We start from the raw sequence: 141,326 nt of genomic DNA, 5'->3' as shown, positions 1-141,326 counted from the left end.
ATATATATATGCACGTATGTTATTCTGACGCCTGAAGTGCATGTTTCTACCTTTGAGGCACGACGACATCTTTCTCCTGGAGTGAAATATTCTTGGTTCTCTCATTTTACAGATGGAACGCCTGGATTGAGTTTTGCCAAATTAAGGATGCTGCATCAGGGACGACTGACGAGAAAACTTGAGGGCTATAAATTCCTATTATATCAGACTTATACGTTTTTTCTTCTTCTTGTAATTTGTTTTGTTTTTTGACGAAAATCGGAGCCGTTGATTTTCATAGCTGGCAGCTCAAAACCTTGTTTTTCCCAGGTATTGTACTATAAGTTAATGCTGAAAATGCTCTATCTTTTCTTGTGCATCTAATTTTTTTCAGAGTCATAGTTAATCTCAAAACCCAGAAATACATATTTATAGTCCTCTAAAATAATTCCAAATCCAAAATTTTCTACATACAATCACGCACAAAATCAAGTACCATATGTGATAAGAATATTATATAATAATCACACTGAAGCTGAATATTAACTTCTAATCAAAGACCAGTTTACCACCTCTAAAACTCGTATACTCGCTAATCTGTACGCGCATCGCGTGTATGTATATGACTATCATATTTTTAAAATTCTTTTACCGTAAAATCCAAATTTCTAGGATATGATTAGCTTTAAATAGATATGCATGAAATGATAGTGAAATTAAGTTAAGATATGCCATGGATAATATATATTGATTTGAGAGAAAAATAGATAATTAGGGAATGAATTATATGAATTTTGTTAGATAAATTGAAGCAATTTATCATCATAGAATTTTTGTTATGACTTTAATCTAAACACCTAAAAATGCCACTAGCACTTTGTGTCTGGCTCTTGCTTTGTTTATAGCATTTATTTGAGGTGATTTATAACAAATAATACGATTATTAATTCCAATAAATCCAGTGTTTACTTACAAAAAATAAAAAAATTTCTTAAACTCGAAAACTCGATAATAATTGGATTTGTGCATGATTTTTATTTCTTCATTTTAGTAAGAAGAAATAATATAAGGGATGTATAAATGGAAAGAAAATGGAAAACTCTTAATATAATCTTCTTCCTCTTCCCTTCTATAATAGATGTTTAATCATAATTCCAATCAATTAAAACTAAACATATTATTATTTATCCATAATATATAACTACTCTGTATCCTATCCAATTTTTTTTAATAACCACCCTATAAATTAACTCTACATGATCATATCCCAAAAGTAAACACAATCTATTGACAAAAGAACCTGTCGAAAATTGATGAGCAAAAGAATTTTCACTTCTTTTCACTGATTAAAATCTCTGTAAATCCATTTATTGATTTCTTTTCTTGATAGTTTACTCCGTTAATAGCTTAATGGCGTGATTATGGAATTATATTGAGAATCACTATATCTTATTTTTTTTTTTTTATTATGATTAACATAAAAACATTCAAAAACTTTTCCTAATCAATTTTTTTTTGAAACACCGTATCTTATTAATTGATGAATGATGAACTGATTTTAAATGAGAATATGGTATCCTTTTTTTTTTTTTTTTAAATAAGAATATGATATCTTATGTCTAATGAAACTTAAAATCTGGAATATTTACTTCTGATCGGATTTTTTTTCCATTTCTAGATAAAAATATCCTATACAAGATCAAGATTATGGCTACCTTAAAATGCGTACGTTCCTAATTATATTGAGGGAGCAAGATCTCTTCCTCAATTCATTCATTTAATCCCATGCAACCCTACCTACATTCCCTCCCACAAAAAAAAAAAAAAAGGAAAAACAAAAGCAAAATAACAAAAACCTTTGCTGAAAACAAGAAATCCATGATGAAATCCCATTCTATTAGCTTGTTCTTTCTCGTGACATGAAGGTGGCGGTGACCATGGCGGGGATCCGCTGCCATGCATCCAGAAACTGCTGCCGTGTTAGCCGTATCTGCCGCCGTCGTGCTGTGTGCAGATGAAACAGGTGGTAGCTCAGGAAAGCCAATATATGCTTATCTTGAAAAGTCTCAACTTGACAGAATAAATCACGCACAAATAACATAAGAATGTATGTATTTAATTTTCTTCCATAACATTTGCTACAAATTGTACAATTGTATTATGTTCACAGTTCAGGTATATTAAAATGTAATAATTGTCTCTACTGAAAAAAAATGATTGAAAATGATGTCGTACTTTCTCCGGACCATTTTTTTAATATAACACAACTAATTTTTTTAGCATATCAATATTATGATTGTTATTTTTTATCAACATTATTTTCTATTTTCTACATCAATTAGCAATAACCATCTAACAGATTGATACGTCATAAGCCAACATTCATGTTTGAGCAATTTAGCAATAACCATCTAACAGATTGATACGTCATAAACCAACATTCATGTTAAAGCAATTGCTCAATAAGTTCATATAACCACTTCATAGTCGAATGACTAATTCAAATTATTATGAGACTCCATTATATCTCATTATATACATCACCTTTATTCTTATCAAAATACAAAATTATAATAATAATTTTTATAGTAATAGACTAATAATAATGAGTTAAAATTTAATTATAAACATAAGGTGATTTTCCTCAAGTTTGTAAAAACAATTCAAAATATCATATCAAAAATTGTAAATTACATATATCATAAGATATGAAACTTCAGTTTTTTTTTTCTTTAAAAAAAAAAAACAATGACCAAAATATGACCATTTTTTTGACCAATTTGTTTTTTGTTTTTTAAATATTACATTAGGATCCGAGGGGCGAGGAGTCGGATTCATACATAATTTTAAAAATTATCTCATTTTGTTATAGTTCGGATAATTATTTTATTATATTTTATTGAAAACCCCACGACTTCATAATGTAACCCACCAACAGATGAACCAAACGACTCCATTTAGATAGAAATATCTAATGTTGGAGAGAAAAGAAAAAATGTGCATCAAAACTTCGACTTCTAGTTTTTTTAAAAGTTCAAGGAAATAATTATTTCCCATTCTCCTAAACACCCAAGTGTTAATTATAATTTAATGCCAAAGATATTGAAAAAAGTCCAACCTCAGAAATACAAATGACTAATAGATCAGCATAAATAATGGTTTCCTTCAGCTTACAGTTTTATCTAATCAATACATGAATTCACAAATAAATTAATATGAAAACAAATTACAGTCAGAAACGCATTATTTCTTTTATCGAATAGGTACATAAAACAACCAATCAATCAAAGATTCGTAGTCCATATTGTTCACAAAACGACTTTTAAAAATTCAAAAGGAACGGATCAAGGAATACAAACCACAAAACTGTTTCATTTACAAGTAAAGAAGAAACGAACTCGAACCAGGAAATACCCCAGACCAAAAGAATGCAAGTAATAGAAATGAAATAAAATTTCGAAGAAACGAATGAATAAATAAACAAACAAACAAACAAAACTCATCCTACCTCAATCACTATTTATATCTTACAACAAGTGGAGATGCGGTCGCCTGTGCATGGATTGCCTTTAGCAAAGGTACGAAGTTGAGCATGGCATCTTTTGAGAACCACTTGAGCTTCCATGTTAAAGGATCAGAAGCTGGCTTTTTGTTCCCAAGCACGGAGTCCTCAGTTCTGCATGCTTTCTCAGAAGGGTGGAATTCAGATGTGCATTCCGAAAGTAAAATGATAAGCAGATTATTCATAGTATCAATTACCTGCAAAATATAGCACTTTGTTTCCTAAATTTGATTTTCTTATTGGGAAACAAATCATTTAAAGGAATTAAAACAAGCCAATATATGGATGCGAAAGGAGCAGTGGGGTCCAGTGAAGTGATTTCTAATAAGGTCACAACACAAGTAATATCTTGTAAGACCTTATCAGAAGCCATGTTTCTTCTTTTAAAATTAAAACAGTCAACCAAATGACCAATGTTGGCTACATCCCTACAAGTGAATAAATATACCACAGATGATTTTACAATCATGGTTGAGCCTAAAGTTCAGTATAAATCACAATGGTAGAGCTTCAATTGAGCTACAACAAGAAGGCACCATGAATCATGAAATGCAGTAGTAGTAAATGTGGTACGAAACATTACCATCTCAGACACATTAGCAATGGTGCCACATGAATCCAAGGAAAAATAGCTGGGGGAGAATGTGCCAAATTGCGAGAGATCTTCGGCACACAAAATCAGACACCCATCAAGTACAAACAGTGATCTTGGTAGCCACATGTCATCTGAACAGCAGGAGACTATTTGAGAGGCAAAAGAATCCCACTTCACAAAGTATATTAATCCGAAAGCTGTTAACATAATATTCTACTTTCTGTTCTCAGAAAAAACAGAGAGAAAAGAGCAAAATATGCGCGCGCGCGCGCGTGCGTGTGTGCATAGGTGCAATCAAAGTCACACCTGAGCAGCAGGAGTACAGGCTATGAGACTCAAAGTTTTAAAAATGGATTTAGAAATATCACATTGACCTACACATCCTAAAGGCTACGATTAACTATTATTATGATGTCCACATATTCCACTGCTCTCAAATATGACAGTCAAGTAACAAGTTTATCTTGTTCCACTATACCACCTATTTTATTTTTCTTAAACAGTATTTATTATCTAAGAATGTAAACCTTCGTATAGGTCCATAATTATTTGTGAAATTAGACTATCAATTGTATTGGATACTGCAACCTAAAAGCAAATGCATTCTTTTGTGTTCCTTCTTGACTAATGCTAAGGTATATAATAATCACCACTTTCACATCTTACAGAACAAAATTCATCACTAACTCAACTTTCCTAGTTTATGTTTAAGCTACCAATCATGGAACTCTATACCTAGATTGTGTAGCATCCATATTCCATACAAGTCTTAAAACATGTTTTTTTATGCATTATCCAGACGCAACGTAAAAAACATTTCAGCTAGCCTGAAATACAGGTTAAGCAAATGACTGCTACATAATTTTCAATAAAATATGATTCCCACCATATTGACTCAAGATAAAATTATATTTCTCGACAACATCTCATTCTAGTTACTATAAAATCATTCATATTTCATCTGGATTTATACTTCATTCCCCTTCATCTCTAAGGGCAATTCTATTTATGAACGATGTCATGTAATTGGAAAAGTATAGAACTAAATGTGGAAGTAATTCAGGCTTCTTTATTCGGAATTTTGTCCTTGGATCTTGGTACAGCCACTCCCAATATCTTTTTCTCCATGATTTTCTTTAAACATTTAAAGTAAGTGATTGACTGAAATGAGTACAGGACTAAAATATAAAAATATTTAACAAATTTATTTTATATTTAATCACACCATGTAAAGTGGTAAAACGTACATGTAAAAAATTTCAAGGAACAACTCCATCACATGCTCTCTAAGTGAACTTTGACTGTTATTTTCTAACTTTATCCCCAGGTATCATGAATATATTTTTTAATTCAAGGGTTGAAACATGCCTAGAAACAGTCTCTTTGGTTAGTCTAATTTCATGATGGTTAGACCTTAATGGCCTTCTTAGATTCATTTATTTTATTTTTTTAAAAAAAATAGTTTTGTTTCTTGTAATAAATTATTAACTTTTCTCTAGGCATAAATTCCAGTTAGTTGAAAGTTATCCCAAAGCAATTATAATCAATAAACTTTCCTAAAAATGTGGTATAAATTGTTAGTTAACTCGTCATCTCTATTTTGTTTGTCACTATGAGCATCGGACTTTTATATCTGTCTGAAACTTCATGCCGATGTTCGAGTTCTACACATCCTCGTAGTCAAACACGTATTCTCGGAATCCAATAACTAATTCTGCTTTTTCAACACTATGTAATTTAATAAAAAAGTTATGTGGCATCACTAGCATGGAATGCCAAGAACTAGAATTCTTCCGTAATGTCTAGCAATGCACGCCCAAATATTGATACAAGGACAAGAAGGTTTAATTTGGTGCTATGGTAGTTATAAAAAGACATGGTAGTTAATGGCCAGCAAAAGAGACATTTATACAGTAAAAGCCTATCTTGGAAAGACAAGGGATCACAAGAATAAATAATGCTAATGCAAGAAATGCTCCACAGGAACTCAGAAATTTCAGATTTCAGGGTGTGTTAAGTACTGTTTCCAGCGTTTTGGAGGTTTAAAATGATTAAACTAATGTATATTGTTTGTTTTTAAGGAAAAAATATTTATTATAGTCAGTCGAACCAGATAGATCTCTCATAATTGATTATATAATATAGTATGTGGGCATTTAACAATTCAAACCAAAGGCTTCAAACCAAAGGCTAAGTTACAGTATAAAATAACAATAGGATACTTTCGGAGAGGATGAAAACATGAATTTAAACAAGACAAATAAAAATAAAATAGTAGCGATGTTTTTATTTTAAATAAAAGTATTTTTAAGACAAAACCAGACATATCTTCAATTTACTCCCATTTCAAATCTTCTAACAAAATATTGTGCTTAATGAAAGACTCTACCAGTGTTGTTTTCTAAACTAAAATACCTACCGTTAAGAAACATGCGTACACATAATGCAGAACTGGCAAGTTCAAGTCAAACCATGCCATACCTTCCAACCTGTCGTGCCAAAAAAAGACAATGGAGTACTGGAATATGTTGATCTCTGAACCTCTGAACACAGATTCCTTAAAAAGATTAATTTGAACCTGCTCTAAGCTGCAATTATAAGTCAAAACACATAGCATCATATAAAATAAAAGTCACCACACAAAGCCCGGATAAATATAAACATCAGAAACAGTTTCAGAATTAAAAACATCAGAGGGAAATGCTTTAGATCACCTTGTCAGAGAGCAATGATCCTTGATTCCCAATGAGTCAAGGATAGCAAAAACACCAAGCAATTCTCTTGATCTCTTCATACAGTTGGTTATGAAAACATATGTAGAATTCCCTTCGAAGTGAACCCTATACATGTCCGACAAGATATACATGTTGTTACAAAATAAGGAGTGGACAAAAAGAGCAAAGAAGCTGCAAGTTACTACCTTACAACTTGAAGTCCTAGTCCAACAAAAACCTCCCTAACGTCACCAACACTGTGGCAACCAACTATCTCTAGCAATGCATCTCCTACAAGTAGTCATCAAATAGAACCACCAGATAAGCAGAATTCACAGAGTAGAAAAGAAAACAAAATATGATAGAATAAAATGCATTTCTAGCTAAAGCTCATACCACTACAAAGCTAACCTGGCCCTCCACATGCACCTACAACGAGTAAAATATACAGCTTGCGTTCGCTGCTTCGTAGAACAGCTACATCCCTGCATACACGGACCGGAGAGTGGACTCACCATGACCAAATCATTTTATGAGCAACAAGCTAATAGAAGCATTTGGACCACCAACATGCTAATCTAACCAGAGTCTAGTAACAAATGCCCAAAGCTTATATTAGCACGCATGTAGAATATCAATCTATAAGCTTACAATATTTTTTTTTTTTGAGACGAAACTAGATTATATTAATAGATAAAATTTTACAAAGTTAGCGGATGAGTAATCCGCAAAAGTAGATAGAACACAACTAAGAAAGTAATATCCGACTAATTTCATGCCCATACATACTTCCAATCCCTAATCAAATCCAAAATAGTCAAATGACTAAATTCTTTAATACTTATTAACCAACTTTCAACCCTGAACTTGATTTTGTCCCAGATTTCTTCCGTTGTTTCCGACATGTCTTGGAATATTCTTTTATTTCTCTCCAACCATAAATTTGTCACTCCTAAAGATCTAAACGAAAAATCACTTATGCTTAACTATATCATCATTATGTATGAAGTCAAATCTAATTATGATATTTCTCGTTATAATCCATGCAGATTTCGGTATATCTCAGCTCAAAGGCTTGTATCTTCATCTACAAATTAGAAAAAATCAACAGCTTTCATTCTCCATATTTTTATATACATAAGATGAAGGTTACTATGGGCACAATAATAATATACTTTCATTGGTGCATACTACTTTTAAACAAACATTTGTTCGAAGTTTCTTCACATGGCTCAGAAGAATCCAATCAAGATTCTATGATAAATAATCCCGATGGTGTCATTGATGGAATGCCAGTTTCCCATATTAATAAATAACAATTGGACAAATAAAAGAGAACACAATTATTTTAATGAATGACGTGAAGTTACTCTTAATGTTAAGGGCCTCTATATTGCATAGATCTAAAAAGACCTATATTTTTGGTAACTATGAAACCAAGAGAAACAGAAACAGCATAGTCCTTTTATAGGTTATAAGCTAGAAATAATCATGTGTTGCCCACATTTAAACAGATAAGGAACTAGAAATCAGAAAACATTCCCATAGTAAATCAGATCGTAATGATTCAGTGAACAAGAAATAACCTTTCATAATAACTTGATCTCCCAGGAAACAAACAGCAGCATAGCATAAGCTGTATAGAAATTTCACCAACCCCAGAATCAGCTATCTTTGAATTGAAATAGGTCTCAATAAAATTATCCGTCTCTTTACTTGATGTATTTAACCCAGAAAGAACACCCAAGTAACAATTATGCACGATGGGGTCCTTATCGTCACCATTTATCCTAACTGGAATGAATTTCCACATGTCATTAGAGCAAAATAATTCTTTCCCTTCGCTTTCTATATAATTTTTGTAGATTTGCACATGGTCACTGAACTTATTCGATGAGTCAATGTCGCCATGGGCATCATCATCCTCAGGTAAGGAAACCATTCTTCTTCTTGGTTTCCTTCTGCATTTGTTCTTCTGCAAAAAATCAGACTCTCCCTCATGAAAATTTACAATATCATCATTAACCAAAGAATCGGTGATGCTATCACTGGAAGCATTGATTGAATTCTCAAACTCTCTACCTTTGGAACCAGCATATTTTCCTCTAGCAAAAGGACCTAAAATGAGTGTTCCCTTTTGCTTCATAGGTGGATCTGTGTCATGGTCTCTGTCACCTGGGTTGGAAACCACAGAGTAATCTTTTGCATTTCCACCATAAATATTATCATCGAAGGACTGATTGACCTGAATTATTTTTGGGTCAAACTCGGCAGAATCATCTTCGCTGCAGCTCGAGTTGCTATCAGAGGATGCCACAGAGAAGGATTCAGCAGATAGCTGCAAAAGTTCCTCTTCTAAGTTCTGGCGTCGATGCAAAATATCTTCTTGGTAATGAGGGGGAGACGTCGGGCAAGCTGACGATGAACGGGATCTCATGATACTATTTATTCCATTTGAAGGGGAAATTAAATTTTCAGTACTCGCGTTATCCCCTCCAGAAACAAGTGTATTAAAGCGAGAGTAAACAGCATCAGCAGATTCATCATTTAAAGATCTCAGCTCTTCCAGATTACCAGTTAAATTGTTGTCAACAGAACTGTCCCTTCCCTGGTGCATTAAGAACAACTTTGATGTTGTGTCGCTATTTCTATCAAAATGCCGTCGGGAATTGACAACAGGTGATGTGTCTGCAAAGGAAGTTTCAGATTCTAGCATCATCGTGCTACTCTCATCCCCAGAAAGCTGAATAGTGTCAGAGATACATTTTGAGGTCTCACCAAGGTTCTTATCTTTCGACTTGCCATTTGCATGAATTTCTTTACTATTGCTCAAGATGTTACTCCTAAATTTGTTACCATCAACATTTCCAGATGTTTGATCCATCCATTCTTTAAATTCCTGCAACCATTGAATGGAATGTTCTTTCTTCCTGAGTTCAATTATTTTCATCATATGTTCTATTTCAGCTTCATCATCTGAAATTGCATTTTCATCTTTGCTTTGAATCTCATTATCACATGACATGGAATCTGAATCAGAACTCACGCGAATGAACTGTTTTTCACTCCCAATGCTCACAACTCGAGAGATACACTTCTGCAAATCATTAAAGAACAAGCAAGCTTAAGAAAGCAAAGAAGTTAACTTTGCAAGATCAAATATGAAGGAAATTTTTTCTGGTGAGTTAAAGGTTTAATACAAAAATGAAAGAGAGCCAATTGCAATGGTACGGATTCCTACCCGCTTTGCATTAATCCCCTCTGAATTAGCATCGTCCTTGGCCGGTACATAAAATCCAAAGCTAGCAGGCTGCTTCATCCTGCTAGTGACTATAACTTGCCTCTTCCAAAACTCACTTGGGGATATTCTCTTATCATCCAGTTTAAGCTACAAAACATATGCAAATATAACAACACTTCAGTTCAATGTGAGCTCGGATTTGTTATTGGCACATATATGCATCACAGAGGATCAGACAGTCAAATCCTTCAAGAGCCAATTACAACAATGGCTAAATCAATAGTGACTTACCTTGTGTGGAAGAGGAAAAAAGCTGAAGACTTGGGCTCGGAACCATCTTGCACAGCAAAGAGGATTTCCTTCTAACCACAAGTTCTGAAGAGATGGAAGGCCAGCAAGAATCTGCACCTCCCAGAAGTTTGAAATAATATTGTAGGAAAGGTCCAGCCCTTCAAGTGACCTCAAATTTTCAATTCCATGCAGCGTGGACAAAGCATTGTTCCGCAAATCAAGTTTAACGATTTGACAAGGGACCTACATGGAAGAACATTTGAAGTGGGTCCAAAACTTATAGCTTAACAGAAATGGAAACCAAATATTTCTCAGTAACTACATAGAACATGAATCAGACAGAGGCTCCTTTCTTCACTTTTCTATTCTTTTCTTCTTCATATTTGCACAATAAACTTTAGAATCGAGCTTACCTTAAACTGAAGCTTCTTATAGCAATTTAAACAAGTAGTGAGGAAATATATTATGACTACCTGATAAATAGATAATGACAAAGGCCATTCATGTTAACTTGGGATTCTTTTTCAAGTGATTCACCCATGTGATTGTTATATGGCAACATGTGATATGTTGCAAAAGATATGGCCTACTTGTGCCCTCTATCCGAATTGGTGTGTACTCTGCCAGAAAGAGGAGGAGACTCAAGATCATATACTTATGCATTGTCCATTCACGAGTTGTATTTGGTCCAAAGCTACAGAGGAGTTGGTTCTGGCGTGGGTTGCTCCAAGATCAGAGCACGAATTGTTTGTTTTAGATATTGGTCGTGATATTGGCAAGTGAGACCGTATTTTTTGGAGTGTGGCAATTCATTGCATATTTTTGGTCAATCTGGCTGGAGCGAAATAGTAGGATCTTCGACAATATAGCATAGTCGGCTAAAAAATGTTGAGAAAAAATCAAATTTAGGGCTTCAGTTTGGATTAGGAAACATTCAACATTTAACAATTTCTCCATTTCAGATTTAGATGGGGATTGGAGCTTTATATATTGTTGATACAATCAGAGTTTCAATTATCTTTTACGCACCGAGGATATCTTGTGTCCCTCTTGTAACTATTATCTTTTATGATCCTAATATAATATCATTTCTTATATAAAAAATAAATAAATAAAGTTCTCAACAAAGAAGAAGAAAGAAAGAGAATGCTTATTCCTTTTTAAAAATCTACCAGATAGGATCAAATTTTTGTTCCTGAATGTTTTCAAAGTAAAGTTTCCTGTTCTCCAACTCCTAAAGTCGTAGGGTTGTCTAAGTATCAAGGATTAACCAGCGGTATGTAGCCATTTCATCATCCCAATTTCTACAGGCCATCATTACACCACCATTTTGGCTGATAATTTGTCTCAGGCACCAGCTGTTTTTATAACCATCCCATCAAAATATATATTCACATGTTACGTACCATAATTCCCCTCATGTATCTAAACCCAAGCTTTAAATCCTTTCTTTCTCCATAATCCACGAAGAAAAGGCATAAAAGGACTTCCCTTGGAGGAAATTTGGTTGCTCCCGGTTTCTTTGAGAAAAATCACATCAACTGGTGGACACAGATATTAGAGTCTCGATTTGCTTATATGCATCTATCCAGCCTCATACAGTGCCAGAATGACATTTCTTGATTAATTTAACAAGCAAGGGACAGTTGAATGGAAACACAGTCCTGAAGCCAAACTCAATTACAAAATCCCAAATCTCATTGCTTGTGAATAACACTTATAATAGTACAAAAGGAAAAGAATTGGATTTAATTGACACAGCTGTGATCTCTCTCATTTCTGCACACCTTTCATCGAGTTAATCAGCTTCATTGAATAATTATATCCAAAACTCTGCATTTGAAATATCTATGCATATGCAGCACAATAATGTGAACAATATTACTAAACAAAAGGAAAAAGAAAATCATTCAAGTCACCACTTACTAAAAGCATCTATTTCTCTGGAAATTTCGAAAAGTTACCTCACCAAATGATGAAATGCTTCTCAGGTTATTAAATCCCAGATCGAGGTGCTTCAGTTTGCTGCATTTGTAGAGATTATCCACCTTTGAAAATTTGTTCCTACTGAGATCCAGAGTCTCCACGACAGGAAGAAGCTGCAAAGCCTCGTCCATGAGAATCAAGCCATTACACGCACATGACACAAAACACAAGCGGTTCCACTGTGGCGAATCCTTCATCTCCACAATTCTAGTGGCGAACACATGCCGCAATGCATCCTAAGCCAGTTGTGATATGGAAAAGGAGAAAAAAAAAATCAATACCTGCAGCAGGTCAAATACTTTAACCACGAAAACCTAATCATTTTCATTCTTATAAAAGAAACCATCAACAAAACATTCTGATAATTGTTCTCAAACCGTTGAACAACAAGACATCCTCCATTTTAGAGCATCACAGTTTCAGAATTACCCCCCGACTCCCAAAACTCAGCTATTGTAATTTCTTTCAAAAAATAAAATATAAAAAAGCACTCACGGCAGAATTATGGCAAATCAGTTTCTCCAGCGTGAACCTCAGTTCAAGCAGCCCCTTCGCAGCCGACGTTGACAGATCGCATCCCCGGAGCTCCAAAACCTTAAGACATCCAAACGGTAACAGATAGAGCGGCGTAGGATCCCTTCCCGGTGACGGAAGCACTGAAACCACCCTCAACGAAGGCAACAACCTAAGAATTCTTCGTAACTGCTCAAGCGCGCGGTGATCACCCAAATCAGAAACATACGCCCGCAGATAATCGACTGGAGCTCCAGAAATCAAACTCTCAAGCTCCTCCAACGCTTCTAGCCTGGATTGCACATACCTTAACCCCACGGGATTCAATTTCAAGACGAGAGTGCCTTCGATCAACCTCTCCGCCTGCTTTTCAACAAATTTAACGAGCGACTCGAGGTACTGATCGCCGGTGACTATCGCCATAGCATAAAAATTAGGACTAAGAATGGAGACTGGCGGATTGGGGGGTGGAGAGGAGGGGTTTTGGGGGAGCAGCGGAGGAGAGAAGTTCCATGATAGATGGTGGTGTGAATGAATTAGAATTGGTGCAATGATTGCTTTGGCGCTGAGTTGGTCGTTGTAAGTCGATGATTGGACACGTGGCGAACGCCAGAAGGACACGTGGCGTCATTTAGTCAATAATAACGACAAGTTATCATTTAGATTAAATAAATTTTTTCAACACAAAATATTATGATATAATTGTTATAAATATTATTGTATAATATATTTGTTATACGAAAGATGTGTAAATTGTGTATTGATGTAAATTTCTAATTTCACAAAAATGAAAGAAAACCAACATAAATCACTTTGTCATAATAGATGCGAAATTAACCTTATGTTTGGAAGCGAAGATTTTGAAGGGTTTGTGGGGATTTAGATTTGTAAATCTTGATTTTAACTGTTTGGTTAGTTGAATTTTAAAAATAGAATTGAATCTTAAGATATTTGACATGATTTCATTGTGTTTAAACAAATCTTCTCAAAACTGTTCAGATTTGATGGTATTTAATTTGAATAAAACTAAAAAATATCAATAACAAAAAAATTTTATTATTATTCTTCTACTATCTTTATATGTACACAAAAACCTTTGTGAGATGGTCTCACATATCAATTTCGTAGGTTGAATATTTTATTTGGGTCATCCATGAAAAATTATTACTTTTATGCTAAGAGTATTACTTTTTATTGTGAATATCGGTAGGGTTGTCTCGTCTCACGGATAAAAATTCGTGAGATCGTTTCACAAGAGACTTACTCTTATATGTAATTGTTAGATGAAATCATCTATTTATTTTTTATTTGCATATTTGATTCTTGATATCTATTCTTATAGTTGTCATGAATATTGGACAATTCTTTATTCAATAATAATTTATTTTTCTTTTTATAAAATTAGGATGTTGTTGAATATTAATTTTGAAATAATTTATATCGTAAAATTTAAATTTGAATATTTAGATGGTATGTTTGATTATTTTATTTTAATAATTCATTTTGTTTTTGTTAAGATTAGTTAATTAATTATATAAGAGTTTATTTAGTTGGTATGACACAAATATATAATTGAAATGATATACAGAAATATATGATAAAATTAATTTTAATTTTTCAGCTTTTTTATTAACGTGAATAATATGCTTTTAATCTTGATTTTTGTAAAAAATAATTAAGATTATTTTAATAAAATTTTAAATTTCCAAATTCAAATATTGTTTTTTCCAAACAAGAAATTAATTCTAAATATAATTTTTGAATTTCAAACCAAACACAAGATGAAATTCTAAATCCATGAATTTTCAAATCCAATTCTACCTTCAAATCCAAATCCAAAACTTTAAGCCCAAACACACTGTAAGGATACAAAGCAACTGCCAAGAATCGACTCGTCGTCATTGATTTTCTTGGTCGTATTGTAAGTCGTGATTGATTTATACAGGTAAAGTAGCTCTTAAAATATATTGCCAGGCACAGATTCTGCAGCATCATGAAGACTTTGCACAAACTTGTTATGCATAAAAAGTTATTGGTCATTTTTCAAGGCTGTTTTTCCAAATTTATCATGACCAGCCATGCGCCTCTTCTCTTCCTCAACCTGTTCGATCAATGCTTGTATCTCCGCTTCTGTTAAGCTTTCCTTTCCAACCTATTCTGTTAAATTGAAGCAAAAAATTTTAAAATTTAGTGAGATTTTAGTGTGAGCCATGTCCAAATTAAGACGAAATGATAATGAGCCTACATTAATACGATGAGCTTAGTGAAGGGTGTTAAGGAGTGAGAGGTCGCTGAATACAGAAAGTCTATTTGATTGGTTTTTCTATATATTATATCGGAGTGTAAATAGTCAATAACAACATATTACAGGATGTAAATTATTGTGTTGTGTACACATATATTCCTTTCTCCTTCGACGAAAATATAAAAAGAAGAAAAACATGGTTACTTTTCCATCATTTTCACTCTCTTCTCTTTAAGATACTTCATGATATCACATATCGATAATATGAAACTGATCTCAAGAACAATCATGTTTTACCCTCCAAATGTTTTTGCATATTTAGATCTATTAACATCAACCGTATGATTTCCATCTCAAGTGAAACATAAGTTCAGATTATGTCATGACTAGCTCTACGAATCATTGAAGTTTCAGATAGCAATCGGTGTATGAAAGAGCAGCTGACGTATAAATTTCAACTGGAACTTAAGCTCTGGCTACTCCATGACTAGCTCCATGAAACATTGAAGTTTTGGGTGGTAATCGGCGTATGGAAAAAGCAGAAAAAATAAAAAAGAATAGCTATTGATAACATAGAAAATATCACAACTGTCTAGAACAGCAGCATGGCATAGCTCTATGTTAACTGAGAAAATGTATAGCATGAACGCTTGATTTTCTTCAGTCCTTTTCTATCTCCAACATACCATCTCACGTATACACAATATCTTCACAAGCTTCACGTCCATGCTAGAGAAACTCTGGTCATGTTTGGTAGTGATTATGGGTGTTTTTAGAAATATCTTTGGGGATCTTGTTAAAATAAGATTAAGCTGCATTGTCTTTAACTATAGAAATTCTTGAATTTGAGAATTAATTTAAGCTTTGTTTTTATTTTTTGAAACACATTTTTTATGATAGATATCATATTTTGTTGGATTACTGATACCACATTATATATGTTTAGTTATGTTTATAGTACTTGAGATATTAATACTTTCAAAATCAAAATACAACAATCAGGTTAAAATACAACAATAGCGTACTTATGAAAATGATGGAAATTGAACTTAAAGTAATTATTATATTGAGAGGTTATGTGGTTTCTAAAATTTCTAATTACCAATACACCAGACCATCTAACATTTTTCTCCTTTCAGCAGTTTCTAGAAAGAGCACTTTCCTTGAGAACCAAGTTTTTTCCACTCAAAACTCATATATCAAACGAGAGGAAAAAAACTTTACACAAATGTAGAGGAAGAGGGGTATGGGTATTTTTCATCGATTTTGTACCGCAAATAAAGAGCATGAGACATCAAAAAAGCAGACAAGAAAAGTGTATTTTGAAGTTGACTTATGAAAGACTAACATCCATGACTTTAACTTCATAATCAAGTAGCTGCTGTGCATATGTCATTTCTTTGTTTGATAACTCTGAAAATATATGTTGAAATCCATCCAACCGTAAGACCTAAAACCAAGACTAACTGTACAACATTCCCAGCTTGTAGGGGATTAACATCAACAAACTGCAGAAAATTTGAACACGTGTCACGGAAATTTTAACTCATACTTAGATTTAGAAGAGAACACAAAAGGCACAAAATATATCACAGGCACAATGAAGAGCAAGTGGCAAGGTAGAGTATGAAGAGAGGGGGAAACAAAGTGAAAATGATACCACGATACCTCCAATCTGCTTTTCAAGCCGAGGCCACCAATAGTAACTCCAAGCTCGATTAATAAAACATCCTTCCTAGGGTATCCAAAAAGAGTCTGCAACAGTAAAAAATTTAGCATGCCGACTCAGAGATTCCCACAACTTTTAAAGATCCTAAATATATTGAGTGCTTTGTCATTTGTTTTTCCACTTCTGATGGTAACAATTTTAACAATGTAAGATGAGCAGTCACATTCTTTGAGAGAAATGTAATTCCAAAAAGACGGATAAAATAAGTGACATGGTAGACTATTAGTTAACTTTTTTTGAACAACATATCAAGGATTACATAGCCAGGAAAAATAAGATAAGTTATATCTCATCAATAAGACATACCTTATTCTGGTCTATAGATTCATCTTTATTGCCACTCGAGTTGGAGAAGCCACTGAATCTTGGAATTGTAGAGATCACTTTCATTGCTATCGAGGCATGAGATATTCCCATTAACGAAATTATCCATGTTGATAGAGTCTAGACATGTCCTGCTGTTGGTAGGTATTCTTTTGTTTTGGGAAATCAAGGTATAGAAATGGGTGAACCAAATGACTATGAGAAAATAGTCGAGGTAAGAGTTTAACTCTTTTTTCTTAAACCGATATTGTCTCACCCCGGTGCTCACGGTTGTTGGCAATTCGTTTCCCAATATACTACGACTATGACTTCAAAATAGTAGCACTACAAATTTTAAAGTCACATGAACTTGAGATGTTTAGAATGCTATCAAGATGATATGAAAATTTTCTAATTTCGAATTCTAAGCGTTAAACTTAAAAATCCAATTCCAAGAGATCTTGCAAAACTTGGATTTAAGCGCAAATGCTTAAAAAACTCAAAAACTAAAAGACAACTCTTGAATTTAATTTCAAAGTTCGAATTTAAGCGTATAAGTTTAGAAAAATTCAAACTCAAGATTTTATATCTTGAAAATTTGAGCTTTAAGCGTTAATGCTTAAAAATTCACATATAGAACTAAACTTGGAGAGAAAGGAGAAGAAGAAAAAATAGTGTGATGAATGAAACGAATGGGGTCTTATTCATAAAAACTGAAGAAACTTGAATGAAATGATGCACCACTTGATCTTAATTAATTTTTTATTTTTATTATTATATATTAAATAAATATATAAATTAATTAAAATTTTAATTTTATTATTATTATTATTATTATTATTATCTGGTATAAAGATTAGATCTAAAACTCATATTTTTTCTGCCTTTGTAGCTTACTTTCCATTATTGTTGGAAGATCATTTTATTTATAACAAAAAAGAGTAAGTTTATTAATACTCCTTAATCGTTTGTAATTCTTTTGTAATACTGCCATATGACACAATTCTGCCCAATTTTCCTTTGAGAAAAGAGACCCTCCGTGCCAAAGTATCTAGATTGTCAGATACATATTCTTTAATTAGCAGTACTCTTTAAGGACTTGATATTTTGATGAAGAAGAGTTGCATTGTTATGTTTTCTTCCACCCCCAAATTATATATATATTTAGTGAAAAACATAATATATTTATCCATTAAACAGATGTCATGTAATTCAAGATTACACAGAGCTTGAATAAATTTATTTTTCTTCTTTGTGTCTTAATTGCTAAAATAGTCTTCCGGCATAAATTATTCTTTAAATAGGGTAGTAATTATTCCAGCTATCTCACTAAGAGATTTTCTTGTTAGAATTGGCTCTTTGATTTCTGTCGAAGTCGTGTCTCAGACGATTTTGACTGATCTCATCAAACTCATTTCTAAAAGTTTAATGATTTCTTATTTGTTGAGATCAAGTGTTCTTGCTGCGATTCTCGTTACCGTTGTACAATCATATATAAGATCTTTTCTGTTTTTGAAGTCCATTACATCAAGGTCAAGTATAACCCCATAAAGATGTATTGGTTCTAAAACAGACTTCTCATATGGTGTTTGGTGCAAGAGTATTTGATTTATCCTTGACCGTGTTCCCACTGAGTGTGCTTCTGAACCTACTTGGAAATCTGTTTGAGGTCGTCTCATATTTGTATTATGAGATCCCACACATTTCCTTGGTGGTTTATGAGAATATGACAAAGTTATCGAGGGAGGTTAATCCTCTGTTGTGTTTATCTTCAGATCCACGACCTTGAGATTCATAAAAGACTGTGCAAGATCTTGAAGATCTTCTAGACCAATCATTTTTATAGTTGTCATCAGCTTAAATTTTTTTATGAGACAGTTTTAATTAGATTGATCATTTTGTCTTCTCCGGTTAAAGGTTTTGCCTTGGCCGCCCCTATTTGGTGTAGTAATGGTTCAGTACTAAAAGATGGTGGTACCTTTTTACTAGAACTTGGTTGTTGTTCTAGAGTTTGAATTCTTGTTTGAATATCTTTTAAGAATTTCTTTTTGTTTCTCAAGTATTTCCTCAATTTTGCTTAACACATAATAAACTGATTGGTATAGTATTGTAACACATAATATAACTGATTGGTATGGTATTGTATCGTCTTTTAGATCTCTTTAAGATTTTCGGAGACTTTAGAGGAACCCTGAACTATTTTTAGGAACCTATTTTATAATTTTTGAGAAAAATCTCCTCTTTAAACATTTTATTACACATTAATAATATTATTATATAATTATATGTTTGAAATAATTTTACCTTGTTTTTAATATATTTTTGGTCGAGTTATAAAAACAAAGATATTTGTATTAGTTTATTAAAGTTGAGGAGTTTAAACTAAATTTTTATGTCAATGGGAGATTTTTTCTCTAATTTACTTATAATTTATTCTAATTATTTATTTTAAATTTTAATTTCTTTAATATCTGCTTATACTGAACATTTTAGATAGATTTGGGTTTGGCACGTAATTAGGTTGGCCCACCTCTCCAAAATATATACTCTTACATCTCCAGTCAAATTTGCATCCATGCTTTGGGCTTTGACTAAATTTGCTGCCGATCGAAGGCGTAAAATAAAAATTCTGATCGCATATACTCGCAAATTTTTGTCTGTTTGAGTCCTCATTTGTGCGAAAAATGGGTCGAAGTGTAGTGGGTTTCATTGGGTTGGATGATATCTCCTTGGAACTGGCTGCTTCTCTTCTGCATTCTGGCTATGAAGTTCAGGCATTTGAGGTTTTCCCGAATTTCCTTTCATTGTAATTTTTTATTTTTTGGGCTGTTTGGTTTTCGTATGATCGACATGTATGGTAAGAGATCAAGACGATGATGTTGACAAGGCTGTCCAGTAATAATCTTGTTTCTTTTGCTCTTTTTGGGTGTTATTGATTCGGTTTCATGTTCTATTTGCCACCATTTGGAGTAAATGTGGTTGATTTGGCTGTTCAAAGAATTGAATGCGAATACTATTCCCAGGATCCATCAACTCAAAAACTTTTGGTGTGGTGATCATTAACGTGGTATGGGACTGGGGGTCATGACTTTGAAAATCGCTTATCTCGTGTACAAAAATTTGGTTAGTTGTGCAACGCCAGATTAATCTTTACGTGTTGGAACATGTGAGGAATATTAGAGTATGCTGGTATTACAATTGGTCGTCAGTTTCAATCCTGAAATATCCATATCCAGGATTAGAGAATGGCGGAATCCGGTAATCTTATGAACCCAGAATGATTTTATAAATAAATAATTACTCACTGTAGTTATAAAGCTAAAGAGTACAATTGATAACCATGTGAGATACAGCAAGCTAGATCTTGATGTTCACCATTTGAAAGTGCTTTAACTTACAGACCGGGAAAATGTTCTAAGATATGATTGTCATTTTCAGCATTCCTATTCTACGAAAGAAATTTGACGAGAAATCACTTTTTCGAGCAATGATTTGGAATGTTAATGAGGCCCAATGTCAAGATGCAGCCAATTTTCAGTTGTCGATTTTACTGATAAAAACATTCAATAATCTGGTACAGATTAATTATTTCTTACCTCTGTACTTTACAATGCTTGTTTAAAATTTATATTTCAGATATCCGGTTCTTTGATGGATGACTTCTCAAAACTAGGGGGTAAAAAGTGTTCCAATCTGGTGGATACAGGGAAAGGTAAATGAAATAGTTCTGCCTTTTGCAGGTTTCGATGTGGCATATTTCCCACCTTTAGATTAAAACAGCTATAAGCAGTCTAGTAATTTACGAATTTTGTTTGCACTATATCCACTCCAGAACGCATTTTTCTGATAGTAGATGTCTAAGTCTCTGTAGTGATCCAGGATGATCTGATCTACTGCTAAATTGCTGTTAGTGTTAGTTTAGAATGAATAAGTGTCACCATGCCGCAGCAAGAAAAATAAATTACTAAGAGATTAAGACACTAGTATTCCAAATGGTCAATTATACTGACTTTAGTTGTGCTATTCCATGGGTAAATATTCTATAACTATGATCCTGGTCTTGATTCAAGCTTACAATTTTTTCCTTTTCACTCAGGTGTCCATGCTTTGGTCATACTTATATCTCACGTTGATCAAATAAATGATATTTTTTATAGTGATGAAGGTGTTCTAAAAGGTACCTTTCAAATTTGTATGAAGATTCTTTATTAATTTTGTTTGAGATCGATGCACTAACATTATTTTCTGACTTTACAGGATTGCAAAAAGACGTAATCATCATTCTCCATTCTATTATACTCCCTGCACATATCCAGAAGCTGGAGAAAAGTGTTAAAGGTAGCTTTTATTTTGTATGCTTATCACCTTTTATGCTAAATAAAGTGATAAAGATATACTGATAAAAAAAGTGGTGAAGATTTAAGTCTACTGAATGTATATGTTTATCTCAACTTTCTTTGTCTTCTCTGTAAATCTAACTTAAATTAATTTGACTTGTATACCTCCATGATACAAATGATTTTCCAGAATTATGTTCTGGTATTAACTTGCATTAGATTGGCATACAGCGTACTAATGTTTTCTCTCTTTGTTTATTTTGCCATTTCAAAACTTTTTTCTGAATCATTATATTTTTAATATAATTTTATTTACTTACAACCAAATTTTAAGTTTTTTAGAAATTCATCCTAATAAACAACAATTATAATGCTCTATGAATCTAAATGGATTAATGGAGTATATCAGTATAAGATGTATTGTTTCTGAACCCGAAGCGTCAATCATCCCATTTATCTTTAAATTGAACATACCCTTTTTATATTGCTAATAGAGCAGCATCCGACGTCGTGCAAATGCTGTGTGGTATGATCTAGATAGAAAATTGATTATTTTCATTTTCCAGTGAGGGGTGTATATACTGGAGAAACAAATTCTGCCTACCACCAAAGCACCTATCTTTGTGAAAACTGTTACAATATTCTTGCCTACAATTATACTTATAAAAACATAAATCTTACTAACTTAATTGTAATCTTTTGTGTAGTTTGGTGTCAAATCTGTAAAAGGAAGAGAATTCTCCTATATTATTAACTTGAACGTACATGAAATAATATGAAATATATATAAAGAAAAGCCTAACTGCATATTCCTACAAAATCCAATTTATATACTCTAAGTTTAAAGTTTAAACTTAAAACAAATAACCTAATTTTCTAAGATCTTCAACACTCCCCCTCAAGCTTGGCGGTATATGTATGTCATGGCGAGCTTGGTCTTCAATTATTTGAAGTGCGGTCGATGGAGTGCCTTTGTCAAAATATCTGCCAGCTGTGTGAGAGAAATAGTGGAGATCAACTATTCTCTTCTCAACCTTTTCACTTATGAAGTGTGTGTCGATTTCCACTTGCTTGGTTCAGTCATGGCGAAATGGATTCTTGGCAATCTTTAAGGTGGCTTGGTTGTCACTTGTCACACATCATCTCAATTGGATGACTATTTGCTATCTTCAATTCATTAAGCAACATTTTAAGCCACATGCTTTCACAAATTCCATTGGACAATGCTCTGTATTATGCTTCCGCGCTGCTTCTGGCCACAACTGGTTGTTTCTTACTTCTCCATGTCACTAGATTATCCCATATAAATGAACAATATGCAGATGTAGAGCGTCTATCAACAGGACAACCTGCCCAATCAGCATCACTGTAGACTAAAATTTCTTATTGCAGTCTTTCTAAAGAGCTACCCTTTTCTAGGTGTTCCCTTCAAGTATATCAGCACTCGGTATACTGTTTCCATGTGTTCTTCAGTAGGTTTAGTCATGTACTGACTGACAACAGTCACGATGTATCCAATGTCAGGTCGAGTGTGTGATAGGTAGAAAGATGAAAAGCTTGAACCTTCCTCTGAAGCTTGTCTCGATCTTTTCTGCTGAATTCTGAAGGAATGTAACATTGTTTACACTTAAATTGCATGGCAAGGATAGGTGGCTCCCTCTTGGTGCAGCATGTCTCGCGCATATGCGCGACCATCATTGGCGCATATGCACGAGACCTACTGTCTCGTCGCATAACATTTCTTCTGCTCGCGCATATGCGCGCACCATCTTTGCGCATATGCGCCGAACGTTCTGTCCTGGCACTTCTGAAATCCACCACCTCGCGCATATGCGCGCCCTGACTCGCGCATATGCGCGAGGTCTTCTGCCTCGGCAATGGTCTTCTCGCGCATATGCATGCCTTTATGCCTCGCATGTGCGCGATACCTACTGTATCCCACATATGCCAACTCATGCATTTTCCAATTCTGGTCTCGGAGTGGTCCGTCTATAATCATAACAATTCATAATCATTAATCCCAAATTACCAAATAAAATCTCGGGCATTACAATCGACATGGAATTTAGTAGTGCAGTAGAGGTCGACATTAATCTTGCTAACATACAGTAAATTAACAGTAAGATCAGGGGCGAAGAGCACAAATTGTAAGCAAATATCACGAGAAAGTTGCACAGAACCAACACCCAAGATCTTTGAACTATAACCATTAGCAATTTGTACAGAATGAAAGACCTCACATGGCCTGTAAGAGCTAAAAATTGAAAGACTAGCCGTCATATGATCAGAGGCACCCGAGTCAACAATTCATGTAGAAGACAAATCCCGATTCGAGGAAAATGCAAGGGGAAAATCACCTTGGTGTGCTGCATTACCCGTACTCAAAAGTGTTGTGGATGGGGCAGAATTTTGAGCAGAAATCTGGCCAAAGAGACGCTGAAGGGCATCAAGCTGCTGTTGGGTGAAAGGTTGCTGCGAGGCAGGGAAAGCAGCGACGACAATAACGGAATTAACACGACGTTCCTTATTTGGTTTCTAATCTGCCGGTTTACCATGAATGCGCCAGCAAGTGTCCTAGGTATGGTTTGGTTTCTTGCACTTGTCACACCATAAGCAACCATTCTGCACTTGCTGGCTGTTTGTGGATGCAGAATGCGGCGAATGCCGCGTACCACCGTCGGGATTGGAGGGAAACGATGGTCGAGTGGACGCTAGGGCAGAAGCATCACTGGTAGGGGGACGAGAAGATCCCAACTTCAACTTTCGGCTACTTTCCTCATGGAGGACCTCGGAGAAAGCTGCACGGAGTCCTGGCAGCGGTTTATTGGACAAGATGCGGCCACGAACTTCATCAAGAGATGGATCAAGTCTGAGAAGGAACTTGAATACATAACACGTTTGGTCTACACAATCTCCCTGAATTTTGTTTCATCCGTTGCACACTTCCAGTCGTGTGATTCGAACAAATCGAGCTGTTGCTAGAGTTTGGTGAGGGCAGTGAAGTAAGTTATGACCGTGTCCTCACCCTGGAGAATGTCATGAAGGCAGCCTTCCACGCTGAATAATTCAGAAGTGTTGTCTCTGGCAGAGTACGTATCCCGGACTGCATCCTATATTTCTTCGGCAAAGAATAGAGGAGGAAATCCTCTCCAATGTCTGGGACCATGGAATTGATAAGCCAAGACATGAGCATGCTATTATCGGCGTTCCAGGATTTGAATTTTCCATCCGTGGTGGCCGGTTGGCGGTTGTTTGGATGAGCCAGAGATGAGATCTTCCTTTCCCTTGCCGCATATAAACATCATGACGGACTGGGACCATTGCAGGTAATTCTGGCCATCGAGTTTGTGGCATATAATGGATTGAAGCGGAGAGAGATCGATAGTGGTCTGATGCGGCGGAACCGGTGGTTGTTTATCAGAATCCGACGATGAAGCCATATTGCCGTATTTTGTCAAGGCAACGACTAGGGTTTATTCCTGATGCCCTAGTTTGGTGTAAAATCTGTATGAGGAAGAGAATTCTCCTTCATTACTATCTTGAACGTACATGAAATATATATAAAAGAAAAGCCTAACTGCATATCCCTACAAAATCCAATTTACCTGTTCTAAACTTAAAGTTTAAAAATTTAAAACAAATATCCTAATTATCTTATCTAAGATCTTCAACATTTTCTGGTAAAACAAGTCTCCTTTCCGTAGCTTTTAATCTTCCGAAAGTTCTAACACTAAATTTCTTTCAACATTTCATTTTTTTTTTGATAAGAAACTTACTTATATTAATATGAAATAGTTTTTCAGTTACAAGAAGTGGACTAGTAGTCCACCAAGGCCAAATATGAAACACTAAATTAGCAATACACATAAGTCCAGTTCCTTAAAAGATCTAGTGTTGATAAACTCTGCAAATCTTTATTAATTCCAATCCATTTGACTATCATGAATTTGATTTTGTCCCGACACTCTTCTGCACTGTCTTCCAAGTCTTGAAAGATTCTTCTATTTCTCTCTAGCCAGATGCCCCAGCATATGCCATGGATCACCACCCTCCAAAAAACTCGTCCTCTTTTTCCAACCCATTGGCCCAAGTCCGTATTGAACAAATCAGTTGTTGTCTTCGGTATAACCCAAGCAAATTTCAATTCATTCAAAGCCCTTGACCACAATTCATTAGCAAGCTTACAGTGAATTAGCAAATGATCTTGCGTTTCCAGCTCATGACGACACAACACACACCAACTGGGAGAAAGGGCACAGTTAGGCCATCTCTTTTGCATCAACTCTGCTGTTGGTAACATACCAAGAATTGCCGTCCAAGAGAAAATTTGAACCTTTGAAGGAATAGGAGTCTTCCAAATGATGTTGTAAAATTCGAAATTTTGGACACCATTATTAGCGGAGAAGAGTGAATGGAAAAATGACTTGACCGTGAACTTACCAGACGGATCCCTCTCCCACACTCTAAAATCATCAACCCCTTCTACCAACCTAACCCTTTCTAAAATACCTAACAACGAGGACAAATGAACAACTTCCTCCTCTCGAAGAGACCGACGAAAATGCAAGTCCCAGGAATAATCATTAGACACATTGTCGAAAGTGAAAAAATATGATATTTGCAAGTTACGAGCTGAGGTTATACAAAATAAAGAAGGGAACAAATCCCGGAAAGCTACATCCCCCCACCAAATATCCTCCCAAAATCTGACTTTAGTCCCCCTCTAACCACTAATCTCAATAGTTGGTGATAAGTCGGGTAAGTGCTTGAGATAAATTTCCACGGACATTTAAACGTCACATTCCATGCCAAACCTGCGTCCCAATAATTTTCTTGTAGCCCATATTTGCTTCTTATTATTCTTTTCCACAAAGGATCGTGTTCAACGCCAAACCTCCACCACCATTTTCCCAAAAGCGCTTTGTTTCTCAAGCAAATATTTCCGATACCCAATCCTCCTTTCTCTTTCGGTCTACAAACTTGTTCCCACCTTACCATATGACAATGTGATTCACCCTCGTTTCCATCCCACAGAAAATCTCTCATTATCTTTTCCATCTTTCCCGCCACTCCTTTCGGTACCCTGAAAAGTGACAGAAAGTATGTAGGCAAAACATTCAACACCGCTGCAATCAATATCAATCTTCCTCCTTTGGACAAAAAAGCTTTTTTCCACGTTGCCAATTTTTTGGTAATCCTGATCAAGATTGGTTCCCAAAAAGACACTTTCAATGGATTGCCCCCTAAAGGAACTCCCAAGTATATGATCGGCCATTTATCCCTTCGACAACCAAACCTCTGGGCTAGATTATCTTCTTCAACTTCATCCTGACTTAAACCCAATAATGCACTCTTATCCCAATTGATCCCAAGTCCTGACATATCACAAAACAATTTCAAGATTCGCACCAAAAATTGTAAGTGTACCTCTTTTTGAACGAAAAACAATGTGTCGTCCGCAAACTGTATATGCGATACTTCCACCTGATCTCGCCCCACCTCGAACCCTTTTATTAATTTGGCATCTTTTGCTTTATCAATCAAACTTCCCAAAACATCAACTAACATGTTGAACAAGAAAGGTGACAATGGGTCTCCCTGTCTAAGCCCTCTACTTGATTTAAATTTCCCCCTCGGTCTCCCATTGATCATGATGGAAAACGAAACATTAGATACGCACCCTCTTATCCATCTCTCTCCAAATCCCTTTTTGCCTAGCACGAAGTCCAAGAAATCCCACTCCACATTGTCATATGCTTTTTCAAAGTCAATTTTCACCCAACCTTTCTTTTTCTTCTTCCTCCCTTCTTCCACCAGCTCATTAGCAATCAAACAACAATCCAAAATTTGTTTTCCTTCCGTAAATGCATATTGAGATTCGGACAAAGTATGTGACAAAACTCTTTTCATCCTTGTAGCCAACACTTTAGCGATTATCTTGTATAAGCTCGTTGTGAGGCTAATGGGTCTGAAATCTTTAACCCTTAGTGAGTCATGTTTCTTTGGTATCAAACATATATACGATTCATTGGTGATTCCATTGATGATCCCCTCTTCGTAAAATTCCTCGAAAACCTTCATTAACTCCCCCTTGACCACTTCCCAACAATCCTGATATAGTGCAAATGTATAACCATCAGGCCCCGGTGCTTTGCATCTGTCACAGTCGAAAATAGCCTTCTTAACCTCTTCCTCGAGAAATGGTTGTTCAATTTCAGCTCTCATATCGACATCGATAGGTCTCCATTCTACGCCTTCAATCCCAAATCTATTTACATCTCTTTTGCCGTACAACTGCTGGAAGTATTCTAGAATGGATTTGATTATTTGACCTTCATCCTCTACAACCACCCCGTCCTCATTTTCCAATCTACTGATAATTCCTTTGCTTCTTCGGTGATTAAGTAGAGAATGGAAGAACTTTGTGTTGTGATCTCCATCTTTTAACCAATTTATCTTTGCTTTTTGATATAACATTTGATTTCGTCGACACATCAATTCTTCCAACTCACATTTAATTAATTTTTTTTCATTCGCCCCTTCTGCATTCTCCCTCCCTTCACCCTCTATCTCATCCAAAGCAATAATTCTATTTTTCAATTCGGCCTCCCTCATCTCAGTCTTCCCGAACACCTCGCCATTCCATAACTTAATATTTTCCTTAACAGACTTTAATTTTCTCATAAATTTGTATCCCTCCCATCCTTGAAATTGTGTGCTATTCCACCATGTCGAAAAATTTTGTTTAAAGCTCTTATGTTTCAGCCACATGTTCTCGAATCTAAATGGACTCGGCCCCCATTTCATTTTTTGTGTATCTAAAACAATTGGAAAATGATCCGATGTTAGTCGCGGCAATACATATTGCCTATGGAACGGGAATAGTTCCGTCCATCCTCCCAAGAACAAGAATCTATCAAGTCTGCTGCAAATCGGTGTAGCCCTCAAATTTGTCCATGTAAATTTCGCATTCAATAATGGGGGGTCAATCAGTTCTAATTCCTGCACCAACATATCAAAGCAACATTTCATTTTAAGTTGATAAATAGTTATTTTATCAGTTCCCAGTTTGGAAATGATAGATTACACACAAGATTGTTGAGTCTTTGTTAAGCCACTAACCCATAATTGTTAGAGCTACAATTGTTGTACAGTTGTACTATCACCTTTATGCCTAGATCTATGGACATGAAATTAATTTTCTGTTTGATTACATCCTGTCCTTTCCATAATACTTTTATTTTGTCGCAGAGGATTATCAAATGGCATTTGTTGATATGTATGTCTCAAGGGCCGTGTCTGAAGTTTTGAATGGGAAAGTCATGGTAAATTTGTTAGCTATCGTTTAAGGTGTTTTGAAAAATCAAGTTCTGGCTGGATGCGCTTAATTCTTTTTATCAATGATCAACAGATTACATCCTCAGGAAGATCAGATTCCATCTCTAGGGCACATCCCATTCTTTCTGGTTCAATTCACCCCTTGCTTTTATTTGGTTGTTTTTTTTAGCAATTTGCGGCAAAGATTACTGATAATAATAATAATAATAATTTTTTGCGCAGCCATGGGCGAAAAACTTTTCTTTTTTGAAGGTGAAGTCGGTGCTGGCAGGTGCGCTCTCTTCGTGGCTTCTTGATCTTTGTATCCTCTAAAAACAAAAAATTGTGTCTCATCATGATAGGCAATGCAGTAGTTACTCTATTAAAGTGCATGCGTTAAATATTGCTGAAGGGAAAAAAGTTTAATTATCATTTTGCATATCAATCAAAAGTTAACAGTTTATTTATTATACCATATATAATACTCAACTCTCTCTCATATATTCTTTATATTTTGATTGCAGCAAAAGTAAAATGGTAATTGAGCTTCTTGAAGGCATTCACTTTGTAGCATCACTGGAGGCCTTGTCTCTTGGTACTCAAGCTGGAATTCATCCGATGATATTATATGATATCATATCTAATGCTGCTGGAAATTCATGGTGACTGAATTGTTATAATTTTTAATTTTATTTTATTTGCAGTTATTTTTTTTCCTTTTGCTTAGAAGTTGAAAAAAGTATTTTTCAGCAACTTACACTTGCAAATTCATAATTTTGTGCCTGTCTGCTTTTATCCAGATAGGACATCAAGCAAAAAATTGTCATTGGCACCTTCCGTCTGTTTCTTTGATAATTACTTGTGGTTCATTTCTGAGTTGCATCTGAACCAAAAACAGCATTTTACTTTTAGGCAATATTTTTTGTGGTAGTTTGTACTAAGTGGAATTATTTCTGGAACGAGCTAAGAAATAATGTTATATTCATCTGGGTTGGGAACAAGCAAAGAGAATTTCGTACTCATCTGGTCTTAATACGGAGTCCGGTTTAGAGAAGTATCGTTTTGTGTTTACTTGAATTAAAAGAGTTACAACTAAACTTGAGCAGTAGGCTATGATTCTCTGGTGATTGATCCTTAATAATGGAGCACTACAGAGTGATGAAACCAAAGATAAATAGTCAAAGTAGAGTGAATTAGAGTAAATTTTGTGTTCTCTTATGGGAAATGCTTCCGCAGGGAGTGACCAATAAATTGTTGGAAGAGAATTTGATCAATAGAGTTACAATTTATTATTGTTAGAAATGCAAATAAGCTCATAATTTTGTGCAAACTTCATCTTACTTTCAAGGTTACAATTTCATGCCATAACAAAAAACTGGGTTCAAGTCCATTTTATAGCATCCTTTTGTTTTGTGACTGTGCTTAGGATTTCACCTGTTTTATCTTGAAAACACAATGCTATCTTCAAGTAGCATGTTGATTCAATCAAATACATCCCAGCCTTTTAAACGAGGCAGAGATGCTAGAAGAGTGAAGCAAATATTAAATGGGATTTTTACTTGGGTTTGCTATTTAAATAAGATTCTCTTCCCCAGCAAACACTAAATTCATAGAGTTTACACAAACAATTTCATACAATTTGCTTTACACATTTGTATCTGCTAAAGTTAAGAAGAGTCAAGACTATTGCAAATTGTTGCAGTAGGCATGGCACTAAAAGTAGAAGCTATTTCCGTGAATTCTGACTTGCAGGTACAGTATGAAATTTTATATGCTAGATGTCGGATTTGGGCAAGTAATTTAGTTTATGCTAACAAATTGGGTACAAAGCTACAAGAACTAACGTGCTTTATGTTGATGTTACAAGTTTTTGATTTAGATTCCTGTCTCTACTTCATTACATGCTCACACATTTGTTTTGGTAATATAAACTTTTATCCTTGTTTGATGTTTGTAGGGTTTTCAAAAATTACATCCCTCATTTGTTAAAGGGTAACCGGTCAAAGCATAATATGCTCAATGCTTTTGTTCAAAACCTGGTAAGATGTTGCAACTTACTCAAGGTAGTGGATTTTGCCTTTTGTAACTGCAATGCCACATCGTTGGCTATCAAAAAAAATGAATATCAGTAGATGTGGTGACTGGTGATTCATCTCGTGTTTCACATTGATAATTCTTGTTTTTTTATACATTCAATGAATAGATGTAAAGTTCCTGTTTGGATATGTCTTCGAAACCTATCCAGCGGAAGTAATGTTTGTTTTTCAATGTTAAGTGATTATGTTGTGATGCTTTCTATTCCACTCACGTACACATACATGAAAGGGAGGAAAATTTCTGTTGGATAACTGTCCTTCCCTCAGGAAAATAACACTTTTTTTGAAGTTAGTGGTCAACATTTCACTGCACCGAAGCATGAAACTTGGGATCTATTTTAGGAAATCTTTGTGGCTGAAAAATCTTCAGATTAATACAATTTAATATGGATCATAAATATAAGCTGGGTAAAGAACTGAGGATTTGGGTTTTTAATAGGATGGAGAAGAAGAGTTATAGGGCTTAACTTGGGTTTGCTGAACAGTATATCAGATGGAGATCTGAAGAATAAGTTTAGATTATTTTTATTCATTTTAAGCTGGGACTACTTGGATTTAAGGTCTGGAAAATCCATGCCGGATGTTGTGGCCAATTCTTGAGAAAATAAAGGGATTATTTACTTCAAAACAATCTATCTAAAACTTGAACTGTCAAACCGGTCTCTTAATGTTTTGTGCTGCCACCCACCCCGATAGTTATATTTTTCTCATCAATTTGTATTTGTGCTCAAGGGAACGGTGTTGGAGATGGAAAAATCGCTAATATTTCCACTTCCCCTTTTAACTGCTGCCCATCAACCATTGCTAGCAGGTATAACATGCAACTTATATTATACTTTTGCCTGGTGACTTTAGATTCATACTGAGAACAAGTCAGGCAAATTTCACTCTTATCTTTAACAGGATTTTCGCATAGCGAAAAGATCGGTGAAGACGCCACATTGCTCAAAGTAAATATTGAATTAAACCATGCAGATACTATTTATGGTTCTTATCTCCGAAACTGTTTTAATAATTTATCTATGACTGCAACTGGGTTTTAACAGGTCTGGGAAAAGGTAACTGGAGTGAACATAATAGATGCAGTAAATGCAAAATACAACAACCCAGAGGAACTGGCTGGTACAGTATCTGCCAAATCAAAACATGTTAAGCGAATTGGGTTTATAGGATTAGGAGCTATGGGATTTGGCATGGCAAAGCATTTATTGGAATCCAATTACTGTGTCCTGGGATACGATGTAAGTCTTCATCTCAAATATATGTCCTTACAAAGTAAACAAGCTTTTGTCTATGATTTCAGGCATATAGCCATAAGTTTAGGGCGTAATGATATTTTTTTAAAAAATTCACCATGTTATACACATTAATATTTACTATTAGTTAATTGAAGGGAAATATTCACATTTAACGACAATTTGAATCTCGTGAGTAGGTGTATCAACCTACATTATCTCGATTTGCAAATGAAGGTGGCATAGCAGAGAGCAGCCCTGCAGAAGTATCAAAAGGTAATTCTGTAACTTGAGGAGTAGAAACTCTAGGTAAGTGAAAGTGTTGATTTTAAAGGAAACAACATGTGTCGTCACTTTGTCTGTGCAACATGATATGGGGTTCTGCATATTTGTGTCAGCGTGATAAGCAAGACTTTGTGGTACGTACCTAGGAAGGTGTAACTTCTATATTCTCAGTTCTGATGAGAGTGTAATCTGGAGTACCTGCTTAGCTTGTCCACTAAGAATTTTTTATTTCCTGAATCCTGCTTGACATAGAAAAAATCATAATTGCTCGGGGTTGATTGTTTCAACCAACATCATTGTCTTTAAACAATAAAAAGTTCATTATATTCTTCTTTGGATTTAAGAGTTGCATTTGGTGTGAAGACACTCAGCGTTTGAAGTTTGTGAATTGGAAAACTTTTAGTTTCTTTGATCATTGCTGGTCTGTCATTTTCTCAGATGTGGATGTTCTGGTTATAATGGTTACAAATGAATATCAAGCTGAAAGTGTTCTATTTGGGGACCATGGTGCTGTGACAGGTATGAGTTTTTAGTACCTCTTGTGTATACAACAAAGTTTTAATTTGAAAAATGACCTTGCTTAAACTTTTTTTATTTACAACCTTCATCGACTAAAAACACCTGATGCAACCGGGCGGACAATATAATTTTTTGTAGACAGAGGTCATTTTTTTTAAAGTTTGACCGACTTCATTTTTAAACTATTCCTACAATGAATTGACCTAATTGCTTCTTAATGTATGTAGCTCTTCCACATGGAGCATCCGTTATCATCTCATCAACTGTTTCTCCAGCATTTATTAGACAGCTGGAGCCGCGATTGCATAGTAAGTTTATTATTTTTCTGATTGTTTTCTTTCGATGAATGAGGGCATACACAATGGAGGACATTTGGAGAAAGGGAGAAATGTTCTCCCTTGTGTCCTCCCACGTGGAATGTCCGAATACAAATGTGTCCGGGCATTCCTTTTTAAAAAATATTATTATTATTTTTTAAATGGAACATGCAGCGTGAGCTGCACTCTGCGCACGCTGCAGCCCACCCATGCTGCATGCTTCAGCTTTTTGTTTTCTTTAAAAAAAATTAATTTTTTTAAAATTAAAATTTGTTTGACCGAATGAAATTTGATAAATTTAGTAAATGACCTTTGTCAGATTGCTTCAATTTTTGCGTGCACAACTTTTTTTTAAAAGAAAAATATTCCTATAAATATACAATTTTTCTACAACCTAAATAACATTCATTTCAACCTCTACACCAATCTTTCTACCAAAAAAAAAAAAAACACTCCACCAATTTTTTTTCGAAATGGCTAAAAATTTTAGTGAGTCTTTGAGGGATTCTCCGAATACCGTCAAAAATACACGTGGTGGAAATTCTCGAGTTCGTTCTAATCCTAATCCACAACATTCTCAATTTTCATTTATCCCACCATCCTCAACAAATTATCAACCTCTACCATACCCACCACCATATGCTCATAATGTACTTTCGGGTTTGTATTTTCTGTTTTTATGTTACGTACTTTCGGGTTTGTACTAGTTTTTTTAAATAAAATTTTAATATTAAATTATTTGTACTAGATAATTGTCAAAAAAATACATAAATTCAATATTAAATAAAAAATATTGATGAAAACATTATAATTAAAATTAATTAAATTAAAGATAAAAATAAGAATTACACATCGTTTTTATTTAAATGAAAGTATTAATGAATATTAATAAAGTGACAGTGGGGCCTATAATGTTTGGTTGGCGGGATATTTGACTGTGAAATGTGGGATATTCGAGGAGTTAGATATTTGATTGATGATGTGGACCAATGTACCCACAAATGTTTGGGAGAGACTTTTGTGTTATTGTGGATGCCCTGAAAAATATTGTCTTCTCAACTGTAGAAAGGATTTTGAGCTTATGAATTGTTGTGAACGCGAATATATTGTGCATAGGGTAATCAAGCCCACAAATCTGGAAATGGGTGGAAGGTGGATATAAAAATGTGAATGAAGATAATAGATTGGGTATTCAGTTATTTTGTTGTGAGAGAAAAATACTTGCTTAGGCTAGGGGAGAGTTCCACTTGGACAAAGATTATCTCTGGGTTTATTTAAGTATAATACCATATTGTATTCATTTTCTTCATCAGTTATTATTATATATAAATCGTGGTTGCAACACGAATCATGTTTTTGCTGACGTGACCATGCAATTTTGTCTCTTAGATTATGCAGTTCTTCTTTTTCTTCTTCGTTTTTTTTTGCGAAATCAATGTGGTTTTGAATAAGCACCTAAATACATTAAACCGATTTGCGAACTTTTTTTAGTCGGTCAAATGATGTTCAATTCACACTCCAAATTTTCAAACTCGAGTCAAATTTTAGCATGTATGGATATTTTTCAAGCTTAACTTGAAATTTAAAGATTTTACTAAGATCTCTGGAGCTTTTATTTAATTATTACCAGAAAATATTTATACCTAACTCACAAACATCATTTTGACTTTGTCGAAGAATTTTTTGGGATTTGAGGCAAGCTCTTTCAAATTCTTGTTCTTCTCCCTGAAACATAAGACTTATTTCAACGGCTTCCTGTTTTGTGCAACAGCAGTTGCAAGCATTTGAAAGATATATGAATTTTATAGGTCCTGTTTTCTCTTTTACCTATTGATCATCTTGGTTTTTTCATTTGTAGTTTCCAGACTTTGTAGTTAACTGCATATATTTCTCTTTATATGTGTAGTTTTTTAATCTGATTCATTTTGTTTTTCAAAGTAGTTTTTTTATGATCAATAAATTGATTTGTTGTTTTTTGGATTTAAGCTTAGTCGCATTTAAATATTTCTATATTTTTATGATTTTGAAGATGAGAAATAATTTTTGCCACATTGAACACCAGTCAAAGCTCATTCACTCAGGCTCCAGTCTTGCTTGAGCTCAATATTTCAAATACTGCTCTGGTTTGCTCAACTTGGTTCAAGCTTGAACTTGAAGACATTGCTGGTATTCGGTTCGTTTACACTCTTAGAATTTCGACCATGCATAAGATAAGTTAGCAACCAATGTTTCTAGAATGACTATATTGGTCATGATTCAGTTACCAATTCAAGATAGAAAAGACTAAAACTGTTATATATACGTAATTTTCATGGATTATCGAACTTCGGTCGAGAATGTGAAAATAATGAGTACGATCATTCATCATCAAAACTGGTGGAATTTTTTCCTCTTCAGTTCAAATGTTAACATTGCCACTATGATACATTTGGTTGTTAATAAAAAAGATTCAAATGTTACAATTGCCACTATATTGGTTGTTAATAAAAAGGCGAGGGAGTTGATCCTACTAAGTAGTCTACTTTGGAGAAATGGCATCCGATTTGGTTGTGGAATCTACAGATTAAGGTTCATTCGGTATCTCTTTGGTTTCGATAATATAGCGACGGTAATCATATAAAAGATGTGTTAGGATAGATAAAGTTATTCTTGATTTAAAATGATCAGTTGAGTAACTTTGTGTGAAAATGCGGAAATTACTCAAACTGATGCAACGAATATTTTGGTCAAAATAATAAACAAAACATGAAAATACATTAAGACGTGTGTATCATAACTGGTTGTGTGAAAGTAAATAAATGAATTTGATGATCAAATTCCTCTACGTCTACCCTACTTCCATTGTCGGAAGTAGGGGTGTACGGAAACTGAGCCAAACTTAAAAACCAAATCAAACCGCATGGTTTTGATCGGTTTTCAGTCATTAACGATTTGGATTGGTTTCAAACAACCAAACCAAAAAAATTGATTTGGTTCAAGTTTGGGATAAAAATAAAAAGAATTGGTTCCAAAGTTTGGGATAAAAATAAAAAGAACCAAACCAATCCAAACGGATTATATTAATATAAAATTATATAATAAATTCTGTTAATTTAGTGTGATTTTTCTGTGATATAGAAATATTTTTTATTTGATTTTTTGTTTATATTCTATTATCAGAGACTGAAAATTTATTTATTGTAGATTTTAGTCCATACTTAAAGTTTAGGTTTTTTTTAAGTTACAAAACTATGAAATCTACATGAGTATTTTAATTTATGGTATCACTTATAATTATTCTAGTCGACAATCAAATAAAATGTTAACTCAACTTTTGTCAAGTGTCAATTGCTACCTTTTCAAATTATAGTATCTCATGCACTAATTCAATATGAAATTCAAAACTTAAAATTACTCATCCAGACCAAAACAAAACAAATCGAAATTCATGGTTTGGTTATGAAAAAATTAAATGTTTGGTTTGGTTTGGTTTGAAATTTCGTAAAACTGATAAAAATGGTTTGATTGGAATTTTTATACAAAACCAAATCAAAACGTAATTGAACACCCCTAGCTAAAAGGATTCCACTAGAAGACTTTGATTTGTACAAGTCATTTGTGCAAACCCATATCAACTGATGTCACGCTCTCAACTGAGACTTTTGGCATACTCAATCAGTCGATACAACAAGTCCCAACTGACCTACAATGAACCGGCCAGAGGACTAGTCTGAAGACCAACTCTAACTTCTACAACCGTGTGGAGGTTGAGTGGATGTGCAGTAACTTGCATATTGATCTTTGATGATTTGATGTAGACATTGAAGTCAGGCTCTGATGCTCGAGGGTGTTTCTTAATTGAGCTGATATGGCGGTGAAGTGTGAGCAAAGATATGAATTACTTCTCTGTTTGAGAGGTTGAATATCCATGATGTTCTGAAGATTGTGGTGCATTCTTGAATAATGCTGATAGGTTATATCCGTGTTCTCGATCACTCAATTGATCTTTGGGAATTCTTCCCTTTTTATATTAGTTTCTTTCAAAAGTCATATTTAATCTTCTCGATGCATCCATATTGTTGTTTGGAAAAGACAAACATACTGTCCTTTCTTGTAGAAGCATTAAATGCTTTTGTCCTTTGAGTCAACGACTATATTATTATTATTATTTTTATAAGAAATGATATTTTATTAATAATTTAATAAGTGTTAATTACAATCAGTGGACTAGTGGACCACTTTCAACAGAAGCTACAAAATATCGATGCTCTATCAACGATACACATAAGCCCAATCTCTCAATATATTTGAGATCGACACATTCTTAAATTCTTCATGGGTACCAATCCATATAGCAAATTTGATCTTGATTTTATCCCAGCACTCGTCGCTGTTGTCTTCCGTATTCTAAAAAATTCTTCGATTTCTCTCTAACCACACTAACCAACATATGCCGTGAACCACGACTTGCCAAAAAATTCTTCTTCTCCTGCCAATTAGTTGTCCTAGATCCATAGCGAAAAAATCATTCGTTGACTTCGGCATCACCCAAAACAAGTCCAATTCTTTCAAAGCTCTAGCCTACAAGCCACTCGTGAATGCACAATGAATGAGCATATGATCCTGTGTTTCCATATCATTCCTACACAACACACACCAATTGGGGCACATAGAAATTGAGGGCCACTTCTTTTGCATCATCTCCGAGGTCGGAAACTTACCCAGAATCGCTGTCCACGAGAATGCCTGGATCTTTGTTGGAACTGGAACCTTTCATATAACATAAAAATATGGAAAACAGGAAAGCAACTTTGGGGAAAAAATGACGCAAAGAAGGATTTGTCTGAGAAAAAACCAGATGAATCCCCACTTCACACTCGGCTATCATCTACCCGTTCAATCAACCTAATCTTATCTAACACACCTAATAAGTCAGTCAACTCTAATAACTCCTCATCTCTCACAACCCTTCGAAAATGCAAATCCCATGATTGGGAAGACGACGAATTGTCAAAGTGAACAAAGTATGATATAGGCATATTATGAACCGCGGATAGGTGAAATAAAGGCGGAAATAAACTTCCATGGGCATCCGAATGTCACATTTCTTGCCAAACCCACTCCCACATCGGTTCTGGCTGGTTTGATCTTGTGGCTTGGAACTGATGTTTGTCCAGGACTGATCTCTGATTCTTTGTCTTCATAAACTCGGACAAGTTAAGGTGGTAATATGAGAAATATTTTGTTGTTGTCAATACCAATATGGCTTGATGAGTTGAAAATTTCGTTGCAACAAATGCTTAATTATTATATCTGCTTTCGTGTCATTACCTTTCTTTTTCGTCCAGTTCTCACAACATGGAAGTTAATTCAATTGCCACGTCCATTGATCTTCAAAATTGAAAAGGGGCTTAGATGTTAGTTGATCAGAGTTTTGTGCTTGTTCTTAAAGATGACTATTTGTTCCGGTGAGGGTTAACTGTTACCTCCGCAAAGATTATGAGAATAGAATGGGCACACAAATAAAAGGAAAAAAATAAGATCAGAAAATTATTATTCATTTTTAGGGTCCACTAACTTAAAACAAACCAAAGACGAGAATTTTTCTGAATCTTTTCATCTTCGATAATAAATCGTATCCATTGTCATTAACTAATGGCACAAGCTTGCCATTTCAACTTCTCTCTATTATCATCTTATGTGCCTCTCCACCTTTTATAGATGAAAATAAAAATCTGAAGTTGGTGGATGCTCCTGTGTCTGGTGGCGTAAGGAGAGCTTCCAATGGAACACTTACTGTAAGAATTTATAATGATTCCATTTATATCTTGATCTGAATAGCATATGAAAAGCATTATTATTTGTCTCAGATAATGGCATCAGGGGCAGAGGAAGCTTTGGAGCATGCTGGTTCAGTTCTTTCAGGTGGAAAAAATTTGGCCTATGAAGTTAGCTAAGTTTTACTGTACGCTATAAAGTTTGGAACATCATTTTATGTTATATCTTTTTTGTTCTGGTACAGCGTTAAGTGAGAAGCTTTACATTATTGAAGGGGGTTGCGGCGCTGGAAGGTACATCTTAGATTCTAAGTGCCTCTCACTCTTCACTCATTTCAGATAATGATCTCAAGACACATTTGAAACCTCATAATCTTGGGTCAAATCATGATAATTTATTATAATTGGTCCTCATAATATATGCAGTGTCGTGAAAATGATCAATCAATTGCTTGCTGGGGTTCATATTACAGCAACAGCAGAGGCAATGGCATTTGGTGCTCGATTGGGTCTTGACACAAGGTTGTTGTTTGATATCATCTCAGCTAGTGCAGGAACATCGTGGTATGTCATGCATTTTCAAAAAAGCAATGCTTGTTGTCATTTCTAGATTTGTCAATCTGTTGCCTGCCCAATAATACTTTTTTTTTTTCTGGTTTGCAATATCCCACGAAGTAGGTGGGGCATAATGCTTTGTTAACAGTTTATTCCATTTTTTTGACTTAGCTTATAAATAAGATAGATCAGAATTTTAATGAAATTATTAAGGTAAGGTGTTATTCCTCTGTGTGTGTGTGTGTGTGTTTTCCCCCTATTTTCTCATTCTTCTAAAGCAATATCAAATGCTAGATGCCTTTTTTCATCTGATGTGTAGCCTATTGCAACTATTAAAATATGACAAGGACAAGGGTGATGTCTCTTGCATTCATTTCAGGCTAACAATTTGTTTTTTATAATCAATGTCATGGATTGTTATAAATCACAAAAAAATTATTAAACTTTTATATTATAAAATATGAATAGTTATATTTTGTCACTTATGAACAACATATCACTACTCAAAGGTGTACTTAGAAAATGATACTGACTTCAATGCACATTTTGGTCGATATGGTTGGAAAGAAACACAAGATTATTTGAAGAGAAGTCGGAGTCCTTGGATGAAGTCTGGGAAAAAATAAAATTCAGTGTTTCAAGTTGGTTGATAATATTGCCAGAATATAAACATCTTCGTATCTCGGATTTAGTTAGGGACTGGAAATTTGTTTGGTCGTGATAATGGCAGTTTAATCTTGTAATGTTTCTTAAATTTGCGGATTGCTTATCCGCTCTTGTAAAATTTAATGTCATTATAATAAAATATTGTTTCCTATAAAAAAAAAATTTAATGTTTGAATTCAAATCCTTGTCTATTGGCAGGATGTTTGAGAATCGTGGCCCGCACATGTTGGAGAATGATTATACTCCACTATCTGCACTCGATATATTTGTGAAGGATCTAGTAAGTCTGAAATCTACCAAAGAAAGAAACAAAAAAGCTCTTGCTATACTTGCTCTTACATGAATGTTATCTACACATCCTATACAGGAAAAATGTATTATGTCAGTTTATTAGAGAATGTAGCAAGCATAACGAAAGATTTCAAACACGTTTTGTGTGGTGGCAGTGTTTGACAAATGTAATTTCTTTTACAGGGAATCGTTACTCGTGAAAGCTCGTTTCACAAGGTTCCACTTCCAGTGGCAAATGCTGCTCATCAGTTGTTCATATCTGGTTAGCATGCATGAGCTTATTATGTAATTTCATATTTTTTTATTAGTATATTGTGAAAAGTAGGGGATTGTTGAAAAGAAAATATTTTAAGTGCTAGATAGTGAACACTATAGGTTTGAATGACCGACAGAATAATTAAAAATGTTCATGTTATTTCTCTAATATAGAGGAGATGTTCTGTAAAATTAATGGGCCTGCCAATATCCAATACCTAAAGCCCACACAATTGAAGATAAACATATTTTCTAACAGAAAAAAAAAATTTCTGAGACTCGCTAGAAGCTTAAGAATATGAATCAATACTTCTCATCTTAGACAAAATGTTGAAAATAAGCGAGCTGCCAAGTACACAGATATTTACAATCTGTTCTGGAAAAAAAGCAAGAGTACTGCTGATTATTTTTTTAATTACAACATCATTAAGAAAGTGATAATACACCTCAATATGTTTGGTCCTCTCATGGAATAGAGGTTAGCTGCTTAATTGTCACATTGAAAGGATATTGGAATTGAACATTCTATACTCGTTTTAGTCGGTAAAGTTTTCAACCGCATCAATTCACATGTTGCATTAGCCGTGGCTCTATACCCTGCTTTTGAGGTAGACATTTAAACGACTTTTGCTTCTTACTACACCAAATCACCATATTTCCACCAACATAATCACAATAATTTGATATAGATTTTCTATCGGCGATCATCTACATGAACAGAGACTAATATACTTTCACATTTAAATGTCTTTTTCTCTATGAAATAAGCCATTTCTAGGAGAGTTTTTTATATCAACAAGCCAATCTTAGGCTTATGCATAAATTGGCTTGCAACTCTTGCAGCAAATGAAACAAAGGATGTAGTGAAAAGTCAAATATATAAGTTTTCCGACAAGTCAATGGTTTATTTTCAACCTAGAAATCATCAATTTACGTTCATATATTGCTATGAAATATTTTTTTTTATTAGAAACGGTATTTTATTAAATACTTAATAGCTTTTATTTACAATAAATTGATTAGTAACCCACTCACGACAAAAAACTAGGCAAGACCCTAGTCCTATCGATAATACACAAGTGCCTGATCTCAATAAATCTGAAATTGTGACATTTTGGAAGTCTACATGAGATCCAATCCAAGTAGATATTTTGATTTTGATCTTTTCCCAACACTCTTCCTTCGTACCTTCAACGTTGTCAAAATTCTTTTATTTCTCTCCATCCACACATATCAACATATGCCATGAACCAGCACTTTCCAAAAAATTTGTCTCTCTTGCCAAAACTGTCTAAGATTTGTATCGAATAAATCTTCTGTTGATTTAGGCAACACCCAAACCAATCTCAATTCTTCTAAAGCTCTCGCCCACAACTCACTCGTGAATGTACAATGATGTTTCCCTGTCATTTCGATACAACATACACCAATTTGGGCACAGAGCACACGTGGGCAATCTCTTTTGCATCATCTACGAAGTCGGCAACTTACCCAGAACCGTTGTTCACGAGAATACTTGAATCTTTGTTCGAACCGGAGCTTTCCATATAACTTTGTAAAATGAAAAAGTGGGAAATCTACTGCTCGAAAAAAAAGACTCAAAGAAGGATTTGACTAAAAGACCTGACGGATCCCCACCCCATACACGAACATCATCTACCCTTCAATCAACCCGATTTTATCTAACTCTCCTAATAACGCACTCAAATACAACTCTTCATCCCTCAAAACCCTCTGAAAATACAAGTCCCAAGAAGAGGAAGAGGAGAATTATCAAATAACGCAAATGAGATATAGACATATTATGAACTGAAGAAAACCGAAATAAACACAGATAAAGATCCCGAAAGGAAGAATCTCCTCCCCCCACCCCCACCTATCTTCTTAAAACCTGACCTTTGTACCTTCTCTAACCACTGTCCTCACCAATTGATTAAAAGTCGGGTAAGTTCTAGAAATAAACTTCCACGGGCATCTGAACGTCACGTTTTTTGCTAAACCCGCATCTCATCCATTATCTTGTAACCCGTATTTACTCGCTATAATCTTTTTCCACAACGTCCCTTCTTCTGCATAAAACCTCAACACCGTTTCCCCAACATGGCCCTATTCCTCAAACAAATATTCCCAATACCCAACCGACTCTCTATTTTTGGTTTGCACACTTGCTCTCAGGCAACTAGATGACCATGTGATTCACTATCAGCTCCATCCCGTAGAAAGTCCCTCACAATCTTTTCCATCACCTTTGCTATGCCTTTTGGTACCCTAAAAGGAGACATGTAATAAATCAGTGTTAGTCCCTCTCCCTCCCGATGGGAATGATTTCTTCCAACTTGCCAACTTCCTTGACAAGTTAGTCAGAATCGGTTCCCAACATGAGATTTTTAATGGATTTCCTCATATAGGTAACCCCAAATACTTAATTGGTCATTTCTATGTCCACACCCAATTTACTGAGCTAACTCTTCAAGCTCTTCTTCTTCGCACTGGAGACCCAACAAAGCCCTCTTTTTTCCAATTGATTTTTAACCCTGACATTTTACAAAACGACCTTACAACTTCCACAAAAAATCTAACATGATTCTCCTTCTTGACAAAGAAAAGTGTGTCATCCAGAAACTGAATATGAGTTAACTCTATATTATCTCTACCCAGCTCTTTTTATCAATCAGCCTCTCCAACACGTCCACTACCATATTAAACAAAAATGGGCACAAAGGATCCCTTTGTCTAAGCCCTCTATGTGCTTGAAATTTACCCCTTGGCCTCCCATTAATCATAATCGAGAATGACACATTCGAGACACAACCCTTGATCGACCTTCTCCATTTCTCACCGAACCCCTTCATCCTCAATACAGAATCCAAGAAATGCCAATCCACATTATCATATGCTTTTTCAAAATCAACCTTCAAAACCCACAATTTCTTCCTCTTCTATCTCCCTTTTTCCACTATTTCATTCGCAATAAGACAGCAATCAAGCATTTGTTTCTCCTCGATGAATGAATTATGAGATTCTGATATTGTGTGTGACAACTTTCTTCATCCTTACAGATAACACTTTAGCTATTATCTTATACAGACTAGTGGTAAGACTAATAGGTCTAAAGTCTTTAACCTTGATTGAACTTGTTTCTTTGGGATCAAACAGATGTAATTGGTAATTCCATTTATAATACCCCCTTCAAAAAACTCACTGAAGACCTTCATTATATCTCTTTAACAATATCCCAACAATCCTGAAAAAACGCCAAGGTAAATCTATCAGGTCCCGGAGCCTTACTCTTCCATTGATTCAATAGAGAATGAAAAAACTTTGTATTGCGATCCCCTTCCTTAACCCATTTGACCTTCGCTTTTTGATTGCTCATCTGATTCCTTCGACACACCATTTCTTCTAACACCCATTTTGCTTCCTTCCTTTCGGTTGCTATCTCCTCAGATCCCCGCTCCTCACTCTCCTACTCATCCAACCTTCTAATTTTTTCTGTCATTTCAGCCTCTCTCACCTCAACTACCCTGAAAACCTCCTCATTCCATCTTCGAATATCACAGTTAATAGCTTTGAGTTTCTCATAAATTTTTACACCTCCCATATTTGAAAATCTGCATTATTCCACCATGACAAAAATAATGGTTTGAAACTATTGTGCTTCAGCCACACATTCTCAAATCTAAAAGGAGAGGCCCCCATTTACACTTTTCAGTATCCAGAATAATGGATAGTGATTCAAAATAATTCGTGGTAGAACTGTTTGTCTATAAAATGGGTATATTTCCACCCATCCTCCCATGAATAAGAATCTGTCTAATCTGCGACAAAAGGAGGCCCGCAAATTTGACCAAGTGAATTTTGCGTTCAATAAAGGTGGATCACGCAAATAATGACTGGGGACTAACTTTCAAAAGCTGTCTTTCCTTGTGAATTTTTGTATGATGAAATGGATAGTTCCTGGTGGTAAAAGTTTATTGTCTGGCCTCAAAGTTTCTAATTCAAGGTGACCCGGAATGTTTCCTGGTGCAGGTTCTGCTGCTGGATGGGGCCGAATTGATGATGCAGGCGTAGTGAAGGTCATGCTTCTTCTGTCTCTTCTTCAAATGTTACTTTGTTGATTGTTTCCAAATAGAGAGATAGTGTTAGATGTTAAAATATATGAATATCTTGTGGTTACAGGAATACATACAGCAATATCAATGGAATTTTTGTTTCCTTTTTGTAAACTGTTAAATTTAATAGGTTTATGAGATAATTTCGGGAGTCAAAGTTGAAGGAAAGCCTCATGTTCTAAGTAAAGAATATGTCCTTCGAGCCCTACCATCCGAATGGCCCACTGATCCTGTTGAGAATATGCTTAACCTTGCCCAGAAAAATCTGAAAACATTGGTTGTTTTGGATGACGATCCAACTGGAACTCAAACCGTTCATGACATTGAGGTATTGATGGAATGGTAAGTCACTCAATCAATGAAGTATGTTTTGTTTCTCCAAAATAATGGTGAAGGCCCGGTTAAATTCTTGGTTGAACAAGTTGTTGATGTTGAAAATGGTTGTTTACTCATATTGGAATAGGAGGTGGACTTCGATGGAGGAGAAAGAAGTCTTTTACAATTACTTTTAAGTAGAATGGACTTGAACACGAAGAATTGGCTTTTTTTATGGGATCTATTAGGAAGCAAGGCTGTTTCCTTGATGATATTGCCTACATAATTTAAAGTGCTCGTCCAAATGAATTTAAATACAATTGAGTTCATGATTTGTCATGATATCCCCAGTTTACGGGAATCGAAAACTTAAGATGATGCACCTGTTTATGACATAGAACGTGCTTATATCTTGTTTTTTGAAGATTCGTTCGATAATTAAACGGTTGACTCACTCACAGTAAAATATATATGACGAGGCAAAAAAAGGAGGCATAAAAATAATTAGAAATGAAGAGAAGTTTTTTGTTTGATAGCTCAATGATTTGTATCTCTTTGAAGCAGAAAACTAATTTTTTTGGCCATGTTTTTGTTGTTCTAGTTACTGTTGTGCACTTGTCCTTATATGCTACAATGATGTATCCCTACATACATTTTAGATCTATTATCTCCACGGACAGTAATCATCGTGCCAAAGTATGATTCAGTGAATCGCCGATAAAAGAAGAAAACAGAAAATAAAACTTAGTTTTGAATAATATAAGCGCATAATCATAAAAGGTCTGTATATTTAATTTGTTTTTCATAAAATTAAATATACAAATTTAAGTTTGTCAAATCCCTTTTCTATCATCTTAAACATGCTAATCAGATCTTGAGGTCAATTGAATGATTTACCTAATGGTACTTAGATTTGGTGCTTGATACTTAATCTATAATTCCTCTTCCAGTAATGTGCTATTGACATTTTGCTTTATTTTCAGGAGTATTGAGTCACTTGTCGAACAGTTCGATAAGAAGCCTAAGTGTTTTTTCATTTTGACAAATTCGCGGTCATTGAGCCCTGAGAAGGTAAAATAGCGGCTCTATTTTCATTGATGATTTCCTTTTCCAACTTAAAAGAGGTTGGTTATGCTCCAGAAGCTAGTTTTTCTCTATGACTTACGTAGTTATAATAGAGCTCTTCTCGATATAGGCCCGTAGACTAATAGTGGAGATCTGTAGCAATCTGTCTACTGCTGCAAAGATGGTGGACAAAACTGACTACACTGTCGTTCTGAGGGGGGATTCTACATTAAGAGGACATTTCCCACAGGCAAGGGCATAGACCATACGAATTGCCTTTACTGTTAAACATTTAAATCCTGACATGCTTGCAGCTTGATGAACTCCTTCCATATGTATAGGAAGCAGATGCGGCTGTTTCTGTAATTGGTGAGATGGATGCGTGGATAATTTGTCCCTTCTTTCTTCAAGGAGGTCGTTATACTATCGGGGACATACACTATGTTGCAGACTCTGACAGGTATTATTCTGTCTCTTCGGGCACATAATATCCACTTATTAGAATGAGTTAAGAAGCATAGTGTCTACAGGCTCATCCCTGCAGGTGAAACAGAGTTTTCTAAAGATGCCTCATTTGGCTACAAATCTTCAAATCTACGAGAGGTGTGATTTTTTAATGTCCCTGACTCAAATACCACAATACATTACTTGAAGCACAGTTTAAGTACATATTAGTTGGGTATTCCAGTGGGTGGAGGAGAAAACAGGGGGTCGCATACCAGCAGACAGTGTTGCATCCATTTCTATCCAATTATTGAGAAAAGGAGGGCCTGAAGCTGTTTGTGAATATCTCTGCAGTTTAAAGAAGGTACAAATCGTGAGGCATATTGATAAGATCTGTAGACAAAGTACTATTATTAATTCTTTTCTTGTTTTCTACTAATTGAATCTTTCAAATCATCCATGTCAAGCTCAAGCTAGTGTCTAGAGTTTTGGTGGGTTTGGGTCTCAGTAGTTACCGGGAACCGCTATAAAGTTGAACACATCTAATATCTTAAGTTTGGCAAGGTTAGGTTTCAGTAGATACCTGGAACCACTATAAAGTTGAACACATGAGCAATGAAATTCTTAGAAAATATTTTATGTGCCATATATTGGGGGATCAAGAGATAAAGTTATGGAGATGTTTTGTTCCAATATAATTTATATGGATGCAGATATAAGTGCAAACATTAGCAACCATGATCAAACAAGAGTGCATGTGCCTGTGTATGAGAGGGAGTAAGGAAGGTTGATGTGGTGATGTCTTATCTAGTTTTTAGTCGTCCCTCTACTTTCTTCTCCAACAAATAATGTCCGCAGGCTGGATGAAGTCAAACAAATCAAACCATGTAATTTTGGCTAAGAACGGTTGAGGATTTTATTTTCTAAATAATGCAAGCAATTTTAATTTTATATCATTTCCCCTATAAAATATCATCGTAAAAAATCAACCACAAGTTTATGGGAGTTTTACTTCTCTATTAGAAGTATTTTGCACCTTTTAAAATGAATTCCCGAACGTTTTCCATGGAAGAGTAGAGATCTGATTGTATCAATATACTTGAGATTGTTTTCAGTGCCATTTGATTCATCAACAATCTCTTGTAAATGATTAGAATCAGGACAAAAAAGAGAGAACTTTTTTATCTTGAACACAAAAGAAAATGAAACTTTGTATCTAGGAGAATCACATTTCGAGTTAACCAAAGAGATGGTGCATTATGGTTGCAATCCAAATAAGGAATGATCATGGTATGATTCATTCCCTGCTGGCCGACAGGTGAGTCAACTTCTTGTAGTCTTAGCTTTCGGTCTTATTCTTGGTATTAAAGTCAATGTGACATTTTATTCTAGGACTCGTAACTTTATGCACTAATTGGATGATATGTTTGTGTGACACAAACAGTTTAAAATATTTGACTTGTATCATCGCCACCAACTGTATTTTTTGGTACAAAGGTAGTTGCTAGATTCTACAATCTCTTTTCACCGTCCCTCATCCGAGAAATTTCCCTTTAGGCTATGACATAGTAAAATGTTCAGCTTTTTGTCTCCTGGATTCCACTGAGCTTAAAGGTCCAAAAACCTGTTTATTGTCTAGCAAGACATATTTTTAGTGCTTTATGCAACGTTATTCTTATTTTTGATATTTTTACTATTCATGTATCTGATGTTTAATTGGTCAAGAAACATTAGTCCAATCTATCCTTGTGAAATCTCTCTCCTGGTCTTTTCAGATTTGTATTCTGAAGCCTTGAGTTGTATTTTGGATGAAACAGGGATCTACATGCATAGTAAATGCTGCTAGTGATAGAGACATGGCTGTATTTGCAGCAGGAATGATTCAGGTTGATATTTTTCTGTGTGAACTGCTAGCTCTTTCACATGCAGCTGTAGTCACAACAAACATGAAAGGCATTTTTTCACGAACCTGCGTTCCTTTTATAGGCTGAACTACTTGGTAAGAGCTTCTTATGCCGGACTGCTGCTAGTTTCGTTTCTGCTCGTGTTGGAATCATTCCAAAAGATCCATTATTGCCCGGTGATCTTGGAATATCCACACAGAGGACTGGTGGACTTATCATTGTTGGCTCCTACGTTCCCAAAACGACAAAACAGGTTAATGTTGCTATGTTAGCCTGTGAGTTTGATTATTAACCTCGAGTTTCCAACACAAGCAAAATTCCCTAATCCACAGGTCGAAGAGCTGCTGTTGCAAAGGTTTCATGCCTTGAAACAGATCGAGGTTTTTAGATGTTCTTCAATTGAAAACTATTTTTGATGTTTGTTGAGAAAGAGAAGTTTCAAATAATAAAGCGAGTGAAAGGAGAGGAAGTCCAACATTTACTCCTGAATTTTTCCTTGTATTGTTCATTGCCACAGGTTTCTGTTGAAAAAGTTGCCGTGAAATCTTCAAATGAAAGGGAGGAAGAGATCAATCGCACAGCTGAGGTTGCTGATGTTTACCTTAGAAGTGGCAAAGATACTCTTGTAATTACTAGCCGGCAGCTTCTTGTCGGAAAAAGTGAGTTAGTTCTATTTTATCATATCACCACATCAAATTCCTATATTCCATATGCCATATAGTGAATCTATCAAACCTCATTGTGCATGCAGCTGCTTCCGAAAGTTTAGAGATCAATTCTAAAGTCAGCTCCGCCCTAGTGGAAATAGTGCGGCAGATAACTACAAGACCTCGTTTCATCCTTGCAAAGGTACTTCTTTTATGAAGGATCTGTATTTACTTTCGTTTTCCTAAAATACTTTTGCTGAAAAACATGGCAGACTTCAGGGAGAAAATATTCTTTTATTGTGAATACATTAAAATCATTGATTGGTACACTTTATATAGATCAGAAGGGTTAAATATCCTATCATACCAATAATACAGGATCCTAGTTTAAAATAAACTCTATCAAATCCTAACCATTCGACACTCCACCTTAAGTTGGTGCGAAGATATCCACCATCCCCAACTTGCTCGCTTGTTTTTCAAAGGTTTGTTTTAATAAGCCCTTATTTAGGATATCTAAGCATGGAACAAATGGAATACAGATAACTCCGTCTTCAAGCTTCTCTTTCATGAAATGCTTGTCAATTTCGATATGCTTAGTTCTCTCATGAAGAACTGGATTGTGAACAATGCTAATGGTTGCCTTGTTGTCACAATACAACTTGATGGGAAAAGTCAGTCATTTTTAGATCTTCTATGACTCGTTTAAGCCTCAATACTTCGCACACTTCTTAACCATGGACCTGAATTCTGTCTCCGCACTGTTTCCTGCAACTAGTCCTTGTTTTTTGCTTTTCCATGTTACCAAGTTGCCCCACACAAATGTACAATAACCTGAGGTTGATCTTCGATCCGTGACTGATCCATAAAACTCTCCTTGAATTCATCTTTTTTTTACCGACAAAATCCATGCTCAAAATCAAATAAAAATCTTGCTCCCATTGGACCATTTGTATCTATATGCATCAGGATCCCCATTCATGGATCTCTCGGTTCGAGAAATCAAGATAAGAGGATCGAACCATTTCTTCTGACTCTTTTTCAAATTCGATAAAGGTTGGTTGATCGTATATTTCATTATAGTTCTATGATTCAGAGTATCCTTTCCTATTTAATTCGTTTGAATTCCATATTCGAAGTTGCGATCGGATCTATTCATTAAAAAGACTCGATTCAATATATTTCTTATGTACCCATAGGTAATATATTGGATTTGAATCAGATTTCGGATCAATCTATATTGATTGACTGGCTCCATTATGTTGTTGCTAGCAAATACCACCATTTTTGGTTTTGCCCAATCAGCATATGTATACACTTCAACTTCTCGTTTCTTATTTTTTCCAAGAGCAGTCCCTTCCCTGGAGTTCTCTTTAGATATCTCAGAGCTTATGCAAGGAACATGATGAGAATCAAGACCATCTATTGTTGCATTGTTCCTTCACGACTCGTATTTGGATTAAAGTTATTCCGAGCAGATCACAAGACATGTTTCTCATGGACCTGGGATTTCTTATCGGGAAAGCCTTTACGAACTTTTGGTACTTCGTAGTTCATTGTATCTTTTGGTCGATTTGTTTAGAGCGCAACAGTAGAATATTCACTGGAGAAGATTAAATTCAGAGTTGCGACTTGGGCGACTAAGATGCTACAATTTAATCACCTGCTAATATCGGACCTAGCTAGAGATTGGAAATTTATTTGTTACTAATGATATTGTAGTTCCCTGAATTGTGTGGTGTCTTGTGGATCGCTCATCCACAATCCTTGTAAAATTCTCTATTATTATAATAAAATCATAGTTTTCGATTAAAAAAAAAGATATCTCAGAATTCGATGTACAACTTCAAGGTGTATTGCACACAATGAGTGCATAAATTGGCTCGTCATACTTAATGCGAAGGCAATGTCAAGACGTGTGTGAGACATATAAATCAATCTTCCAACCAATCTTTGATATCTTCATGTATCCACTGCAGCGCCATTGTTGATTTCTCCTAGCTTCACATTGGATTCTGTCGGAGTATCTAATTGTTTTGTATCCACTCATCCATGTGTCCTTCAGGAGATCCAGAATATATTTTCTTTGGGACACCGTGATTCCTCTTTTGAACCTTGCTACCTTCTTTCCAAGGAAATACTTCAACTGCCTCTAGTCCTTCTTCTCAAACTCTCTTGCCAAACTCTTCTTTAACCTGTTTATCTCTTCTATATTATCACATGTCAATATTATATCAACATAGACAATTAATACTGAAATCTTTCCGGTATTGGACCTTTTTGAAGAGAGTATAATCAGATTGTCTTTGATAGGAGCCTTGGCTTCTCGCAGACTTTGTGAACCTTTCAAACCATGCTCTAGGATACTGTTTCAGTCCATAGAATGATTTCTTTAGCCTACACACCTTTGGTCTAAACCGATCAGTAATCCAGGTATGGTTCCATGTACATTTCCTCTTCTAGATCACTATTTAGAAAGACGTTCTTCACATCTAGCTGATTTAGTGGCTAAGTAACAGCAAAGAGAATAACTCGAACTGTATTGAGTTTGGCCACTAGAGAGAGTTTATGTGTAGTCAACTCCATATGTTTGGGTGAAGCCTTTGGCAAACAACCGTGCTTTATACCGATTCAGAAATCCATCAGAGTTGTATTTTGGGAAAAATACCCACTTACACCCTACAATAGATTTCCAACTCGGTAGATCAGCCTTATCCCAGGTAAAGTTTTTTTCCAGAGCTCTTATCTCTTCATAAATCGCATATCTCCATTCGGGGATCTCTTGAGCTTCTTGTACATTATTAGGAATACTAATGGCATTTAACTGAGGACAAAAGAACAATAGAAGGATAACAGTTTTTATAAGATACAAAGTTTGAGATTGGGTGTTTTGTGCATGATCGAGTACCTTTTCTCCGGGCAATGAGAAGATCAATGTTGTTTTCAAGAGTAGTCGAGACATCATTCTCAGTTTCATGATCAAGCCCACGAGTTGACTTATGGCATTGTTGAATGACAGGGTCTCCCCCTTTTTCTGCACCTTATTCCTTGTATAAACCAACCTTTTGAACTGTTTCTCACCTGTCTCCACTATTGTGTTGGATTGATTAAAATTTGGCATTTCATAGTTTCCCAATTCTATATTAAAATAAAACTCGGTTAAGTGGTCATCTTCACTATCTCTGGACTCCTCCTGAAGATGACGGGTGTAAGAAGACTTGCCTTCAACGAATGTTATATCCATGGAGATTAAAAATTTGTGTAATAGGGTCAAAGCACTTGTACCCCCGTTGGTTTGCATGATAACCAACAAAGATACAATTCCATGCCTTTGGCTCCAGTTTCGAAATACTAGGATCAAAATGATGAACAAATGCTAGACTACCAAATATTTTCATAGGGATTTTAGTCAGAAGACGCGTATTGGGGAAGCTCTTTTGAAAAATATTCACGAGGGATTGAAAATTCAATATCCTGGATGGTAGTCAATTTATCAAATAAGTGGCTGTCAAAACCGCCCCTCCCCAAAGATACTCATGCACTTTAGTTTCAAAACTAATCCGAGCAACTTCAAGGAGATGCATGTTTTTCCGTTTAGCCACACCATTTTGTTGAGGTGTATGAGGACAAGAGCTTTAGTGAACGATCCCTTGCTCTTGAAAAAACTTTCCTAGCATATTGTTAAAGTATTCTCTCCCATTATTACTTCGAAATTTTTTATTCTAGTGTGAAATTGAGTCTGAATCATTTGATTTTTTTTTTTTTTTTTAAATGTGATTCCTGGATCAGACTTATCTTTCAAAAGGAAAAATCAAGTCAAACGTGAATGATCATCAATGAAAAACACAAACCAACATTTATCAGTAACTGTTTTTATTTTGCATGGGCCCCAAACGTTATTGTGAATCATTGTAAATGGTGTGGACCTTTTGTAAAGTTGAGACGAAAAATTAGACTGATGATGTTTGGCTAACTCACAATATTCACAATGCAAAGTAGAAATATTTTTATTGATAAACAACTTGGGAAACAATCTTTTCAAATAAATAATGTTCGGATGGCCTAACCGACTGCCATAATAAAATATCATTGACACTCCAGTAGGAGACTGAGTTGAGACACTTGTCCAGATCACGTCTTCCAAGGAAAGATTCGGCAGCAAGGGAGCAAAAGCTACCATCCAGTCATCGTCGCCGAGGAAAAATCCTGAAATTCAACAATTAAGATCAAAAGTGAGTTTTCTGATTGACAAAAGATTATAGGATAGAAGGGGAACGTGTAACACATTTGTAAGAGTCAAAGAAGGGGGAAATAACAACAGTTCCTTTCCTTACGGCGGACCTCAGAAAACACTTCCCGAAGGTTGGGCAGAGGTTTTCGCCCAAGTACACAGCCTCGTACCTCATCTAGATCCTTATTTAATCCTGCAAGGAAGACAAACGTCCTGTGTAGGTCCAGTTTTGCCTTGTATCTCATACAGTCCTTGCTACTCTCCCACTCATCTACATCGAGGAGGTTCAATTCCTGCCATAGAACTATGAACTCGTTGTAATAAGTTGTGACATCTTTGTTGCCTTATTGCATCTGCCATAAACGAGTATTTAGCTCCTACAATTGGGAGTAATTTTCTGTATCGGAGTAAGTTTCTTGGACCACCTCCCAAACCTCACGGATCGTGGGTAAAAAAATGTATGGTTTACCGATTCCCGGCTCCATAGAATTGATTAATCATGCAGTGACCAACGAATTCTCGGAACGCCGCTGCTTATATTTCTGGTCAATCGAACTCGGGGCTTTCACTTCGTTGTTTACAAACCCTAGTTCGCCTTTCCCATCAATAACAAGTCGGACTGATTGTGCCCACTCCTAGTAATTCTTCCCATTCAATTTGTGAATCATTATTTGAAGGGAAGAATATGAGGGAGTGACATGTGACTGGGTTCCACCACTGTCACTACCGAAACCCGCGCCGACCATGGCTACTTCAAAATTCATGGTTGATCCCTAGCGGTTCTGATACCATGCAGAAAAATATGGCATACATTGAAGGAGAAAATATTCTCTTATTTCGAATACATTAAAGTCATAGATTGATACACTTTATATAAATCAAAAAAATAAAATCGAATACCAACAATCTGAGAAATATCATATCATACCAATAATACAGAATCCTAGTTTAAAATTAACCCTATTGAATCCTAGCTACTCGACAACATTTTTGCTGTAAGGTTTCAAATTATCGTGCTTCACTATTTATTAGCCATGCGATGACTTTTTTTACACCCCTGGGCCTTGGTTTTCATGTAAATTTTTTACTCGAGAACTACATTTGACATCATGCTATGAAATAGTTAAACTTTCTTCTTTCCATATTTATAGACTTAATTTTCCTTCACATGATTTATGCAGATATGATATGCAATTTAATAATCTAATGCTCATCTGCTATGTTGCATGGATACGGGTACGAGTATCGTATCGAATACGATACGGATACGGCGACACATCAAATTTTGAAAATATGAGGCACGATACGGCTAGGATACAACAATCATTAAAATATATATAAATATTATATATATTTATATTTATATAAATTTAATATTGAAAATTAAAAATTATAGAGATAGATTTAATTATTCCATTAATCATAATATCTTAAATACAAAATATTAAACGCAAAATAAATCTTAAGCAAGTAAAAAAAAATCAAACATCCATATCGGTTTACTGACTCCAATTCAGGTTCATCAAGAGACAAAGCGGCAGAAAGAGAGAATAAGGGCGACACGATTGAATTGAGAGCCGCTTGAGCAGAAATAGAATGAAAGAAACGGACAAATGTATTTAGGGATTTAAAAGCCCAGCCTAATTTATTTTAAATTATTTTCCTTTTAATCCTTAGAAATTTTAATTTTTTTTAATTAACCCTTAAAACTTTTAAATATTTGCAATTTTGCCCAAACGTATCCGAAAAACGTATCCACGCCGTATCCATGGCGTGTCCTCGCCGTGTCCAAAACGTATTCGGTTGGTCAACCCTAAACAAAGTCAACGACACGTATTTTGAGGTATCCGGCACGCGTATCCGCGTGTCGTATCCGTATCCGATACTTCAAAAAAAAAAATGTTAAGGTATCCGTGCTACATAGCTCCTCTGTCAAAAGTTAACTGCTGTACATGACAATGAAATTGTGTTCCAGACGCATCTGTAATCTGTAGACCATGTTGAAACGTGTTACATATTCAGCACATTAAATATGGGTCCCATTGGCACGAGTTCCATATGTAATACTGAAGAATCATACTTCTTTTTTGTATTTGAGGAAGCATGCAAATTAACAGATCATTTGAAGAATCTTCTAAAAGAGGCTAATAGGGAACCTAGTCTCAGAAAAAACAAACGACAAATGGCAGGAACTGAATAAACAACTGATTATAGCTTTAGATCCAGACAAACTCTTTCTTCTCCTGAGGAGCATTGCCTCAAGCATCCCTATCACGGTCAACCCAATCTTTGGACTTTGCCTCTGCATGTTTTTCTTTTCTTTTTTGAAACAGGCTATGCATGTTTCATGCATGGCATGCATGTATGTTCCTAGCTCCGAGCCTGAATACTTAAAACCGTGTTTGAGGGTCAAGGCTTCAATATTGGTCAAACTCCCATTTATCCAGCTTTTCATGAGATTCATCATATTATAATTTGGGGTACTTGTTTATATTTGTTTGTAAAAAGTTTTAGTTGTTCTATGCTGATTCCTTCTCATATTATTTGAATTTTTACAGCATATGTCAGGTATTTAGTTTTTTGCAAATTTATTTTATACAGACCAATACCCTTGTTTTAGTGCTCCTCTTTACCGGTTCTGATCCACTTTCAACTTTTTGTGGATATACTCATATATTGACATTAATTTTCTATACCTTCAAGTTTGTGGAAACCTTGTTTTCGTTCTACTCTTAGTGTTCTTCTTTAAGATATATAAATAGATTGAGACACCAGAATGTTAGCCATGAATGTTGTTAATTAAACGCATTCATATCATAGGGTGGAATTACTTCTTCAGACCTTGCGACAAAAGCTCTAGAAGCAAAACGAGCCAAAATTGTTGGTCAAGCTCTGGCAGGTGTACCCTTATGGCAGCTAGGTCCTGAAAGCAGACATCCAGGCGTTCCATACATTGTTTTCCCAGGTAACGTGGGAAATTAGACATCCCATCATCAGTTCATATTGGACATTGAATTTTATATTGTTATCCTATAATAATTGCATTTTCTAGGAAATGTTGGTGACAGTAAAGCTGTAGCTGAAGTAGTAAGTCGTTGGACGCATCCGGGAAGACTCTCAACTACGGAACTTCTTCATGTAAGATTTATTTAGCTATTGTAGTTCTTATTGGCTTTCATTCAGATGCCGACTAGCTGGTGTGTAATAAAGAATGCAGAAATGGGTGGATATGCTGTTGGAGCCTTTAATGTCTACAATATGGAGGGAGTTGAGGCAGTTGTTGCTGCAGCAGAGGAACAACGAAGTCCTGCTATTTTACAGGTTTGAATTGGCGACAACCTTTATAAGTCAAGATTCCAAATTTTTAAAATTTAAAATTTTGCGGTTTCTATTTACTTTTGCTATATCTCCGTTCATACAATCACTATTTTGCCCAAAAGTTTGTTTGATTTGCTGAACACAGATTCCCAAAGTTTTTTTCTTTAACGATCTTGAAAGATTCTTGTGTTTTTAACTATTATGGACTCAGATTTTTTTTCAAATCCTAATTTTCCATTTACCATGAGCATTGAAGAGTATAAGTACCTTTAGCTACACATGACATGCTTTGAAGTCACCAACCATCTTTTACAGCATGACACTTGCCTCCGTTGATTTCAAAACTTAGAAATATAGTGTGAGATATATTTTAAGTGGTTCAGGCATGATCCATCAGATAATGACCGAAATGCCCAAACTCTTATTAATCTTATTGGTTTGGAATTCAATAGTACCTCTTTATATGGTTTAAAATATCTTCAAATAAATATGAGAGGAAATCTTAACTAACTAGATAAAAATATATATTAGAATCTTAATTATATCAAACCTTGTCCCAAAACATATTATTTGGTAACGTTAATGCTTTCTCTGAAGTTGAATCTGGAATCTGCTCTTACACCGTATTTGATTCAAAACAAAGTTACAAAAGATAAAGGCAGAGATCTCATAATTTACAGACTTCATTTTTGTGTCCACAGAAGCTAGACAAATAGAAATCTATAAGTAGATATTGAAATCAGGGGCTGAGTTTGTAACCGGAACCGGATTTCTTTTTTAGATTACAACTATGAAACCACACTTAAATGTAAATGGTAGAAATATAGCAAATATAGAGCAAACACAAGACATGATTCATGACATTCATGCGATTCATCTGATCATCGGCTATTAATAATAGCGAATTACATTAGCTGGGATGTGGGGGGAAGATTAATACGATTTTTGGCCTATAAATTTATGTATTAAACAAACACAAGTACAACAGCTAGTAGCTGCTCAAATATTTGCAGATAGCTGTCATCTGAGAAGAAGTACAGCAAATTAAAATTCTTGTATGATCGAAATATCTTAGATTCATATTTTATTTTTCAGATCCATCCAAGTGCTTTGAAGCATGGAGGAGCTCCATTGGTTGCTTGTTGTATAGCTGCTGCCGAACAAGCAAGTGTAAGTGTCATTTTTAGTATTTAAAACACAATTCTGTCAAACAACAGTGGATGGAAGATGAAAAATGCGTTGTGTTTTAGGCATTATTGCTCTCCAAAAAAATTTGTAGATTTTTTGACAGGGTCTTCAGACACACATACGCCTCTAAATTAATTTAAATGTAAGAAAATCATGAAGGTTTTTTGTAAGGAAATAGCTAATTAATCAGTTGATTGGAGAGGCCCTTCTACCTCGTAGTTAATCCAATATACTATTGCAGATTATTTCCTTTTCTTCTTTTGTTCTAAAGCTCAGCCCACTATATCACCAGTTATGCAGCTGCAGTCAATTTTTACTTCTTCCAAAGCATCTGAATTAACTATTCATTTCCTAAATCAATAAATTATTCGTGTTTTGGGAACTATAGCTATTTTTCTGTGGATTCTGCAGCCGTATATTTCCAGTTGTGCCATAATATGCTGTAAATATATGTTTCTATAGATCGATTATTGATATCCATCTCTTGTCGAATAAGTATTTTGAGGGTGGGTTATTTATCTGGGATATGTGGAACAACACTTGGAGTTTTATTGATGTTTTTTTTTTATAAGAGACTATATTTTATTAAGAGTTTTATTGATGTTAAGTTTGAATTCTTTGATATTCCATTAGCAAATTGGTGATTTTCAATTTACAGATTCCTATAACAGTTCACTTTGACCATGGAAGTTCCAAGCAAGAATTGCTGGGAGTTCTTGAACTGGTAAAGCTTCCTCTCAACTTCCCTAGCATCATTCCCCACTCCTCTCCCAGTTTGCCAAATTTTTTTATATCCCCATACCATGTGGTCATTAATGTCCTTTTTGTTTTCTGAAAATCCAATAACACCAGGAAATTGACTCGGTTATGGTCGATGGCTCTCACCTTTCCTTCAAGGAAAATACTGCATACACCAAGTATATTTCAGATTTAGCGCACAAAAAAAATTTAATGGTGGAAGCTGAGTTGGGAAGATTGTCAGGAACTGAAGATGATTTGACAATAAAAGATTATGAAGCTAGACTTACTGATGTTGACCAGGTTCTGTCTCTTCCTCGTTCCGTGCTCATTAAAAACAATGATAAGGACGCACGAGCTTCTAACTATAGACTGTGAAATGGTGAAACTGTTGTTCTTGTTATGAATATCAGGCTAAGGAATTCATTGATACGACGGGTATAGATGCTTTGGCTGTTTGCATTGGAAATGTTCATGGAAAATACCCTACAAGTGGCCCAAAACTTAGACTTGATTTGTTAAAGGTTAAGTATATATTTGGACTATTATTTTCTAGTACACTTGCAATATTTATGTTTCTTTTCTGGCTTACATATATGATATAACAACTTATTGTGTGTGTTGAATTTTTTTCTCAAAAACCAAGCCAAAATTCATATGGTAAGCCAACCGTTGCATTTTTTATAAGCCATTGTTTGCCTTTCACTGTTGTGAAGTTCTTTTCACAACTTGATTTTTGAGGAGTGGCCACACGTAATTGAAATCCTTAGTAAAATATCTCTGACTTATGCTTTTACCTTTCGTTATTTTCGTCATTATTTTATCCAAGGATGTAAATAAGATTTTGCTATTTCCCAGGATCTATATGATTTGTGTTCAAAAAAAGGTGTTCACGTTGTTCTTCATGGAGCCTCTGGCTTGCCGAAGGATATAATTGAGGTAATAAAGTTTGATTTAGTGTATAACTGGAGCATCGAGTTATTTTTTCAATTTTTTATGTATGTGAACACTGAACTGTGCCAGTGTGTTGAGAACTGCTTGACTATTGTGAAAATAGGAATGTATAAAGCGGGGTGTAAGGAAATTCAACGTGAATACTGAGGTTCGTAAGGCTTACATGGACTCGTTAACTGACCCCAAGAAGGACCTCATCAACGTCATGGCGGCAGCGAAGGAAGCGATGAAAGTTGTGATTGCCGAGAAAATGCAACTCTTTGGCTCAGCTGGAAAAGCATATTAAATGATGCTGTATGGAGCAAACCGTCTCTCCCCAAGTTGGTTTCTTCATCTTCCTCAGCAGTTTTAGCAATATTTATCACTTTGGGAAGGTTGGCAACAGTTCCTTTAATTAACTTCTAACGATTCTCTGTTGTATTTTATTGTACTCTTGTAATATATCGTCAGGCACAACAAAGGTTGCATCATCCTATGGTTCATGATATTATCATATTAACACGACAAAAAACCTTTGAGACTATATGTTTGGGCTTTCTTCCGCATTGACTGCATCCAAAAGCGTGTTTCTTTTCTCGAGTAAAAAACTTAGAGGCGTATTGTAGTTGTCGACTCTGCTGTTTGGCTGCTTGATTTGTCTGTTTATTTGAAATCGTGAGAAATAACGGTATATCACATAAATTCACAAGTCAACCTAATGCCATAAACACGAGAATTATGTCACTTTACAAAGTACAATCAATGTCAAAAGGCTACGTTTTCAAATAGTTGGGCACAATACATCTATTTACGAACTAACATTGCATAAATCCAAAGGAAACAACAAGAAAGGCGTGGGATGCTTAGCCAACTAATGTTGTGCCAAAGATCCGATAATTCCTACTTCCCCAGGCATCATTTTTGTCAAGATAATAAGATTTCAAGCAACACTCTACCCATGGTGGATTTCTGGAGACATTTTTTGGAGAACGCTCACAGTCATCACCTTCACCAATTCCAAGCAACATGTTTCGTTTCCTTGCCAATATATCGGCAGAGAAGTCATTTCCAAAGAATTTAATCTGCACATTAGAGATGACATGGGAGTAGTTCCAAAGGAAAATACTTAATTGATCAGGTGTGAATCAAGCCATTATTAATGGACATTCTTACCCCATCCTCTGCATAAAGAAAAGCATGGATTCTTGCAGTAGGGTCCTCTAGTGTCAACCTAATCCGATAAACACCACAAGGGGAGCGGAAGTCATCAGCCCTCCATGGGAATATTGCAACCACCCGAACTACACATTTAAATTTATACGTCACCTGCAATAAAGGGACTCGTGATTGGAACCTACAGGGATCCAATATATCTAAGCTATTAAACACATCTGGAAGTGTGACCACTTCTCTAGTTGGTGTTTCATTGATAATAGATTCAAACATATTTTCAAGAAACTAACTTCTCAAAGCAAAGTTGATATCCGCTAGAAATTTTAGAGTTCCTGTCATTGAGTGGATCGAAATGTATCTGTGTTCTCTTCTTTTGGAACTTGGAAGCATGCAAGGTGACAACAGTCAGCAATTGGTCTGGCTTTACACAATTTTGCTAAGGTATGATCAAAGTAAGAACCACTAACCTCTGTATGTGTAAGGACATTCATCAAAGTCACAAAAGGCACATCGGGATGATCGGTCTCTGCATATGCAGGAGATAAAGAGGACAAAATAAACCATGTCATTTTCATTAAAAATCTAAAAGGAGAGGACCCATCTCTAACCAAACAAAACCTGTTATGTGAGAAGGCCAAGGAAAGCTTGTAAAAGGCAGACATGCCCATTTCAATTGAACACGCTCGCTATATGTCCTGAATAATGATTATCATTGACAAGTTATCAGAGATTCAGATGCATATACCACATTAAGAACTTAAATTAATAAACTTTGAGCAAAAATCACCTTAGGCAATCTAATACACGATCATCATCATCAGACAAAATGCGAAGCGCAGAAAGAGGCATTAGTACAGCTTGCCACAATCCTGCAACAACTTCACATTTTATATTGACAAATTTCACCCATCTATGTTTGTGAATGAAATCAATGCTGATCTTGTAGCTTTGATCAATAATCATCCTCATGACAGTTCCGACAGTTGGAAATGTACATAAAATATCTCTAGATAAAGAAGAGGGTTCCAAGTGTAGAGGAAGTGGATTTTCCATCTCATCTTCTAGCCTGCAGTTGCAAATCAATTCCTGTTGGGACAATTGCTCTAAATTTTTATCCAAGAGACCAAGACTGATTTATTAGTAGCTAGGTTGCTTTGGCAACAGATCAAATACAATTAGAAAGATGGTAGAAACAGAATAGCTCTTGATTTCCATTTGATACCACTGGAGAATAGGCAAATTTGGAACGTATAAGATGACTTCAACTAAGCTCGACTAATTCTATTTTTTTTTTTTTTATAGAAAACTAATTTTATTATAATACTTGAGTAGTACAATTTGTACGTGGATGAGCATTCCACGGCAACATTACTACAAGCTTAACCTGAAAATACACCAGAAATACAAAGAGGCACGGTTTTCTTGACCAAATAAATTTGAAATCTCTCACTAAATCTGAAATGCATAAATGGTTGAACTTTTGCAAGGTAGTTGTCCAAGATGCGACTCTAAATTTGATGTTTTCCCATACTCTGTCAACAGATTCCGATTCATCTTCAAAAATTCTTCGATTTCTCTCTAACCAAATGGACCAATATATGGCGTGAATGATCATGTACTAGAACTCGCTGTAATTTTTGTTGAATATGCCCCCTGAATTGAGATAAAAGAGATCTTTAGCATGTCTCGGCATAACCCATTGTATTCCCAGCTCGTTGCAAACTCTAGTCCAGATCCTTGTTGTGAAAGAGCAGTGTAGAAGTATATGATCTTGATTCTCCTCGTGCTCTCGACACAAACAACACCACTGCGGTCTTAGAGCACAATTCTTCCACTTTCTTTGCACTGACTCACACGTAGGCAGCTTCCCCAAGGCCACGATCCACGAGAAAATCTTAATCTTTTGTGGGACGTGTACTTTCCAAATGGTATTAAAGAAATCGAATATTGGAAAAATGGAAATAGGGAAAAAAGAGCAATAAAAAGATCTAACCGAGAACAAACCTGAAGGATCCCCCCGCCAAACTCTAACATCCTCAGTACCCAACTCTAATCTAACACTCTCTAAGACTCGCAACAAATCAGTGAACTCAAGAAATTCAACCTCGCTAAGATTTCTTCTAAATCTGACATCCCAAATGGTAGAAAGACTACCCACACTGTTGACAACATCAATGAAATGAATAATCGGTTTATTGGGAGAAGTACAAATACGAAACAAAGATGGAAATCTTATTTTAAACGAGTTATCTCCCTCCCAGACATCTTCCCAAAAACGAATGATATTCCCCTGTTTTGGCACCCCCCTGATAAGTTGATGAAAAGCCTGGTAAGACCGAGAAATACACTTCCAAGGACTTCTAAATGTTGCCTTCTCCGCCAATCCTAAATCCCAGTTGTTCTCCTGTATCCCATATAAACTCTGAATATTTTTTTTCCACATCGATCCCCTTTCCACTGAACTTCTCCACCACCATTTGCCAAGAAGTGCCTTATTCCTGAGACAAACATTCCCCAATCCCAACCCTCCTTTTTCCTTTGGTTTACAAACCTGTTTCCATCCAACTACATGGCAGTGGTTCTCCCCGTCACCTCCATCCCTCAAAAAATCTCTCATCATTTTTTCCATTTTCCGGGCAACCTTTATTGGCACTTTGAAAAGAGACATGAAATAGGATGGCATCGCACAAAGCACAGCCTTTATCAAAGTGAAACGACCTCCTCTCGATAGAAATGATTTTTTCCAACTTGCTAATTTCTTTGACATTTTCGAGAGCACGGGTTTCCAGAACTCCTTAGTTGGATTACCTCCCAACGGTAGCCCAAGATATTTAATAGGCCAACTTTCTTTTTGCACCCAACACTTGTTGCCAATTCATCTACTTCCTCTTCCGAACAATTCAATCCAAGCACAACACTTTTGTCCAAATTTATTTTCAACTCAGATTTGTTGCCAAACAATTTTATAATGTTCAGTAATGCCAACACATCTTTTTTTGATTTCGCGAAAAACAGAATATCATCTGCAAACTGTAAATGCGTCATTTCAATTTTTTCTTTCCCTACTTCGAGTCCCCTGACTTCATGATTTGCCGTTGCCTTGTCCACCATTCTCCCCAACCCATCGACTACTAAGTTGAATAAGAACGGTGATAACGGATCCCCCTGTCTGAGACCTCTCTCCCCTTTTAGCTTCCCTTGCGGCTTTCCGTTAATAAAGATTGAGAAAGACACATTAGAAACACATCCCCTGATCCACCTTCTCCATCTCTCATCGAATCCCTTTTTTTCCAACACGAAATCTAAAAATCGCCAGTTTACATTGTCATACGCCTTTTCCAAATCAATTTTGAACACCCATCCCTTATTTTTCTTTCGTCGATAATGTTCCACAACTTCATTCGCAATAAGGCAACAATCAAGTATTTGTCTTCCTTTAGTGAAAGCACACTGGTTCTCTGCAATGGTATTACACACAACTCTCTTCAATCTACTTACCAAGACCTTAGCCATGATTTTGTAGAGACTCGTGATCAAACTGATTGGCCTGAAGTCTTTAATATGTCGCGCATCTTTTTTCTTCGGGATAAGACATATATAAGTCTCATTGGTAATTCCATTGACTATCCCATCTTCAAAAAATTCAGCAAACACCTTTAATAAATCCATCCTCACTGTGTCCCAGTTTTTTTGAAAGAAAGCCAATGTGAATCCATCCGGTCCCGGAGCTTTCGAACCGTCACATTCAAACACTGCCTTTTTGATCTCTTCCTCGTCGAACATTCTTTCCAGCTCATCAGCATCTCCCCTCTGTAAAGGGCTCCAGTCCAGCCCATTAAGTCCCGACTCTAAGTCGTCAAAACTCCCCTCTTCCCCTGCCGGTTTGCTAAATAGTTCTATTTGTTTGCTACCAGTACTGACTGCTGCTCATGTGTGACTTTTAACATTTAGAGCTTGAAACATATGTTTGGACTAAAACTGATTTTTTTCAAGCGTTATTCCTTTTTTTTTTAACATTCTTGAGCATAGTTTTAACATAAGCAAGAACATAACCATTACACAAAACTAAAAAGCTAATCTTACACCAGAACATGGACAACAGGCAGTAACTAATGAGCAGAAAGAAATTCTATCTAAACCACATTTCTCAGAATCTGGGTATGCATAGAATTCAATGTCAAAAAGAAACTTTTTTATTTTCCCTTCTTCTAATTGTAGTTTCATGTTTATGAAATTGAACATTGTGCCTATTTTAGCAAGTACACACAAATTTTCTTTATACTAACTAACTAAGCCCACAAACAGGGCCACACCTACGTTAAAATTTATTCACATTCTTTATATATAAATGTTTGTATAGTTGCTTTTAATTCATTGTTTGGTATTAAATTTATATTATGTGAATTGATGCGTGCTCTGTTTCTTAATCTGCTCTGAGAGAAGGTAGTTGAGAATACCTTAAAATACCAAACAACATGTAGTAAAATCGATTATAGTAAAGTGTAAATATCACTCACTTTTTAGATGTCTAACTTAGACAACTAATCATAAATTTAGCCCCTAAAAAATAAATATTAGTGAAAACACCAGGACCTGCATTCATTTCATTGCTTGATAACCATGAGTGCTTCATAGTATAAACAACTTATCCTCAATGTGGCAAACTGTGAACTAGTTATGAATTTCAAAGTCAACTACTCCCAGATTAGAGAAATAGTGCGATGTTGTTTGCTAGTTCCACGTACCGAATAACAAATGTACAAATATATAACAAAGAGTAAATACTTGGTAATGAGAAACCACGGTTCATCTTTTGTTCTGAATTTATATATACTAGTATTGCTGATAAATAAGAACATAACACTAACTTGGTTTCAATACAAGCAGGTGGTGCGTCTGTTCCATCCCAAAGAAAAAGCATCCACTTATCCTTCTTGACTTTGTGGACATGCATAATCTAGCAGAGGAGCAAAAAAACGAAACATGGTATCAGTACTTCTTCCACGAGAAGCAAAGATTTACTAAAAGTTAGCCTTATTAGTGATGCATAAGATAGTAGCTTGTGATACCAAAATACCTTGCAAAGCAGATTGACACGCTCACCTTTCTTGATCTCCCTCAACAACATCAAATCATTCAAGCCTAGCAATCACATTTATATAACATTAAAAACCCAACAAAGGCTATAAGGTTAAGTTAAATTCCAATTTCCAAACGTTTCACAAAGTATAATTTTTGGGGGTTATTAGTACAAGACACACAAAGTCACTTTGATTACTCAATCAGAAAGCAACTCAAACTCATGGGCGACGGCGAGACATGTGTGTTTCACGAGGTGAAGGAAAAAAGACAACATAAAAATAGTAAAACTGTATCATATACTTACAAAACATTGAAAAAGAATAGTAAATGATTCAAACAGTAGAAAGCATCATGTAGAGATAACAGTACCTTCAATTTTATTACGCATCGACCATTTCCTCATCCCCTTGATAAGCCTCCTGTCTTGTTCTCTGAATGAAAATTTTCGTGAAGATTGATAAGGCGCAAATTCTCTCTCACCAAAATCTCTCCCTTCATATAAAGCAAAGGCAGAAAATTTCTTGTTATACATAGCATAAACCTCAGAACCCCGAGTACTTATCTGGACAAAAATAAAACAATCACCAAATAATTTCCAAATGCAACTGAAAAAACAAAATCCAAACTTGCAAAAGATGATTCGACATCCATTTACCGTAACTTGAGAAACCAGGATTATATCACCATTCGACGCCACCCGGGGAATCTTATCGACAGTTTCAGCATAAAACATAATGGAAAGAGTTTTCGGCTGCGTTTCATCAACAATCCTCACTGAGCAACATAAATCTTGAACACGCCCACCAAAACAAAGAAACAAAAAAAGAAACAACTTTTAAACATATTTTCAAATGGGTTGAAATATTTTACCATCGAAAAGGGGAAAAAATGGAGAACTTCGATTTACCAGTGCCTTTAGTACGCTTGGGGAGAGTAGTCTCGATGACAATGCCGATGAGATTGACTCGCTGGTTAATAGAAGACGATGCATCAATAATTTGCATGTACTTGTAATCATCATCATCTCTTCTACGGGGCGGCATTTTCCAGGGAAATGGAAACCCTAGCAGTGGTGGTGGCGACGGAATACACTTCACTGATAGAATCAGCTGAGAGAGAAACAAACTGTCTCGGATAATGTTATTTTAATTTTAAAATTAGTAAAAGATGCAAACGGTTGTATTTGTAATTATTATTTAATATTTAATTCGTAATTATTATTTAATTTGATTAAATATTATTAAATAATTAACACGAAATTATTTTCAATTCAAAATAGTTGTTCGATTAAAAAAAAATTATATAAATATGGAGTGACTTGACGAGTTTTTAATGAGATAAGAAAAATAATTATGAAATTAAATATTTTGATATTCTCTAAAATAGTCAGTATGATGACCACATTTTTTATACGGTAAATTTGTGAAAAATCTATCTGTCAATGTTTGAATTAAAATTCAGTACCTAACCACATTTTTTTAAGAATCATTACCTGACAAAGCTATTATTTTAGTTTAAACTCCCTACAAACCCAAATTTACATTTTTGTCATTTTATTATTTAAATAAATATATTATTCTATCCACAAAAATTACAAGTGTCTTCTTTATCTAAAATATAACTTTAAAAAAAAAATTTTCTCAATTATCATGGAATAAGAGTATATTTTGACATACAAAGTACATATTATGGGGTTTCAGATACTTGATTTCTCTATTTGAATACTCCAAATGTATAAGAAAATACTATATTTTCTAGTAATCACCACAAATTCAGTCTTTGTTGGTCTTTTCACGAAAAATACATTGTGATGACTTATTCATGTCATTTTATTTTTTAAAAAAAAACATTGTTCATCACTCATCATAAATTCGTGAAGATACCAAAATATATAGTTTGAAATTAATATTGAGTGACAATGATGATGACATTCGTGAAGTAAAAATATGATACCTAAATTAATACCTAATTCGAGCTATAAATAGTTGATTTTACCCCATAAATATTGATATCCGATTATTTGGTGATGTCAGATTAAATATTTTTAATTCCATATTTTTAGGTATCACATTTATAATTCATGGAAGTCATTATCAAATAAGTAATACGTCACATTTTTAGGTATCACATTTTTTACTTTACGAATGTAAAAAGAATATAGTTTGAAGTTAATAACTTTTGTTGGTGCCATTACCAAAAGCCACTTGATAATATACCTGGAGTCGAATTAGTTAGTATTATTATTAAATTAAGTATCACATTTTTACTTTACGAATGTCTTTATCAAATACCACTCAATATTAACTTCAAACTATATATTTATATATCCCCAAATAATCGGATATGAGTATTTATGGGGTAAAATCAAATATTTATAATTCAAATTAGGTTTTCCTTGTACTAATTCAGATATCACATTTTTACTTTACGAATGACACCATAGAAAATATTAATTTCAAACTATATTTTTTGGCATCATCAAATAATCAAATTTGAGTTTTTGAAAGGTAAAATCAAGTATTTCTGGACTCGAATTAGTTTTATTTGTATTAATTTAGGTATCACATTTTTACTTCACGATATCATCATCAAATACCACTCAATATTACCTTCAAATTATATATTTTGTCATAAAAAATTAATTGAATTTTAGTATTTAAGGAGTAAAATCAAATATTAGTATACTCGAATTAGATACTATTTGTACAAATTTAGATATCACATTTTAACTTCAAAAATGATACATCAAATGTCACTCCATATTACTTGAAACTATATTTTTTTATATACTCGAATAATCAAAATTGAGTCTTAAAAAGGTAAAATCAAGTATATGTAGAACCGAATTAGGTACTATTGTACTAATTTAGGTTCCACATTTTTAATTCACAAATCTCATCATCAAAGGCCACTCAATATTAACTTCAAACTATCTATTTTCACATCCTCAAATAATCAAATTTGAGTATTTAAAGGGTAAAATTAAGTATTTTTGAACTCGAATTTATGTCTCATTTGTATTAATTTAAGTATAACATTTTTACTTCACGAATGTCATCATCAGTGCCACTCAATATTAACTTCAAACTATATTTTGGCATCCCCAAGTAATTGGAATATTTAGGGAATAAAATCATATATTTGTAGACTCTAATTAGATACTCTTTGTACCAATTTATGTATCACATTTTAACTTCACAAATGACACCATCAAAAATCACTTAATATTACTTAAAACTCAAGTATTTTCTTACACATTTGAAGTATTCAAATAGCTAAATCAAATATTTGTAACCCCAAAAAGGTACTTTATCGGTCAAAATAAGTACTTTTTCTAATTCCATGATGAGAGAGAAATTGTGTTTTTTTCAAAAATTAAATGATGTGAATAAGTCATCTTAACTCATTTTCAATTAAAAGATCAATAATTACTGAATTTATGGTGATCGCTCGAAGATCCAGTATTTTCTTGCACATTTGGAGTCTTCAAAGAGCCAAATCAAGCATCTGGAACTATAAAATAGGTACTTTGTAGGTCAAAATAAATACTTAATCTTATTTCATGATGAGTAATGAACAATGTTTTTTTTAAAAATAAAACGACATGAATAACTCATCATAATACATTTTTCGTGAAAAGACCAATAATTACTGAATTTGTAGTGATCACTCGAAAATATAGTATTTTCTTATACATTTAGAGTATTCAAAGACCGGAATCAAGTATCTGAAACCCTATAATAGTTATTTTGTATTTTAAAATAAGTATTTACTCTTATTCATGATAATTGAGAAACAATATTTTTTTAAAATTATATTTTAGATGGAGAAGACACTTGTCATTTTTGTGGATAGAATAATACATTTATTTAAATAATAAAATGACAAAAATGTAAATTTGGGTTTGTAGGAAGTTAAAACTAAAATAATAGTTTTGTCAGGTACTGATTCTTAAATAAATGTGGTTAGATAAAGAATTTTAATTCAAACATTGACATAAGGATTTTTCACAAATTTACTTTTTTTTATATAATAGTATAGATTTATATATAAAAAAATGTAACCAGTTAATTATATTTGTGTTGATTTTATATAAATTATTTGTTATATTTTCAATATCAAAACTCTGAATCAAATAAGAGCATATTAAAAAAAACAAATTGAAGAAATATAGCTAAATCGGATGCATGGCTATATATTTGTGACAAATGAAAAAGAAATGTAACATATATAATTTGAACTGGAGAAATATATTGTCACAAATAGCTTTAATTCATATTTCGATGTAATAATAAATTGGGTTTAAAACATTTCTACACTAGTATTTTCTAAGTTTCATCTTTTATTCTTTTTTTAGAATATCATGGATGCCATTTTGTGGACATGAATGAAAGAAATAATTATCCTTAATAGTGCCAAAATATTTTTAGCAATTCGTGAAATCCAAACTTGTTTGATTTTTTTTTTAAGGTACAAGAGGATTGAGAGAATCTGACACGCCAATATTTGCCTCCTCTCTTGTCAAAACTGGTTTTTTCAGTATTTGGAATGGGGTAAAATTTTGATCAGTTCTAGGACAAATCTTCTTTCAAGATAATCTTGCCCCCAAATATACCAAAGACACATTAGTAGTATTATCATTCATTCAACACATGAAATTTGTGTTGAGTTATTACTTTTTATGATCACTTATCCATACATTATGATTGAATGAGTGACCATAATATATCCACTCGACACATATGTCATGTGCAAAACGGATAAGGGCACTATTTACGTAAGTATATGGATGTAAACGATCTAAACCAAGTCAAAAAATATCGGTTTGAGCTATATTCATTTAAGATTTATAGAGGCTCGAGCTCGGCTCGAGTTCAATTCGAGCTTTTATTATCAGGCTCGAGCTCAATTTGTCTTGAAATTACTAAGATCGCGAAAAGCTCGAACTCGACTCGTTTATCATGTTAATCAAGCCGGGTTCGAGCTTGGTTCATTAATAGCTCGTTTATCTGTTTAACAAGCTTGGCTTGAGCTCGGCTCATTTTCAAGTTCGTAAAACACACAATTGAGCTCGAGTTTAAACTTGATTCGGACTTGTTAAAAATTACATATAATTATAAAATAACTTTAAATCAGACAAAAAAGTGTAATTCATTCATAAATAATCAAATCGATAAACATAACAACTAAAAAACATAAACGACCCGAGATCGAGCTCCACCGTACGAGCCATCAAAACAAGCCGAGCTCGAGCTCACGAGCCTATTGACGAATATGTTTACGAGCTCATGAGCAGAATATAATTAGGTTCGAGCTTTGTTTGATTAAATTGTTGAGTTCGAATTTCGAGCTCGAGTTTAGCTTGATATGATTAACAAATGAACTCAAAACGAGTTTTTTATCGAGATGAGCTCCGAACAGCTCGCCAACGATTTAGTTTGTTTACATCCAAGGTTGTTTGATATCAAGATCCAAACTTGATCTTATTTTTACATATTCCTTCCCCGACTCAAAAATAAAAATTCACTAATCAAAACAGTAGTAATAAATAATTTTTTAAAAATTAAAAAAATCGATGTACAAAATATATAATTGGTCATTTCTTCGTATTTCTAGCAAAAATTGACCTTTTAAATTATATTTATGTGAAAATATTTAAACATTGTCATGTTTTTACTATTTAGTACCATTTGTGTTTATATTTCTTTTTCAGATTTATATACTCTACGCTTAAGAATATATAGTTTTCAAATATAATATTAAATATTTACGTAAATAAATTTATTTTCATTTTATGTATTATAAATATATACAATTATATTACTTTTCAGGAAAAAAAATCATTCGGGACTTCAATTTTTTCCTTTTCAGATGCATAAATTATATTAAATATATGAAGAAAATTTTTTTTAAAAAAAACTTGAACCGAATTTTCATGTTTTCGGATTTCCCATGTGATTTATGGCAAAAACTTGTGTGAGACGGTCTCACGGGTCATATTTGTGAGACGGATCTCTTATTTGGGTCATCCATGAAAAAGTATTATTTTTTATGCTAAGAGTATTACTTTTTATATTGAATATGGGTAGGGTTAACCCGTCTCACAGATTAAGATCCGTGAGACGGTCTCACATGAGACCCACTCGTGATTTATTGAAAGGTGTCTTACAAATTGGTTTACCAAGTCAATTTAGTCATAAAATCAAGTACTATTGGATAATGGGATGTTGAGATGAATTGGGCTGGGCCAAAGTTGGTCCAATACAGTGTGTGGATGTGTAAAAAATTGGATTTAGATTTGGAATTGGATTTCAGGGAATTAGAATTCTATTTTGGTGTTTGGCTAAGATTTAAAATGAAAGTTGGGATTTGATTTGAATAATATTTCTAATATTAAAAAAATTTGTATTGATTATTTTTAAAATTATTTTTTTATTAATAATATCTATTCTATTTTATTAAAGTTGAGGACATGATAGTAACCACTTAAGGAGTACACCAACTTTTTCTTCCAACTTTACCCTTATATGATACTAATATTACACTTTTGTATTTTATTTTTTGTTTTTTTATTAAATTTCAACACATNTAAAAAGAATGAGTTTTTTTAAGAGAAAAAAAATAATTTATAGATTTTTTTTTAAATATAAAAAAATTATTTGATTTTCTCACACACACACACACATATATATATATTAAATATTTTTTTTAAAGAAATGAAAAATATAAAGTTTACAAGATGAAATTAAAAATAAATTTACCAAATTTGATAAATTGAGATTTTAGTATTAAAAAGAATGAGTTTTTTAAAGAGAAAAAATAATTTGGTAAATTTATTCATTTTTTATATTACTTATAATGTTTTGTTGCGATTTTATCTCGTTTATTTCCTTGATATCTCAACATATCTCCCAGTTCTGGTTTTCATTTTTCAAAATTTCTTATGTTTTTTTATCACACAGAATTGGGTTTTTTTCGATATATGTCACCTATGATCGAACCCATCTCTTGGAATAAGTTTATACCACACAAGACGGGTGACATTTCTTGTGTTTTCACGTATGCATAAAGCTTGAATATCGACTACTCGCCCCTTTTGATAATGAAATTGTAACGTCTACCGTTTAAAAGTGAGGAAATAATTTTTTTTAAAGCTCGCAATTACAAAATAACATTTAAAATAATCGTATTTATTTGTCAACAAGAATAACGCAGTTTAAAAATAACTAACGTCATCTAAAATCAACGTAAACGTAAACGTGTAAAAATCATAATATCATCAACATATAAAAATGTGCAACTCCTCTCAAAATACGTGAATCAATATGCGGAAGAATAATGGTCCTCGGGTCGTGTCCTCACATCCCGCCTGCCTACTCAGTCTTCGGCACCTCCGGTCCTCTGATCAAAATGCTCACATGCATGTGATGCATCACACACGTCTAGTGAGTTTAAAGACTCAACACACATGTACCAGTAATAACAAGTACATATACGTAGCACACAACATTGAAAAATAGCATAATCAACATACATTTCATGAGCTTAAAAACATGAACATAAGCGTGTCGTGTAAAATTGTAACGTGTCAAAACATGTCTTATCATGTTATCATATCGTATGCGCAACTGTGACCTGTAAAAACATGGTAATAGCATGTATCATTGTATCAACATACACGTGTCAAAATCTTAATTTGAATTTCGTTCATTAGCTGTGACTTTCGTATCATCATGTCAGTCGATGGATCCATCTGTGTGTAACCACGGTACCGAGCAGCGGGGGACATCAGCGACACTCTCACCCGTCAACTGAGCCCGGGCCTATCATATCATCATATCATATAAATGGAAATACGATCGTCGGGCTCTCTTTGGGGCCTTCTCCCGTAAACGGGCTCTCTTTGGGGCATTTTCCCTCACGATATCTCCAATCATATCATCGTGTCATCGTGTTAGTCACAACTAAATTACTTCTTTCAAAACGTATCATCATAGTCATCACTTAATAAAAAAAACATGCATATACATAATTTTTCTTTTAAACCATGCATGCACAGTATTTATCATACTTGCAAAAAAAATCGTAAACATTATATATAAACATTTAAAATATCATAAATTTGTGTTCAGGGCGCTGCCATGACCAAAATCTCACCCCGGGTGCACCCTTGGAACCCAAAAATTTTTGTTTCACTACTGGACCTCTAAAATTGACATGAAGCTTACCAAACTCCTTAAAATGTCCCAAAACATACTTATAAGCATTTCTAGTCGTAAAATCGAGCCAAAATCAGAACTTAACCGATTCGTTTTAAAACTTAGACCGGGGTCCTGGTTTTAACCCAGATCGAACCGAATCTTACCCAAATTTTTCTCAACTTAATAACACACTTTAAAATCATCCTAAAACCCTAGAACCTCAAGACCCGAGCCCTAAAATTTTCGAACCATCCTAGACAGGCTGTTGCATTGCACCCGATTGTGTTTCTCTCTCTCTTTTTTTTTTGCACACTTAAGGACCAATCCCATCCCTCCACTCACGCCTAAGAAACATACCCACAAACCAGCCCACCCAAGATCACGTCCAAATCTTTCTGGACCTCCTTGCATCACTGATTCAACATCATGCATGTCCCAACACACACACACCGCCTAAACGCCATCACCACCCCGAAACCTACTCTCTCTCCCGATCGAGTTCCACGCCACGCCCAGTGGAGTCCGAACGATCCCAAACCATGTTTCAGCCCCATCAGGGCCTGTCCAAGTTTAAGGAGGGTCCTCGCACCACTTGTTCATTCGTGTCTCCCGATTCTGCCACTCAAACCCTCGGCCACCCAAGGTGGCTCTAAGATCGACGCTAACACCCGAGCTCCCCTCGATCTAGCCCCTGGACAGCAAGATCCTCTCCCATGACACACCAGGACAATACAGCACATCCATCCCCTCCTTTGCACAAATCGTACGCAAACGTAATTTACAATGAAGAACGCATCCCATGATAAAAAAAACGAATGAAACTACAAGCTGCACGTTGGATCGAACTTACTTCATGCATCATACACACATCCGATGTATGTATATATATTATGTGAATGATGCAGCAAAGGAGATACAAAGCATGCCTGAAACGATGCACAACACGAGGGACTCGAGGTGGAAGCCGGAGGGAGTTTCTTTGCAAGAACTAGCCACAACCGTGCCTTCAGCTGGTGTTATTTTTCTAAAACCGAGGGCACTGAAATCTGAAATGGAAAAGGAACGTATATCGGCTGTGGGGGGTTACGGGAGTTTAAGGGTTTATTTTATAATAATTAGATAGTTAATCAAATAATTAATGGGCCCTGATATGATAATTAAGGGTTTGAAAAGGGTTTTAAGCCCAACAAGCTTAAAAATAGGCCCATTAAATCCAAACGCACTCCCGAAAAATATTTCGTGTTGGAAAGATTTTGAAAATATAAGCCAAAACCTCAAAACGTCCCCTGATTCGACAAAATTTGTGTACCGTTAAAAATAAAACCATGCGGCTAAAAATACCCAAAATTCCTATTTTTTTAAAAAGACACTAAAAACGCTTTAAATTAATTTATAAAAATAACTCGTGTAATAAAAATAATTTCCTGAAAATTTTCCGGTCTCCGACCCTCGTTCGAACGTGAAATGCACCTAGAAACCTTAATGCGTGAACTTTTAAAATTTCATGAATTAAATCCTATCATGCATGAATTATGCATAAAATGCATAAAAATAATTAAACACAAATTAATGAGATAAAATGCATTTAATGCTTTAAAACAATTAAATAAAATATCAAAGAAATTTAATAACTTGCATGCATGTGGTTCACGTGGATCTTCAGATTTTCGAGACGTTACAGAAATCAACATTTGTTCATGCGTGAGTGAATATTTTATTCCAATTGCATGACATTAAGTTGGGTTAAGCGTACATTAATCAAAGTATGAGAGTAGTACTGAGACGAATGACTTCTTGGAAAGTTCTCGTCCGTCAAGTTATTGACGTCACACCGCTTGATCTGGTCAGATAGGTAAAAGAGTGACGTCAGATCTTAACGAGTAATATTGTCTCTACTGGGGATGGAGATGACGGTAGTGAAATGGTAAGACTGATCTCTAAATGATATGGGACATCACCAGAAGATAGAAACGCATCTCTCCGGACTCATGGTCTAACTGTCCGACCCATTAGCACCCAAATAAGTGCACTCTATACTGTCACAAGTATAATGAAATAAAGTTGCACTGTGGTTAATATTATAGGTTTTGGTCTAGTAGTAAATGTTCGATTCTAACATATTATGTCAAAAATTATAATTAATTGTGGATAAAATGGAGTCTTTCGAATTTTATTGTAGAAATGATGGGCATATATGTGTGTGAGTGCAGGATTATTCATGGCATTACAACCTCGGATCATAGCATGTGGATGTTGGATCACGGTTTTCTCATGCCCAAATGCAGCGAAAGTTTTAAAATAATTATTTTATTTTGACAATCAAAATATTTATTTGAGCACTCGTATGGTTTTAATATGAATATAAACATTCATAGGGAGTTAGAAAATTTTTTACCTATAGTGAAATTTTCACTTGGCTCCAACTACTCCGGTATAAGCGGACGTAGCTCTTATTATATATCCCTAGGAACTTTCTTCAAATCTCCTAATCCGGTCCATGACTTGAATATTTGTTTCTCTTCCAACTTGCACTAGAAAGTTAGAAGATATTTTTCGTAGAGATAGAACACAAAAAAACCGACGCAACTCTCAAACTTGGGGTGGCTAAATTTTTCTTGTTTTGAAAAGAGATTTTTTTTTCCAAGAGAACTTGGGAAAGCCGAAAGTTTCTTGCCCAAGGAATAATAAAAATAAGAGCAGCATCTCTTTTTCTTTTTAAAAACTCTCGGATGCCTTTTTCAAAATTAAGAAACAAAATCCTTATCTTAATTTCTAATCCTTAATTTACTTAATTAATCAAATTAATTAAGTTAATTAAAGATTCTAAATTCATGCCATATCAAAGACAATCTCGATTTTTATGCATATTTCTTTTCAAGAATATCATGCATTAATTTTATTTGCTTTGTGTGCAAGTTTTTAAATTATGGTATCATGAATATTTTCATATTACATAAATCAATATCATATTTTATAAAAATTTAATGGACTATATTTTAACTCAATTAAAATATAATTTGATTGTTAAAATCCATTTGAACTTTAATAAATTTGCATGATGGGCTTATACTCTTACAAGCCCATGATCCATGCTCTCATTATATTAATCTCATCATAATCCCGATCGACGATCAAATATCATCGATGTGACAATTTCAACTTTTTTGTTATTATGATGCACACTTTAATTTTGAGATCGCCGATGTCTAAATAAGACAGGTGCACTCCCTTTGACTGTTTTACAAGTCATGCTCTCAAAAAAATTTCTATAAGCTTTTATAAACTTTATTTATAAGCTTATCGATTGATCATACCAAACTTATTTCTTATAAATTCAACTCATTGAATTTATTATCTCAACGAGAACAAGTAAACCAGTGCTTGTGTGACCCTCAATGGTTCAGGGATACAGCTAGCCGTGGGTTCACAACTCTTTGTGATTCATGACATAATCTTTTATTCGGACTTACCCTAATTTTCCTCATTCTATGTATCAACAATTGATCATGAGAATGTCAGAAATCATATTTCTGATTAAAACAATCGAACCATGGTAAGAGCGTCTAGTAACATCGCCCCATGATTCCCTAGATATCACAGATAGTGCCTGCAAGAACCAGTCGATTATGATTAACGTACAGTACGGTCCCTTCATCTCATATATCCCGATCGAATCTGCAACCATTGGTTCATCGAGGGTTGCATAATAATTCGAAAACTATGTGGTACATATAAATAGTGGCATCGCATGTACTACTGAGAACTCTTTCCCCAACGTACATCTCATACCTTGGCCAGAGATTCCACACACTATTATTTTATTAGATCACATAGGATATCCACACCCGTAGGTGAGCGGTGAATCCCCGACTACAATGCACTGGCTCCTATATGTGTCGCAACTGTACCCAATCTCGCCACCTGATAACTCTCCTGGAGCCGGTAAACGAGTCAAAGCACAGCCCTAACATATAGAGCCTCAGTGTTGTCCCGGGTCGTAAGGACTGATGGTGTACAATCATAACCACTGACTTATCCTCTCGATGAATGATAACCACTAGGAAAGTCCGAGGGAGGGTTGTTCGGTATAATCAGCATATGACTACCCATCTGCATGTTTGGACATCTCTATGCCCTTATCAAGAAACGCGGTACACAACATCGCAGATGCTAGTCTCGATCTCAAGCGACCATTATCCATGTTTTAGGTGGCTGAATCGACTAGGAACGAATTTAGATTATACAGTGTTTACAAATGAGTTTTAACATCGAATGACGATTCATTTGTATTAAAGTATAATCAATGTCTTTATCTATGTTGTTCACATTGGTATACAGATAAAGAAATAACAAACCATGAAAAGTTAAATTATATTAAAATAAAGATTGTTTATTACAGTTGAGTCAATAAATTCTCTAGCCAACTGTTGGCTTGCAGGGCATCTACTCTAACAGTGGGAACTCGGTTGCAGCATTTTCAATGGCTGTGAGATTCTTTACACGACCAGCTGTTATGGCTGCTGCTTCCATTGCTGTTGGCCTTCGCGGTGTTCTCTTGCGGGTTTTCATTGTCAGGTTTTGTTTTCCCCTCGGAATGACGTACACACACATCTTTTATATACACTTGTGTGGGTAAAAACGTTTTTATATTTTAAAAAGTTTTAAAAGTTCTAAAAACATTAAAAAAAACATCAAATATTATTTATTTTTAAAAAACATTCTCTTAAATTTTACCAAAATATTGTACAAACACGTACTACAAGTTTTTTTACTTACAAAACACTGAAAATATTTGTTCAAACAATACATTAATATTTCATGTCTGTCTTTTTTATTAAATAACTTCATCATAGTATCTTTTTGAAAATACATATATCCTTGCGAATCAACATAATTCGTTAGTACGTAGATCCAAATTAGAACTCTAAATCTGATTTTTTTCTCTCCTCGTTTTGAGTTTTCTTAACTATCTCTAAATTTTGTACGATATCCATGTTGATTTTTTTATCGTCTCTCAATGGAAAGGCTCATAGAAAATTTGACGCTATCAAAAGATGAGAATGAGGAAATTATCATTGAAACCAATTCGAGCTCTCAGGGAGGTTCAGAATTGGAATTATGTTTGATTGGACGACTCTTTACTGATCGATCTGTCAATTTTAATGCTATGAAAAATAGACTGGCTACCATATGGCGACCAGGTAATGGTATATGCATGAAGGAGTTAGAAGGAAACTTATACCTATTTCAATTTTTTCATGTTATCGATTTGAAGCGCATTATGGATGGCGGCCCATGGTCATTTGATAACCACATTCTTGTTCTTCATAAATCGGAATTGGGGGAGACACCATCTATGCTTTCCCTTCACAATGTGGATTTCTGGATTAAAGTGTATGATCTGCTGATAGATTTTATGTCAGAACATATTGGTAAATTACTTGGTAATTTTATTGGAAAGTTTGTTGCATATGATGATAGTAATAATTCTTCTATATGGCGTACTTTCATGAGAATTCGAGTTACAGTTGATGTAAGGGAGCCATTGAAACGTTTTAAGAAGATTATGAAACAAGGAGAACATTGGGTGATTGTTAATTTTAAGTATGAATGATTGACACAATTCTGCTTCATTTGTGGTTTACTTGGCCATATGGATCGCTTCTGTGACAAGCTTTTCACCATCCCCGACGCTGATATAAAAAAGATTGGGGAACGTGGCTTCGTGCACCAACAAGAAAAAACACAAATACAGATGGGAGTCAATGGCTTCGGGATGATGTTTACGCCGCAGAACCAAATAATAATATTGCTGGTTTAGGTCAGTGCCATGGGAACCGATGAAGTTTGAATGATACTGTAAATTTGGAAACAAATCTTCTTGATGCGTCGAATGCACAAAGATTGGAGAGTTTGAACTTTAATCATCAAACAATCAGGGTAGATAACAAGGAGGATTTCCAGGAAAATCCTAAAGGAGGTTCAAACCAAAGTATAATGTATGACTCGGAAGAGTGTGTTATGGAAATAAAGCAATATGGAAATGGGTATTGATATGCAAAAAGTGAGGCCCAACAGAGTATGGAGACTGATGATAGCAACCCAAAAAACTTCTTATTGGCAGGCTCTGGATCCCAGGCTTGCCAAAACCCATGATCATGTTAAGTTGGAACTGCCGAGGATTGGGCAACTCTAGGGCAGTTCTTGTGTTACAGTTAATAAGAACTCACAATCTAGCTATCATTTTCCTTTTTCAAACTCTTGTTCATGCCCGAAAGCTAGAGGATATATGTATAAAGATTGGTTATGAGGGATGTTTTGCTGTAAATCGAGATGGAAGAAGTGGGGGAATTGGTGTTTTCTGGCGATATTCTTCTATATGTTCACTGATGTCATTCTCGAATAATCATGTGGACTTGGAATTACTAGATAATGTTATAGGTAGATGGCGTTTGACTGGATTTTGTGGGTTTTCAGAAAGACGCCAAAAAAGAGATTCTTGGAATTTTCTTAGGACTAGTTGTGACGTACCGTATTTTTTACTACTTAAAATTTGCAGAAGAATTTAAAATTTTCTTGCTTACATAATGAACTTTCAAAATTTGGTAAAATAAACTGTACGTCTCAACATAATGTCTGCCAAACGTATTTGCTTGAACCACAAAAATCGTAACATAAAAACCAAAGTATTTTCAACATTTCAAATATCCTTAAAACTTCAAAACATGGCGGTCCTCGGGTTTAGCCTTTCGCTCAGTCCAAGCCAACTCCTTTGTCCCCACCCCTAGCCTCCTCAACATACTCCTCACCTGCATCGATCAAGTCTAGTGAGTCTAAAGACTCAACACTTATAAACTGGAAGTAACGAGTAATACGTAGTAAAACCACACGCAACTTCAAAATAGAGCGTACATAGTGGAAACATAAATCTGAACATGATAACATAAACGTACTTGAGCGTGATCATAATAGCATAACATAGACGTGCCATAATCATAAAAACTTTTCTTAAGCATGCTTGTATACTTGAACATACTTGAACATACATACTTCATCATTTTGCGTAGAGGCATGTTTCAAAGCAAGTGACCNACATAATTTGGTCACAAGACATTTAGCATACCTCAAAAACTTGAAAATATTTTCTTTGCACGTCAACATACTTACTTGGCGTTGAGGGATTCGTTGGACTTCGATTAGGGCCGTTGCTGCACATACTAACGTGAATTCAAAGCTTAACTTGTATAACTTAGACGTAAATATTATGCTTACTTACGAGCTCATTCAATTTCTTAGGACGTTCTAAAATTCCCATGACTCGACCTTATAAAGCATCGTACTAAACCATGACATCACCCTCAAAGCATACTATAAATTTTTCCCAAAATGTGAAGGACACGAACCCCGTGCCTACATCCGTGTATGGGTCCGTGTAGGTTCGGGTAAGAAGGACTTTGAAAAGAAGGGTGGACACGGACCCCGTGTCAGGGTCCGTGTAGGGGTCCGGGTAGCCTCGCAAATTTTGACACCAAAAAGAAACAAAGGCACGGACCCCGTGCCTTGGTCCGTGTGGGGGTCCGTGTCGGCACGCAAAAATGACACTGACGAGGAAACAAAGGCACGGACTCCGTGTACAGGTCCGGCTTCGGGTCCGTGTAGGTTCTGGAATCGTGAACAAACGGAATTCCCTACACTTGTGACTTAATCCTAACTCAAGACCCATCCTAGGATGCTAAGGCACTTATTCAAACTCAAACAAATACCCCAAAACAACTATGCATCACAAGCAACGGAACCCAATCCGTGAACATGTCATTTGACACCAAAACACATCCTACGACTTCTAATACAAACAAGTGCCTATCGATGTGAACCGACACACCAAAAACCATCTCAACATCATACTCAACATGCTTAAACGTAGCAGCAAACACCCGTTGATCCCCAACGAAGCCTGCAACAATAAAACTTCAAGAACACATTTTCATAAAAGTTGCGGTTTGAGCAGTCCCACAAAAACAATCATAACTCATTCATTTCTTATCCAAATATTTTAAATTTACTGTCAAATCGAAGGTATCAAAAAGTTCTCCGTTTTATATGTTGAAAGTTTTTTCAGAATATCGACCAAAAAGTCGCAGTTTTTAAAATGACAGCAAACTCATGTTTTGAGATCCAAAATGTTTCAGAAATCGATTCAATGCATAATCGCTCAAACCTTTCTCATAACAATCAAACTTTCACGCATAACATACATCAAAATATCTACTATGACGAGATTGATGCATAAAACGAAAGAATATACATGCCTTTGATCTTTAAAACTCACGATACGGTGAATATCGAAGTGACACGGTGCGGGAAATGAGCCGGGCGACTTGAGGCACGATTTTTGCTGCTAAATCAACGAAGGATTGCTGAAGAAAATTTGGAGTGGGAGGGGCGGCTGCTACTACCTTAAGAACCCTAACCTTTCTTTAAAAAAATCATTGAGAAAACAATGAAATGTGTGTGTGTTATATCGTGAGTGAGTGTGTGAGAAAGTGTGTTTGAATACATGAATGTGTGTTTGTGGTGTGTAGTAAACCACATGGGTTGTGTGAGTGAGCAACGTGTGTGTGTGTTATTGGGTAGTGGGTTAATGGAAATTAAGGTTTTAAATTAATAATTAACTTGTTAATTAATACTACTAACCCAATATCAACTTTACTAAAAATCTCAAAAAAAATTAAGTAAAATTCACAATTGATAAACTTTGAAAGTTTAAAATCTTAAAATCACCTAATATTTAAATTAGGATTTAAAGATGTTAAAACTTCATAAATCATTTAAAATGCCCCAATTCTAACTTAAAATAAAATATCACATTTTAAAATCACAAAAATCGTCGCCAGTTTCTTTTCCTCGATCCCGCATCGAATATTCGCCTGAAACACAAACTCGAGAGAACATTTTAACGTGCATCAAATAAACATAAATAATTAACATAATGAAATTTCAGAAATCATGCATCTCTAAAATCATTTTAAACTTAAATAATTAATTTAACAAATTAAATAAATGCATAAGTTTTACGTATACTGATTTTGGGCTCTACACTAGTGCTGCTGCATTCATTTTGCCATGGTGTATAATTGGTGACTTCAATGATCTATTACATTTTGAGGACAAGCAAGGAATGATAGAGCATCCAAAATGGTTGTTCAAAGGCTTTCGGGAAATTTTGAATGATTGTGCACTCTAGGACATCCCGATGCAAGGATATCGATTCACCTGGTCCCGTAGTAGAGGTAAGCCAAATGTAGTTGAGGAAAGGCTTGAACGAGCTTTTGGAAATCTGAGTAGATGGCTCTCTTCCCAGATGCCCAATTGAGTAGTTTGGTTGCTGATATCTCTGACCACTCACCATTACTGCTTAAGGCTATTCAACCTGAAATCATTCTCAAGAAGCGCAAGTTTCGTTTTGAGAACAAATGGTTAAGAAAACCAGATTTTAAAGAATTGGTACAAAACAGTTGGGATGCTGGTTGAAGTCAAGATCTACTTCCCAGACTTGAAAGGTGCTCTGAAGTATTATCAAATTGGGAAAAGAAACGCTTTGAAGCTTTCAAAAGGAGTATTAATTTGTACAAACAGAAGCTGGAACAGCTTAGGAATTATTCGGATCCCGACTCGGTGGAAGAATATGACACAATAAGAAAAAATATGATCGATCTCCTAGTGCAAGAAGAAGATCATTGGCGTCAGTGAGCAAAATCATTTTGGTTGAGTGAGGGTGATTTAAATACAAAATTCTTTCACTCAAATACAAATGCCAGAAGAAAGAGGAATAAAATCACAAGGCTACATAATGGAAATGGAATTTGGCATGAGAATGGAACAGATATATCTCACATTGCTATGCAGTACTTTGCTGATATTTACTCGGACAGTAATGGGAATTATGATCCAGTGATGAATGTGATAAATACTAGCATTTTGATAGAAGATAATGACATGCTTCTTGCTCCTTACACTCTTGAAGAATTTAAAGAAACAGTGTTTCAAATGCACCTCGACAAATTTCCGGGACCGGACGGCTTCAATCCAGCGTTTTATCAAAAATTTTGGAATCTTGTGGATCAGGATGTATATAACAATTGCAAGAAATGGATGGAGCAGATATCTTTCCCAGCAGGTCTCAGTGATTCAAATATTGTTTTGATTCCGAAATGTGATACCCCATCCTCTATGAAGGATTTTCGTCTGATTGCCTTATCTAATGTAATCTATAGAATTATGGCCAAGGTGATAGCAAATAGACTAAAGAAAATTCTTCCAAGGTGATATCTTTATCGCAATCCGCTTTTGTTCAGGGTAGAACTATAACGGACAATATCTTGGTTGCCTTTGAGACTCTCCACAATATGAAAAGGAAAACAAAATGCAAAGTGGGTGGTGTAGCTTTGAAAGTGGATATCAATAAGGCATATGATACAGTCGATTGGGGACATCTAAAGTGCATTTTGACTTCAACACCATATGGGTACAACTCATTGGCTGGAAAATTATTTAATGTGTTTGTGAGGTTTATGGGCTTTCCATATGAGTGAATGAAAATGAAAGGTGGGTTTGTCCCCATTGTAAAAATAATGGGGTATAGATAAGTTTATATTGTGTTACACTTTGTGGAAGTGTAACAATTATTGGTCAAGAGGCTCTCTCTCATACAAGCCGGCGCATGGGGGTGCAAATCATGGGCCCGATTTGAACTGGAAAAGGTTTGACTTGTGTGCAAGCATACGAGCGCAACCTGAGTGCGTCGAATGTCGGACCAATCAAGGCAAAAATCGCCTACCTAGTCTATGCCATCTTTTGTTAAATTTTTTTTCCGGTTGAGACCTTTCACACACTACAAGAAATTTCATAATCAACAATTTTAACAACGGTTTTAGTGAAAACTGTTGTCGTATGGCCTTTTTTTAAGCAAAGACATAAAACCGTTGTCTTTTGAGGGTCAAAAACAACGGGTTTTAGAACCGTTCTTGACAACGGTTCTATGAACCGTTGTCTATTAGAGTGTTTTTTTGGACAAACGACAATGGTTTTAGAAAACCGTTGTCGATTAACGTGTTTTTTGAACAAACAACAACGATTTGTCCATATTTAGCGACGGTTTTGCTAAAATCGTCGCTAATTGTAGTGACGATTATAGCAAAACCGTCATTAATTTAGGAATTGCGACGGTTTTTCTTTAAACCGTTGCTAAATTTAGTGACGGTTTAGCTACAGTTTAAAGTAAAACCGTCATAATTTTTAAATTAATTAAAATCGTCATAATTTTTAAATTAACGACGATTTTACTCAAACCGTCGCTAAAATTAGCGACGGTTTAAACACAACCGTCGCTAAATATAGCGACAGTTATATGTAAAACCGTCGTAAAATTTAAACATGCGACAGTTTCGAAAATACAGTCGCTATTAGTGACGGTTTTATCTATAAGCGTCGCTAATAGCGGTTTTACCAATAACCGTCACAAACTGTCTATAAATACCCGTATTTTCGATCCATTTTCTTACACTCCACTTCACAACACTTAAAATTTTTCTCTGTTACACGATTTTATCACTTCACAACACTTAAAATTTTTCTTTCGATTTAGGGTAAATTTTTCGCTTTAATTTTTGGTAAATTTTTAAGTGTTAGTTAAGATCATGAATATTGTTAACATAGTCAAATTGTAAGTTTTTTTATATTTATTAAATTATTAAAATTAATTTTTTTAATGAAAATATTAGCGACGGAACTCATGAAAAAACCATCGCTAAAATTAGCTACAGACTTTAAGTTAAACCGTCGCTAATTTTAGCGACGGTTTTGCATAAATCCGTCGCTAATTTTATTTGCGACGGTTTTCAAAAAATCGTCGTAAATTTTAGCTACAAAGATCCCCGTTCATGCTTTAACGGGTGGGGGATTCACCGCTCACCCACGGGTGTGGATGATTTTCTACTAGAATGCATAAAACTGTACTCTCTTCTTAAAGTATGTTGAATACTCCACCGTTATCTTTGAGCGAATCCTTTAACAACATGGGCTTTAACAACGGTTTTAAAAAGACTACGACAATGGTTTTTAACCGTTGTCTTATGACATTTTTTTTTGTAGTGACATGCCCTTGAGACCTTTCACATGCCCTGACTTTTGGTGCTTCGTCTGCCCAACCGTTGGTGCTTCGTGTGCCTTCTTTATGGCAACCTTTGACCTTTCGTATGGCTGGTATAAATAGGGGGTGTGCCAAGGTAGAAAAGACACACTGAAATCCACTTTCTCCCACTACTCTGTGTTCTGCTTCTGCTCGTTTTGTTGCGCTTCTGTTCGTTCTGCTGCTCTTCTGCTGCTACTCCGTCCACTTTTAAAGTTCAGGTACTGTTTCGTTCGCTAGCATGGTGTTTTGTGCAACATCGCTGCTGGTCTGCCCGTTGTATCTTGAGAAACAGACGTCCGCTGAAACCTCAAAGCACATACCGGATGGGACGAATCTGTTTTAAGAAAACTGTACACGCTACAAGCCTCGGTTTGGTTTTGATTTCCTTTGCACGATATTCTTATTATAGACATCACACTTTTTTCGGTTATTGCTTTGTCTTTACGAGTTCGTTTCAACGCTACTGTTGTTAGCATTTTTTCTAACAAATAACAACTAGTAAAAGGTATTAACGTGAAATAATGAGACATATCACTTCCATGTGGAACCACTTTTTTTTTGTTTCGAAAAACTAATTCACCAAGGTCCAAAGTTTAGGACAAAGTCCGAGTTCGAGACCATTCGTTACCAAGGGGACAAGTTTATGCTCGAGTTGTCATTGAACCCAAAATTAAAACCTTAAAATTTACTAAGGAAATGAAAAAATCAAATCACATCACTTCTGGAAAAACTACATCTTGCCTCGTGTTCGAGGGACTTATAGTGTACAACTGTAATTATAAATTCTTTATTCGACGTATGAAAACCTCTAATAACCTTCGAAAGAGTTGCTCGGCCGCGAAATACTGGCCGGACAATCTTCCCATTATTTTATTTCATCTTTGAATTCATATTATTTATGAAGTTAAGAACGTTCCGACCATAACAATAAATGAAATAGACTGATTTCTGGTGTATCCTGTAATTTATAAAATTGATCTTTTCGAAAAGTGTATTATGTATTTTAATAATAATAATAGTAATATGAACAAATAGATTGTATTATCAATACAGGTAAACCGAAAAGTGAAACTTTGTGATCTATAAGTTGATATAAAACATGCAACAGAAAAGCTTGTATTATTTTTCAAAATTATGTTTTATCTTCACTTTTTAATGAAGAGTAGGTTAAGACAGTCTCACGGATCTTTATTCGTGAGACGGATCAATCATGTCCATACTTGCAATAAAAATTAATATATTTTACATAAAAAGTAATATTTTTTCGTAGTTGAGCCATATAGAATATCTGTTTCACAAAATTGACCCGTGAGACCATCTCACAAGAGGTTTTGTGTTAGATGAATGGGCGTGAATAAATATTTTTGAAATTAATTTCAGTAGTTGATGATATAAATTAAATAAATGAAATACAAGGTAAAGACAAACGAGAATTAAACAAAATCTGGGAACTTTTAGTATTCACGTTCATATTGGTGGAGACAAAGTAAAAAATGTAAAATGTTGAGGAATAATGTGATGAAATACTCCAACCTAAGACGAGTGAGTTGAGATGCTTGGTGGAAAACTCGACTCGAGCTTGAGTTCAAATGTTACTGTCATCGGGGTTTCAATCACTCGAGTTCGCATTTATTTTTGAATATTAAATAAATTTTACAATTTTATTCTTGATTTTGTTATAAAGTACACATTATAATTAAATATCCAATTTTTGAAAACTTTTTAAGAGTTATATGTGAATTATTAAACATGGAAACTTGTAAAAAAAATCGAGTTGGTGGAGGGGATTGTTACAATTGAGTCTCGAACTCAAGATATAGTCAGAAATTTAGGACATTGGTGCCAGATGAACTACAACTCATCGGCTGAAAAATTATAATTTTAGTATATATGTATTTTTATTATTTGTGGTTTTGATTATTTGTGTCGCAAAATTTTATTATTTTATTCTTATTACTTATATATTCCTAAGATTAGTCAGTTTTCATCATGACTGTTGACATAACAATGCATATGTCATTGTCATGTCGGTGTCACGTCGAAAAAAAATATAAAATTACCAAAAAAAACAAAGTAAATAAAAATATCTGACTAAAACTAAAATTTAATAACATAGATAATCAAAACCGCAAATTATAAAGCAATTATATCGGACCAAAATCACAATTTTGTCTAGTCGTAATCAAGTAACTTGGGTGGGACTCGAAATTGACTCGGCTTGATCGCTTGCACACTTGCTCCGATCTCTCTAGTTCCACATGTTGGTATTCAAGTATTATGTTTCATACCCCTGTAATGTTAATTTTATATATACTGTAATGTTAATTTTATATATATATATATATATATATATATCTGTGTGTGTGTGTGTGTGTGAATAAAATTTCAGTAGAAAATCCGAAGAGTGGGCAGTTGGGATGGAGAATAAGTGCGAAAGGCACGAGAGAGGGAGAAGAACAATAAATGTGGTTGTAAAAAATAAGGTGATGAGGCCTATGATAACCCTCATCNTAACAATTTACTTCCATGTCTCTTTTTTACAATATATTACATTTTATACTCAACTTTAATTCTCTAGCTAGCTCCTCTTGAATTGATAATATAATTAAGTAGGCCAGTGCTGATACTGTTGATACAAGTATAACATATACCATTGTTGAGTTATTTAACTTCTTACTCTTAAAAGAGGATAAAGAAATAGCCAAATTCGAAGAGAAGAAGATAGATGTGGATGATGGGATGCAACGACGGTGGAGATCAGCTTTGTAGCGTTCAAGATTCATTAAATGGACGGAAGCTCCGCCCTTCCATGCCGATAACCGCGGCTGCCACCACCTCCGCAGCTCACAGCCATGGGACCGATCATTTTCTTGCCCTAAACCATCACTTTGGCAAGTCTTTTAATTTATAGTTGTTCTCACAAATATATGTGTGTATATTTAACATAATCAAGATTAGGTTTAATTCATGGGATTCTTGCCCCCGCAGAATGCCATTAAAATTTTAGTGCTGGATTTTAAGAGAGGACTAGGTCTTGAGCTAATTCGTTCCCATAAACCCATTTGACTTCCTTCTTTTCTTGATTCTAATGCATATTTCTGCAGTGATAGGTGAACAAAACAAGAAAGAATTCAGTACACAACAAGTCGTGGTTAGCTCCCGTTGGAACCCGACTCCCGAGCAGCTCCAAACCCTCGAAGAATTGTATCGCCGAGGCGTCCGAACCCCGTCCGCCGAGCAAATCCAGCACATAACAGCGCAGCTCCGACGATACGGCAAGATCGAGGGCAAGAATGTGTTCTACTGGTTCCAGAATCACAAGGCCAGAGAACGCCAAAAACGGCGACGCCAACTCGATCAAGAACCTCATAACGTGAACCAAATTCCCAACTTAGAAAGGAAGAAACAATCATCATCATCAGGTACTGACTGAAGGGTTAGACTGATAATTAAAAGCATAGATTAGCTAGCCTTTATATATCCGTACGTTTTTTTTTTATATTTTCGACCCGCTTTAATAATGCATGAAAGTTACAAAAGAAAGAACCGTGTGGTTCTGTACAGTAACACACGATTCTCCTTCAGCCATCCGATTTGTTTTTCAGTGTAGTATTCGTCACGGAAAGCTGTCTTGATGGTTGATCTTGCGATGCATATTGTTTTCATATTCAGATAGGCGATAGCCCTCTAACAAGTTGTATTCTGTTTTGTTTTTCTTTCTGTCGACTCTTCTCGCAGGGGAAAATGGGACAGTATTTGAAGTTGAACAGACTTATAAGAAGTTGGCATCTCCCAAAAAATCCACCGCCACTATTGCACAGGTTTTTTTTTTAACTTTCACCAGTACCCTTTAATTCAGAAATATTTTTTTTTTGTTCTACACAAGTTCCCCTTTTGTTTACTATAGATCTTAGAAATTCTTGGATATTCTAATTAAAGCAACAATATAAAAGTTTAAGAACTAGTATATATCTCCTGATTAGCCAATGATTACTTGCATTTGAAAGATCTCCCATGATGTATATCTCACATGAAATATATGTAAAAAAATCATGTTTTATTGAGAGTATGAGCTATATCGAATGTGTGACATGGACGTATAGTGATGTTTAAATCAAGGATCTTCTCCCTAGTTAGTCACCCCCCCCCCCCCCCCCAATTCCATTAAGTCGCTTCATTTTCCGGGACCATCCTTGATTGACATGGGAAGTATTCAAAACCTTTTGGTTTGAAGGAGAGAGCCTGAAAGCTGCATATGTGGGTGTTTTTCGGGCTAGGAAACATGTTTAGGTTAAGAAATTAACTTCAATGGGCACTGGTACTGTTATAGAGTTCTGCTCAATTCCTCTTTGTTTGCTATTTCTTTCTCTTTTCACCTACATTTGCGTGGCACTTTATCATGTGAATAAATGAAATTTTATTTGTTATTTACTTATTTAGCGCATATATATATATATTATGTTCTCGGTCATGTGTCAAAAAGAAAAAAAAAAGGGAAAAAACGGGGAGAACTTCTATACATCCTATATATATTCAATGGTTTATCACATTTTCGATCGTGTAACTCGCAATGTTTTTTTATTTTGGATCATGTTCTCGGTCCATTTATGATCTTACTCTAATCATTTGCATTTTTTTTTTCAATTCTGGTCTCTTTTTATTTTGTTGAAGGACTGACACGACATCAGCACCAAATACGTCATCAATTTTCGATATAAATTCATCATTTTTCAATGTAAAATCAGTGTTGTAGTTAAAAAAAAAAACTAAAATGAAAACATTAATAAAATTGCAACTTAGTTAACCAAAACCGTAATTTGACTGACGACAATACCAAATAAAAATGAAAACGCACGAGTTACGAAACAAAAGTTGCATTTTTCTTTAGTATCCAATATTTCCTATTCAATATTCCTATATGATTGACATTTAAGTACCGGAGCATTAAGTTTTTTCCCCGACAAAACCATAGGAGTATTTACATATTTTACCGGAAAATTTGTTGGTACATAACTGGTATTATTCAAGCGTCGTCAAAGCTTTATTTTCCATCGATGGATTTTTTTTCTTTTTCTATTTAGAATAGAAAGATTGACAGTCTTTTTTTCCAAATATTTGTGAAATTTGGCAATGTATACCTTCTCTGCTTAAAGTTTTGTGTATAAATATATAACATAATCTTAATTTACTTAGATCTAATTATTTATGATGCCTATGGAATAATAAATATTAGAAAAATATGCCAAGACGGGGGGCAGAAGGTAATAAAGCAAATGGATGGGTACATTTCAATGAGGAGACAGAACTGTCGCTGGAAGAGAGGAGAAATCACAGTATATGGCAAATGTTGCATTTGTCGTCTTCTTCTTCTTCTTCTGCATCTCCCAACGACCTATTTAACTCATCATCTGCAACCATGGACACAAACCCTTTAAACCACCACCATTTCCCAAGCGGCCTGCAGGACCAGTGCGGCGGAGCAGCTGGTGGTGGTTGTGTGGAGGAGCACAAGAAGACCCTGCAGTTGTTCCCGGTTCGAAGCGGCGGCCGACAGCCATGCGAGGAGGAGGAGGAGGACGATCAATCCATTGTAGCTCCTGATTATCAATTTTTTGAGTTTCTTCCATTGAAGAAATAATTATTATTATTTTCCTTGTTTTTTTTTCCTAAATCATTTATGTATAATATATAATAAATGTAGTGATGACATGAATGATACGATGGTTTTTGAGCTTGGATTTATGTTTCTTGATGAAAAGTGGGGAAATTGTCATTTTTTGTTTGTTTTTCGCTGGCATAGTTGACTTTTACAACATATTATTGTATTGAGGGGCTCTTTTTTTTATATATAGTTGAGATATTTAGTGCAACCGCATGATCGATATTGGCATCAGGAACGGAGTATTCATAAGTACATGTGGTTGACTCTATCTTGTATTAGAGAGTAATATATTCGATTAAAATCGAACTAAATTTTCTAAAATCGAATTAATCGAACTTTTTTTCTACAAATGAATCGACTGAACCTTACTACGAAAACCTAACAAACCAAATCAAAAAATAACACAATTAACTGAAATTTTAAATTTTTTTAAAAAATAATCATGTTTTAAATAAAAAGTGTAATATAAAAATTGGATTAAATAAATTTAATTTTTATTTATTATAAAAATATTTTTAAGTATAGTTCTATTGTCCAATAAATTTTATTAGAAATTATAATATTTTTATCCTTATAAACTTTATTATAAAATTTAATAATATTAATTTTATTTATAAAAGTTCAGTTGGCTAGGCTAACCGAAGTTTTATATTAAAAACAAAAATTGAACCAAACTAACTTATATTTTAAAATAATTTAAACTGAACTCCCGAATAAACCGAATGTAGGACCAAATGATTGCCGCTTTACCAAAACCTATAGCGGGTGGTAATGGTGCAACTCAAATATTTTAAATCGCACAGCAGCTCAAGCGTCATTGTTCAATCGCTCTACTTTGTAGGGACAATTATTGCACCTCAACACCGAACCGAATTTTCAAATTAATTCATTTCGGTCTGTTATTTTGGTTGAAACTGATATTTTGTCACTCACAGACTGTAATTGATGTTTGCTCGTTATTTGTTGATATGTGCTCTTTTGGTTTAGAAACAACTTGACAGTTTTTATTTTATTCATTCTCTAAGTTACTTAACTAGAAAAATTTAATATTTCCAAAAATTTATAGCAAAGAATAATTTTTCAAATTTCATACTTATTCAATTTTCAGTTATTATAAATAAAAAAAATCACAAAACAAGCCCAATAATAATTGCACGTCATGAATAATCATCAAACATTTCAACCAATTGATTATTATTCCAAAAATATGCAACATATGATTTTTGGGTAAAAATTCAAACTCCAAAACTCATATATATTATAAGACAATATTATTGCAACTCGAATAATCGCAACTAAATATTCAACATAAATTTAGAGTCGTCAAATTTTTATCTCAAAGTCGCATAATTTCATAGCATACAACAATAAACCAAACAATATACAGTAATAAATTATGATTTGTGTGAGTTGTTTTATTTTAAATTTTTAAAACATGAGACTAAAAAAATAAAACTCATAAAAAATATGTTCTATTTTTAATATGGATTGAAAAAAAATTTAAAAATACAATTTTTTTTTAAAAAAAATAGGTGGAGCTGGAGCCCACCCTAGCCCAAGAGTGGCTCCGCCCCTGATTGGCATGGTACATAATCAAGATTAAGGGTTATATATAATATATTGGTATTGTTTTTTTTCTTTTATAACGGGGCGAAGAATTTATCTAAACTTAACTGTTAGAGTAGATGCCCTGCAAGCCAACTGTTGGCTAGGGATTTTATTGACTCAGTTGTAAAGAACAATCTTCATTTTAATATAATTCATTATTTCATGGTTTGTTATTTCTTTATCTGTATACCCATGTTATCAAACATAGATAAAGACCTTGATTATACTTTAATACAAATGAATCGTAATTCGATGTTGAAACTCGTTTGTAAACACTGTATAATCTAAATTCGTTCTTAGTCGATTCAGCCGCCTAAAACATGGATAAAGGTCGCTTGAGCTTGAGACTAGCATCTGTGATGTTGTGTACTGCATTTCTTGGTAAGGGCATAGAGATGTCCAAACATGCAGATGGGTAGTCATATGATGATTATACCGAACAACCCTCCCTCGGACTTTCCAAGTGGTTATCATTCATCGAGAGGATTAGTCCGTGGTTATGATTGTACACCATTAGTCCTTACGACCCGGGACAACACTGAGGCTCTATATGCTAGGGCTGTGCTTTGACTCGTTTACCGGCTCCAGGAGAGTAATCGGGTGGCGAGGTTGGGTGCAGTTGCGACACATATAGGAGCCAGTGCATTGTAGTCGGGGATTCACCGCTCACCTACGAGTGTGGATATCCTGTGTGATCTGATGAAATAATAGTGCGTGAAATCTCTGGCCAGAGTATAAGATGTACTTTGGAGAAAGAAAACTTCAATAGTACACGCGTATCCAATTCAGGAACATATAAAACGTCTCTCAAAAGTAACTTAAAATTATTGTTCAAAATCAAAGTAACATCTCCAATAGCAGTTGCAGCAACCCTTGCTCCATTCCCCAATCTTAGAAATGTCTCGCCATCTCTAAGTCTCCTGCTTCTTGCCATCACCTGCAAATCATTGCATAGATGAGAACCACATCCGGTATCCAATACCCAAGAAGAGGAATTAATTGAGACATTTACTTCTATGTAAAACATACCATGGCCAGAACGCTTCTGGGCAAGATACTCCGTGCAGTTACGCCTCCAATGTCCAGGCTTGTTGCAGTGGAAACAGACATGCTCTGACTTGTCGGGCTTTGAGGGCCCCGAAGTGGGTTTCTTGTATGGCTTTTTGTTGGGCTTATTCTTCTTAGGTGGGGCAGAACGCTTCTTGCCTTTATTTTGGGCTCCTTTTTTCATACCGGACGATGAGCCCACTAGAAGAACATGCTTTTCTTTCTTGATTGTGGCCTCATAAGTGGTAAGCATATTGACCAACTCTTCAAGGGTGGCCTCAAGCTTGTTCATGTTAAAATTAACTACAAATCCATCGAACGAGGGGGGCAGTGACAGCAAGATAATATCAGTCGAGAGCTCAGCAGGAATAACCACGTCGAGTCCTACCAATTTCTCGATGAGCCCAATCATCCTAACACCATGCTCATGGACCGAAGTCCCATCTCGCAGACGTGTAGTCATGAGTTCTTTCACAGTAGCATGTCTCTCTGATCGAGTCTGTACTCCATACAACTCTTTCAGATGAAGATGAATGTCAGCAGCATTCACAGCCTCCTCGAACCTCCTCTGAAGTTCATTCGACATAGAAGCCAACATGTAGCTCTTAGCTTGGAGATCATGGTCCCACCACTTCTCAAGCTTAGCTAATTCAGTCTCACTGATGTCCGAAGCTGCCTCCTTCGGTGGCTTCTTATCAAGCACATACAGAATCTTTTCCGAGCTCAGAACAATTTTTAAATTTCGAAACCAGTCATTATAGTTAGGGCCAGTCAACTTGTTTTGATCGAGAATGATTGAAAGTGGATTGCGTGACGTCATTGCAAATATACTGAAAAGAAAAACAGATAATTGTTACTGATTATTTTAAAATAATTTTAAGATATAAAATATGGATTTTTATTTTATAAATTTCCCTCCCACTATTTTGACATTTCCACCACCCTCTGATGAAAAAGGGAAATCGTATTTCCTTAGTGGGCACGTAGAGTCCAATTAGCCAATTATAATCCCGAATAATATCAGCCAATTATAATTTCTAAAAGGTAGAATCCAATTGCATCCCTATGCAACCTCCGCGTGTTTTGCCTCACGTTTAATAAGGACCCAATAATATGACGCCGTTTATTTTCACGTGTCAAACCAACCCATCAATATTGAATTGTAGTAGACGGTCGCCATGAGTTCCCCCAATAATATGAGCCGAAGTCATGGGAGTTCCACTCAATTCACATCATATGTCCGGTGGAAGTCACAGCTTTCCGGCGTCCAGGCCTCCCCAATAATATGAGCCAGACACTGTCCGCGGGTAGCGATCAACATGCAACCACGGTTGATGGAAGGCAAGGAAAAATTAAACTCTTTTAATTTTTACTTTTTCGGTTTGATATAAATTTTGAATCTTATTCAAAATGAGGGATTTTAATTTTAAAATTGTCTCATCATTTTAATTTAAAAATCGTGTGCCACGAGTTTGTATGTTTGCCGGATTCATGCAACTATATTATCTAATAATATACATACATGCATACTACTATATATCGCATATATCATAATATGACATTCAACAATAAATAAGGATGATCGATCGCCAACACTAATAGATCCATGTGAGCCAAACATGGATCCAAGTCCAAAAACTAGGTGAATGCAGGGATGCAAATGCAACTATTACAAGAGCTTCCAATATTTTACATGTCTTCATCTTGTGTTCCGGGCCCACCATCTTCCAGTCTTGATCTCCCACTATTTCTAATAATTACATTTAAATAGCCATGGCACATAAGGTATACATCTCATGGGGTGGGAACGAGCCATAAACCAGGCCCACTGTAATAATATCAAATATTAACAAAATGAATAAAACAGTAAAATATCCTAACATACACCTAACACATTGGTCACGGCTCTCGATCATCCTTCATGCATTTAATATCAAATATTAACATCAACTTAATTAAACAATTTAATTAATTGACAAATCATATATCTAATAATTTATCACTAACCACCACAATTATTAAAAATTTAATAAATTAAATAAACCCCTTTATTTAATTTCTAATTAAATTAATAATAATTGATTTCTTATAAAACTCAATTTTACCATAAATAATTAAAATCATATTCTAATTATTTATTTTACAAGAAAATTATTAATTTTTCAAAAGTCAATTTTCCAAAATAAAAATTGAATCAATTTTCAAAAATATCAATTTTGCCCAAAAATTTGAAAAATCAGAAAATTGCACCCTAGGCCCAAACAATTCAAACCCATCAATCAGCACGCTTCCCGAGACGATCTCGGGCAGCCGCCCGCGCTGCCCGCCCGCTGCCCGAACGTTTCGGGCAGTGGCGGCAGCCCTTGTGCGCGTAGGTGCGCACAGGTGCGCCCGGCGCTGCGCGCTGGCGTCCCCCGCGCGCACGCTGCGCTCTGCCGTGCTGCGCGCGGCGTCGGCGTGCGGACGTCCGACGCCGTGCGCGCGCGCTGCCGTGCGCGTCCCTGCGCGCACGGACTGCCCGGAACAGTTCCGGGCAGATTAAATTTTTTTTTTTTGTTTTCTGAGAAAAAAATAATTTTGATGGTGCATCTATTTTCTGAAAATTTTCTTGTGTGGTTAGAAACAAATTATTCAATATAAAACCATACGTTTTAGAAAAACCTTGGCTCTGATACCACTGTTGGATCTCGGTTTTCTACGTGCCCAAAACGCAGCGGAAGTTTAAAAATTTTTTATTATATTTTGACAATCAAAATATATTTGATTTGTTGTCATTCTCTTTCTCATTTGACGGGTTTATGTTGAACTTCAATTTGAATAAGATTGATGATAGCCTTGAAGAGCTATTCAACATGCTTATGACTTATGAAGTCATCATAAAATAGGAAAATGTTGTTTCCTAGTTGGACTTTTTGAAAATATGGTGGGCATCATTGTATGAGTTTCATGAACCATGCAACTCTTGCACGTGTATTCGTTAGGAATCACATATTCCATTAATTAGAATTGCCGAAAACTTCTTGCAAAAGAAAGAAGAATTTCGAGAGCTTTTCAAAATTCCGAGAGAAGGGTTTTTTAATGAATCTTGTTTTCCTTAAAGAAAAATCCACCGAATGCATGCTGCTTAAAAAGGATAAGAAATCCTTATTTTAATACAAATCCTTCATTTAACTTAATCAATCCAATTAATTAAGTAAATGAAATATTCTTATTGCATGCTAATCGTGATTCTCGAATATTATGCCTTTTGCAATGTATATTCTTTCTTTTCAATTCTCGAAAATGCATGAAATTAGAATAATAAAATATTCTAATTATATTTCTAACCTTTCTTTTTACTTAATTAATCCAATTAATTAAGTTAACTATTAATTAAGTTAACTAAAGATTCTAAATCCATGCCATATTAAATGCAATCTCGAATATTAATGCATTAATATTATTTTGCTTTGTGTGTAAGTTTTTAAAATTATGGTATCATAAATATTTCCATAAATCAATACCATATAAAAACTTAATGGTTTATATTTTAAATCAATTAAAATATAATTTAATTATTAAAGTACATTTAAACTTTAATAAATTAGCATGGTAGGCTTATACTCTTACAAGCCTATGATCCATGCTCCCATCATCATAATCCCGATCGACGATCCAACATCATCGATGTGACAATTTCAACTTATTTGTTATTATGATGCACACTTTAATTTCGAGATCACTAATGTCTAAATAAGGCAGGTGCATTCCTTTTGACTGTCTTAACAGTCATNTATCACATAGTTATCGAATTAATATGCAACCCTCGATGAACCAATGGTTGCAGATTCGATCGGGATATATGAGATGAAGGGACCGTACTGTACGTTAATCATAATCGACTGGTTCTTGCAGGCACTATCAGTGATACCTAGGGGATCATGGGGCGATGCTACTAGACGCTCTTACCATGATCCGATGGGTGCAATCAGAAAAGAGTTCTGACATTCTTGATCAAGGTGTTGATGAAAAGAATGGGGCTGACTAGGGTAAGCCCGAATAAAAGATTATGTCCCGAATCACAAAGAGTTGTGAACCCACGGCTAGCTGTATCCCTGAACCATTGAGGGTCACACAAGCACTGGTTTACTTGTTCCCGTTGAGATAATAAATTCAATGAGTTGAATTTATAAGAAATAAGTTTGATATGATCAATCGATAAGCTTATAGAAATTTTGAGAGCTTGACTGCTAAAGACAGTCAAAAGAAGTACACATGCCTTATTTATATTTTGGTGATCTCACAAATATATGTTTTAAAAGAAAATCAAGATTGGAAAAGGTTGGCATGCATATTTAGAATCTTTAATTAATTTAATTAATTAGATTAATTAAGTTAAGAAAGGATTAGAAAAAAATGATGAGGGATTTTGATTCCTGATTTACGTAACATGCATCCACATCGATTTTATGGAAATTCATTGACTTAATTAATATGATTAATTAAGAAAATGGCATTTAGTTAACCAAATTAATAATGTATATATTAATTTGATTGATTAATTGTTGGAGATCATCGCACCTTTAGAAAAAATGGAGAAAGTCTCCAAAATCCCATAAATCGAGATTGACCTTGATTATGGCATGAAAATATTTTAGAATCTTTAATTGACTTAATTGATCTAATTAATTAAGTAAATTGAAGGTTAGACAAAAATATAAGATTTTGATTCTTGTTTTACGTGAAGAATCAGCCCAAACTTTCAATAAGTGGTTTTCAATCTTTCGGCACTTCAAGGCTGCTCTCAAAATTTTGAAACAATATTTCTTGATCTCAAATACGAAAAAAAAAACCATCTTATAATTTTCTAGTGCAAATTATAAGAGGAACAAGTTTCCCAGTCGTGGACCGGATTAATAGATCGAAGAACGTTCATAGGGAATTCACGAAGAGCTATCTCCGCTGACCCCGGAATAGTTGGAGACCAGTGATTTATTCACCTAAANACAAGTTTCCCAGTCGTGGACCGGATTAATAGATCGAAGAACGTTCATAGGGAATTCACGAAGAGCTATCTCCGCTGACCCCGGAATAGTTGGAGACCAGTGATTTATTCACCTAAAGTATAACAATTTCTAACATCCTATGCATGTTTATGTATTTGTTAAAACCATACGAGTGTCCAAAATTATTTTGTTTTCAAAATAAAATAAAATTTTTAAACTTCCGCTGCGTTTTGGGCACGTAGAAAACCGAGATCCAACATTAACATCATCACTAATTACTGTAGGATTCGAACCCAAAACTACAAGGGTCCTATTATTATCTTTGTTATGAAGGATGTATAAATGATTAAATTGAGTACATGCATTATTTTGGACAACAGGAAATACAAAACAAACCCTAATTAGTTATAGTACTGATCAAATAAGAATATGGACCAGAAGATTGAAATTTAAGTTGAGAAAACATGCAACCTGCCGGCAATGAAATAAATACTCAACAATGTATTTAATTTGCAGATGAATAAATGAGCTAGTAATGGGGTCATCCCCCGGCCTGCCAAGGAAAATGACAATACCAAACACTGCAAATTGCAATGTAGCAATTAGCAAAATACAGGCAGGCAGAAGGATCAGTAGTGCCTCACTTTTCCTCTTCTGACTTTTCTTCAAAACTAAATCTAACTTATATGATTATATAGCAAATCATCACCTCATCATTCCTCATAAGTACTTATGCTGGTTGTGATTAATTCCTACGGTATAAGTAGAGGGGGTAGGTATAGTAGCAAGATATGAGAAATGATGAGGTGATGATTTGATATATAATTATAAGTTAGATTTAGTTTTGAAAAAAATGATCAGAAGAGGAAAAGTGAGGCACCGCTGATCCTTTTGTCTTTATGATGTTATACTCATCGTGTACATTTATTGAGCACATGTCATTCATATATTGAATGTGATAGAAAAATTGTACATTCAATAGGTGAGTGACAACTCATCGATGCTCATATAAGTGTGCACGGTAGGTGTGCAGTGTAACAAAATTATATATAGACACACAATTTTGTTATGTTGTCTATCAACCATGCTCACATCGATCTGTATCTAGGAATGAGGTGACACTCACGTATTATATATATACCAATCATTTTAGAAAAGGTTGACGATATTGGTTCGTCGATGAACTAGGGCTGCACCTGGACTGGACCCTTGGTCAAGGGGTTGGACAGGTTGGTGGATAGGAAGGGCCGACGAAGGGTTTTAGCTATTTTTTTTTAATTGATCTTAGTATTATAAACTATACGAGACTTGTGGCTGTTGAGTTAGCAACTAACTCTTTGCCCTTATTATATTGTAGTGCTTGAAATGAACAGTTAGAAGTTAGCCTAGACTTACCCCCAGACTTTATTTTTACTTCAAAAGTATTAAGACAATTCTCATCTGTTATATTTTTTTATGTAAGTCTATTTATTCTAGAATTGTCAATTCCGTTCGTTTGAGATACATTTATGTCCCGCCCATAAGTTCTAAGTATAGCTGATCGACTTCGTCATTTCGAGGTTATCGGGGCTTTACACCATTGTTCTTTCGTTGAGGAAATGATTCATTAGAAGATTTACGTTCGTTAAGAATTGACTAGTTTGTCGATTGAGCGACAAAACGCTTTCGTGTACGTAAATGGCTCTTAAATTGTTCTCTCGCCAACTCATGAACATTTGATGATGCACTTAGAGAGTCTAATTATCCAATTGAATATGTGCTTTGCTCTTTTGATGATCTGTAGTGATAATTTGGTTCGATTCGGAAGTCTTTAATTTAATGTCTCCGATGCACTTATATTTGATTTTTATTCTTAAAGTTTATTACCTCAAATAATTTATTTCCTGATACGACAGTTACATTTTTTCGGGGTAACACAGGACGTTTTTGCCAGATCAATCGTGAGAGGAAGACATTTGCATTTGTTTATTGGGAAGTTGGAGAATTTTCATTTCCAATTTTGTTGGGCTTATACCAGGCTTTGGCCCAATAGAATTGGTCTTCTTTAAATTAACTCTCCAAAAAATTTATCGTATTAATTGTTTTTGTTTTATTTTTTTTAAATCATATTATAAGAGGTGGGAGGACTCGAACCTGAGTCACTACAATGAGAAAACTAGGTGAGACCATTAATTGAAGCTAAATCTCGGTCTCTATCGTACTATTTGTTTTGAAACCAAACATATCATAAAGTAGAAAACATTAATGGTTAAAAATAATTATCGCCACAAGGAAAAAAAAGGCGATTTGCGAATTTTTCCGGTCCTAAAATATTTATTCATGATGGATCTGAACGAGAATCGAGCGTGTTGTGTGCAAATGAGTGGTCTTCTCCGCGCGTTTTGGATTCTATATAAGGGTTTTAGCGACAGTTTTTTTTAAAATGTTATGGTTTATTTTCAATGAATTTCTTCACCAATTTGATTGTGATGGATCATGTTTGATAAATTCCAACGCTAATTACGACGATATTTATCACTTAATTGTCACTAATTTACATAGCAACGGTTTTATAAAAACCAAATCTAAATTTAGCGATGATTAAAAACAAATTTTCGTTAATTTTAGAAACAGTTAAATGAAAACAACCTCGAATAAGTAGTCCGACGTTCAAACATAAACCTAACGACGGTTCCGTCGCTAGCTAAGGTTAGCGACGGTTTAAAATAAACCGTCGTGGTAGAAAAAATATTTTTGTTTCTGTCAATTTTTGTGAATATTTATATCATTTCACTTTCACATTGCACACACACAAATGAAGAATGTCATGCATGAGGATTTTTTCCAAGAAAACCAAGAAGTAATGAATTCAATTTTTTAAACATAAAATTAAGCAATATGGGCGAGTTGTAAATACGACACTTATTAATTTTTATTAAAAAGATAACAACATAAACACATTTTCTAAAGGTTGAGCAATGCCTGAGAAAAAATAATAGAATACTGCAATAATAAATTAAGGAAATGAATTATTAATAAGAAAATCATACTATTTTTATTTATATATCTAAATCAATTGTTGGAAAGATTAATTTCTATAATATTTTTCACCAATGGTCGTAGCCCATTGATTTTGGATGAGTATAAATAAAATAACAAAATATGATTGATAGTATTGCAATTAATTATTCTAACAATATTTAACGACTAGATTTTTCTACTCACATTTTATTTTATATATAAAGATTGAGTTATATTTGCCTCAATGGAGTTAAGCTAAATAAGTTTTGCAAAACTATGATAATTTTAGAGTAAATATGAAATGACGACTAAAAAACGAATAAGAAATAAGTTTGATACTTTATGGATGTGCCTACTAGGGTTAGGTTCAAACCAGATCTGGGACCACTGACCCATTTTCAGCTAAGGTGGGAGGCCTATCACGAGCTCAAGTATCTTTCTATAAATACCAAGTTTGGATGTTTAATTTATTCATTCACTATATTATTTTTCAGCAGCATCTTTAGATGTTATCCCCTTATATCCTCAGTCTCTGATTTGAGCGTCGGAAGAGTTACGCCAGGACACCCTCCCGGCCCCTTTCTAACGGTCTTCTTCGTGATTTCAGGCTCAGGGCAAATTTGAAGCCTGCGTCTGGACTAGTGTCACTTGCTGGAATCGGACCCTAAATTTTCAATGAGTATCAAAGTTGAAATTAATATTTTTTACATAAAAATTAATATTTTTTTATAAGTGACCTAAATAAAATATCTTTATCATAAAATTGACTCTTGAGACCATTTTTACAAAAATTTTGTGTTATTCAAGTCGCTAAACCCAAACTGGAAGCCGCATTCAATTATATTTTCGAAAAGACAAAAACTTGTGTGACACGGTCTTACGGGTCGTATTTGTGGAGACGGATCTCTTATTTGGGTCATCCATGAAAAAGTATTATTTTTTATGCTAAAATTATTACTTTTTAGGCAAAAACTTGTGTGATACGGTCTCACGGGTCGTATTTGTGAGACGGATCTCTTATTTGGGTCATTCATGAAAAAGTATTACTTTTTATGCTAAAAATATTACTTTGTATTGTGAATATGGGTAGGGTTGACCCGTCTCACAGATTAAGATCCGTGAGACGGTCTCACATGAGAATCACTCAACTTTTTATTGTGAATATGGGTAGGGTTGACCCGTCTCACAGATTAAGATCCGTGATACGATCTCACATGAGAACCACTCAACTTTTTATTGTGAATATGGGTACGGTTGACCCGTCTCACAGATTAAGATCCGTGAGACGGTTACACATGAGACCCACTTTTTCGAAAATATTAAATTGATTAGTTATCGGTACTCAGAAGAAAATTCAAATAGAATTAAATGAATATTTATCTCTCTTTCTTAAATGTGATTTTTTAAAAATAAAAATAAAAAAACAGTTATTATTATGATAAATACTTTAATTGAAGAAATCATTTCCCATCAAGAAAAGATTCCAAAGCACATGGCCTTGTTTCATTTCTTGTTAGTATTGTCGGTAATTATTTCATATTTTACCCCAAAATTAAATAAATAAAACGAATGCTTCTTAATTATGCCGTCAAATATAAAAGCTTATTATATTTCATTTTATATACTACTTTAAAAAAATGACAGATACAGATTTTCCAATGTTTTTGTTGGGTAAAGTTTTATTTAATTTTTACTCTAAATTATCGAACTCAAGCTGAACTCCGCAACATATCACGAAATTTCAAACTCGTTTTTGTTTATTTCATAGCTAGCAAGTTTTAATATATTTATTATATTTCATTTAAAAGTAAATATTAGCATATTGAAAATCTGATTTCAAACTCTAATTGAAATCGAACTAGAACATAAAATGGGAAAACTTCTATTTTTTTTGTCATATATATTTGTTAGTTATTATTTTTTAGATTGTCAAATTATAGTAATACTATGTTATATATATATATATATATATTTTTTTTTTACAATTTTATACTTTTTTTTCGGATTTGACGATGATATGACACAAAATATCACATCAACACTCTTAGTAAAATATAATTAAATGATCAAAATTTAAAAGATAGAACTAATTAAGACTGAAATTTTACGACAAAAAAATAAAATCACAAAAAACAACAAATTATATTTTTCCTATAAAATAATTATTTTTTAAGTTCTGAACCAAATATTAACCCCAGTAAAAATATTTAAGATCAAACTTATAAAAAGTTAAAATTACTTCACAAGAGAAGCTGAAATTCATGATAAAAAAAGTTGAAAATTACCAAATATTGATCCTTCTAACATTTTTTCTTTTAGAGTAGGTGTCTTGTGAGACAGTCTCACGAATCTTTATCTGTGAGACGGGTCAACTCTACCGATATTCACAATAAAAAACAATATTTTTAGTATAAAAAATAATATTTTTTTATTGATGACTTAAATAAGAGATCTGTCTCACAAAATACAATGTTAACTATCGTTTCGGACAAATTTTCGACTTTCTTTTATTATTGCTTTAGACATATCAAACTGTCTTCTTTATTATTAAAGGTGTAGCTTAGCTCCCTCGCTTACGCACTCACACTCTGCTGCTCAATCTCTTCACATTTAGCAGCAGCCATGGCAGACGTGGTGCTCAGATCACTCTTTTCTTTCCTATGTTTCTCCATTTTTGCTTTCCAAATTTCAGGTGCAATTTTAATTCGAACGTTACCCATTTCACTTGATGTCTTATTTTGCAGTATGATGCTGAGAATTACTGTATTTTCTTCTGTTCAATCACCTTTTTGTTTGTTTGTTATTTTTGGGTGTCGAAGAGGCGTCAGCAGGTAGAACAATGACAATGTACAACAGATGCAGCTACCCTGTGTGGCCGGGCATACAGCCGAATGCCGGGAAGCCAATTTTGGCCAAGGGTGGATTCAAGCTCCCGCCGAACAAGGCCTACACGCTGCAACTGCCCGAGGGCTGGTCTGGCCGTGTGTGGGGACGCCACGGCTGCTCATTCGACTCCGCCGGCCGTGGGCGGTGCTCAACCGGCGATTGCGGCGGCTCCCTTTTCTGCAATGGGCTGGGTGGGGCCCCTCCCGCTACCCTCGCCGAGATAACCTTTGGTAATGAACAGGACTTCTACGACGTTAGCCTCGTTGACGGCTACAATCTCGCCATTTCCATTACCCCTTTTCGTGGCTCAGGTATGGAGCTAGTCAGTCTTGTGCTGTCGTGAAAAATATCTTGATTTATTCATGATTTGGAGTGATTTATAAGATTAAGACTAACCATGAGTAAAAGTTTTGGGTTCTCTTTTGAGATTTTCCTTGGAAAATTGTATCTCCAATATTAAATTCATTTGGGGTTGACTCTCTGGCATAAACAAGTGATTATCATATGGTTTTTTTGTTAAATATCATCTAGTTTGCTTGATCATGTGATGTTTGTGTGGCCGTTCGCATGTCGATTTTGAAATTTATTAGCTTTGAGCCTTTGGCCTTCATTTCACATGTGAATTTTAAGGGAAGCTCTCATGTCTAACAATTACTATAGTTGAAATTTAAAGGAAGAAGTTGTGAATCCTGTAAAATGTTGTTGTATTTTATCTCCGTACATGCTTCCTTCATCTTTGATTGTGTTTCAATATGGTTGGCAAACTTGAAAATCTTGAAATAGTCGAATATAGAACAGTGGATTAACTTAGTAAGCCCTCCATATGGTTTATTCATCTGATAAATTTGTTGTTATATTATTCATTTGCAGATTAACAGAAAGTCGTTCATATTAGATTAGCGGAATCTTGTTTGTACTTTGCCTGCCAATTTCTTGGCTCGAGTCTGTCTTACATAAGTAAATACTAAGAGACACCATGCTTGTTAGCTCTGGGGCATGTGCTAGCAAAATTATGCACAATAAACTATGCTAGCTATTATTTCCTGTCTATCTTCTTCTTTATATGAAAATAACCAACCCAAGTTGTTAGAAATATAAAAAAGATAGTCTTATGAATCTATTCACAATCTTCCACCATACGGGAAACAGGATCTTACACTAATGCTATACAAAACCCCTCAAATCTGGGACATTCATAGTGTCTGATTATGATGACAAAGTGATTGATTAACATATATGTTTGGCCATTGAAATACTACAGGAAAGTGTAACTATGCAGGGTGTGTGAGTGACCTCAACGTGATGTGCCCGGCAGGGCTTCAGGTCCGGTCAGACGACAAGAAGAGTGTGGTGGCATGCAAGAGCGCATGTTCCGCGTTCAACTCACCCAGGTACTGCTGCACAGGCAGATTCGGGAACCCCAGATCATGCAAGCCCACGGCCTATTCCAAGATTTTCAAGGCTGCTTGCCCCAAGGCTTACTCTTATGCATATGATGATCCCACTAGCATTGCCACTTGCACCGCCTCAACCTATTTGCTTACCTTTTGTCCCCATCATTAGATATATATTAACTATATATATATATATATATTGCAATGTAATGCCTATCTTAAGTAACTAATACTAGTACCTTTTGTGATCCATTGGGGGTGTACCATCAAATTTGATTACTTGTTTTGCCCTTGTTGGATGGACTAGTTCGATGGTTGGTTGGCTCATGAATTTCATTGGTCGATTTGAAAAGATCGGGTTATGGCTGTAGCCATTCGACGAGTTCATGCTTGGGTTGTTTTACTGGTTTCCTATTTCTCCCCTCAAAGATCTAATAAACGGTTCTAAAGTTTGGAGTATTGTTGAATGTCATATCCCTACCAGAATCTCTTATTGTAGATGATGAAGCTGATATATCATCTTGTATAGAGTTAAATTGTTTTTGAGCTAAAATAATAATTAAATCTGGATTAATCATTTTTGGTTTTTTCATAATTTGTTAAATGTCATACTTAAATTCTTTTTCTCAAAAAGAAAATCCAGCTATGCATGGATAGAAATTGAGCTACTGACCATATGAATAATCGAGTTTCGAATGCTCTTGTTATATACACACTATATTGTTAAATTATATTATTAAACTTGAACGTTTCATATTAATTAATTTTGGTATGTTGTAATATTAAAGTTTTTTTTTTTTTTTTTACAGTTTTACTCTTCATGATATTTGTCATCTAACTTTGTTGACGTGAGTTTATTAATAATTTTTGTATATTTCTCTTTATTTTTGTGATTATTTCTCCAACGTATCTATGATTTATCTAAAAGTTAAAATTATCTCAGTAATTTTATCTGATAACTAATCTTTAAGTATAATGTCTTAATAAAATAAAATTTTTTTTTTTTACAGAAACTATCAAACATAAAAAAATATTAATATGACACGTATCGCGTACAAGAAACATTTGATAATCTCATTTTTAAGTTTTTCCTAAACTAATTGATACCATTCAAAAAGTACATGTGGTAAGGCAACAAGTGCAAATGATTTTATATAATAATATATTGTTAAAATATAACAATTGAATTAATTTTCTTCATCTAATCATTTGTTCGAGTTATGTAATCTTATAAAACGTGAACCCCTTTTCATAACCAATTGGTGGCAGTGCCATTTTATGTTTTTTTTATTATTAATATATCTATAATACATTTATTTCAGTTCTCATAATTTGGTTTGGTATCTTCAAATGTTGATGTATCGAGGATTATATATATTTGCAAATGAATTTGAGTAAGTATCTTGTGAGACGGTCTCAAGAATCTTTATCTGTGAGACGAGTCAACCTTACCGATATTCACAATAAAAAATAATACTCTTAGCATAAAAAATAATATTTTTTCATGGATAACCCAAATAAGAGATCTGTCTCACAAAATACGACCCGTCTCACATAAGTTTTTGCCAATGAATTTATATAATTTCATTTATTATTAAAATAAAAATTAAATATATTATGTTATATTTAATCTTTTATCAAATTATTTAGTAAAGACATTAAATTATAATTATCATACTACACAATTTGACTTTTTAAAATTAATATCACAAATTATATAAAAAAAATGATAAATTGATTGTGGAAAATGTGCATATTCAAATCTTATTGTTCTTTAAACATATCAAATTGACTTATATTTAAAATAAAAAAATATATTTTAAAAATAAAAATTAATATTATTTCACAGATAGATTGAATATAAAATCCATTCCTAAAATTATCTCGATTTGACAGAAGCTTTTATTCTAGGATAACCCTTGGTTCAATTTTTACATACAAACTAGCAACAAAAAAAGAACCTAAAACACGTGGATAGCGTGAAACGGCGCCGTTCAGGCGGCATTATTAGTCGTCATCATCTTCTTGAACTCGTCAAAGCTCACAAACCCGTCTCCGTCGGAATCAACGGACTCGATCATGCCAGCACAGTCGGCGACGGAGCAGTGCTCGCCGAGGCGTGTTAGGATCAGGTGAAGCTCCGCGGCGGAGATCTTGCCGTCGTGATCCTGGTCGTATAACTCGAACGCCTCCTTCAGCTCCTTCTCAGCCGAGTTGTACGGATCGGCGTCGTCCTTGCAGAAGGCGGCGAACTCCTCGAGATTGATGTGCCCGTCCTTATCGGTGTCGATCTCCGCCATCATTTTGGCCACCTCCTCCACGGAGGTGCTGGATCCGAGAGCCTCCAGCACCCCGCTGAGCTCCTCCGTCGAGATCTTTCCGTCGCCATTAGAGTCGAAGCGCTGGAACACCTTTCGAACCTCGTCCATGTTCTGGAGATACATCGAGGTGGCCGGATTCGCTGCCATTTCCGCTGACTTTTAGGGAGTTTTTGCTTTGGTTTGAATTTTTCACGAGGGGAGACGAAGATATATAGGAAGAGGTCATAGTGGTGATACACGTGTGGACCTATTTTTTATTTGTACTTTTCTTTTTGTTTAATGTTTAATTAATCATAGTAATAGGCTGTTTGACTAATTGCATGTGCTTCCTTAAATCATTTTGGAGTATGATACGATCTCATGAATTTTTATCTATGAGACGAGTCAATTCTATCGATATTCATAATAAAAAATAATATTCTTAGCATAAAAAGTAATATTTTTTCATGGATAACCCAAATAAGATATCTTTCTCACAAAATATGACCCGTGAAACCGTTTCATACAATTTTTTACCATAATTTTGATCTAAGAATCAATAGTGTTTTTTTTTAAAAAAAAATTATCATAAATAATTTTAAACTTGATAAATGATATAATTTGAAATTCACATCAATTTTATTCATCCAAATATATCGAGAAATTTGAAATCTTGGTACTGAAATTCATTAATCTAAGCTCTTTGTAAAAATTAATTCAAACTAAAAATATAATATGTTCGGTCAGTAAAAGAACAATTAAGATGATGAATATTAGTGAAATGCAAAACAAGATGAAAAAATAGTTTTTAAAAAATAAGTGGTAATATATTTGTTATTAAAATATGTCGATGATTAAGAAGTCAACTACAATGAAAAGGAATTTAGAATACACAATGAAAAGTGGTTGTTTAATATAAAAATAATGTGTAATAGAGAGAGTGTGCGTTTTAGAGATAAGTGTTGTCTATTGTGTTGTAATGCCAAAAACAATATGTTGGGGATTAATTCAATATACAAAACTTTACGTAAATAAATCAAGATACAATGAATTATGTACAAGTTTACACACTTGTGCAGTGTTTCAGGATAACAGATTTACTAGAAAATACTTTCAGTTTGCAAAAACAATACTAGTGAATAATAAAAAATAAATAAATCATTGAACACGACAAAGGATCAAAGTGCATCAAAATATATATCAGCAACATAATCAAACAACTATGGATACAAACTCTATGACTACGAACAACTCTCAACCAACACTTCAACTAGCTGTTGTGGTTAAGCTTCTTCAACACTCCACGGCAACATGAGAAAACAGCGACAAGTCGCACACTGGTTCTCTGTTTTTGTTAACTCTCTTTTTCTCTCGTCGTTAAAAGTCTTTTTTTTTTGCGGCCTTTATTATTATTATTATTATTATTATTATCCTCTTTAACCTAGTAATTAATCCTTGAATTGAAGCTTACAAACACGGAAACTAGAGTTTAATCGAGAAATAAATTCTTTTAAATAAAAAGATCATACCTAGAGATAATATATATTTTATCATTAATAACATTAATCCAAAATCAAAACTCTATATTTTTATGCACAATATTATTAAAAAGAAAATATAATCAATGAATTAATTATATCTTGTATGCCAAGACATTTTTTCTTTTAATCTCCTCATTTTTGTTTTTCTGAACAAAACACGTAAAAATGTTAATTAGACAACTCTCCCATAGTTAGAGGCACATTTTCCCCTGAATTCGAACATGTTAGATGTTAGAGTTCTTGCAACACGAGTTGAGAATGTCATCATTCGTTATATGACAAAACATCAAAGAGATAAATTGAACAGAGATAAACTTCAAAGAAGTAAACTAAAATAACTAAAATGCATCATTATCAGAGATCTCTTATGTATCTTCATAACTAGAGCTTGAAGGTCCCATTTCTCCGCCTTCTTCACCCGACATTTTTGCTCTCACAACAACATCTTCTCTTTTTATTTTTTATTTTTTACCAGAATGGACCGTCACATCTAGTAGTTAGTACTCTGACTTTCCAAATGGCGTTCGGATCCATCCAAAACTCGTGGTCCGAATGTCGTGTTGAAAAGTATCGTCCGTAGTACTTTTTTTCTGTTAACCAAAAATAACCAGAATATCACTTAGTTACATAAAATATTCGCTCTGATACCACTTGAAAGGTGGTTGTTTAACATAAAATTATTGTGTTATAAAAAGACTGTGTTTCAAAGACAAGTGTTGTGTGTGATGTTGTAACACCTAATACAATATGCAACGTAATAATTTAACACGCAAAATTTTACGTAAATAAATCAAGACACAATGAAATATGGATAAATGAACATACTTGTGCGGTGTCTCAAGGCAAAAAATTCAATAAAAAACTCTTCCAATTTACAAAAACAATGCTAGTTAGAATAATGAAAGTTGTTCAGACATTTTTTAAATTGAAAATTTTATTTATAGAATAGTTATCACAATACATATTTATTTTTAAAAATATTTATTGAAAAGATTTAAAAATGCAATAGATTTAGTCGGTTATTTTTTTTAAATAAATGATAAATATTTTGAGTTGTAAGAACATCAACGAATTAGAATATGTGCATAACTATAGGAATAAAATATTTTAAAATGTGCAAAATATTTTAAATTCTAATTAAAATTATGTGCAAAATTTGAATACGAATAAATTTAATTAGAGTTACGGTACTATTGGTCGCCACTCGGTGCCTCCGCGCTTTTGCGTCGGTGGTTTTTTTTTTTTTTTTTTTTTCCCTTTCCCGAATTTATTTTATTTCTTTTTTATTTTAATCTATATTATATACATTTTATTCTATCAATAAAATTAGTCTTATTTTATGTTAACACCATATTTTAAAACTGACTCTGACATATTAAATTTTTTATGAATAATTTTCGTATAAAAGAAGTGAAGATTTAAGAATGATTTTTTATAATAATTTTTATGTTATGAGTGAAAGGATCGTTTAAAAATTTAAAATTTATATATAATGATTAAAAAATATTACACCATGATATTTTAGTTATAGATAAGTACAAATTTGCTTAAATAATTTTTTTGTAAAAAAAAATGAATATCTATAATTTGAGAAGAGTAGTATTTTTGGTTCATACAATGACACCAAATTGTGACTAACTCCTCATTTTTAGTAATAATTTAGACATAAATTTTTTTCATAGATCGAATCGGAAATTCATATCACAAAGTTACTCAGAAAACGATTTCTCAATCATTTTTATGATAATGCACCATGTCCATATCGCTAGATCCGTCCCACATCGTTTGCATAGATGGTCTAAGTGACTGCCTATGCTATACTATGATCTAAAATTTAATCGATAAGTATGGGAAAATACCCGATTTCGTCCCTCTACTTTGCATCTTGTCTTAATTTAGTTCCTTTTTTTTTTCTATGTGCCAAATTAGTCCCTCAACTTTCAAAACACGTCTCATTTTTGTTCCTTGCGTTATTCTTGGCATGAATTTTTCACATGCACTGCACATGATATATCCTCCCCAAAAGATAGATTCAAGAACCCTAAACCAATTTCCCCTCTTCTCGATTTGTCCTAAATTCTCCCACCCTCACCCAAATCGAAGTTGTGAATGCTCAAAACGATGAATTTAATCGACGATTTTAATTAAAATAAAATTATGTTATTTTAGATATATTTTAGCAAATGATGCTAATATACTAAAATTTTGTAGTTTTTTTTAGTTTAAGTATATTATAATTAATTTAAAAATATTTATTTATTTTTTTAAAAAAAATCAGATAATACTCTACCCAAACTTGAAATAATACCGAGCATTTTTCCCCCTATAAGTCGGGTAACAAATTTGAAATATTTCGAACACGCGCACCAACAAAAATATAATATTTTTTACATGGATACATGTAAAGATAAAGTTGAATTTGTATTGAAGATTTGGGATTTGAAATGAAGATTTTGATTTGGATTGGAAAATGAGCAATTTTTTTTAAAAGTTCTTAACTTTGGGTATTAATTTTAACACAAAAAATATTGTGAGACGGTCTCACGGATCAATTTCGTGGGTCGAATCTCTTATTTGGGTCATCCATAAAAAATATTATTTTTTATGCTAAGAGTATTACTTTTTATTATAAATATCGGTCGGATTGACTCGTCTCACAGATAAAAATTCGTGAGATCGTCTCACAAGAGAGTTACTCTAATTTTAAGTAGCTCTCTCTCTCATGTTTTTCGATACATAGAAGAAAGATTATTATAAAAAAATAAAACCACAGCTGATATGTTGGGAAACTGAAATCCATCCCGTTGACTCACAACAAAAGTTATATAAAATTGAAGAAATAATTTGGAACTCAAATTTTAAAAATCCATAGATTTATAAATAATTTTTAATTTTAAATTAATCCATTAAAAGCAATCCAAAGTTATGAAATGAATTATGACACCCCGTAATTCAGACTCAACCCGGATTCCAACTTAGGCCGACCCGATTAGCGTCGTAGTTCATTAACCAAATTCATTGGCCCATATTGAATACAATTAGAACCAAAGTAGAGGCCCAAAAAACTACTCGGAATCCAACTCATTATTCTCTGTTCGGAAACAGAATGGCCACAGTAGAAATAACAGCCGAGCCTACCAAGTTCGAGCAGTCGAATTGAATGTGCACTAACCCCAACTCAAACTAAGGATAGCGGTGAATAAAATTCTATTTGTGTAAAACTATGAAACAAATCTCACGTGATAAGAAAAGAATCCCGAGAGATTAGAGAGTTAGTCTCTCATATTCAACATGCCAAGATTATTGTGGCTAAAATAGAAGAAAGGGATTTGAGGTATGATATATATTGGTACTTATGTGATGGGATTCTCCCGATCGAGCAGAAGAAGAAATAAGAAAATAAGAGGAGAGCTTTTTGATTCGTCCTTTTAGATGGTGCATTGTACAAAAGATTCTTCTACCGACCTATCTTAAAATGTTTGGGAAAGGAAGAAACTTAATATGTCCTTGTGGAAATCAATGAAAGATGTGTTGTGTCTATCATTTAGGAAGCATGACTTTGGCTAGGAAAACTTTGTTGGTAGGTTTCTTTTGGCCAACCATGATAAATGATGCCACGGTCATAGTAAATGTGTGTCTAAGTTGTCAACAACATGCTAATCTGCAGTGGAAACCATATGAACTTCTGATGGCTGGGACATCGCCTTGCCCCTTTGATCAAGGGGGTTTGGTTATTGTCGGCCCATTCTTTTTGGCAAAATGACAAAAGAAATTCTTTCTTGTGGCCATATATTATTTTCTAATTGGGTAGAAGCCGAGCCTTTAGATCGGATTAGTGAGAGGGAGGTTTTGAACTTCTTTTGGAAGAATATTGTTTGTCACTACGACAGAGCTCAAATACCCATATTAGATAATGGGAGACAGTTATACGGTTTTAAGGTACAAGCCTGTGTAGATAAGTAAATATTGAACAGGTCTTCACCTCATTGGTGTACCCAAAGAGTATCAGACAAGTGGTAGTCACTAATTGTTCCATAGTATGTGCAATAAAGTTGAGGCTCGGATCTGCAAAAGGAAAATGGGTGGACGAGTTCCGAAATGTTTTGTGGGTTTATCGAACTATCAAACTGGACGGGACGAAAGAAACCCCTTAGAATATGGTGTACGAATCGGAAGCTATACTGCTAATAGAGATTGGCCAAGACAGCACGCAGATTCTGAACTATGGCTTAGAAAAAACCATGCTCCGACCAAAGATTTGGAGTTGGTGGAAGAGAAAAGGGACCAAGCGTCAGTTCAACTCGCAGCTTATCGGAAGAGAATGGCTCGAGCTTATAACAGAAAAGTCTAACCTCGATCATGCGAGCTCAAGGATTTGGTAATTGATGCGATCCGGGCAAAATGGACGAGTTGGGTAAGGAGCTCCAACGGATCTGCTATCAAGATAATGAAGGAAATAAGAGCAAGGGAGAGTATATCTGTGATGAAGATATATCTCTGTAATATGGCTCCAGCTGTAACCTGCACACAAGGAGATGAACTCGTGAATGGACGCCGGAGGGGAGTCCGGCGTGGCCACTCCGATGCTTAAGTCAGTGAATGACACAACAAAAGACCAATGTAACCAAGTGATGGTTGTGATATCGGTGTAAGAGTGTAGACAATAAAATGAATTCACATCTAAATGTAAAGGGAGAACCTGGTATTTATAGTAAGGGATGCATTGATGACCTCGGTCTGCGTGCTACCTACTAATTATAGTAGGGCGGCTGCATTCTGACATGTCAAATCATACACTAGTCACATCCCGCCTGTCTGACTTTGTCAACCATTTGGATTAGTGTCAGAGATAGGACGGTCCCCCACATCCAATTCTGCTAGTGTACTCGAGTGCGGTGCTCATATCGAGGTGGCCCGGTTAGAATGCCTACCGGGAACTTATATAAGAGTCCGGGCGTCTGGTTGCCCGGGGAGTAGAGCCCAGGCTTGCACCTGCCCAGCTTCAGAAGAATCCATCATGCAGATTGACCCTGATTTGGGAATCCATCTGATATCCCGGGTCATCCATGACCCGAGCTCTTACAGGGGTATCATCAGTAATGAAGAAAATCCAATTGCAAGGGGAGAGAGGAAAGTTGTATTTGAAATATAAGGGCCTTTCACAGTGGTCGAAAAAGCAGGCATAGCGGCTTACTACTTAGAAGATGTGGATGGGAAAAGATCTAAGCACCCGTGGAATGCTTGTCAGCTCAGAAAATATTATGCTTAAAGGGATCTTTGTACAAGTCAGTCTGTTTTGACTATTTACTTTAAATATTTATTAATTTTTTTTCCCACTTTTGTCATTTACTTCGGCTCGGACCAAATAAATTCTTATTGTATGAATTTCTATCATGGTTACATAACCTCTTAAGTTATACTATGTCAAAATTGTAAACCAAGACACTTGTTGGTCATCTAACAAGAATGTCTCCAGACATAATACTTGTTACATCCGACCTTGTGCTCGACACCTCAAAGTCCAACATAATTTGGCAAATACATAGGTCCGACCTCGTGCTCGGTACCTCAAATCCCAACACAGCTTGACATATACATAAGTCCGATCTCGCACTCGGCACCTCAAAGCCTAACACAACTCGAAAAATACATAAGTACGACTTTGTGCTTGGTACCTTATTGCCCAACACAGTTTGGCTAACACATTATTTAGTGAAATTTCATTCAAATTTCATGTTATGACCAGGAATGAGCCCTTATCGGCCTATCAATCAATATGTCATAAAATCTCCAATTTTATTTATGTTAAATTAAACCTCAAGAAAATGTCCTTCTCTGTTGAGAAATTTATCACTTGACAAAATTTCAATTAATTCACGAGCAGAGATCCTGCTCGGATGAGAAGTTTATTTCTTAGCAAAATTTCAATCAATTGTCAAGCAGAGGTTCCACTCGAGTGATAAGACTCGTGCCTCATACTATTTCAACACCTCATTTATCTTTAAACGTTTTTCGATGGACTTAACGGTTTAAGTCTATGCATGTGATCACTATCATGTTTTGAGTATGAGGGCTTTAGAAACACGAATAGCTGGGATTCAGGTCGACTGTACATACCCTTCCAATCATGGTATCTACTATCTCGATTTATTGGTTGTCTACCTCCTCGGTAAGTTCCCGTTTTTAAGATTAGATTATCGACGAGATCGATTATCATTTTTTGCATGTCCTCGAAAATTTAAAGTAGGTACAAATTCTCTCAATTTGTGTCCTATCATACGATCTATTATATAAATAGGAAAATGTTCCTTACCGTTATGAATACCAATCGTATGGCCGATCATTGTGGGTATAATGGTAGATGCACGGGAACTACTTGGTTTGGCCATTTAATATAACTATCCTAGAGTCAGGACTCGACATGTTAAAGTTATTAAGGCTATGAAGTAACTTAATGAGGCTTAAGTGGTTCGAATAGAAATTTCTGGTCGAGAATCGAGTAATAAATTCGACAGAGTAATGGGGCCGAGGAGAATAAGAAGAAAATGACGGAGAAGCAAGTCATGTTTATGGTAAGGATGACAATGAGGTGTGGCAGGGGCGGAGGTATCTTGCTCATTATTATATACATTCATGTATTGTTATCAGCCTATCACGACACTTAAGTTTGTTATGTAGACCGACTTAAACATCGGAGGGACTAAGTTGAGAGCACTTCTAGCACCCTCTAACATTTGTTCATTCGCGTATGATTCAGCTCGACATCTCTCCGTCATGACATTTCTTCTCAGATCGCTTGGTCCAGGCCAACTGTGAAGAGTAATTTTTGCTCAACATAAAGAACAGTAGATAAGTGAGATTTTTGTTATTATTATTTTTTTTAAATGATAAAATTTCCTCGCCTGTGACAAATTTTGCATGACAGCTAATCAGATGCCGACACATAATAACGAACTGTCAACTGACTTGTAGCCTTGGCATTCACGCCCCTTTCTTTCTTCGCCGTGCCTCTGCTCTTCACTGGAAAACCGACACTCAGATTTTTAAACCTTCCGCTAAGATGCGCGGTGGCGTGATTGTACTGATCTAAACAGCTACGTTCATCCCACGGAGACCAATGGCTCACTGGATTTCTTCCAAGCTCAAAGCAGCTGAATCCATTCTCCAACAGGCAATTAATCCCCTCTATCATTTGGTTTTGATTTCCGTTTAAGAAGATTTGTTCTGTATTGATTTGATTGGATTTGGAAAGTTATTCAATTTTTTGTTTCTTATTTTTTCTTGGAGTTTAAACTTTAATGATTGTAATTGTAATTTTAATGGATGAAAAACCTAATCAGAACAAAATTGATGAAAAGTACGCGTCTCTATGTTTGTAACAATACACTGAATGATGGTGAATTTGAGTGGAAGCGTTGTCTGATTAATTGATTGGGTGGTTCAGATTGATCAGCAAGCTGCAGATTCACTGGGTAAGAATGAGAATCCACGACCTGGCAATCAATTGGGAATTGAGAGCTCACCTGGAAACACTCCTGAAAATAAGCGGTTCTTGAAGGATCAGATGAAGAAGAAAGCTCCAGAAAATATCACTAGCCAAAGTAACAATAGGGATAAGCTTAATTTAAATGTTATTAGTAGAAGTAATAGTGATATTAACCGAAATCATGAAGCTGGAGTATCACAAAATCTGAATTCTACACCAAATTTGAGCGGTGGACTTACGGAGAGTGATTGGACGGAATTGTTGAGTGTTCCAGATAAAAGGGAAGGGTCTGGGGGAGTTAATGTGAGCCGTAATAGTAAAGGAGCATCAGGGATTCAAGGGTTGAAGAAAGCCGGTAAGAAGGTGAGGAATTTTGGCCCAGCTTCACGAAAATCGAATGTTGGCTTGGAAAATATTTCAAATGCTGATAGTAATTATCGGGGAAGTACTGCGAGAGATGTTATGCTACTAACATTAGACAATCAATCACCAAGCAATGAAGGTGGAGGTGAATCAGATCAAAAGCATACTAGTTCACTTCTTGTTGCTGATGATAACAATGCCAGGACAATTGAGGAGCTGAATGTTGTTGTAGATGGACCGAAGATGCATGCTGCAACGGATTTAACTGACAAAGATAATCTTGATAAGGTTCCAGTTTCTCGTGGAAGGAAATTGAAATTGAAGCTGCAGTCAAATGATGGTGAAACATCAAAGAGTGGGATGAACAGGACAAATGGACCTACGGTGAAGGTTCCTTCTCTACCAAGCGATGTAGAGTCTAATTCCGACACAGATACAACTTCAACATCAGATTCTGAGATAGAAAGAGAAAGGGAAGAAAGGAGAAAGAGGAGGCAACGGATTCTGGCAGAAAGAGCAGCTGCAAAAGCAATTGAGGCAATTCAGGAGCGTGAGAATTTAGTTGCGAGATTGGAAGGGGAGAAACAGAGTTTGGAGAAAATGCTTGAAGAACAGGCAAAACAACAAGTGCAGGAGGTACTTTCCTTCCTTCTTTTCCTTGTTGGAGTTAATTATTTTTTGGAATGTGATATTTGGAGTCCATGCATTTTAGCTATATATTGTTCTCAGTAAACCTTCATTTGGACATTTACATTCCATGAGATCCAGGGAATATTAAGTAGAATGGAATATAGGAACCAAATTATTAACTTCGTTATGCGAGGAGTGGAGAAAAAAAATCATTTTTATGGATTGTTTTTCAATTTAACAATCAAATTCTTAAGCATACTCATAATATTTTCGTCCTTTCATTCCAATTCTAAGTGTTTCGATGACTCTCCACAAATCATTTAAAATGTTTCACATAAGATATTTGTATCCTTTCGATTTAGCTCTTGAATGAGTTCCCATGGTTGCACCCTGCCCCTTCGTCAATCAATCAGCTAATAAATCCACAACTAGAGTAAACAAAATGGTGGTAATAGTTTCCCTTGCCTCAGATATCTCGACCTTCGTTCTGGTTTTGTCATTGCTGAATAAGAAACTTATGATGCATATCCTAGCATCCATTTCCTCCATTTTTCATCAAAGCCCTTTTTTTGAACAGTGACTTGTATGAGGAGAATCTCTTAAATACAATTGTTTTCTAATGATATTGTTTTTTTGAGGGAATTATTAAAGGAATGATATTGATAACGAAACTATTTGCTTTATTTGCTTCAGGCATCGGAATTACAGACATCAATGATGGAAATCATGGAAGCTGTTGAATTAGAGAAGCAGAAACATAATAACACTCGGATGGAGGCCCTTTCACGACTAGCCAAACTTGAGGTTTTGAGTGTTTGTATGATTTTGTGTTATAATTTTATCTCCATAACCATATATTTTGTCATGATTCATATGTTCGCCCACGCGCTATCCTTGTCATTGTGGTAATCATCCTAAATTTTACTGCTACGACTAATGTAAATTACATTTACACTTGAATTTTTCCATAAATTAACTCTCTTATGCTTTAAAAATTTTGAACGCATGAACTTGCAATTTTTCCCTTAAATAGAATTGTCATCATCATTTGGAAATGTTAGCATCATGTTTATTTATTATAATTGCTCATTGCCATATCATTATGAGGAACTCTTCTGTGAATGGATGAGCTTTCTTTTATCTCTGATACATTGCGGCAGTAATTTTCTTGCTGTATCTCGCAGAGTGCAAATGCTGATCTTTCGAAGTCTCTTGCTAATGTACAGAAAAGTCTTGAAGCAGAGGTAATAACTGCCCCTTTTACATGTTTGGTTTTTATTGCTGAAAGTATAGCTTCAACTTATGGCATTCATCAAGAACAGACCGAATGTTATTTAAATACCTTGAGAGTCAAAAACATACTGTGTTGCACTTGGCAAATGAGTCGGCCTACTCGTTTTCTAACAAAAGATAAATCACATTGATAATGTCTTTAGCTCGTACAGAAAGGTGCTCTTGCTCATTTTTTGATGCCTTTCTGATGAAATCGTGATATTTTTTTATTGGATTAGGTTGATCGCATTGCTGAACTTCGTCAAGAAATTGATTTGAAAGAAGCAACTCATGAAGGTATTTTTCATGCATTTATGCTAATGGTTGTTTAATCATCCCTACCATTTGCAAAGATATTTATCTATTTTCGTGCCAGCAGCATTGCCTGTTAATCTACAACTGGAGATCCGCTCATATCCCTTTGTGTTGCAAAGAGACTTTCGAAAAGGATTTTCACTGACAACAAAAACAAGGGAGAATAGGTCAACGACCCTACAGAAATTTGAATGAAAAAAATAGCTTCCATTTTATTAAAATAGCATTGTGCAATGTGTTGCGTTATGTGTTTTTAGTCAAAAAAGTTTATAAATAGAAAAATACCAAGATGACTATTCAAACTGTCCTTTTCGATAGCATTTATCTGAATGCTGGTGTGGTTTGATTTATTTAGGAAATACTCCATGTTGTTTGTCACTGAATGTACTAAAACTTCATTATTGATTTTTTTCCCTCTTCACGGTAGTATTGCAGAAGAAGATATCAAGTGTGCAGCAAAGTGGAGATAAAGTGAGTGGTCATTGTTCTCGTATTTAGTTAAAACACAGTTTCTGTCCCTTGTTTGTTGGTTTTAAGTGAAGCAATCTGCAGTTGCAAGTTTCTAAAGGTGTTGGTTTAGCCTTGGAGATGCTTGAGGCAGAATATTCCTTCATGACGGATAAATTGGGAAGAACGCAAGAAAAGGTGACTTCTTCTTTTCCTACCAACTTCATTTGTCATTAATATTTAGTTAAGTTTCTAAAGAGAACAGCATGAATTGGTGGTTTGACTGCTCAGTCCACCATCTAGACGCTCGCCCTTGCTAGCTCTTTACAAAAAATCTTTTTCCAGTTAAGTCGCTAGTTGTCGGGGTCTCGGGGATCCACTAGGAATTGTTGTCATTTTTCCCTCTTTGTGTCTAAATCATAAACAATATATTTCTGTATATAAATTGAAGCATTTTTTCCTATGGACTTGAATACTGGTGGAGTAAGTAATGATAGTGTGGTAGATAATGATGCATGGGTATAGGCATAATGATGTGAACACAAAGGTATTGAATTGATCACAATGTGTGGCTATTTTAGAGATTCATACTTCATTATTATTGATAATAATATTTTAATAAAATATGTGGAATTTAATTAGAAACTCACTGTCAAATATATTTTATTTATCAGTTCAAAAATAGTCACGAATAGATTGTGTTATTAAAATACTATTTATATCAATCTTTAACTAAAAATTTGGAAAATAGAGAACAATCCCTGCAATCTCCAAAACATTGATTTTCTGGATAAACCCCTTGGCTTGTCTTAGCCATGTTTGAGTTTTGAAACATGCCTGACGCTGCATCAAGTGATCTTTTGAGGTGGCCATGAGTTATATCTGGTGGTTCATAGATTGAAGAGTATGAAATGAAAGAGGGTGTGTGTAATTGCGCACTATGTTAGTGCTGCTATTTTGACATGAATAATCTGAAACCCATCAGGTTATGTTCTCACTGAACAGTGCAATATGTCGGGTTAAATTAAATTTTTCATTAGTGGATTCTCTCGCTATCTGTTTGTCTTTGTCTCTCACCCCCTCCCCTTCATTAATTGAATACCATGCAGATGAGCATAGGTGACAATAAATGTATTGTTCTTTAAAAAAATTGCTCTTAATATATGCAGGCCAAGGCTCTAGAATCAAGTATTGAAACAACCCGGAAAGAAACGGAATATCCTACAGAAGTAGAAATTGAGCTCAAGCGAAAGCTCAATCTGTTGACCGACCATTTGATTCAGAAGCAAGCACAGGTGTGTCATTCAGACTGCATAACTCAAACTCAGAACTTAAGACAAGCATGTAAAAGAAACATGATTACAGCTACTAGTAAATAGTAGACAAATAAGATTAATCAAACAGAGTTTTTTGGAGTTTGGGAGAGTGTATCTATTCCGAAGGAGACTCATATTTTACTTTATGATGATAGCCTGATTTAGCCTTTGTTTAATAGTCTTAGTGTAGAACTTTCATTTATGTTATCAGGTTGAGACACTAACATCGGAAAAGGCTTCCTTAATTTTCAGGATCGAGGTAAGTCCTTGTATCATTGATCTGGAATCACTGCAAAATGTCAGAATATGTTGACGTGTCAATTCCATTTTATTTGAACAATTGACTTGAAAATTATAGGCGGCTTCAAGATTGCTAGACGAAAACAAGTCATTGCCGAATTCAGTTGAGACTCCGAATAAATTGCAATTCTCTAGTTCAAAGCTCAAGCCTTTGTTGAAGGAGAGAATGCAATCTGGTCATCGACATTTTGGATCAATGGTTCAACAGCTGGACTCACTCTTTTGTTTGGGTGCTATTTTTCTGAAAAGAAATAGAACAGCAAGAATATGGTCGGTTGTTTACATTGTGTGCCTTCATCTTTGGGTAATATATATTCTCATGTCGCATTCTCCAGTTTCTGATGACTTTCGATCTGGTGCTATTGTCTCTCTAGAAAAGATCAATAACACAGAAGGTGTTTGATGCATGTATAAATGATTCACTAGTTTTACACTTTATTCAAAAGCCGCAGTTTATACGGGGTGGCTACGGTGAATTTTACAATCCAATTTTAGAGGTTTCATAGAACATGTTGAGTCATTTCAAAATATTATGAACTGCAGTTATGCGTTGAAAGATTAGGAAGAAATTCATTGCTTCTATTAATGTGTGAGATTTTGCTTTATGTTGAGGCAGGATCTGGTAGGTGTGATGGGAGCTGGAATGTCATGTAATGCTTGGTGAGATTTTATTTTCCCTACTTCAAATCTCAGGCACTGTATGGTGTCAAGGTTGAAATTAAACATCATTGCATCATTCCGAATTAAGCTAAAGTTTTACGATAATTTGAGTTAAAAATAGCTATGTCATCATCATCGTTTAGTTTATCATCTTATGTTTTACTATTATATCTGACTGAGGCAAACAATGCAATAGTTTGTAAGAGAGCTTTTAGTAAAAAGGGGAAGAAATTTGGGTGAAATGAAGAAGATTTGTTGGAGAAGAAATGTTGACGGTGGATGACCAGAGGTAAATGACAAGAAATTATAAAGGATAAACGAAAAACAAAAGAAACAATTCTTTGAATAAATTAAGAAAACTTGAAATAAATAATTTTTTTGAAGGTAAAATCAATCAGTCTTGTCAAGGCTTAAATTATCTCTGAATCAACCATTCCATCAAATAAGTTATCATTGACCAATTATTATTTGTCATTATCAATTAATTATAGTCTAGTTTATCATTTTGTAATTCTATCACATCAACTAAGCTTAACCAACAACTATTATTTTAAAGTTGAAAGGGTTAAAATGCTTCATAAATCTTTTAATCTATACACAAACTAGAATAAAATAAACAACACGTCGTGATTAATAAGTTGGATTTTATGATGGATATATGAAATCGAATTTGGCAATAAAAAAACCGGGTCGAAATTGAATGTGATTATGATAACATAGAGACGAAGATCGTCAAGTGATTAAAAAAATGAATACATTTGATTTATTTTTACCGGTGAGAATGTGCTTACATTTTCATGGCTGTCGAAAGATAAAATCTATACATAATATATAATGTAGTTCCATACTACCATATATAATGCGAACCAAACAAGCAATGAAGCGAAATATTTTCAAATTTTTTCCGATCATTTAATAAATTTATCGAGTCGTCCCATCTCATCGCTACAAGTTTTCGGATCTATGGGAGTATATATGCATGTGTAGATTAGTCAATTAGCCAATACTTGGGAGTTTACATAGAGTAAAAAGACAGTGATGAATAAATACAAGGGGGAAATAAAAATATAGGAGCTCCAATGCCATGTGAGTTGTTCTGTATTGTCACTTCTTTATGCCCAATATGCCTTAAATGTCATGGCCCTCACCCCCTCCTCCCTCACGAGTAGAATAAGACGCATGTATATGTTAACTAATTTCAATATTATAACAAAATTATTTATAAAATTAGAGTAATAAATGCATTACTTGATTATAACATTTTCTAAATTGAACAAACAATATATATTTATTATTTATTTATTTTAGTAGGGAGCATTTTTTGGTCAGAAGGTCATGTATATATTTTATCTATCAAAATTGATTGATGTTGGAATGCAACCAAAGTCTACGAGGAAGATCACAAGTTAATAAAATGAAATGGTATCTTCATTGATGTGAGACATTTTGGGTAAAGTTAAAAACAAATTCATGATAGTTTATGACTGACAATATCATGCAATTGTGGAGATATGTGACTTATGTTGTACAATAAGTGATATAAGAGTCATGATCTAGATCGATGCACGTGGGTTGAATTATTGGATACTTAAACGAAAAAGGTGAGAGCTCACAATAAAAATCCTTTATAAGCTCTCGAGATATGTGATACTCCCAGCATTTCATGTAAAACGTGCGCCCCAACGCAGTGAAGATGAATGACTTTGATTGGAGGATGGATAAGACTTGGGGGAGGCCCGTACCATTATAATAATTATGGAACTTCGTTTGATGGGAATGCAACCAAAGTCTCACATTGAAAGAACAAAAAAAAAAATCACAAGTTAATAAGACAAAATGATACCTCCATTGGTGTGAAGTCTATTGAGTAAAGTACAAAAACAAATCCATGAGAGTTTATGTAACAATAATCAATATCATACTCTTTTGTAGATATGTAACTTTCGTTGTAGAATAATTATAATATATTGCATATATTATCCACTTTTTACTCCAATGATCCATAATTTGGAAATATCCTTACAAACATCAAATCAAATAAAATAAATCTTCCTCCAAATCTGGCGAACCTTCATTTTATTATTACTTTTAGCAAACATCTATGAGCTTGTAAAACGTTTTGTGTCGCCAATTATAACAATAACGAATCTTTATTTCAATTTTTGGTTAACAAATAAATTTTTAAGTGTGTTGTTGGATAGAGAAGTTGATTTAGTAAATATAGAATAAAAACATGTAACTTATTAAATTTTAAAAGGGTTTGATTTAAATAAACAGTTCGAACCAAATTATACTCGTTTGATATTAATTCTAAATTCATTATATATTTTTAGTTACCAGGTGTACACATTATTATTAGGTAAAAACTTGTGTGAGACGAATATCTTATTTGGGTTATCCATGAAAAAGTATTACTTTTTATGCTAAGAGTATTACTTTTTATTGTGAACCATGAAAAAATATTACTTTTTATGCTAAAAGTATTAATTTTTATTGTGAATATCGGTTTGGTTAACTCGTCTCACAGATAAAGATTCGTGAGATCGTCTCACGAAATACCTATTATTATTATTATTATTATATAACAAAAATCTCGTGATACCATTTATTGTTAACCGTTGTGAAAATTCTGTCATTAATTGGCAGAAGATGACATTCTTTAATTTGTAATGATCTATTTATATTTTTACGTAAATCGGACTAAAAATAATCAGAAATCAAATACCTATTAGAATATATTAATATAGTAGAAGTGTTAAACTAATATCTCAAACTCAATATTTGTGAAATTTGAATATATGTTCTTGTTGTTATCATAATAAATTTGTTATATTTCCTAGTGAATTAATAAAAGTGATGCTTTGTTCCACGTTAAATATTGAGAATTTATCCAACTCATGCTATTTATATGCGTAATGTCATTCTCCACTCAGCACATAACATGAATACTGAGTAGATAAATCGTGATCACTCACTCAACCACAATATATGGATGAGTGATCATGATACATCATTTAACACACATGTCATATGTTGAATATATGATAATACTATCTATATGAGTAACAAGTTTTTTTAGAATTTATCCAACTCATGCTATTTATATGGGTAATGTCATTATCCACTCAACACATAACATGAATGATGAGTAGATAAATCGTGATCACTCACTCAACCATAATATATAAATCAGTGATCATGATTCATCATTTAACACACGTGTAATATGTTAAATATACGATATTATCCAGCTTTTTTTTAGAAATATATATTTTATTATTATTTTTCACATTTTTATAACCGAATAAGACAAACATACGACTGTAAAAATATAAGAAATGTCACACACACACACACATTCTTCCTACACAGGCATGTCTCCACACATGATCAGCATCCTCCTCTTCTCCACTTTCCTCTTCACGTCATCCTCACTACCCAACCCGGACCCGGCCACCCGGACACTACTACCAACCCCTCCCGCCACCATTCCCGCCTTCCCCGAACAATCCGACGCGGCCGGATGCCCCTTGGACCTACCGGAGGCTCTCTTCCACAGCATCGAATCCGCGTGCGGATCCAAGTCCCGCTCGGGTCAGCTCCACCGCACCCGTTGCTGCCCAGTATTGGCCGCCTGGCTCTACTCCGCCTACTCCAGAACCGCATTGAGATCGGTTAAAGAGAAGCCGCAGCAGCAGCAGCAGACGCCGGAGTACGAGATGCCGGTGCTCCCGGATGACTCGGAGACCTGCGTGAACTCCCTGGAGAAGGCGCTGGCGAATAGGGGAATAGAACTTGGCAGGCCCAACGAGACGTGCGACGTCGTTTACTGCTACTGCGGCGTAAGGCTGCACCCGTTCAGCTGCCCGGAAGCATTCTCGGTGGATTGGCGTGGGAAATTAGTGGGTAGCGAGAATGTGAAGAGGCTGGAAAGAGATTGCGTAAACAACGGATTTCCAGGCCTCGGCGGATGCTCAAAGTGCCTCCATAGCCTTTATTCAGTACGTTTTCGGGACTCCATCATTTTTCTTGCTTTTTCCACACAGTAAACGCACTAAAATGTGTGGATATGCGTGAAAGTTCGCTTTTGGTCTCCAAACACAACACAACACCCATTCCTTTAATAAGTGCTCTTTCTTGTTCATCTAATTGAATTATAAATAAATTGTCTGATTTGCTTTATCACTGATTTTGAGATTATGATGAAAATTACCAAGGATGGGTAACTTAACTTGAGAGTAGTCATGTGCGTCCTTCAGATCTGACTTTAATAGCTAGTTTATAATATTTTTCGATCACTTTTTCTATATTCAAATTTCGATGTGACGTGAGATAAGGTAAATTGTTATTGTACATTCAAAGCCACAAATTAATCGAGCTCGAGCTCGCATATAGGCACGCGAACTTACGAGTCGAATATCTTTAAGCTCGAGTTCAGTTTGATAAGCTTAATGAATGTTATCGAATGATTTTTTTAACGAGTCGATTTCTGAATAGCTCACAAACGTCTTGGATTATTTACATCCATAATTACGGGGTATGCTACATATATCTCTGCTCGAGGTTAAATCCATAGAGGTGGAGCCCGAGTCCTGATATTAACCGGGCAAAATTTTTAATTAATTGTTTTCATAATTTTTTTGGCCCGAATATATAGTATTAAATTAAAATGTTTAATTTATTTTAATAGTTTTCATAATTTTTTTGGCCCAATGATATAGTATTAAATTATAATGTTTAATTTTTTTCAATGATATAGTATTAAATTAAAATGTTTAATTTTTTTGTATTAAATTAAAATGTTTAATTTTTTTAAAAAAAAAATTAAAGGGAGTGGGGCAATTATCTATCCTCCATTGAACGTGGCTGTCCTGTTAACATTTTGACCTCCTTTGTTTCTTGTAAATTTAATGGTAAATTACATTTTTTAAAAATTAATGTGCCCCTTTTTAATTGTATCAATATTCAATGGGCGTATTTTTTATGGATTAAATAAATATATAGGGGGAAGTAGTGAAAAATTATTAGAAAAGGATTAAAGCCTGCCCGTGTGCATTTTGCTGGATGTGGTCCTATAGTTGTCCTTTTATTTCCATGTTACTTGTCTACTCGTGTTTTAAATATATAGACTCTATTATTTGTTCGTTACTATTAGAACTTAAAACTGTCATGTATTTTGGATAGGGATGACAATGGTGGGGGCGGGGGCAGGCCAGGTTTGTCATCCCTAACCTCGTCCTCGAATTCCATTCTCATCCCCATATATTTGCTCCAATCCCCGCTCTCCGAACCCAAAATCATGACGATCAAATTCTCATCTCCGTCTCCATCTCCATTTCAAAAATATTAATAGAATAAGACAAGGACGGGTTTGAGGATTTTTTCAAACCAAAATTTATTATTATATATTATTATTAGTGATAATATTAATATTAATATCAATAATAATAATATTATTATTATTAATACTGATAATATTATTGTTTTATTATTAATATTACTTTCGGGACGGGTTCGGGGATGAGATAGTAATCTCATATCCGCCCGAACCCGAAAAAATTGGGGATCCTCGTCTTCGTTTCAGGTTTTTCGAACGAGTCTCCAAATTCGTGGGGAAAGTTGTCATCCCTAATTTTGGGTCATCAAAAATACTATTTCTTTATCTATCTGATGTTCTTTTCAAAATAAAACTGGATTTTTGAGTTTCAAGTATTTGCATCGATTATGATAAACAACTAAACAAGTAATGTCTATGGTAAAAATAATATATAGCCATTATGTGTTGGAGCAAAAGGTAAACGATATATAAAGTTTTAATACTTGTATGCAGCTTAACGGAGATAAGGCTAGAGGAACAAACAAAACTGAGAGGACAAGCAAAATGCATAGCCGGGATTGCCAGCTGATGGGTTTAACTTGGCTTCTCCATAAAGACCGGTCTGCATACATACATACGGTATCAGCCGTTTTGAGGGCTCTCATGATGAACACTAAGGATTCTGTGGATCCAACTTTTTGCAACCTTAACAGCGATGACATGCCACTTGCAGTCGATTCTTCAGAGATCGATGATAGTCAATCTTCGTCAAATATACTGGATGTACGCCTGATTCATTTCCTCGTACTGTCTTCTTTGTTACACGCGATCATTTTCCCCACATTCATTCGATATTAGTTGGTTGGTTGTTAGTTCTGTCATGTGAGATTGTGAACCTTGTTCATTCTTGTTTTGCAAGTTTATATTCTATGTTATTTGTTGATTTAGACGTCTTGGTATATGCCATGTAAATAGAATTCAGGAATGGCTTGAACGTCAACGTTTCTTGTTGCTATTGAAGAAGGGTCTCTGTTATATCCACAAAAAAAAAAAAAAAAATACACACAAAGAATAGCTAAAAAACCAACATTATATCATGTTGTATCATCCTCTAGATATCAGCATAAGAATATCACAATCTGTGTCTCACTAGAAGTCAAGACTTGCATTTGGTATCATTGCAACAGGAGGTTGATACAGCTTGAGAAGTCGTAACCTACGTCGAATTGGAGGGTGGATGGTTGAAAATTTGACAAGATGATAAGTTTGTTCTGCTTTAACAATAACTGGAGTACAACTGATTGAGGATGACTAGTTAACCTACAACAAAAATTACTTATTAATATTCAAGACACAATAGTATTTACGGGAGGAGTTTTTAAGACGAAGATAAATAAACTACTTTTTGTTGTTGTTAAATGTTGATGATATTTTCAATTTCATCAAGGATATAAAGATGCAAGTTAGATATTTGTTGAGATTTAAATAGAAGCTTGAACAATATAGTTTGAGGATTATCACTCGATATATGCCTGAAAATATCATATATGTTATGCTAATATATGACTTAAGGAGACTTCAAAAAGAATTTCTCTAGTTGCACAAGTTATCAAATTCAGCCACGATCTTCATCAGTTAATCGTCTCTAGTTTGCAACGGTACCGATACCAACAACTGTCGCTAAAACTAGAGACAATTTATACAAACGTCATTGAGTTCAGCCATGGTCTTCATTAGGCGGTACAAAATAATCTGCTTCTAAGATGAAAGACCGCCGCTGATTGTAGCGACATGACTATTTCAAGTTGTTTTAAATCGTCTATAATTATTTTTTTAAGGTAAATATAAGCATTTTTTTTTGTGGAGTTTCTCTGATTTATCACGTATACAACCTAATATTTAAAAATATTTTCAAAATATGGTACAAAAGTCTCAAATTTGGGATGAAGTCTCGAGTTCGAGATTCAACTGCAACAAATTCTCTTTCCTGAAAAGTATTTTCATTTAGCTATTTGATATAAGTGCTTATTGAACGAAAAGTATATGTTAATTTTGATATGCATATACATCGGGAGAGATTTATGTCACTGTATCACTATAGGAGTGGCAAAGCTTTGTCTCAATACAAGTTCAAAGTAATCGCGGAATCGCTATAAATGTTCTCCTTATATTGTGATCGGAAAAACCAACTTATTTTATTGCACTTGAGATTATAAAATAAATCATACAAGGAAGAAGGCTTGGAATAACATTTTATCATGGAGAATGATTTGTAGTATTTTTTTTTCAAATTTGTGATTAATCGACCATGTTGTCTTCCCCTAATAAAAAAACAAAAATAAAAATTCGAATATCTAGGATTAAGTGTTTGTCGCTTTATCAAAAACTCATATAATTGATATCAAAGTCAATGTCTTAAATTTGATTCTCATTGATTGCATTTAGTAAAGTGACAAACGTTCAGTGCTACATATTTTAATTTACAATAATAAATAATATTTTTGATATAAAAAATAAATTTTTTTTTTATGAATGATTCAAATAAAAGATTTATTTCATAAAATTAATTTTTAGATCATGAGTAGAACTTGAATACTTGATCTAGCACATTTTTATTAAATTAATAAAATAATAATAATAATTTTTTCAAATGAACGTGGCAGTATGGAGTCATCTCCCGATGGAATGATTGATTACATTCCACGAGACAGATTTCCTATTACTGATTTATTCACAAACATCTCATCTCCGACATCAAACCTCAGCGATGGCGCAGTTAGCAGAGACCTACGCCTGTGTGCCGTCGACGGAGCGGGGACGGGGAATCCTCATCTCAGGCAACCCGAAATCCAACTCAATCCTCTACTGCAATGGGCGATCCGTCATCATTAGATATCTGGATCGTCCACTGGAGGTGCAGGTGTACGGGGAGCACGCGTACCCGGCGACGGTTGCGAGGTACTCCCCCAACGGTGAGTGGATCGCGTCGGCGGACGTGTCGGGCGTTGTGCGGATCTGGGGCTCTCGCAATGAATTCGTGTTGAAGAAGGAATTCCGGGTGCTTTCTGGGCGAATCGATGATCTTCAGTGGTCCCCCGATAGTCAGCGTATTGTGGCATCTGGTGATGGCAAGGGCAAGTCCTTTGTGCGCGCTTTCATGTGAGCTTCCACGCGGTTACACTACGTGTCTTTTGTCTGTACCGAATTTGCAAAACGTCTTTTGTATTGGATTAAAGAAAGCTTTTACACTATGCCCAAAAAAAAAGAGCTTTTACGCTCAGTGTGCTAGCCTATGCAGTTTTTCTTTGCAAGGACCGAGTTTGTGAAGGTGGTTTCATTTGTAAAAGGCGACAATTTTAAGCTCCAAAACTCCTTTTTGATTAGATTTCTAGTTGCAATCTAGGCAATAACTGTACAGCGGAGGCCGATATTTCTAGTGTGTTGGATGGCGCTCTTTATTAGATAGAAAACCACCGATGAATTGTGGTGGTGGGTCCAAGATTTTTGTTGAGGGAAAATTTTAAAATGTTTTAGGAGGCAAAACTTGTGTTTTCATCAAACTAGTACATGAATTTTGAATGTTAATTTCTTCCTTAAGCCCCCTATAAGTACAGTTGTATTCATCAACTCAGCATGGAATCATACAGAGGCTTTATGATCCGTTTATTTTGCCAATCTTGTATGAAGTTACTCTTTCCAATTTTGTGTATTTTTTGTATCTTTTTGGATCCAAATTTGTATTTGAATAATTCATCTCACTGTTGTTTTCGAAACTAGAGAAAGTGGCCTAATTCTGTTTTTAATTCATCTAGAGTTAACTTATAATTGTATATAGGATCTACTAAATCAATTTTGCATCACATTCTTTAATCAATGTTTCTTATAGGGAAAGCACTGGATACAAATGCGTATAATTACATTATATGTATATGTATAAATACATTTGTGTGTGTAATATGTATAGTGTCGCGCGCGCGCGCACACACACGCACGCATATTATTGTAGAATTTTTTTATGTTTCAAAAACTAATTTTGAACTCCATATCCCAGTCGTTTTTTCTTAAAAAAAATTGGTAAACCTCTTTAACAAACTATCTTCAAATTTAGGAATTTCTAATAATGATCAACCATTCCTTGGAAGCCTTGGGTAACCTAGCCAAATTTGCTCTACATTCTTTTACCCCGCGTCGCAAGATTCTAGAATAATATAAGCATTCTTTCCTTTTATGATAATTGTGCCTTTTGCTTTGTTTTTTATGTAAATGAATCATGGCATTCTTCTGCATTGTAGTTCCATGACATCAAATTGCAGAATTCATTCGCCTGACAAGTTTAATTTGCAGGTGGGACTCAGGAACCAATGTTGGAGAATTTGATGGGCATTCAAGAAGAGTTTTAAGTTGCACCTTTAAGCCAACAAGACCTTTCCGGATTGTGACATGTGGAGAGGATTTCTTGGTTAACTTTTATGAAGGGCCTCCATTTAAGTTCAAGCTATCACACAGGTATGTCTCTCATTACTGCTACTTCACTGAATTAGAACCAACCACGATCCCTAGATTTTTGAAATAAAGATAAAGAAACAAAACTTTGAACATGATTTTATATCCATTCTGGAGCTCTTTGATTTCTATTTCTCTGTATGAACCATATGATAATGCCTTACCTAGTTGTTCATTAGCTTGATATCCTCCACCATAGCCATTATTACCCTTTCAATCTACTATACATTGAATTTTAGGACTTAGATTAACTAGCATATTACATTGAAATATCACTCCATCCACTATCGTTGTTGTTATGCATGAAAAGATGCAAATTTTGTTTCTTATCGGATTATAAGATGTAATATTACCTTCTCTAGTTGACATTTTGAAAGTGATATTGGATCTCAACTTCCGTTTGCCTAATCCTATTAAACACTCAAAGTAATTCTGCTCTTTTGTAAGAGCAAGTTGCAAATGGAAGTGGGTTGTTTTTGCTAATCTCTGTAAAATCTAGTCACCTCCCACTCCCATAGATTCCAACCTCATGGCTTTACAAGTTGGCACCCCTCTTAGTGCATATCAATTTCTCAGCAACCCAGAACAATTGACCGCTTCCGATGTAGGAGATTCATCATTCTTGCTGTAATCGCTATCCTGCCAATGTGTTCAGCTATCTATACCACACCTTGAACAGATCTTTTCCCATAATGCATGTTAATTTATACCCGTCCTATTCCTAGATTCATGTGACAATATAGTTCCTTTTCCTTCCTATTAGTACATGAGACCAGAGTTCGTGTCTTTTTTACTGTTAATCTTCCCGAAAGAAAGCTGATTATCTAAATTCGAAGACTTTCTAAATTTAAAAGTTGGAAACTAATAAAGCATGTGGTAGTTATCATCTCTTACTGTTGATAGCTTACAAATAAATGTAGGGGATGTCATTGTCATCCAGTCAAATGAAATTAGAGTAGTTGCTTTATCAAGTATTGAAGGATATAGAGTTGGTTCCTATAAAATGTAGGATTTTATTTTTAGCATCTTACTTTGGGGCCTCATTTTAGTTATATTATCTGTTTGATCATTATTAAATATCTATGTTGGCCTGCAGGGAGCACTCAAACTTTGTAAATTGCGTTCGTTTTTCTCCAGATGGGACGAAATGTATTACTGTAAGCTCTGACAAAAAGGGTTTGCTATATGATGCCAAAACTGGAGAAATGGTTGGAGAGTTGTCTACTGAGAATGGTCACAAAGGCAGCATATATGCTGTTAGTTGGAGTCCTGACAGTAAAAATGTAAGAATAATAAATTCAATCATAGGAAAAAGCATGATGTTGCCTGAATTCTCTTATTATTATAACAAAGACTCTTTTGAAGGAAAAGGAACGTGAATTTCAACATTTGATTTGCAATAGAACTGAAGTGCAATTTTTACTGTTGATATTGGTGCAACTTTTTAATAAATTTTATACTTTCAAAATAAGGGTTATACAAGATTTATTTTTTTTGGGTTTAAAGCTGGATAATCTGTTGAGAGCATCGCTTTGCTATGAAGATAGAGTGTGTTTTCTTTGTCAGCTTTGTCAATGTGATAAGAATGGAAAATTGGTGGACTGACAGTTGTTTTTTACATCTTTATGCAACAAAACTAGAGGATGTGATACCTTGCAGGCATTGGAGACTTAGCAACCTCTGTGCTGATACTGTTTCGATGGACCCACAATGAGAAATTTTCAACTATACTGCTGGATGTACTTTCTTCCTAAAAGCTTATATCATATTCCTGGATATCAAATTTGGGGAATGACTATTTCACCTTATTTTATATCTTTTGTGTATGTTTTTATTCAACTTTCAAATTCCATGAAAGATCCTACTTAAAAAATGACAAAGACTCGATATTTTTGTAATATCCTATATTTAGTTTGACAATCTCTATTCTCTCTCTCTCTCTCTCTCTCTCTCTCTCTCTCTCTACGTGCATGTGATTGTATAAGGACTGTCTCTTTGTGTGCATCTTGAGTGCACCTGGATATTTTGTGCACGTCCCCATTATAGTGGGAGTGTAGGAGATAGGGGGTAGATGACATTCAATGGAAGTGGCCCTGGAAGAAGAGCAAAACTGCTCAAGGAGACCTTGGGACCCAGATCAGATTGGTTACTTTGAAGCTTTAAAAAGTTATTATTTGATTAGTAACAGTGAACTACTAATTGTATGTGCATGCTGAAAACAGGTGCAGAATTCAACCACTTGGCTGTATTCGGTTTTACTTTCATATTCTCTGCATGTTATGGTTGGAGAAATTTGTCTAACTGGATATACTTGTTCAGCATTACATATGTTGCATATGTTACTCTTGAAATTTTACCACACATCATCATCTTTTATCTGCTTGGTGGTACTGACTTTTGGAACCAAATTTCAGGTGTTGACAGTGTCCGCAGATAAGTCTGCCAAAGTATGGGAAATATCCGAGGATAATAATGGGAAGGTGATGAAAACATTGGTTTGCCCTGGTTCTGGAGGAGTAGATGACATGCTAGTTGGATGTCTTTGGCAGAATGACTTCATTGTCACGGTTTCTCTTGGTGGCTCTATATTCTTATACTCAGCTAGTGATCTTGACAAAGCTCCATTAGCATTATCTGGGCATATGAAGAATGTTAATTCACTAGCAGTTCTGAAAAGTGAGCCCAAATGTATATTATCTTGCAGCTATGATGGGTTAATAATTAAGTGGGTTCAAGGTATTGGATACCACGGAAAATTAGAAAGGAAGGTGATTTCACAAATCAAATGTTTTGCTGCTGTGGAGGAAGAAATTGTGTCATCCGGATTTGACAATAAGGTTAGCAATTAATTGACCACTTTGCATACTTATATTATTTTAAATTGCTTTTCGGTTGAACTGTGGGTTTTTTTTAAGTTGCTTTTCGGTTAGATACTCTAGCTAATTAACTATCATGGCGTCATAGGTTGAACCGTGGGTTTTTTTAATTAAGAAAAAATATTCAAAATTAATGTGAATTGAAGAGTATTGCAAAAATATTGCAAGACTCCCCTGGTGTTGGCGGAATTTTCAGGGTCCGCCAAAACACACGGAAGAAGCTGCAATGTGCAACCTTTTTTTTTTTCTTGGCAGCTTCCACTACACGTATAAGTGGATGCTGTAATTTTTTTTAAAAGAAAAAGAGATTTGGGGCTACACCCCTTATTTTATAAAAACCCAATTATGTAACGGCACATTATATTTTATTCTTGAATATTTGGTTTAAATATAACATCGTAATTTTGCACCCGGTCACCATATTGGCCACAATTCAAGAATCTTGCATTCCAAAATTCAAGACTCTTGCATTCCAAAGTTCAAGATATTTGCAAATCTTGCTCATTGGATAATATTGAAATTATCTAAGGTTTTAAAATTATTCAATATCAATTCATTTGTTATTATTATTGTTCCAATTTTTTTATTAATTATATTACTAGTAAAAAATATAAATTTTACTCTATAAAATGGGACGTGGAGCCACGTACTAAAATTTAATATATTTTGCACACATACCTTTCTTTTATTCTGTTATAAATTAAACCACCAAATACTATTTTAATAAAGAAAAACGAAACGAAATAATTGACTACTTACTTTACTGTAAATAATTTTGAAAAAATATATATTAATTATTTTTATAAATTACAATACTTCACATATTTGAAAAAGTGATTAGCTCCGATCAGTTGCAGATCATTTGGCGCTGATTAGGTCGAGGTCAAGGAATAAATTATAAACATAAAGTATTTGAGTTGGAGTTGAAGTTCACTAATTTGAAAGATAAATCACCTTAAATGGTGAACTTGGACAACCATTTCTTTCATAAAAAATTCTTTATTTTTAAAATATTAGGTGATTTATCTTTCAAAAAAGTGTGTGCTCTTTTTTTTTTAATTTAAAAATCCATCATTTATTTAAATATGAGTTGATTTAGTTTTCGAAAAATAAAGAAAGATATGTAATATGTATGTGTGTTGACCCAGTTATTTTTTTAATTATTTTTTTACTAATAATATAACTAATAAAAAATAATAATAATATTTGGAATACTAATAATGCGTTGATTTAGTTTTCGAAAAAATAAAGAAAGGCATGTATGTGTGTTGACACATTTATTTTTTACTAATAATATGACGGATAAAAAATAATAATAATATTTATAAATGGATAGATATTGATAAATTTTAAAACCTTAGATAATTTCAAAATTATGCATGAGCAAGATTTGCAAATATCTTAAATATTGTAGGCAAAATTCTTGAATTGTGTATGAAGTGAGGTATCTACTTGACGTTTGATCTTCTATCTAAAGTTTATTTTTTTTGGAAAAAAGAAATCTTGAATTGTGACCAATATACTTGAGTGACTGATGCGAAATTGCGATATTATATTTATACCAAACATTTCAGAATAAAATATAACGTGTCATTACATAATGGAGTTCTTTTTTAAAAAAATAAGAGACGTAGGCCCAAGTATCTTTTTTTAAAAAATGAAAAAAGTAAAAAATATATAAAAAATTTCACCAAAGCGAGTAGCAGACGCTTCCAAAAGTAGAAAAGATATGCACATTGCAATGATCTCCATGTGCTTTGGCAGACCATGCAAAATAATTTGCAGGTTCCGTTAATGCTAGAGGAGTATTTTTGTGAAACTCCCCAATTCACATTAATTTTGAAATTTTGTTTTTAAATAATTCTTGTAATAAAAAACCTACTGAAACGCCCATGGGCCATGATTTTACTTTCTAAATGTTTTACCTCTTTCTGAGTTTAAGAATGACGAATAAGTGTTGATGTTCGATGTAAGATATGTTCCTGCATGCCCTCTTCTATTTGGTTTTCAATACAACATTTGCAATACTTTTATCAGGATATTTTCATGTTTCAAGTTAATGCTTAAATTCATGTTTCCATGTTTAACTTGGGGGAGGGGGTGGGGGGAGTGTTAGAAATGGAATAATACAGGCCAGACCATGTAAATCACATGTTACGTTCTGTGGTCCCCTTCACAATGTTTTTGCTAGTATAAATTTCAACATTAGTACTAGTCTTGGCCATTGTTGGCTTTGTTCTTATCATTTATATCGTTCAGGGTGGACTTAGTGTTGGTTTTTCAGACTCGAGATTGTTACGTTATTTGACTTTTATTATAAAGTGGGATGATGATAAGAAACAATTTGATTATTATGAAGTTGTGTTGATAATTTAGTTTAAATTATATTTTTCTTCCACAGTTTGCAAATTCTTAATTAAAATGCAAAAAACCATTAAAAGGATGCAAAGTGCCAAGATGTTGAACTTAAGGCTCTTAATAACGAAAAATTAATGACATTTTAGAATTCTCTACCAGAAATGCGTACAGCTATTATTGCTATGTTAATACTAGTTCTTTTTTATGAGAACTTATTGCACATACACATGGTATGCATCAAGGAAGAATACAAAATTATGCCATGTATTTATTATTTTAGCTGAAAAAGTATGGTGCTTCAGGTTTAATGCATTATTTTCCTTATTTTTATCCTCAAAGGTTTGGAGAGTTCCTCTCCATGGAGATCATTGTGGAGATGCAGAATGCATTGATATTGGCCATCAGCCGAAGGATTTGAGTGTTTCCCTTCTTTCTCCCGATCTTGCATTGGTTTCAGTTGATACCAGTGTAATCATGCTCCGTGGTGCGAAAATTGTCTCCACCCTTGAGCTTGGTTTTACTGTGGCAGCTTGCACAATTGCTCCTGATGGAAATGAAGCAATTGTGGGTGGTGAGGATGGAAAGCTGCATGTGTATTCTGTCACTGGTGATACACTGAAAGAAGAGGCTGTACTTGAGAAGCATCGTGGAGCTATCACTGCCATTCGTTATTCTCCAGATGTTTCCATGTTTTCATCTGTAGATGCTAACCGAGAAGCTGTTGTCTGGGATTGTGCTTCCCGAGAGGTGCAATTCATTGCTTTTACTCTTTCTCGTAGAGTTCAAAGTATGCAAGTGTTAAAAAGAAATTCACTAATCGCTGATGCTAGGTTGTGAAAACTATGATTGTGAAGTTTGTTTTAATGTCATATGCATCTCGAATTATGGTCACTTACTTTATCTGCTGTTTGACACAATGAACAACATTTCTTATGACTGGTACCTTACAATGGAAATAGTTGTTTGTCTGTGAACTGGATATGGATAAGTATTCCTGCAATGAACGAACAGCGGTAGGCTTTTAACTTCAGTTTTTTCTGTAAAAGTTAAACATACAACAGGCCGTTGTATCATTATTGGGAAATACGAAGTGTAATTTCAGGATAAAGAGAAGGCATAATGAAGAGACCTATATATCTTCGCAAGCGATATAAATATTCAATTTATCTTATGAACTGGAAGTATCTGTCGCTCTATATTTTCCTTTGTACACGAAACAATTTCTATCCTTGTTAGCAGTTTTTCCATTAAAGTGTGAATTATATCTTTAATGCAAAAGTTGGAATGCATGTACAATTGCTGGTATTCCTCGGAAAGTTACGGTGTCTTGCAGATAAATATGTCTTTGCTCACTTTTTACTCGCTTTTCCTCTTCATGTAATTATAGTTTCTGAAGGATCGAGAGTCTAGGACTGATTGCTCGGTTTTACTATTGTCGTCGGAGCCAATATCACAAGTTTGATTCCTTGATGGAGACATGGAGTCATTGCAGATACATAAAATGCTAAGCCTTTCTATTCAAAACTTGCTCTCCATTATCTTATGTGGTAGCAATCTGAATGTAACATTTAGGTTTTTGTACAGTTTGCTTGACTCTAGGTCCTAAAGTTTTCATGTGAATATTACATACGCCCATGTTTAAAACTTAACCAAGTTGATTTACAATAAAATGGAATTCCTGCCTCCTCACTTTTCCCCTTCTGGGTCTTGCTTCTTTTCCAGGTAAAGCTTAAAAATATGCTATACCACACAGCCCGAATAAACTGCTTGGCTTGGTCTCCTGATAGCAGCATGGTTGCCACTGGATCACTTGATACGTGTGTGATCATTTATGAGGTAGACAAGCCAGCATCAAGTCGAACAACTATCAAGGGAGCTCATTTGGGTGGAGTCTATGGATTAGTTTTCACGGATGACCACCACGTTGTTAGCTCTGGTGAGGATGCTTGTATTCGGGTGTGGAAGGTTACAACAGAGTGAGGCAAAAACTTTGCCACTGCTTCTTTTTTTATTTTTGGTTTTCTGTAAATTAATCATGGGTGTGGATTATGAGTGGTTTCTTGCCTTATTTTGATATTTTGGTGGACACTGAATTTTGACATTTGCAGATGATTCAATCCAAGGGTTTGAATCCCTATCATCCCTTTGGCTATTTATGTGTGATTATGACAATTTTCTTGATTCTAATATCATTATTTAATCACATCGTATAAATTTTTTTCAAAGAACGCAAAAAACTTGCTCTAGAAATATGTATGTTTCAGATGGTGTTTATGGCAAACACAAAAACTAATGTGAGACGGTTTAACAGGTTAATTTTGTGAAATAGATATTTTATATGAGTTATCTACGAAAAAGTATTACTTTTTATGTCAGACATATTAATTTTATTGTAAATATGGACATGAGTGATCCGTCTAACGAATAAAGATTCGTGAGACCATTACTTTTATGCAAAATAGATAGGTGCCGTTTGGATTTTGAGTTAATTCAGATGTCCCTTGGTAGAATTTTATAGTATTTTTTAATAGAATTTTGGATTTATATTTTACTGTGAATTTCAAAAGTTGATCGATTAAAGAGAAGATAAATCGTAATTATTATTATTATATATAAAAAAGGTGAAGAAGAGATGTTTTAAGATGCACTTGCTTTGGAATGAGATGAGCTCCAAACATCCATGGTTGAGAGGTAGCATATAAACATTTTAAAGAACATTTAAATATTTATTC

The 141,326-nt window shown here is 34.6% G+C and overlaps 10 protein-coding genes across 15 annotated transcripts in view; 7 read left to right on the top strand and 3 right to left on the bottom strand.

The window, feature by feature from the left end:
• The window catches only part of LOC140976479 (uncharacterized), a 6,904-nt gene extending 6,526 nt beyond the window's left edge, over positions 1-378 (top strand). Inside the window, exon 8 of the mRNA XM_073440660.1 lies at positions 113-378. Coding sequence (XP_073296761.1) covers positions 113-130 — 18 coding nt within the window. The 3' untranslated portion in view covers positions 131-378. The remainder of the gene's footprint in view (positions 1-112) is intronic.
• A 2,817-nt stretch (positions 379-3,195) lies between these two features.
• LOC140976485 (uncharacterized) lies at positions 3,196-13,421 on the bottom strand. 6 transcript variants are annotated; one of them, XM_073440665.1, is made up of 11 exons: positions 12,864-13,421; positions 12,347-12,604; positions 10,383-10,625; positions 10,092-10,238; positions 8,437-9,947; positions 7,262-7,335; positions 7,057-7,141; positions 6,851-6,976; positions 6,618-6,724; positions 4,125-4,267; positions 3,196-3,738 (listed from the first exon to the last, which is right to left on the bottom strand). In XM_073440665.1, exons 1-11 carry the CDS (start codon positions 13,302-13,304, stop codon positions 3,496-3,498), a joined length of 3,378 nt encoding a protein of 1,125 aa, XP_073296766.1. In that variant the 5' UTR covers positions 13,305-13,421; the 3' UTR covers positions 3,196-3,495. The 6 variants fall into 6 exon arrangements, 5 of the variants coding, with proteins under 5 accessions (XP_073296766.1, XP_073296768.1, XP_073296771.1 ...); XM_073440667.1 differs by having other exon boundaries at positions 12,347-12,649; positions 12,864-13,000; XR_012175225.1 differs by lacking the exon at positions 3,196-3,738 and having other exon boundaries at positions 4,142-4,267; positions 7,062-7,141.
• Positions 13,422-19,724: 6,303 nt separating this feature from the next.
• Positions 19,725-60,256, top strand: LOC140976477 (uncharacterized). Its single transcript, XM_073440658.1, has 42 exons — positions 19,725-19,941; positions 20,795-20,870; positions 21,255-21,335; positions 21,416-21,496; positions 28,747-28,820; positions 28,907-28,961; positions 29,056-29,104; positions 29,337-29,474; positions 30,770-30,851; positions 31,641-31,719; positions 31,812-31,858; positions 31,955-32,149; positions 32,344-32,419; positions 32,867-32,947; positions 33,175-33,255; positions 38,965-39,041; positions 39,114-39,168; positions 39,266-39,314; positions 39,447-39,584; positions 40,440-40,521; positions 40,716-40,794; positions 44,817-44,863; positions 45,030-45,241; positions 46,198-46,285; positions 46,410-46,529; positions 46,621-46,739; positions 46,810-46,882; positions 46,968-47,087; positions 48,541-48,609; positions 48,710-48,880; positions 48,960-49,007; positions 49,145-49,286; positions 49,379-49,476; positions 56,326-56,470; positions 56,558-56,643; positions 56,716-56,826; positions 57,919-57,993; positions 58,670-58,735; positions 58,864-59,052; positions 59,163-59,273; positions 59,608-59,688; positions 59,807-60,256. The coding sequence occupies exons 1-42, from the start codon at positions 19,843-19,845 to the stop codon at positions 59,987-59,989; spliced, it is 4,128 nt and encodes a 1,375-aa protein (XP_073296759.1). The 5' UTR covers positions 19,725-19,842; the 3' UTR covers positions 59,990-60,256.
• Positions 60,257-60,358: 102 nt separating this feature from the next.
• LOC140976478 (protection of telomeres protein 1b) lies at positions 60,359-67,063 on the bottom strand. The gene is made up of 10 exons (XM_073440659.1): positions 66,845-67,063; positions 66,593-66,726; positions 66,307-66,499; positions 65,933-65,997; positions 65,724-65,812; positions 61,643-61,921; positions 61,474-61,550; positions 61,323-61,381; positions 60,856-61,008; positions 60,359-60,764 (listed from the first exon to the last, which is right to left on the bottom strand). Exons 1-10 carry the CDS (start codon positions 66,978-66,980, stop codon positions 60,546-60,548), a joined length of 1,404 nt encoding a protein of 467 aa, XP_073296760.1. The 5' UTR covers positions 66,981-67,063; the 3' UTR covers positions 60,359-60,545.
• Positions 67,064-88,870: 21,807 nt separating this feature from the next.
• On the top strand, positions 88,871-92,088 carry LOC140977465 (WUSCHEL-related homeobox 1-like). The gene is made up of 4 exons (XM_073442204.1): positions 88,871-89,219; positions 89,433-89,750; positions 90,067-90,149; positions 91,562-92,088. Exons 1-4 carry the CDS (start codon positions 89,054-89,056, stop codon positions 91,964-91,966), a joined length of 972 nt encoding a protein of 323 aa, XP_073298305.1. The 5' UTR covers positions 88,871-89,053; the 3' UTR covers positions 91,967-92,088.
• Positions 92,089-105,174: 13,086 nt separating this feature from the next.
• Positions 105,175-107,313, top strand: LOC140976583 (thaumatin-like protein). The gene is made up of 3 exons (XM_073440818.1): positions 105,175-105,322; positions 105,450-105,827; positions 106,778-107,313. The coding sequence occupies exons 1-3, from the start codon at positions 105,253-105,255 to the stop codon at positions 107,077-107,079; spliced, it is 750 nt and encodes a 249-aa protein (XP_073296919.1). The 5' UTR covers positions 105,175-105,252; the 3' UTR covers positions 107,080-107,313.
• A 1,467-nt stretch (positions 107,314-108,780) lies between these two features.
• Positions 108,781-109,430, bottom strand: LOC140977503 (calcium-binding allergen Ole e 8-like). The gene has a single exon (XM_073442245.1). It carries the CDS (start codon positions 109,376-109,378, stop codon positions 108,905-108,907), a length of 474 nt encoding a protein of 157 aa, XP_073298346.1. The 5' UTR covers positions 109,379-109,430; the 3' UTR covers positions 108,781-108,904.
• An 8,284-nt stretch (positions 109,431-117,714) lies between these two features.
• LOC140976476 (golgin candidate 2) lies at positions 117,715-123,462 on the top strand. The gene is made up of 10 exons (XM_073440656.1): positions 117,715-117,922; positions 118,196-119,236; positions 119,924-120,034; positions 120,415-120,474; positions 120,742-120,799; positions 121,245-121,288; positions 121,370-121,462; positions 122,434-122,559; positions 122,792-122,839; positions 122,939-123,462. Exons 1-10 carry the CDS (start codon positions 117,869-117,871, stop codon positions 123,281-123,283), a joined length of 1,980 nt encoding a protein of 659 aa, XP_073296757.1. The 5' UTR covers positions 117,715-117,868; the 3' UTR covers positions 123,284-123,462.
• A 3,422-nt stretch (positions 123,463-126,884) lies between these two features.
• LOC140976475 (uncharacterized GPI-anchored protein At4g28100-like) lies at positions 126,885-129,804 on the top strand. The gene is made up of 2 exons (XM_073440655.1): positions 126,885-127,541; positions 129,371-129,804. Exons 1-2 carry the CDS (start codon positions 126,915-126,917, stop codon positions 129,713-129,715), a joined length of 972 nt encoding a protein of 323 aa, XP_073296756.1. The 5' UTR covers positions 126,885-126,914; the 3' UTR covers positions 129,716-129,804.
• A 1,728-nt stretch (positions 129,805-131,532) lies between these two features.
• LOC140976474 (actin-interacting protein 1-2) lies at positions 131,533-140,781 on the top strand. The gene is made up of 6 exons (XM_073440654.1): positions 131,533-132,016; positions 133,202-133,363; positions 134,457-134,643; positions 135,775-136,197; positions 138,934-139,341; positions 140,317-140,781. Exons 1-6 carry the CDS (start codon positions 131,625-131,627, stop codon positions 140,572-140,574), a joined length of 1,830 nt encoding a protein of 609 aa, XP_073296755.1. The 5' UTR covers positions 131,533-131,624; the 3' UTR covers positions 140,575-140,781.
• Positions 140,782-141,326: the final 545 nt, after the last annotated feature.

Source organism: Primulina huaijiensis, chromosome 5 (assembly GCF_012295235.1).
Source record: "Primulina huaijiensis isolate GDHJ02 chromosome 5, ASM1229523v2, whole genome shotgun sequence".
NCBI classification, from domain to species: domain Eukaryota; kingdom Viridiplantae; phylum Streptophyta; class Magnoliopsida; order Lamiales; family Gesneriaceae; genus Primulina; species Primulina huaijiensis.
This window is presented reverse-complemented; position numbering and strand designations above follow the sequence as displayed.

What these genes read in the sequence shown, in the direction of transcription:
- LOC140976485 (XM_073440665.1), bottom strand. Translation starts at nt 13,304, where the DNA reads ATGGCGATAGTCACCGGCGATCAGTACCTCGAGTCGCTCGTTAAATTT. An exon ending in TTTTTCCTCTTCCACACAAG is followed by an intron (nt 10,239 to 10,382) that starts GTAAGTCACTAT and finishes TATGTTTTGTAG; the next exon opens with CTTAAACTGGATGATAAGAG. An exon ending in TTGCTAATGTGTCTGAGATG is followed by an intron (nt 3,739 to 4,124) that starts GTAATGTTTCGT and finishes TATATTTTGCAG; the next exon opens with GTAATTGATACTATGAATAA.
- LOC140976477 (XM_073440658.1), top strand. Translation starts at nt 19,843, where the DNA reads ATGGGTCGAAGTGTAGTGGGTTTCATTGGGTTGGATGATATCTCCTTG. An exon ending in CCATCAACCATTGCTAGCAG is followed by an intron (nt 31,720 to 31,811) that starts GTATAACATGCA and finishes TATCTTTAACAG; the next exon opens with GATTTTCGCATAGCGAAAAG. An exon ending in CTGCTGCCGAACAAGCAAGT is followed by an intron (nt 57,994 to 58,669) that starts GTAAGTGTCATT and finishes TTCAATTTACAG; the next exon opens with ATTCCTATAACAGTTCACTT.
- LOC140976478 (XM_073440659.1), bottom strand. Translation starts at nt 66,980, where the DNA reads ATGCCGCCCCGTAGAAGAGATGATGATGATTACAAGTACATGCAAATT. An exon ending in TCCTGGTTTCTCAAGTTACG is followed by an intron (nt 66,500 to 66,592) that starts GTAAATGGATGT and finishes ATTTTTGTCCAG; the next exon opens with ATAAGTACTCGGGGTTCTGA. An exon ending in GATGCGTAATAAAATTGAAG is followed by an intron (nt 65,998 to 66,306) that starts GTACTGTTATCT and finishes TGTGATTGCTAG; the next exon opens with GCTTGAATGATTTGATGTTG.
- LOC140977465 (XM_073442204.1), top strand. Translation starts at nt 89,054, where the DNA reads ATGTGGATGATGGGATGCAACGACGGTGGAGATCAGCTTTGTAGCGTT. An exon ending in GAAACAATCATCATCATCAG is followed by an intron (nt 89,751 to 90,066) that starts GTACTGACTGAA and finishes CTCTTCTCGCAG; the next exon opens with GGGAAAATGGGACAGTATTT. An exon ending in CCACCGCCACTATTGCACAG is followed by an intron (nt 90,150 to 91,561) that starts GTTTTTTTTTTA and finishes AATAAATATTAG; the next exon opens with AAAAATATGCCAAGACGGGG.
- LOC140976583 (XM_073440818.1), top strand. Translation starts at nt 105,253, where the DNA reads ATGGCAGACGTGGTGCTCAGATCACTCTTTTCTTTCCTATGTTTCTCC. An exon ending in TTTTGCTTTCCAAATTTCAG is followed by an intron (nt 105,323 to 105,449) that starts GTGCAATTTTAA and finishes TGGGTGTCGAAG; the next exon opens with AGGCGTCAGCAGGTAGAACA. An exon ending in TACCCCTTTTCGTGGCTCAG is followed by an intron (nt 105,828 to 106,777) that starts GTATGGAGCTAG and finishes GAAATACTACAG; the next exon opens with GAAAGTGTAACTATGCAGGG.
- LOC140977503 (XM_073442245.1), bottom strand. Translation starts at nt 109,378, where the DNA reads ATGGCAGCGAATCCGGCCACCTCGATGTATCTCCAGAACATGGACGAG.
- LOC140976476 (XM_073440656.1), top strand. Translation starts at nt 117,869, where the DNA reads ATGGCTCACTGGATTTCTTCCAAGCTCAAAGCAGCTGAATCCATTCTC. An exon ending in AGAAAAGTCTTGAAGCAGAG is followed by an intron (nt 120,475 to 120,741) that starts GTAATAACTGCC and finishes TTATTGGATTAG; the next exon opens with GTTGATCGCATTGCTGAACT. An exon ending in TGGGAAGAACGCAAGAAAAG is followed by an intron (nt 121,463 to 122,433) that starts GTGACTTCTTCT and finishes TAATATATGCAG; the next exon opens with GCCAAGGCTCTAGAATCAAG.
- LOC140976475 (XM_073440655.1), top strand. Translation starts at nt 126,915, where the DNA reads ATGTCTCCACACATGATCAGCATCCTCCTCTTCTCCACTTTCCTCTTC. An exon ending in GCCTCCATAGCCTTTATTCA is followed by an intron (nt 127,542 to 129,370) that starts GTACGTTTTCGG and finishes ACTTGTATGCAG; the next exon opens with CTTAACGGAGATAAGGCTAG.
- LOC140976474 (XM_073440654.1), top strand. Translation starts at nt 131,625, where the DNA reads ATGGCGCAGTTAGCAGAGACCTACGCCTGTGTGCCGTCGACGGAGCGG. An exon ending in TCCTTTGTGCGCGCTTTCAT is followed by an intron (nt 132,017 to 133,201) that starts GTGAGCTTCCAC and finishes TTTAATTTGCAG; the next exon opens with GTGGGACTCAGGAACCAATG. An exon ending in GGAGTCCTGACAGTAAAAAT is followed by an intron (nt 134,644 to 135,774) that starts GTAAGAATAATA and finishes ACCAAATTTCAG; the next exon opens with GTGTTGACAGTGTCCGCAGA.